The sequence below is a fragment of the Spea bombifrons genome, chromosome 2, assembly GCF_027358695.1.
Source record: "Spea bombifrons isolate aSpeBom1 chromosome 2, aSpeBom1.2.pri, whole genome shotgun sequence".
NCBI lineage: Eukaryota > Metazoa > Chordata > Amphibia > Anura > Pelobatidae > Spea > Spea bombifrons.
The window spans coordinates 72,819,519-72,941,414 of NC_071088.1; the positions used below are offsets into that span (position 1 = coordinate 72,819,519).

A 121,896-nucleotide genomic window follows, 5' to 3' on the forward strand; every position below is an offset into this window, starting at 1 on the left:
TAAATAAAACAGAATTCCAAATGGCAGTTTCCCATGCCTTCAAATATGTCATCAAATATGTTTTTGGAAGGGATTTAAAGTGATACTGGTGCACTGTTTCAAAAGTGGTCCCAACCAATGAAATATATACGAAGACACATAACACAAAGAATTTGCGAGTTCGTCTTTGTTAACTAATCTCCCTGGTCCCTTCCCCATCTAGCCTACCTTATCTACACAGCATTGCAGGGGTTAACGGAGCGGAAATCCGTAGGTTCGCCGTCAGGAGTTAAAGGGCAGTCCAAGCGACTCTATTGGTTGCCTCCCTGCTTCCTCTGGTATCAATCAATTGGAGTGGGGAGACCATGGAGAGGGAACGTGGCCTGGGGAGACCATGATCTCCTGCTCCAAGAGTTAAAGCGACACTATTGGTCGTTTGCACGGACCTTTAACACTTGGAGCAGGGAGACCAGTGGTCTCCCGCGGCCAAGTTGCGGCACCAGAATTTTAAAAGTCGCTAGCAGTGGGCTCGTCTGCCATGAACCAATGAAGTGCACTTGCACTTAATCCGGCTGTGCTTGTTAGTTATGTTGGGAAGAAATAAGAAGTATTGTATCCAGGTACCATTAACCCTAGGCTTCCCTTTGGTCTCATGAGGTGGGGTAATGATTAGGAAATGAGCATGGCAATGGGTGGGACAGTGGGAGGGATGGATGGCAGCCCTGATCATCACCTTTTGTTTATGTAAGTCCAAATTGTTATGTGATGCACAGGAGTGGGCTGTCCCTTTGTGAAGAATTTTGGACTTGCCCAGGGAGTCGGAAACTCAGCAGGGTCTCGTGACAGCATGGTAAAAGGGAGGCTGCTCGCAGCCGGAAAGAAAGCTGCAAGTGAAGTCAGGGGCCGAGAAGGAGAGTGACTAAGAGGGTGAGGGATTGAGTATGTATGTGTGTAAGAGTTTGTGAGCATGAATGTGTGTGAGCACGAATGTGTAAGTGTATGTGAGCATGTATGTGAAAGTAAGTGTGCTAGAATGAATTAATGTGTGTAAATGTGTACAAATGTGTGTATTATCATGAGTGTGTAAATATTTGTGTTAGCATGAGTCTGTAAATCTGTGTTAGAGAAAGTGCAAGCCCGGGCCTGGTGATGCATTACGTGTTATGTACTGTTTACTCTTTGTACAGCGCTGTCGAAAATGACGAAGTTATAAAAAAATCAATAAATCATTTATACAAGTTGATCAATGACCAGATACAACATAATTGTTGAGCTTATTAATTGGGTATAGAAACATAGAATTTGAAGGCAGATAAGAACCAGTCAGCCCATCTAATCTGCTTATTTTTTCCTGATATGAAGACTCAGACCTTAATCAGTTCTTGGTATTGTGTTAGATTCAGGAAAGTTTTATAGACAAGTTGATAGACTATGGCCATTCATACTGTATATTTTGATTCATGGACAGAGAGTTTTCTGTGTCAGTAATGTCTATGTAATTCCTTATCTGCACTATCATTCTGGAGTTTTTTTGCTGTGAATGTTTTTACATACCTCATCCCATATACAAAACCAGTAGCAGGCTAAGACAACTCCCAGTTTGTTATGTTATAAACTTTATGAAAATTAAAGACCCTAGGAAGACAATTTCTTTTACAGGAACATGGCAAAGGAGGCACTATTTTTAGATATCTTCTTTTCCTTTGGATGTCAAGTTACTTTCCGGCTATAAAACTTTGAAAATTAAAATTATTTCTAAATATACCCGGGGGGCACAGACAGTGCTTTCCTCCCTCCATTCACAGGCTTGGATTGATACCATAAGCATTATCCCCAGAGGTATCGCAGCACTGAATGTCTGGCTCATGCATACCATGCTTAAGGAATGTGGGGTCCTGTAGTTAAGGAAAAACCAGGACTTTGCCACTACTTGCCCTGAGAATGTCTGGGCCTTAAGGGAGGAGACCCATGCTCCCCTACAAAAAAAACTGATGATTCATGGAGGACTTCCCACATAAAGCATATCTCTTATGTATTCAGAATATAGCATTTTTTTGTTCACCGAAATACACCTAAATGAGGAATTGAAAGGCAATTTATATTATAAGAAAAGTGAGAACAGGTGGCTGAACTTCATATTTACTATTAGCATCAAAGAGTTTATATTGGTTAGCTTTTGTTAGAACCCCTTTACGGAGTATTTTGTTATTCCAAAATTGTTGGTGCACCCTTTGCAGTTTCTATTATTACGCCTTCTGGAAATAAAAATGTTTAAGTATGAAAAGCAATTTGTATGTATATTAATACCACCATATGTGTATACCATGGTGAGCTGCTATCTTGACTTTCTCCACATTGTTAGTTCTCCCCATTTAAGTAACTGTCCATCTTGGGTGGTTCTGGCCAGGCCCGGACTGTGGAAGAAAACCAGCTCCCAGCTAGGTATGCTCCTCAAGAAGACTTTTTTTAGGTTTCAATAGCATCTGTGTCTGCTTTTGTGACAATTAATGACAATTAAACATCAGACATTTGCTGAAAAATGTATATCACTAAATAAATAGATACTATATAACCTTTAGTGTGTGGACACGTGACTATCACACCTACATGAGCTTGTTGGACATCCCTTTCCAAAACCATGAACATTAGTGTGGAGTTGGCCCCGCTTTGTAGCTATAACTCTTCTGGGACAGCTTTCTACAAGATTTTTGTGTCATTTTGCCAAAACAATGTTAGTGAGGTCAGGCACTGATGTCAGACAAGAAGGCCTGGCTCTCAATTGGCAGCTCATCCCAGAGGTTTAATAGGGTTAGGATCAGGGCATCGTGCAGACCACTCAAGTTCCTCCACATCCTGGAACAGGAAAGGACATTCCCAAAAATGGTACCGCGAACTTGGAAGCATACAATTGTCTTTGTATGCTGTGGTATCAACATTACTCTTCACTGGAACTAAAGGGCCTAGCCCAAACCCTGAAGTTGTTTCCAGAGGCAGTCTGGAACCTCAGCGCTCAGCAGCCCCGTTCTGTGAGTGTGTGTGGTCTACCACTTCATGGCTGAGCTATTGTTACTCCTAGATACCTCCTCTTCACAATAATAACACAACGGACCAGGGCAGAGCTAGCATAGCAGAACTGACTTGTGGCATCTCACTGAGGTCTTCAGTACGACTCATTCTACTGCCGATGTTTGTCTATGGAGACGGCTGCCTATGTGTTTGATTTTATACACCTGTTAGCAATGGGTGTGGTTGAAACACCTAAAGTCACATACTTTTGGTCATATAGTGTATTTCTGGAAAGGTATTGAAGGATCAATGGTTTTAGGAATGATTGATATAGTACATCTATATTATAAAATTGTTACATTCAGAATAGTACATTTAAGAAGGTGCTTTGGGGTCGATAAGTGTTGAAGCTGCTGATCATAGTCATGTGTCTGCAATTTGAAAAAAGGAACGTAGGACACTATAAAATGCTATTTTATTACATATCCAAGTGATTATTACTGTGAAATTATTTATAATGCACAAACATAGCTGAAACAGCGTTTGAGTAGAACATTTGTGTGGCTAGTACTATTCTTCTGTGGATGACAGACAGACATCTTGGTGTAGGCATTCCTGGGATATCCTCAAGAGGTTAACCAATGACCTAACTCTCACTACACACCTACAGGTTACACATGCTTCACATTCCAGGACTGAGGAGGAAATGTACAGAGGTTACAGCACAGGAGAGAACAGGCAGGAATGTATTTACTAGAATACTCTGTATACCGGCTCGGCCGCTCCAGCCCCTTAATGCAAAACCTTCAGAAAACCTTTAGCACTTAGATGTGATAGCCTTTCATCTTAGATGTTCAACAGGGCTCATTCAACATTAGAAGTGCAAACATATCGCAAATCCAGTACGCAACAATCAACCACAACAGTTGAACCACAACTGATTGGCCAACCCTGACCTGAAGAGGAATTAATTATTCTTTACTACTTCTGGAATATAACAGATGTTTATTTGTGATCATTAGTTACCATACGGTAAACAGATGTGTATATTTGATTATTACACAGTCTACCTGGACTTTAGCAGATGTTCAAAAGAGATTACAACACTATGTAACTAAAGTTTAACAGCTAATAAGAAAAAATCCCAAGTATTTTGTTTGAGGATGTTTAACGATCTTCAGCCAGTTGTATTTTTACTGCACAATTACACTTCTCCTCCATATATTATATATACTATACTATATTATATCTACTAGGAAACCAATTCATCCCTCCTTCAGTATTTATCTTTCCTGAAATCTCATTTTTCTACAAAACGACCTTAGCTCTCTTAAAGAACTGACGTTACTTATGTTATATTAAAACATTTAACTATACAGAGTATCCAAAAATACCACTGTCCTTTTTTATTCATCATAAGGAAGTGTGAGGAAACAACAAAAACAATGTTTTGAAGCAAAAATGGCAAGAAGATAAAAAAAAAACACCAGCACAAAGGGACACAAAGCAGTAATCCTTTACCACCAGCACTGAACACAGGGGCGTTACTAGGCCTCCAAAATATCCAAGGCTTGAGCCCATGGCACATTTAATAAAAGTGGAGTCTGCTTTGGTAGTGGTCTCTGTATACATATATATATATATATATATATATATATATATATATATATATATGCTGTATCCCTTTTTTCTTTATTTCATCTCTTCCATTTTGCTTTATCTTGCCTCCTATTTCACTTTATATCTCCCATTTTCTCATTATCTCTATCCTTTCTCCTCATCTCTCATTATCTCTCTCCTCCTCTTTTTCTAAATCTCTCTTCTTTTTCTTTACCACTCCTTTTTGTCCCTATCTTTTCTCCATCTCATTATCTTTTCTTTCTCCTCCCTTATGCATGATTATATTTGGCACTCCCATCTTTCCATTGCCTCTCCCCCAGTAACTCACATATGCACCGGTACACATTTTTACACACACTCTCACATGTGCATAGACACACAAACACAAATGCAAACATACTTACTAACATGCACTTACACATAGACATCCATGCTCACACAATTACACATGCATTCTCACACACCCTTACAACTACACACGCAAACATTTACACACCCATGCTCACACACATACATATACACATCCATGCTCACACAAACATCCATGCTCACACATACATACACATCCATGCTCACACACTTTCACATACATGCTCACACATACACATCCATGCTTACACACATATACACATCCATCCTCTTACACACACACATAAACAAACATCACTGCACATCACCCAAAGAACACCATACCCACAGTGAAGCATGGTGGTGGCAGCATCATGCTTTGGGGCAGTTTTTCTTCAGCTGGAACCAGGGCCTTAGTTAGGGTAGAGGGAGTTATGAACAGTTTCAGGCAATTTTGGCACAAAACCTTCAGATGTCCGTTAGGAAGCTGAAGATGAAGTTAAGCTTTCAGCAAGACAATGACCCAAAGCACACATCCAAATCCACAAAAGTATAGCTTCACCAGAAGAAAATTAACATTTTGGAATGGCCCAGCCAGAGCCCAGACCTGAATCCAATTGAACATCTGTGGGGTGATCTGAAGAGGGCTGTGCAATCTGACAGATGGGCTCGCAATCTGACAGATTTGGAGCGCTTTTGCAAAGAAGAGTGGGGAAATATTGCCACGTCAAGATGTGCCATGCTAATAGACACCTACCCAAAAAGAGTGATTGCTGTAATAAAATTAAAAGGTGCTTCAACAAACTATTAGTTTAAGTCTGTGCGCACTTATGCAACCAGGTTATTGTGAGGTTTTATTCATTTTTTTCCCCTCAAAGATTTCAGTTTGTTTTGCAATTTAATTGTACACGTCATAGGTCACATTAAAGGTGGAAAAAGTTCTGATATGATTTAGCTTTGTCTCATTCTTTAACATCACAAGAACCTGGTGTGTAGACAGGGGTGTGTAGACTTTTTATATCCACTGTACATACATATATGCATGCATGCTCACAAACACATACACTTTCCCTCATCCCACACATACACATCCATGCTCACAAACACATATATACACATACATGCTCACACACAAACACATATATATATACATGCGTGCATGCTCACAAACACTTTGCTGGGCGCAGGGATGTCATGTCAACAGGAAGGGTACATAGGACAACTAAGGAAAAGGGATTTCGAGAGGTCTGTGCCAAAATGTGCATAAACCTCCTCAAGACTATAGTAACTTTTAAGGGGGGCAAAGGAACAGCTGCTGTGGGCCCCTGAGTTAAGCCTGAACTGGGGCAGCTGCACTTTCGCCCTGCATTAGAAATGGCCCTGAGGTGACATTGTCCTATAATTAAATTTTATAATGCACAGTGGTAAACGTGGAGCAATAATCAGGAATCTTCCATTGATGCTTTGTTGTCTGTTTTAACATTTTGAACCATAATTGCTATTTTTACACAAGAGTCTCCGTTACTCTTGTGTCCAGCCCCAATACATGTCATCATTGTTGCATCACAGCACTCCTTTCTCAAGTTATTGAGTAAGTTGTGATTTCTTACCATGTTCCACCCATGCAACGTCTCTCAGGGCACTGATTTTGTGGAACTATGTCTTCCTTGATGCTCATATGATGATCAGCAAGCCACGGGTGGACCAGCTGGTGGACTACCTATTGGCAACAAGTATCTCACATTGTTTACCATGGGCTCTGGTGTTGACTCTCTATACATTGTTCTATACTTTAGGCTGAGCAAGCATGCAGTCACTCTCCATGTGGCGACTCAGATCTGCTCTGCATATTGCATATCCTCCGGGAAAGAAAGGGATGATGTCAGCTGCAAAGAAAAAGGGAAATGCTAAGAGTCAAGCCCAAAATATCTACGGATGTCAGCAAATAATTTCTATTCTTATCATTGCATGTATTATAAAATCAGGTCAGATAATGCACATGGTGGAAATATTTGCATGGCTTAAAAAAGAATTAGTGTAGTACAGCAAGGAAGCAGATTTCAGGGACACATACACAAAAATAAAAGGTCATGGTCATGTCTGCTGGGAGAACATTAAACACATCTGTAAGAGTTTACACAACCGGAAATCAAACATTTAATGACATATTATTCAGTTGTTAAAACACCTAAGGACACTGATTAGTAACATCTAACAGAACCAATAGAAAATATTCTAGAATGTATCCAAAACTTGGATTTTTAGGAATTAAAGCAAATTCTTGGGAAAATGTGGTGTTTTTTTAGCCCTTTTATGACAACTAAATGGCCAGGACAACCGGATCCTTAAAAGAAAAGTCCTAGTTTGGACTATCCATAAAACCCCGGGAGAATTGGCAGTCACAGGAATAACTGTTCCAACTGAGTCATCACTGTAAAACCATAGGATGAGATGATTTTTTTGGCATTTTCTGTTCCAGACAACATTTTACAAATATTTTAATTGTGTGCCTCAAATAGACAGCCCTTCCAGTTTAGACCAAACATGGAAAAGTGGTTGTCCCAATGCTCTTTTCCTAGTGGATTCCAAATCTGTGACATTCAATAAAGTTTCTCAGTCCCATCAGAAAATGCTGCTTCACATATTCAAAAATGTCTCTACATTAATCATAATACCTTAACATATCATGGAATAAAATTATTCATTATATGAATTATATAATAATATATTTATGAATTCATATTTAAGATAACCCCGTAGGGCGAGAAAGTACTTGCGAGGAACCACAAGAGTTGAGCCAGCAACCATGAGCATCTTCAATTTCTTTACATTTGCAAAACAAGTCAAAGAGAGAAAAGGAGGACAAAACAGTGCAATAGCAAGAGAAAAATAAATAACTGAATAACAATAAATAATACACAGTGTATAGGGCCTACGGCAAACTTTGGTGGAAGAAGGATAAAGATCTGGTGCTGTTTTTCAGGATTTCAGCTGGGCCCCTTAATTCCAGTAAAGGGTAATGTCAATGCTACAGCATACAAAGACATTTTAGACAATTGTATGCTTCCTACTTTGTGGGAACAGTTTGTGGGAGGCTCTTTTCTATTCCAGCAGACCATGCCCCAGTACACAAAGCAAGGTCCATATAGACATGGTTGGATGAGGCTGTGTGGATGAACTTGACTGAGTCTTGACTGAGCCCTGACCTCCACCCCATCTCTTAGTATGTGGATGTTTTTTTGAGACACACTTTGAGAAGGTCACAAAGCTATCTCATAATAAGACATAAAGTGATATCATAGTACATGCTAAATTCTTATCATCCTACCCATTTTCTAAGAGGGATCCATAATGTATAGTTTTTACAAATTTGACAAAACTGCTCAAGGATATCCATCTGATGTCTTACACCAAGTCTTTAATAGGGCTTTGCATACAGATTAAGCTACATTGGTATCAACCAATTGTAGTAGATATACATTCATTTTCAGAACAATGAGGATCCTGTTATTCTTCCTAGATACGGTTTATACAGGTGACACTTCTAATATTAATTGATAAAAAGTGTAATAAGATTTTACAATACATTAATTGCAATACTACTCGTAGTTTATTTACTTAACTGTTTAAGGCAATCATATGCGGGAGCATATTAATGATATTACAAATTTAGAGAATGCCACCATTGCATTTGTAGAAACCTTAGATCTTTGCATGTACATTGAGAGAGAAGTCTTTTTCCCCTGGGATAGTGATATTGAGAAACTACTAGGATATTTGAAGACTAGGAGGGTATTTTAGGAAATAAAATAACTTTAATTATGAACCCATTATGCATATGTATGTTTGGAATGTGTTCTTTCCTTCCATCTAATTCCCCCTCTGGAACAATGAGGAAGACGGACATGACTGCTAAAATGGTACTGTCATAGGATGCCACCTTTGCCACAAGTCAGTATTTGAAATTTCTGCCCTGAAAGATCTGCCCCTGTCAACTGTAAGTTTTATAATTGTCAAGTGAAAACATTTAGGAGTACCACCAAGAGACAGACCACTTACAGAGTGAGGCTGTTGAGTGCTGAAGGGCATAGTGTGTCTAAATCTCTTGTCCTCTGTAGCAGAAGTTACTACTTCAGAACTGCCTATGCAAGCAACATCAGCACATGCATTCTGCTTCAGGAGCTTTATTCAATTGGTTCCCAAGGTCAGACAGCTACACAAACCTGAAGATCACTATGCATTCTGTCATTCTGTCACACAGTGCCGGACCTCAAAAATGCTCTTTTGGCTGGATGGGCACAAATTCCAACAGACACACCTCAAAATCTTTTGGGAAGCTTTCCCAGAAGAGCGGTGGTCAACTATTAATGCCCATGGTTTTAGGATGTCCAACAAGCTCATACAGGTGTGATGGTCAGGTGTCCATGTACCTTTGGTCATATAGTGTATAATAAATATCGAAACATCTATTTTATTTTCAGGTATGAAAATGTTTGTTTTTTTTTGTTCACTTTAAATGGTTAGTAGACTGTATAGCCATTGGTAGGACTTATTCGTCTACCTCTATTTAGGGTCGTTAGTTGCAGCCTTAGAATTAGTATGTTGTATGGAAGAAATTAGGTATTATTCATCTTGCTTCTGACGTAGGATATAATTCATTTGTGAGTGCCTTTTGTTTACTTTTGCTTGCTTTGGAATTTTTTATTTTTTATTAAAATGAATAAAGGACAAGCACTATTATTGTTTTCTATGGTGTCCATGGTAGATCCCGATTTATTTTTAAACAGTTTATTTCTTCAGCCACTGATAAATGTGCCTACACATTTTCCTACAGGCTCTAGCATGCCACATTCTCTGGAATATATTATCCTATAAATACGCAACATGTGTATATATGTATGATATGCCATTTGTGTGACACAGAAATGTTGTTTGTGACAAATTTGTTCCTTCCCATCATTCCTGTAGTGATACAAAGGATACCCTTGTTTTAGTAGATGGCTTGGCAGATGTGGATTTTCCATGACTGAAAACCATGGGGAACAGAACATTGGAGTCAAAGAGCAAAGTGCTCAATGACATCACAAGGCTAATGCTGTACAGCCATAGCTACTGAATACAATATAGCAGAGAAGCGAAGACAGCAGATGAAGACCAAGAGGAGTCCCCAGGCTTCTCCAAAATAATTCAGCGATATAATAGTATACAGTATAACTGCCATAAGCAGCTAACGGTCTGTCGTTAGCACAGTGTGGAAAGTATAATCTGTGACAGCGGACCCATACCTTCAATTCAATTGTCAAAAGAGGGATGCATTTGCTTTGGTGGTTAAAGGTGTGGATAAAGCCAGGGCTTTACTGAGACTTGTTTGTGACTTTTGTGACCTATTAATAGTTATTCATGTAATTAAGTAAGGCAGTTAGAAGGAACACAATGTATCGTATTTGCTTGATTTACTATATGAAGTACTGTTTGAACACATTATTGTGACTTTTGGGGCAGTAGAGCATTGTGATACGACCATCTCTACTAAATAGTTTGGTCTTGTAGGAAAAAAGTGTATTGAGGAGGAAAGATGGACATAGGGTGTGTGGTCTCCTAAAGACAGATTACCTACTGGTATAATCAAAGGAGTTTATTTTATTATGGTATATATATAAAAAAAAAACATAACAAGGTTTGGAGTATGTAGTGGGATCACCTCATATAGTCTGCTACTTTATAGGATTAGTTAGAATCTTATAGTGTAGTGTGGCTTTCTAATGTAATAATAAAGGAATTGAAATAGCAAACCACAATAAGGGATATGTATAAAGGCCAATTTGGGTGCAAAGTGGCTAACCTGTTTTAGTACCGTATTTTTTTGCTGTTTTTACTATATTTTGGTTTTATCAAGATCCCTTTTTTTTACCACAAACATTAGAGATCCTCTGCTTCTGCTGATGGTGCAATAGACAGCCTAGTGATCCATGCAGTGGCAAGAAGCTGTACCTGCTGCTGCAAATCAGGCATGTCCTCCGGGGCATCTTGTATCTTTGTGCTAGATTTTTTCTTTATAGATAACTCCCAATGATTGTACAATAGAATAAATTCAGGCTCTGCAGAAACACATTTTTAAAAACCTCGCGTTGAAGTGAAGTACATTAAGATTGGGGCAAAAGAAACCAAACTGTCTTCTGAACAGTAAAGTTTTGGCACGTCATACATGGTGGCGACACATCCCCCCCGTCTCATCCCCATCTCTTTTTAGATGTCCTGTGTGTGTGTTTGGAAACTGCTGCACATCAGCAAATTCTGTGGGAATGCTCAGCATGGCATCTAGGGAGAGGAGGCTCTACTAGTATATGTCATTCTGGCCCACAAATTACAGGTGAACAACATAACGACCCCTTCATCTATGGCGTACTGCAAAAAAAAAAAGCTGAAATGTCAAGTAAAAGGGAATACGACCCAAAACTTGTGATAAAAAGGTGTGCATACAGACGGAGTAATCCACTATTCTCTGAATTACACGTCAGGAAGGGGCTGCATCATGGAGAGTGACACAAAAATATGAAGAGAAGAAAAATGCTTGCTTTTCATTGGCATTCTTCACAAATGCTTCTAAATAAATACATTGTAAATATCAAGTAAATGGTGATTTAAAGCAGTATATGTCTCTTTGTAAAAAGAGCTCCACTGAACATGTGTAGTAAGAAAGAAAAGGGTCACTGCAGAAAGCACATTGTGGAAATAATCAACAACTTAACAATAGGATAGAGTAGGGCCGGACCGGGGACGAGGCACGCTATGCTTTTATGCTCCAGCCGGTGACCAAACAGTGTAACCCCCGATCTGCTGCTGAAGTGGTAGAAGTTAAAATACCTTGGGATACACATAAGGGCTTTTTATCACTTACATAAATATAATACACACAGAAACATATATTAGAATGTATTTCTTGTTAGCATTTACACATGGCTCAATACAATTAGTTGTATCATTATGCCTAAATTAATGCCTTAGGGTACATGGTGGACCTTCTTCCGAAAGCAAGAGTATATGGTTATTATTATTATAGAACATATTGTATAAACATCTAGAAGTTCCTCCAAAGCCGTCTGCACTGCCCCTTTGATATTAAATAAATGTCCACTATCTAAGTTCTATAAACCTAGCTTGAAATCTTTGTTTTATTGATCTTTCAATAGTATTGTATTGCCAGCCAGGTCAATCGTTTCACATGATATAAGCCCCATAGTAAAGATGGCAATGCACACATGTTCCAGTCACTGATGACTATTGTCACTTGGCGTGTTAGAGTGAATCAGATTGTGTAGGCAGCAGGAACATCACCCTGACCTCCACAACCTTTTCTGCAGTTGACTCACAGACATCGTGGGCAGTGGACAGGGTCAGAAACCTTCTATAGGGTATAGTAGACTGTCCCGTGACTGTTCACAGAAGTCATTTTCATTTCCTGAAATGTTTCAATAGAGAGAAACCAGAAAACTGATTTAAAGGAATTTAAAAGAAAATGCTGATTGTCTAAAATCAAGAGAAGCAGTAAAATTCTGCCTCATTCCTTCTTTTTGCCAGGAACACTGTTCATGTGATGCAAATAGAGGGCCTAATAGTAACTTGGTCTTTGTGATTGGGTGTGGTGGACAGAGTGCCTGTGAGTGCTCTAAGTGTTGTCCGTGGTAAAATGAGCTGAAATGGGATGTCTACCGTCACCGATGCGCACTCACCCCGCAACTTCTTCAGCCCTGAAATGCGTAACTGGGGGTTGAGCCCCAAGTTTAGGAGGCTCCGGTGTGGGCAGGTAAAATTTGGCACTGAGTGTTGTAGGCAAAACATGGATGGATCCAGACACTTGTATGGGTAGACTGTAACCAGGTGTCACAGACGACTAACACAAGATGCCAGGGGTTAATGCAAGACGGATAGTCAAACACAGCCGGGTACGGTTCACTAAACGGGTAGTCATACAAGCCAAGGGTCTATTCACGGAGCAGGTAGTCAGGCAAGCCAGGTACAGTGCACAGGTGGGGCAATACAGGAACCAAATCACAAGGCAGAAGAGTAGTCAGGCAATCAAGAGTCAATAACAGCAAAACACGATCTCCAACTCAGCAAACGCAACAGCTGGACCTCAACAGGGTAACAATACTGAGCAATTCTAGATCTTTAAATCCAACGCTCTGACAGCAAGACCCATCTGCCAGCGATAGGCATAGGCTCACCTCCAGTGTTCCCTTGCCGGTGGGATTACAGCAGGAAAGGCAGAAAAAAGCAGCCCAAATGGGTCCAGTGGTTCTTATCTGCTGTCACAATCTATGTTTCTATGTGTAGCTGCAAAGGGTGTATGTGTATAAGAGGGTCATTTGTTTGGTTGACCAAGTGTGGTGGTTTTGAGGCTAAGAGTGATGTGTTTGCAGCATCCTAAAACGTGTATTTAAATGTTTTCTTTTTTCTATGTAAAAAAATACCAAAGAAAAAAATACCAGCGATAACATTGCCAATATGCGTAATAAACTGTCACCGATTAACAGCGCGTTATCAGAAAGTGATATAACTCTAAATAAATTACTTGTTCACCTATGCAACATGCAAGCAATGGCAAAGCCTGGCTGAGTAACCTGTATTCAAGCAGGATATTCCAAAATTAGCATGACACAGTCAATGAAGATGAGTGATAATCAAATCACTCCATGAAATAAATAAGTTCATTTCAGACGCAAAAATTAATATACCCAAAATCTGAATGTTTTTAAATGTGCCTTTTTTTGCGTGATCAGTGTGCTTTGTGAATGATTATTAGAGATTTGTTGAGTATTATTAGCTAGTAAAGAGTTCCAGTCGTCAGCTTATTGGTGGTGACATAATAGAGTGGGGAAACCCCTGAAATAATGAAGAAATAAAGAAATAAAATGAATGCATTGCAGAAAGTAAGCAGGGAAGCAGCAGGCAGTGGAGGTGGGGCATGATAGGAGAAGTGGGAGTAACTGCAGGTCCCAGGCTGTCTATACATAAGGAGTGTCACAGCTCCAGCACTCAACAAGTGCACAGACACTAGTGGGCATTTCTGCATATCTACCTCTAGGACTGCCTGCCTGAGGATACCAGCAGCCTCCAGGTAAGGACTCTCCCTCATTCTAATCCCTGGGAGGTAAGAGCAGAATGTTTCCTTAATGTGTAACTTTAATGCAAACAAAATGATTGTGAAAGGAACAGTATACTGATACAATGATTTCTAGATTAGTGGGGAAACTGAACAGGTATGTGCTTTCAATGTAGGATGTGGGGGTCACTAAAATCCAGTAGTTTCCCATTTTAATGCACTGTGGCTTAAATTCTTTAAATATCTACTCATCTCATCTCCTGACGTGTCAGTATGTATTAATGTATGTGTGTTAAGTGCCCCATTTAACTTGTACAATGCTGTGTAATTTGTTGGCACTTAATAAATAAAAGATAATGCTATAGATAACGTTGTGGTTAGTGTGACAGTTGTGCGTCAGTCACAGTCAGAAAGTGGAGGGCAGGTAGTGATGAGAGCATCCTTTTGTTGTACCAGTCTTCCCCTGTCATAGTTGAGAATCCTTTCCAGCTGCACTCACCTGTGTGCGCTCTGATTATTCACTCTTATCAACATTCACTCATCCTGACATGAAAATACCCCTCACTAGCAGTCACCATGACCCATCGCTAGCAGTCACCATGACCCATCACTAGCAGTCACCATGACCCATCACTAGCAGTCACCATGACCCATGGCTAGCAGTCACCATAACCCATCACTCTCCCCATCTCTCATGTATGCCCTCCCCTGGCTCACCTACAAGCCCTGCAGCCATCACTCTTACAAGCCACTACCAGATTCACATTCTCTCTTACTCTGACCTGGACAACCTTTAGGCTCCGACAAGCACCTATCTGCCCCTGACATCCCACCTCGCACCCTCATCACTCTAATCTGACAAGCTTCTACCAGTCCCTGTAATCCTGACCCGTGCACCCCTACTGCTCACATGTTTTACGTTTTCCTTTCTCACCCGGAGCTTCACCCCGTTAGTGTGAAGAGCATCTACATGTCCCTGTATGTTGTGTGGCATTATTTTTATTATCCACCTGTGCCCCATGATTACCATACATCTTTATTTTGTAATTGCTAGTGGTGTCAATACGACCAGCAACCTATTAACCTTCCCTTTTCCCCCACACATTCTTCCACTTCTGTTTCTCTGATGTTCGGTTCCTCCTCCTGATTCACCTGCCTTACCTACTCCTTATCACTGTTCTACTCCTGTCCCGGAAACAGATGGGCACATAAGAATCATTTAGCCCATCTAGTCTGCTCATGTTTCCTGACGCTTAATCAGCTCTTGGTCTTGTTTTATTATAAGGATAGCTTTGTGCCTATACCATTGCATGTTTACGTTTCCTTACTTCTGCTAGTTTTTATTACTTCATCAATCGTGCCCCTCCTGTCCTGCCTCTCCCCATGCGCTCAGGCTGCAGCAAACACCCTATCTGTGCACAACCTGTTTAATAACTATAACAAATAAAATATCACGCTCATGAAGCAAACCCAAATGTGCCAGCCCCCGGCAGTCTAGGGCCAGTTGGCAGGTATGGGCATGCAGTATAGACCTGGTCTCCGTAGATTTGATTTTTGCAGACGCATGTCTTCTGCTGTAAATAAACTAACCTGCTTGACCCCTGCATTTAAAACGTTGTGTTTCGCAATTTGCTTGGAATCAGGAAGCTGGCTGTATTTAAATATATAAAACGTGAACTGCGAATTCTACAACACTGCGGAAACTGTAGGATATTAGTTTACATATGTAAGATAAGGACGTCGAAGCCGTTCTTATCTATCGTTTAATGTTATATATATATATATATATATATATATGCACAACTCTTCCACGTTTCAAATTCTTTTGTCTCGCTTCTGTATATTCGGTAGTATAGTTAAACGTAGTTTATTGTGTTTGGCAAGTTAATCTGTCTTAACATTTCATCTGAGCAATAAGTTAATGTTTAAGCCAACTTTGCATCATTCTTCTGAGTGTTAATGTGTAACATGCATGTGGAAAAATCTGTGCTGTGATGTCATAAGGGCTGCTACCTGAACTAGGTAATTGAGAGTGCGGTGACTTTATATTACATTAATATATACATTTCTTGTACATTTAATTATGTTTTGAAGAAACCCATATATGTACTAATATTCAACCAACCATACTAGACGTATGCCATCACTTAACGCTGATCCCAGAGATTAAGGAAGAATGGCAATTCTAGGTGCGCAATAGTTTGAGATATTTGTAAAAAGAAAAATACCGTATATATAGCCTAAAGCGTATTGGATGCTCTGATGTAACGTATAACAGTATGTGTTCTGCCTAGTTGAGTTAAAACACAATTTCCTATTTATCTAAGACAAGTTACCGCAAAAAAAATTGTTTAAATAGCTTTGTACTACGCTCTGTTTCTTGTGAAAGATGGAATCATAGTTTTTTCCATCTGAAACAAAAACCAGAATGTTTCTTAGATAAGAACCAGCTTGTCCCAACCAGTTTAAATGATGGTATTATGATAATGTAAAACCCCAGATCTTGTTAGATTGACAGCCGTATTCTGCAACCAGGGCAAAAGGATCTCACGGAGAGCACTCCTTTGACCCCTAGTTTCATTTTTTTGTTAGTCTCTAATTATGTAGTGCAAACAATATATATATATATATATATGGATAACATCTCCAGCAAGCTTCCGATAGAGCCGGTGGGGGTAAATGATCTATTAGGCACACTAGGCACATGCTCAAAGGCCCCCATAGTCTGAAGGGGGTCCAGGTCCTCTAATGCATCATCCATCCAAAGATTGCAGGGCAACATGAGATTCCTTAACTGCATCTTCTTTTAGCTCAAATAAAGATGGTCCACGTCAACACTCTTCTGGGTTCCACCTTAGACAAAACATGAATTATTTATTGTTTTGTGTTAAATTCATTAGCGTACATACAGCGCAATTTAAGCATTTCATTATATTTTATGATTGCTACACTTTTGTGTTCTACTTTTAATGTGTTAAATATCTCTTTGCTACCTATAAATAAAGGTGTACTTACTCTCTTATTTTACATTAGTATACATATTCATTTATATTGGGGGGTTTTTTACATTTCATTTTAATTCACATTTTGAAAGAAAATATTGTTCTTTTTTTAAATAGTTTGTTTTAAAGAACTTTAATCAACTTACCAAAAAAAAAAATTTTTTTTATCATAAAACAAGTCATTTTTGGATGCAAGCCTTCTTCGTAAAGATTTCCAGTGTTTCTTTTGTGACTATTTTTAGTAATGTAGATATTATTTTTAGTAGAAGTCGCTGATTTTTTTAGTTTTCACACAGTTTGTGTGTTTGCTGTGACATACCATTGCATGGGACATACCTTTTCCCATCAGATTCCTGGCATAACCCAAACATTTGGGAATATTCAGCCAAACATATTCTTCTATAAAAATATTACAGATACTCAGCCATCACCATTCAAATTAGGTCTGTTTGCTAGGTATTTTTGCTATTATTAGATAAGATAATGAGCGTGAAAGGAACTTTTCCTTAATTTTGTCTTGTCTATGGAAGATCCCATGTGTTTTTTCCCCTTTCATTATTTTAGTGCCACCAGCCCTTTCTAACCTTGAGATGCCAGGCAGACTTGTGATGGGGGGGTTAATATGCTGTGGTTTGAAATATTTCAACAAGAGCTGCCACCTTATTTCTATTCCATTAGATATTTATTACATTCCTCTCAGATGGCCAAAGTAGGACACCTTTGTGGTTAGAGGTGTGAGTACATTTTGTGGCTTTACCAAGTCTTTTTAATGTGGCTTTTTGACTATTTATGTAAGATATTTAGAATAATATACCTTGTTATACCTCCCAACAGTCATAGTTATCACATTTGGGGGGGCACAGTCCCACTGTCCCTTGTAGCTATCCCACTCTCCTGTGGGGATCATGGGCCAGTTGGGGAGATCCTCTGGCCCAGGGAGCTGTGAAATCACTGTGCTATTTCAACGTGGACCTCTGTTGTAGCTCCTACGCAACCACCTTGCAATCCTAATATTGCAAGGTTACCACTTGGGCAAGGTGTGTCGGTGGCCTGCACAAAATGTACTGGTTAGATGAGCGTAGGAAGCAGAGGCTGAGGGGGGACAAATGTCCCGTATACTTTGGATTGGGACCAGCAATGTACATACACTCTCCCACACACACAAATACATTTTTCCTTACACAATTGCACTGAACCTCATAGGGCCAGCGCTGGATTTGAGGCACCTTACGGAACAAAGACTTTGTACGGATTTCATCCTCCCTTCCGTTCTTAGAAATTATTCTAAAAATCTAAAGAAGAAGTAGCAACACAACTAAAAAGACACCATGTGATGGCAAAAGGAGCAGAAATGGGGCTGAGCTTGGTCTGAATGGTATTGGTAAGGGTGGACGGACTTTGTTAAGTCAAATCCCATAGCACTCCTACAGACATGGTGCATTTTCTCAGCTCTACATTTCTGCTTATGAACTAAACACAATCTGTGCCAACATCTGTATAAGTACAGTATATCCTATCCTTCTACATAAAAAAGCGTGATAGCCAACCTCTAAATTAGTCTTACTACTTTTACAAAGGCTGAAGGACATTATGCGGGATCAAGTTTTGGATTTCATTTTATAAAGTGCTAAAGGAATAATTATGTGGATAATTATATATTCTCCCGCCAGAATGCTGTTTGCTCGCAGGACTGACCTGCTGAAAGATCAACTTGCCCTGGAGCCTCTCATGGGCCAACAGAAACTGTCTGTCATTCCTCAAATTCTACAAGTTTACCTGTAACGTTCCAGATGTCTCACTTTTATGCGCTTAGTCAAGAGAATAACTGGTGTCTGATCCCCTACGCCATTTTATTATCAAGATAGATATTATAATAGTGTGTTGTCAATGAATAATGTGATTTAAAGGCAGTGAGAATTTGCTGACAGTATGCAAAAAAGGCCAGGTTTCCAGCTCTGGTCACTAAGGGTTTCTTTACAGAGATATAGAACTTTACAGCCATAAGTGCAACGTGGAAGCGGAAATGGTCAAAGCAATAAATTAACCCTGTATGTGCATGCTGGCCAAACACTGTCCCGCCACATCCGCTGGCTTTTCCGCTTCTACTTTCCAATTTCTTTTTATCAGTGAGCCTTGAATTTGTACTGCTATTATCCTACTGAGATAAACGAGCTGGTTAAACATCCCCTGCGATGCCTTTCCTATAATCCCGCATTTAACCTTTGTCACAGTGTACCAATAACATGTAGAATTGTGGATCTCCGTATATATTTTCACTGTGGGACATGAAATATCAATATTTGGTGCATCATACTACTGCTTGTAGCATAGTTGCTTTGTAATGTGGCAAAATTCTTCAACTAAGCATTAAATGCTTTTATCGAATCATATACTCTTTGTGATAGACCTCCATATATATATATATATATATATATATATATATATATATATATTTATGTATATAAGTATATTTGCACCAGTTTGTTATTGTATGTGTTTTTGTATGTAAATTGTTCTACTGACTGTAACAGTGCTGCGGAATATGTAATAAATGTAATGTAATGTAATATCCTTTGTATTCACACTACAAATAAGATCCATGTACTCTAATGATAATTTATAACTGGGGCACATGTCTTTAGAATGTACTTGGTACTAGGTCCATTCTCAGTTACCTTTATGTTTTTCCTATCAGATATACTGCTTCCAGAATCAAGGATGAAGCTGTTTCTGCTTACTGTCTTGGTGGTCTGTCTATATGTGACCGGAATGGTGTCATCCCGGAGGTCTCGTACCCGACGTGAGCTGGCACCAGGACTTCACACCCAAGGAATCAGAGATGCGGGGGGCTCGTACTGTCAGAGGCATAATGCCTGCTGCCCTGGTAGAAATGATACCTGCACTGTACCTTACATGGATACCATTTGCTACTGCGATTTATTCTGTAACCGGACCGTGTCCGATTGCTGTCCTGACTTTTGGGGATATTGCCTGGGTATCAGTCCTCCAGCTGGAATCATTAAAGGTAATCTATGGAAAAAAATGGTTTGGGTACCAATGAGTCACCCAGCATTATATTAGCCCAGTACATAGTACACATGTACATTAGATTTTATGCAGTATTGCATATATATATATATTTGTAGCAACATTAGACTTTTATAGACAGTATTTATGTTGCCGTGTTGATGTCATTGTTTTTAAAAGCTTACTCTTTACTCAGAAAATAATAAGTATTGTAGCACTGCCCAGTAAATAATTATGTTTTCTTTCAGTGTGTGAAAAGAATGGCCAACAGTTTTCAAAAGGCTCAACTTACAGGGATAACTGCAATCTATGGTAAGAACAATAGCACTTTTCCATTGAGCGTCGCTGTATACCACTCTGCAGGCTAGACCGCTGAATTGCGCAAGAGATTTTCTAGGACGTAGTTCTCCATGCATTTTAAAGTGACTGAGGTCATATTTGATGAAGAATTTTGGCAGATGTACAGTGGAAAGAAACACACAACAATTGGGTCCTTTCTGGAGTTGTTGGAAACTGAGAATCACGCAAAATATTTACCAAGTTCAGGAAGGCATTTCCTCAGGGACACAAACAAAGATGGGGAATATCTCCTACAAGCAACGTTAATGTGTTCCAGTGTGGGCACAGCTTTGACCACAACTCCACAGGAGATTGCACTAGCCTGGTCAACAACTGTGACATTAAAGGGGCATGTTAATGGCTAATATATATATATAAAAAAGACCTTACAAGGCTCTTATGGAAGGTTGGCCATTAGTGTGTGGAGATTACATAGACAGGTATGCTGGCAGCTTCAATGGGACTGTGCTAGGGTGCATTTATTCATTATATGAATTACGGTATACTGTGAACTAAGCCCATCATACTATGTCTAAGCCCTGAATGGTGCATCAATGGTTGGATGTTTCCAACACTCTAGGTGCCATTAACTAAGTATCATCAAACATCTGCTGATAATATTCTGAGCTCACCCATCTTCTATAGTAGGATCAACATTTCCATCTCAATGACATGTACAAACAGACACGATTCAGCTGAGATACATGGATGCTGGGAATGTCCCATTTAAAAACTGCCAGTGCATCTATCTATTTTCTGTGCTACAAGAAAATGTTCTGAGCTAATTCTTAGCTAAACTTCAGCTCTCAGCTCAGAGCCTTAAAAGGAATCCACTGTTCCAAAAGAGACAGCGAGGAACGTCTCCTAATCCCCAAACCCTGCAGTTTGTCTGCCTTGGAATCTCTATCCATATTCATTATGCTCTGTCTTATATACACTCAGTCTATGCGCTGCTCTGTGTACAGTGTTCTGTATAACATGGGGATAAAAGCTTATTCAACACTAATGCCTTCTGTGCTGTATATGGGGATATGACTTGCTCTTCACTAAAAATGTTCATACCATAAAGGGGGTTCTCTACAGATAACTTTGTGTGAACCAACCTCACAATGCATTATGAAGGGTCAGCAACACCAAGCTCACCTGACCTTGAATAAAGCGTATTCAAATACATGCAATATCTTGAAAGTCAAAGGTATACTGTTACCAGTGTGTATACACGATATAGTGTACTGTACTACTCAGTGCTTCCATAGACATACACTCTTGCACTATTCTTGTTTTATAATATCCATGAACTTTTAGTCCTTCTACCCTTTTATTTTCTGCGGGAGGGCAGAGGAAAAGTTACAGTCCTCACAGTAGCCTTTTGGGTACAATAACCTCTAACAGCTCCACCTAAGTTAATTAAGTACTTATGGGACGTGCCTGCTGTTTACTTTAAAGAGACAATGTATGGAAACAGCTCACATGACCTTCTTTGATACTGCAGTGTATAAATTACACTGGGCGTTGAGTGCCCCCGGTTAATAATAGGAATATTACTCCGTCCTGCCAGCAGACAATGACTCCCAGAAGCATTTTGTACTTTCCTGTCTGTAAGGCCTCCACCTCTTCCATCAGATGGAGAGCTAATAAAAGTCGCACTTAAAGGGAAATGAAGGGCTAAGATAATTCACTGATTTCTAGTAAGCACATGATATTTCCGTATAATAATTCATACAATCAGCCTGTGTTATACAGTTACATTTTAGGAAGAAAATAATGTGTTAACTGTTTGGACATTGTTAGCCTAAAGCAACAACTTCAGAACTATGGTGACTTTAAGGGAGAAAATCAATGTCAAGAGAACAGGACTGACCACACACAATACAAGGGGAATGGACAGAATATGGACCTGCCAGCACCTCCAGTATCAGATACAATCATAATATTGTTGTGACAGCCCTACTTTATTATGTAGTCACATAGAAAGTTAATTAGTGGTTAATATAGCCACACCTGCTGATATTATTTTTTTCTGTTGATCGTATGGTGTAGAATAAGTCACCACTTGAATATTGAGAAAAAGGTTAAGTATTCAGTAGGCGAAAGGTCTTTTCTTATAGTTAAACTGCATCTTTGGTGATCTTCACCCAGAAGGTCCAGGAAGGACATGGTCATTTTTTGTACGTTTAAATGATTCACTATGGCTAGTCTCATGCTTGTGACCTTCTTTTTCTCCAGCACTTGCCTTGATAACGGAAATTGGCACTGCTCAGAAAACCCATGCCTTATCAATTCCAGGATAATTGATGCTATAAACAGTGGAAATTATGGGTAAGTGACTGCGAAAAGGCAAAAGATATAACAGCAATAGATAAAGAGCCATGTCCCAGAGTATATAACATTCAACAGAGAAGAGAAGGGTGAAATGGTTCAAGTAAAAGATGGTTTTAGAACGATCATGACTATAGAAAGAGACTAAGTTACAAAATAAAAAGTTAGACGTTATAAAAGAAGGGAAATAAAGAGAAAAATACATTATCTATTTCTATTACTGCATAGTTCAATATTAATATCCCCTTTGTGTCTCATTGAATATCTCTAAAAGAACTTGTAATAATAAGGAGCACAGGCAGACTGAGATAACCATCAGCAATCTTTGCTCAATGCTAATAATTTGTTGTGTGTACCTATAGGTGGAGGGCTGGAAATTATAGCAATTTATGGGGCTTGACATTGGACCAGGGAGTCCAGTATCGACTGGGGACCATCAAACCATCCTCATCCATCATGAACATGAATGAACTACACGTGAGTACAACGCAATGGGAAAATAACAGGTGGTTAAAACATACAGGAGAGAGATCAAACGGTAGAGGAAACAACAAGAGGCATTAGTAAAGGTAGAAAGAGGAGTCGGTAGCAATGGCTTTCCATGGAAGGCATGTCATCATTAAGTCGACAAAGCGTGTAAGTTCATATTGTGTTAGCTGTAGAAACACAAGAGATAAGTAAAGCCAAGTTGATACCTTTACTGGCTGAGTAGATCTAGAGTGCAAGCTTTTAAGACATCTCAGGTCTCTTCTTTAGGCATATTATACCAAATATGCCTGAAGAAGAGACCTGGGAGGTCTCGAAAGCTTGCATTCTAAATCTACTTGATTAGTCAGTAAAGGTATCATTTTTGACTTTACTTGTCTGCTATGATTAAAATGTGAAGATTGGTTACTAGGAAGCTATATATAACAGTGGAAGTAGGAAAAGTACTGGATAAAAATGAAGATATAGCCTGGAAAGTGCATATTGTCTGCAGGGGAAAAGAATTGGCTTGTTTGTTTCTATATAAAGAATTAGAGAATGTGCCAGGTGCATATTAGATAGTGGAATAAAACTATCATCAACTGGGCTACTGTGTGTTCCTGGAGTGTGACAAAGGGTGATAAAGTGTCGGCATACTAGTGGAATGCACCGACCCCCTGCCAGGGACCACTTTGTGATTATTAGCAGACCCTAAGAGATAATCACAATGCAAAGCTGATTCAGCCAGCTCGTACATCTAACTTCCACTCAGGAAATCCGGAGCGAGTCAGGAGAGGAAAGAAGGGGGCTCCGACCGAGGAGATCTGGAAAATTCCTTGACTTAGGATGGGCCATGTCATGTAAAACCCATAGGACCTGACCTGCTCGCTCATTAAAATAGTTTGTCTGTTTACAAATTCCTTTTGTATTTCTCAGCGCAACATTCATTTTATAACAAAAAACCAACACCAAATATTTCCTGTTTTTGATGGATTTTTTCAAAACAGTAGCTAATATAGAGAACTTTCTGTGCTGGCCAAATGCAGCAGCAGCAGCATCATCAGTCTCGGTATCAAAGCAACACCTTGCGCTTGTTCTTATAATTATAACTTAACTCCTTTAAAGAGAAAGTATTAGTTTATGAAAGTGGCTGTACAATTAACAATTTTTCAACCTCTGCCATCTAATTTTTCCACTTCTGAATTCTGCCCTATTAGTAAGTTGTTACATTGTTATCAGTTGGTTACTACTAGTACCATTTACTAGTATCATTTGATTAGGCTTTGTTAAACAGCCCTGTACACAGGGCCATCTTTAAAGCGAGGCAAAAAGGGAAGCTACCCTGGTCCCAGTCATTCCTGTCGACCCATAGCAGCTGTTACATTATGTGACCCTACTGCATTCCTGGTTCCCGTGGGTGGCAAAAGAGTTTGGGGACAAAGATGGCACAAGCAAGCTGTTTGGGGACAAATTTGGCTCAGATATGCTGTTTGGGATAAAAGATGGCAAATCATATGCGTGGTGCTGGGGTAAATACTGGGTGCCAGGACTGGCATTTGGGGTGTGTCTGCAATTTAGGGTTTTCATACATTATTTATTTGATCTATACCTTTAATGCTGAGTTCACATGTGATTTTCAGTTGATCTATACATCTGTTTTGGGTCAGTTGCAGGACCCACACCATTCGTTTGCTATGCCGTTGGCATAGTATTGTGCTCCTCTGCCTGCGCATGTGGCGTGAGGACAGTTCAGCCAAAGTGAACTGTCCTCACGCCATATGCGCAGGCAGAGGTGTGGCAAATACTTCTGTTTTTTGTGTCTTTCTTTTTGTTGGAGGACGTAATTGCATGTTAGGAAGCGAAGAGGGGGGCTCAAGCAAATGCTTGACCTAGGTCCAATCAATATTAAAGATGGTCCCTGCCTGTAGATTTTAACCAACTACCTTCAAAACCATAAAACTAATTGAAAAAATAAAAAAAGGTAGCTGTAAAGGAAAAGGAATGTAGCTGTAATAAATTAATCTAGTTATTTAACACATGGACTTTACCTATCTGCAGGTGAACATGAACAATGAGGTGCTGCCACTGTACTTCAATGCCGCAGATAAGTGGCCCGGAATGATCCACGAGCCGCTCGATCAAGGCAATTGTGCTGGTTCTTGGGCTTTCTCCACAGCAGGTAGGGGCTTCTTGTGCATTTTTATATAGTCTTATCTGTCTATTTATGTATTTATATACAGGGGCAATGACAAAAAGGTGAGAAATGTACTCTTATGTAGATGCTGCAAAGCCCACTACACAGCGTGTTTTTGCTGAGCAGCATTCTGCGTATGTCATCAGTGACTGGAATTGCCTAGAAAAGGTATAGGTATTCAAGCCTCGCGAGTTTCCTTAGGAATTAAGCCCTGCTAACAATCTTAATGTAATATAATCCTTCAAAGCCAACAATCTAGAATATATTTACTGTACACTTAACTAGTCAACACCATGAATTACATTGAAGACAAACTTATTGACAAATTATCCTAAAATATCCCTAGAAATACTGTAATTATTTTAAATAGTAGGTTTCAAAGGAACACATTACGTCATTAAATATAAATTAAATAAAATTAGAAGTTTGCAGCAAATATAAACATCAATAAAAACGGTGTTGTTTGTGATAAAATATAGATAAAATATTTTATGTTACTTAGAGGTTGTTTTCACTAAAACAAAAAAAACAGGAAACAAAAAGAAAAAAGGGATACGATTAAATGTGGCTTGCATTGTAATCTAGTGGTTTCGGAAAGAGAAGTAAGCACTTTCTTTCAGAAAATGAAATTGAGGAAACGTGTGAATGTAAGACACACAGGCTACCGCATGGGTGTTAAAGAATGTAAAAAAATACGGTACTTAAGCTAAAAGGGATATGAGGGTTTTTTTACTCAGGCAATGAGTAAAAATAGTTGCAATCGTTCTAAAATGGGTAAAAGGTACACAGAAAAAAATATTTATTCTCCTTGAACAAAAAATATAGAAGGTTTGCATCTACGAAATCCTGGTTTTATCTAAACTCAGCGCTAGGACACATACATATGGATAATATGCATCTGTCTGAAAAACATTATATAATGCAAAATTATTATTATTTATTGTTTTATATAGTGCCATCATATTCCATAGCACTGTACAATGCATAGACAGGACATAACAAGTAGAATATAATAATTTGATTTATAGAAACAACAGGTGAGGAGGGCCCTGCTCGAACAAGCTTACAATCTAGAAGATATTAATCTATTAAAAAGTTAGTTTAATCTTAATAATAAAAGGAATGTTAGGAGTTCCCCTTTAAGTTTTTAAAGATCATTAACTGATGTTAAATTCCATTCTTCAATATATCTGAGGAGCGCCAGATTTTCCCTAAGCCATACTTAACATGTGCCTTAGGAGCCATCTTTATGGGGACCTTCTGGGAGTGTAAGGAGATGGGAAAATGTATATATATATACCGTAGGTGGTGTTTCTTTAAACCCAGATCCTAATGACCCCATGCTCTGAAAAAAGAGAGAGACAAAAGGGAATTAATGGCAACTCTATTATTATTATTCCATTATTATAAGACTATTATCTTATACATGTACTCTATTTTTCTATTGTACTGTATATGTTATATCTGTGTTTGGCCAAGGCGTCTTTATCTTACACGTTGGCATAGCGCCGATATTCTTTGCGGTTACAGGTGTGGGAGATCTAAGTCATGTCCTGGATGTCACATAAGTTATATTTTTCAGTATATATACATTTATGCATACTAAGCAGGGGCAAAAATAAGAAAAGGGGACTTGTCTTTCTTTACAACACTGCAACATTCTCTGTAACAGGGCTAAAATACACAAAACATTGTGGGTATGTCCCAGCCCCAAAAGGAGGATTAATCGAAACAAAATGTTCTTTGATTCCGCAGACGGACATACACAGTGCAAATAGAAGACAAATACACAGAAGGAGGTCACGTGTTTTGTTGCAAGCTAAATAGACATAAAGGCTGTGCATGTGAAGGTCAGATATGCTGAAGGACAGACAGATAGATACAAAAAGATAATACACATCATTTTGACTAAATAAAGCGTCTATCGGTGTTGTCACCAGCAGTAAAAACAAAGAAACAACACACATTTAAAGGGAAATTGTTACACTTGTAGCATAAATATACAGGATATTTCTCGTCTGAATGGACATTTTTTTCGCAAACTATTCTCTATGTTGGTTGAAAACACCGTTTTTACATTTGTTGTCCCAGTTACACCTATCTCTGGCAGAACATACCTTTCTGGGCCTGGCATTCTAACACATATAAAGCCCAATAGAGTAATAAGGTACCAAGCATTTTTAGTAGCATTGCATGTTAAAGGAGACATCATTATTTCAATACTAAGAGGTATTATTATTATTATTATTATTATTTTGAATACAATTAGGTAAATATGATTGTATGTTGTGAGTACACTTGGGGCATGAGAATCACATCATGAACATATGGTTACATCTCTGAGGACATTCATGGGTTAATTTCTGAACATGTTAATTCATCTATTTACTGTTTAAGTTTTTTTTTTCTCTCACCTAAACTCTACTAAGTTCAGTCATGCGCTGATACAAAAGTACAACAAATCATATCAATGTATACATTTCTTTCTCCAGCGGTTGCCTCTGACAGAATTTCCATTCAGTCAATGGGCCACATGACCCCGGCTCTGTCCCCTCAGAATCTACTTTCCTGTGACACCAGGAACCAGCATGGCTGCAGAGGGGGACGCGTGGACGGAGCGTGGTGGTATCTGAGAAGAAGAGGGTATGAAAACCCGGTCTACGTATAAAAATGTGTTGGGTATTGACAGGGGTGTTTGGTAGCATGTGAACATGGCTAGAAATAGTATTATTATTACTACATTTTACTTGTAGAGTTCCAGCAGAATCCATAGCGCCATTACAACAAGAAAGAATAAGGATTTAACTATAACATTACATCTGACATTGTACAAAGCTAGCATGAGCCAGATAACAAAATGGCTTACAGTCTATGCATATGACTTACGTTTTCAACATAATTTTGGGATTTGTGCTGTACCAGGGATGAGCAACCTAGAGTCAACCAGATTTCCTTTAGATTATTGTTCCTAATTAGGATGAAAGATAAACTGGATAAGGCATTTACTGTCTGAAAGAATGAGGTTCAGCATAGAAACATATAGAACAAATGGAAATATATATATATATATATATATATATATATCTTTATTGGTATATTTGGTGGATTCGTTGGATGTCAACCTCACTGGTGTCCTTCCTTTAGACTGGTGACGGATGACTGTTATCCGTTTGCAAGTACGAGTGCCGATGGACCCCAATCCCCCTGCATGATGCACAGCCGCTCCACGGGAAGAGGAAAGAGACAGGCCACAGCTCACTGCCCCAACCCGCATTCACTGTCCAACGAGATTTATCAGTCCACACCAGCCTACCGACTGGCACCCAGTGTAAGTTACTGGCAGAAAAATGACGGAATATTACCCCACTTCTCAAACTCTGTCACTAGATCTTTAATCTGTAACCTTGCATCTCTTATTTCTGCTGTCTTTGTGAGGAAAAATGAATGCAGAATTGTATCCGCACTACCATCCTGCTGTTTAACATTCCTTATTCGTTATATTTTGGAAGCACACAGATACTCCTGCCACAACAATGTGAATGCCTTGGGTGCCCCAAGCCATGTGCATGCTTCTGTATAGGACCCCTGATTCCGTACTGCAATATTCCCTGCAGCCTTCACTGAAAGTACTCATCATAATCCATCATAATTTTATTATTTTTTTACAGCGCTTTAATTTCATTTTTTGGTTATAATCCTTGCCCAGCCTGTTACACACATCTGTGCACATTGATGACAGTACTTGCACATATTTTCTTTATTCTGTCTTTTTATTCTCCTTAAACATTTCGCAATTTCAACGATTTCCTTTCTTAAATGTTTTTGGACAGGAAAAGGAAATTATGAAGGAAGTGTTTGAAAATGGGCCAGTTCAAGGTAGGTTACTGAAATGTTTTGTTTTGTATAGCGTAGGAGAAAGCATCATAGATGTTGGAGGGAAAGTGCAGATACGTGGTATTTCCTTAAATAAAGGTCTGAGAGCACATGTTCTATTTGTCATAACTAAGGTCTTCTATGTGTGAGGAGCAGGGATAGGCAAAGTGTCCATACAAGGACACCAGCAGGCCCGGACTGGCCATCGGGCACACCGGGCATTTGCCCGGTGGGCCGGGCCACGGCAGGGCCGCATTGATTTAGGGGCTGATGGAGCTGCAGCTCCTGGCCCCTACCCTCCCTACCGGGTCCGCCACTCTAAGGGGCCGGGAAGTCCCCACCAAGGCCGGCCTTACGGGTCTGCGGCCGCACAGGGTATAAATTAAAACATCGGGTTTTTTTTTACTTTATTTAACATCCTCCATGTTAAATAAAGTTTTTTTAACTTTATTTAACATGGAGGATGTTAAATAAAGTTGGAAAAAAACCCCGATGTTTTAATTTAAACCCTGTGCGGCCGCAGACCCCTAAGGCCGGCCCTGGTGGGGGCTTCCCGGCCCCTTAGAGCAGGACCGGCCTTTGGGGTGTGCGACCGCACAGGGCGTCACACTCTAGGGGGCGGTCCGCACCGGGTGCCGCTCATCAGGGGGTGCCAACTTGCGGCACCCGGCACCCCTCCAGAGACGGACAGTAACGTCCGCCGCTGGAGGAGCAGGTTCGCAAGGGAGCGGTATCGGAGGTCTTTAACAGACCTCCGGTTCCCTTGAGTGATTTTAAGCCGGGTTCAACCCGGCTTAAAATCACTCAAGGGAGCCGGAGGTCTGTTAAAGACCTCCGATACCGCTCCCTTGCGATCTGCACGGCAACAGCTGCTGTGCGCCGGGATCTGACAACAAACCCCGGCGCACAGCAGCTGTTGCCCTCTGAACCGGAAGAAGACAGAGAAGACAGAAGAACTGAAGAAGAGGAGGAAAAGGAGCTGTAAGGAGAAAAGAGGAAAGGTAGGAAAATATTCAGTGAGAGTGGATTGGTGTATATGTGTGGATTGGTATATATGTGTGGATTGGTATATATGTGTGGATTGGTATATATGCGTGGATTGGTATATATGCGTGGATTGGTATATATGCGTGGATTGGTATATATGCGTGGATTGGTATATGTGTGGATTGGTATATATGTGTGGATTGGTATATATGTGTGGATTGGTATATATGTGTGGATTGGTGTATGTGTGGATTGGTATATATGTGTGGATTGGTATACGTGTGGATTGGCATACGTGTGGATTGGCATACGTGTGGATTGGCATACGTGTGGATTGGTATACGTGTGGATTGGTATGTGTGTGGATTGGTATATGTGTGTGGATTGGTATATGTGTGTGGATTGGTATATGTGTGTGGATTGGTATATATGTGTGGATTGGTATATATGTGTGGATTGGTATATATGTGTGGATTGGTATACGTGTGGATTGGTATACGTGTGGATTGGCATACGTGTGGATTGGCATACGTGTGGATTGGCATACGTGTGGATTGGCATACGTGTGGATTGGCATACGTGTGGATTGGTATACGTGTGGATTGGTATGTGTGTGGATTGGTATATGTGTGTGGATTGGTATACGTGTGGATTGGTATACGTGTGGATTGGTATATATGTGTGGATTGGTATACGTGTGGATTGGTATATACGTGTGGATTGGTATATATGTGTGGATTGGTATATATGTGTGGATTGGTAAATGTGTGAGAGTGATGGGTGTTATGCTGTACCATTTCCAATGTCTTTTTCATGATCTAATTATGCTCTAAAAGTACATCATAACTCCCATCACTCTATACTGTTCCATACAGTGGCAGAGCTGGGAGGCAGAGGCCTTGCACCCCCACCGCAGGACTCCTGAAAGGTAAGTGAACTTCAAAGAGGGAGAGGGTAGATAGTTAGGAGGGGGTAGATAGGGAAAAGGGCGTGAGACGGGGGAAAGAGGGTAGATAGGGAGAAGGGAGTGAGAAGGGGTAGATAGGGGAGAAGGGAGTGAGAAGGGGTAGATGGGGCAGAAGGGAGTGAGAAGGGGTAGATAGGGCAATCATACTCCTATCATGCCAAGTCTGCGAGTACATCCTGGAATCTGGGTATGCCTGGGCATGATAGGAATGTGATTGCTGTTAACAATCATATATATACATATAATATTGTTTTTTAATTGTTTTGTCCTATTTTGGTGTGTTACTTACTTTAAATAAAAGTGTTAGATTTTTTTATGGTGTGGGGAGGTCATATTCGGTTTCGGACAGGTAAATGCTGCATTTTCGGTTTCAGTCCAGAATTCGTTTCGGTGCATCCCTACTACTAAGCCAGACAATGAAGTGGTAGGCCTACACCACATCAATGTTTGGCGTAGTATATAGTGATTGGTGTTATGCTGCACTATTGTCAATGTCTGGCTCAATGTATAGTGATAGGGATTACGCTGTACCACTGTCAATGTGTGCCTCAGTATATAGTGATAGGTGTTATGCTGTACCACCGTCATTGTCTGCCTCAGTATATAGTGGTAGGTGTTATGCTGTACCACCGTCAATTTCAGCCTCAGTATATAGTGATAAGTATTATGCTGTACCACCGTCAATGTCTGCCTCAGTATATAATGATAACAGTGAGAAGAGGCAGAGGTGGTAGATAGTGATACAGGGGGATAGATAGTGAGAAAGGGGAGTTTTGTTACAAGTTTTTATTCCTTTCTTTTTTTGGGATGGGGGGGCACCAGAGGAGTAGTCCGCACAGGGCGCCAGAACACCTAAGGCCGGCTCTGCCTTAGAGTGGCGGACCCGGTTGCAGTTGCGGCGGGCTTAAGGGGCTCTGCCTTAATGCGGCCATATTTTAAGGTACTAGCCTGGAGCTGCAGCTCCATCAGCCCCTAAGTCAATCCTGCCCTGCCACAGGCGCGGTCGCAGTTGCTGCTTGCTCTGGCAACAAGGTAAGTAGGGTGAGGGAGGGGGCTGCAGTGAGAAGGGGCAGAGGGGGGTTAGGTAGTGAGAAAGGGGGAGAGGGGATAGATAGAGGCGGTACATATTGATAAGTGGGGAAGGGGGTTACATAGTGAAAAGGGGGAACATAGTGAGAAGGGGCAGATAAGATGATGAGAGGGGGTAGTGTGAATGCGTATGAGAATGAATGAATTCATGTGTGGATGAATTGCTTGAATGATTTGTGAGACTGCATTAATGAATGTGTTAATGATTTGTGTGAATGATTAAATGCAAAGATGGTACATGAAGGGTGGGCTTTAACAATAAATAAATAAATAAATAAATATGGGCTGCTCAGGCTTAAATGCCCGGGCCTATTTTTTGTCCCAGTCCGGGCCTGGACACCAGTGTCCTTGGCAAGGGCTGTGAAGGTCCATAGAACAAAACTAAATTGTTCACCACAGACCCCAGTAAATGTCCACTATGAGCAATGTTGGTGCCTACTCCTGGCGAGAAGTATTCAGTGGTTAACAATGGCCATCCATACCATTGATGCAGCTTGACCTCTCAGAGACATTACATTCTCTCACGAGCAACATCAAACTCAACATCACATGCTGCACTATTGCAGTATCAAACCAGCAGAATGTTCGGTTCACTTGCCTGTTGATGACCCACATAGGCCGCCAGATCTTTTAATTATTTCTTCTGAAGAAAGGGCTATATTTGTGTAAATCGCTGAGCACAAAGTGGTGCTTACTACACCTTTAAAAATATGCTGTATGGACAAGAGGCATAGGTAGGATCTAAAGCTGGCCAGGTATGGAAGGCAGATGATATATATATATGACAGCTACCTGATTTACTTTCTGTTATGTATAACGGAGCAATTAAAATATTTATTTGTATTACAGCCATTATGGAGGTACACGAAGACTTCTTCATGTATAAGAGCGGAATCTATAGACACACACCTGTGATGGCGAATGAGCCACAGAATCGCCGACGACATGGCACACACTCTGTGAAAATTACTGGGTAAGAAGAATTGGTGGGATGAAAGTGTGTCTTTCATTTAATCCTGTACATCCAGCATTTAAACACTATGGGACTGTCACTGTTGAGAGTTTCTAGACATTGGATTGTTTGCTATCGGTCTTCCCTGCAGTGATGAAGAACAGAACAGTGTGGGTTCCATGTAAGGAACTGTTATGAGAAGCATCTCAGTATGGAGTGGAAAGAATTACATTTTAAAAATGTTGCAATGTGTGTAGAATTGCCATACTGCCCCTTTAATTAGGAATACTTACAGGGTAGGAATAATTTTAGTTATTTCTTAGTCTTCTACCCTTGGCTACAGTTGACATGTAGGTATGCCTCTCTTTAGACTTACTGTATCTCTGTAAATCTATTACTATATATCATAGTTAGCTCATTTGTTCCTGCCATGCCCTCTTTGTCCTAATATGTCTCTTATCATGAGATTGTATTGTGATTCATGCTTCAGAAAGGCTGCAGGAGGTCATAGCCAGAGTTTGCTTCAAGAGATCTGAAATAAGAGGAAGGGAGAGGCAGGAAGCATCAAAAAGAGTTCCAGAGGGACAGGGGGACATGAAGAACCTTGCACAGAACTGCCATCTCCACCCAAAGGAGACCTCGACTTTTCCTGTGCAAAGAGTAACCATTTCTTTTCAGGAATAGACTGTTGTAGGGTAAAAAGTAGTGGGGATTTTAGGGCACTGGTGCAGAGATACAGTAAGTGAGTATACGCGTACAGGTTTAGTTGAGGATGATACATCCTACCCCTGAATATCATATATTGAGGTAAGAGTTGGTTTGGAAGCGAGCAGTTTGGTGTATAAAAACAGAGAAAGACATTAGTACATCTGTGGTGATGATTGGGGTGGTTAGCCACTCTTTGAGAGGCATCTCACTATTTAAGTATTTTGTAAGAGAGCGTTCAGTGGGGTACGCATAGAAACATAGAATTTGATGGCAGATAATAACCATTTGATCCACCTTGATCTTGTCTCAGATTTAGTATAGTTTTATGCCCATCCCAAGCAACTTGTTCAGTATTCAGTTCTTTGCTGGGGGTGGTGTTAACGTGTAGCAGAGAAGATAAAAAAAATGGGTAGAACCAACCCAAGGTCCTACTCTTCAAGTGCCTTGACTACACCAGGACTATTGGTTTCCATTACTTTTATGAGGTACTCTCTGGGCCACTTGTATTAAACACCCCTGATCTCAATAGGGTTATTATCAGATGAAAAAGATGCCCCACAGACTGGGCATGGCTATCCAGGCTTATTTTTTAACTTGCCGACTCCATTAAAAAAAAAGAAAAAACAACATTCTGTCTTATTAACTAATGGTGGTAACGTAATACCCCCTGCTCTGTCCATAAGGGGCATGCTCATTTCCTTTATTGATTATAGCAAATTATGGCAACTTTTAGTATTTGCAGTCAGCCTGCTGGGACGCTGTTTGGCTTGGTTAAAATGTTTATTGGTGTCAAAACCCAACATGTTTGATAGCTTTGATTTTGAGTAACCATGCCGGCCATATCACCCCTCTGTCAGGTTTCTCAAACATTGTCTCCTTTTTTAAAACATAATTCTGGTCCATAACATTCTGATTCTAGGATACAGAATTGGTACAATTAATGTATTATTCGTTATTGAGAGTCGGGGAATTGATTGCATTGCAGTTCCACTTACCAAATGCAATACTTCTGATTCATTTCATTAGGTGGGGAGAGGAGAGAGGTGCAGATGGACAGATGCGCAAATACTGGGTAAGAAACCATGGCTGTATATTTAGAAAAAGATCACTTTCTATGACAACTAGTGTTTTCCTTTGTGTCACATGGCAATGAATCATCTGCTAAAAGATTATGAATTAAGTCAAATTTTACATAATTGAGGAATTGTTTCTGGGAAAGGTTGGATGTTCCTTAGTACCAAGAATGGTAGAGTAGCATATAAAGGTGTTGCAAAGCACGATAGCTTAATATTGTGTCTCCAACATAATGGGATCTATAAACTGACCTTCCAGCCTTCATACACGAATGCGGTAAAACAGCTTAGTTTATCCATCTAGGATTGTTGTTTTTAGCACATTTTTATGTATAGGATTTTAGGGCATGAATTGTTGCCCTTTCATTCACAGATCCAAATTTGAACGTCTCAATTGAAATAATAAAAAAAAATATAAAACAATATTAAAAATAATAAAAATTGTTTTCAGTTTTTACATTTGCCACAGTTAATCATAACTCCCAAAGTTTCTAATGCATTTGGTTATGAGTAAGTATTGCGAAGTAGGGAAAACAGCAGTTATACAATCCCATTGGGAAAAATATCAATGCTGTTATTAAAATAGAAAAGGAAATAGAAAGAAGTAATAGAGTGGTGTAACAGAGTAAAAAGATGTTGGATGAGGTGGGGTCTATTTCCATTCTGTTGCAGTGACTTGATTTTATATTGCTTAAAATGTTTTTATTCAAAACATGTTTTCACACGGTAGTTGCAGCGTTCCTTTGTGGCTTGCTGTATAGTACTGGTGTGTTGTGCCCTGTTTAAGTAGCCACTGGTTAATGCAGGGATGTTAGTTGTTGCGGGGAAGTGTCTGTGTTCTGGTGGCTCAGTGTGAGTATGCTTAGTACTTGGTGCACAGCTCTGCTATACTCACCCGTCCCTTCAGGCCAGAGACGGCCAACTGGCACACCAGGCAAACGCCTTTGTGGGCTGCTGGCCAAGATCACTCTGTACACACTCCAGCGCCAGATCAGGCGCTACGGAATGTAGAATGTGGCCTCTCATATCTAGCCGTTGGCTGCACTTACGTCATTAAAGTGTCAGGGCCACCTCGTTGGCCCCAGTCTAGTCTTGTGTCCCACCTTTCCATATTTAACATTGGCATGCTAACATTTGGCAATACATTCCATATAGATATTATTCTGTGTTTCTATGGGGGTGAGGAATATTAACCTTCTCTGCTCTTGGTTACTGAACCCCTGTCATGTAAGATTCACCATAAAGTAGGTAAGTAGTTCTATACTGTAATAATGTGATATATAAACCCAGACTTTCTAACTTTCACTTTTCTTTTTTTTAGCTGGCTGCCAATTCGTGGGGTACAGACTGGGGAGAGAGAGGATATTTCCGCATCGCACGTGGTGAAAACGAATGTGAAATCGAAGCCTTCGTAGTGGGGGTGTGGGGAAGGGTCAGCATGGAGGATGTCTCACACAGAAAATAAACAGGTTGATGGACTCTGTATTTATCATATGAGGCCATGGGGGATAGTAGTGCCCACCTGACTCTTACTTTCAGATGGATACTTATGCAGTAAGCTGAATCATCAAGTCGTATTTGTCATCTACCGCGGCAGTTTCCTGTAGGGGGCATCTTTGGGTCATTGGGGAATCTATAGATTATAAGTGCAGTGGTTAAGTGTGTCTCCTTGGTAAATACATGAAAGGAACTTTCACTCTTCAGCCTACAGGAGAGATCTCAGTATCTGCCATATTAAATATAATAGCTAGAGTTTTATTTTACCTATAAGCTTCAGCACTGAAGAGGGTAAAATATCACACTGGTTTAGGGATGATATAAGTAGGGGCTTCTTAGCGACCATCACAAACATCTTAATGTGGCAAACCTTATCACATGGCTGTGGGGTTTCATCAGTAAATGCCCTAAGTGACCCCAACGTCTAGAACACCTCAGTGGTATAATGTCATCATCATCAACAGATCCCACAGATGAGTGAAAGTGACTCTGTTATGTACAACAGAGATAAGCTAAGCTAGTCATTGCTAAAAGCCGGGCTGTGGGCAGGATGTAGAGAGGGTCTGCATCTAATTAAGTTTACGCTGTGGTGCTGACTAGGGAGATTCACAGCCTGTGGGATTTAGATTGGATAAAAGTGCACATAATCCTATAATCTCCAGTAGGATTAAAAGGGTATTGTTTGGTACTAGAAGCATTGGCCAAACAGGCCTGTGAACCTGTCAGAAGCAGACTTTCCCCGCCGGCCACAATCTACAGGAGGGAGGAGGGAAAGCATCCCTTTTGATGACTGTCCTAAAGTAAATGCCCACACCAGCCCCAATTTCTTTAAGGATTTTATCCATTACAGATATGTGTTCTTCATATCTATTTCGGATAACACATTCTGCACCCCAGACATCAACCGAACCCCCGCAACGTGGTAAGAGGTTAACCCCCTGTAGTGGGTTGCTAATCCTCCACATGGCAACCTTATTAAAGCAATCAAAGTGAACAGAAAACTTCTAAATATATAAAATGTGAACCACATGTAACTTATTTATTGAATTGTTCAGGTAATAAATTTGTTTATATCATTCGTTTCCGTACAAGAATTCTGATTTCAGGTTGAAGACAACAAAGCATGCCTCTTATATGGTGACATGTTTATTTCAAGAGTAAATATATTAGGGGTTATGTATAAAGATAAATTCTGGTAGTAAATATGGTGTAATCACCACAGCAACCGCCGGGACGTCCCGGGTATATACTGTATTGTGTAAGTAGAACATCTCCTACATTACATGACTGGTCCTGTTTCACATCTAAAGTGCTGACATTTTGAAGGCGAGATTGGTGAGCGATCCATTGAAGGCAAAGCGTTGCTGCTCACCCATTGTGGCTGCAAAAGGGTTCATCCAACAACATACAGTAAATTCCTCCAGTGAATGCATGCATGTGTATATTCCGCTTTTGCAAATTGAATGCTGCTTGCTCCGGTGGCCATTATACACAAAGGGGCCTTTGTGTATTCCACATGCACACTGATATGTGACATTTCTGCTTGAGATCACAAACAAACAGAACACCTTTCATGTGTAATATCATTGTATGGTGTTAGAATGTGTTGGGGACTGTGTTCCACCTCTGTGCCAAACCATAGCTTCGTCACTGGCTTCCCGTAGCACCAACTATAGAAAGCTTATGTTAGAACAATGACCTGATATTATTATTATTATTCCACAAAGCAGCAGGAATCAGTGTTGCCGGGGTTGATAAGATCTTGTGTTGTTCATCGTTATTCTGTCATGAATACATATTCAAATTACATTAAATGCTAAATCATTTTTATCAGTATGTGTGCAGTGAATGCCATCAATCCATCAAAGCTACACGTTTTGAAAGGAGGGCAGGGAGGGGGTCAGGGAAACAATCGTGATGCCATGATTTCAAGGTTTCGGACTGCCTAAAGCTTTCAATTCTGCATAAAGCCAAAATCTGCAGGACATTTAAGAGAGGAAGATTTCTGGTCTCACTGTATAGGCTTTCTATCCCTATGTTTAGACATGACTAGACATGCACATTGACCACTGTCTGCAAATCGTGCGATACAGGCTGCTTTATTACTGGGTCACTTGGCTGGACTTGACCCCTGGGCTAAGTGTTGCCATTTATCTACACAAAGGAGGGTATGTAACAGGAACCAAAATGATTTCCCAGGAAACTCTCGCTTGCTCAATGAGGCAACTTTTCATTGTTACGATTTTTCTATACAAATTAACTGATAAGAAAAAAAGTTAAAAATAAAAAATAAATATATATACCGGTATATATATAGATATATATATATAGATATATATAGATATATATATATATCTATATATATATATCTATATATATATATATATGTGCCTTTCTTGTGAATTAGCATTTTGTATACCTTTGGAAAGATGCGGGTGTCTGGACATTGTAAGAGTACTGTATGTGCAAATAACATCAAATAACATCAGCTACAAGCCTAAAGACGTGAAAAATTACCCATCATCCTTCGTAGATTAAGAAACTGCCCTTGAAATTGACCCAGTGCTAATTCTTAAACAGTTTCAGATTTTATTTTGACAAAATCATGGTTCAGAGAGCAGCCATCTTGCTTTCTATAAGAGCTCAGAATACTGCAATGTGTCAGATAATTGATATTGCTTGGAAATCTATTTATACAAAACGAATCCTCCAAGGAATCCGTAATAGCTTGTACCATTTGACAGTGCTTGCTCAGGATTTTCTCGTACACGTTTTTACTCTACTATAACACACAGGAATAGTATTGGTTCAGATCAGTTCAGATCCAAAATGTCTAGTGAAACAAGCTACTTTAGATACTAATTGCTGACTCTGCAGATGCAGTTATAATGGGGATAACATCTGTATTCCAGAATTATTCCAAGACAAGGACAAACATTGTGTAATGGCTTGTCTTTATGGTAGGAGGCCCACCGGGGTGTGCTTTTATTGCTATTAAAGAGCTATTATTTCTGTATTAGATTTTTTTCTTCAAGCCCTGTCACTGTTTTAGATAGAGCAAGGAAAGTGTAGGGGGAAAGTAAGCATTTAAAATGCACCATTTAACAGGGAGAGTTAAATTACCTCCAAGAGACCAAAAGACTGCCCTGGGCACCTGGACAAATGTGTTAGTGCATGTGAGCATGAATGTTCATGTATAAGGGTATGTGAGCATGGATGTGTATGTTTGTATGTATTTGAGCAATGGGTGTTTACGTATAAGTGTATTTGAGCATGAATGTATGTGTAAATGTTTGTGAGCACAGATGTGTATGCGTGTTTATGTGTCAGCATGTATGTATAAAGTGGTGTGAGATGGAGTGTGTCTTAGCATGAGTGGTGTGAGAGGGAGTGTGTGTGTACATGTGTGTTAGTAAGAGTAACTGTGTGTTAGCATGTGTAAATGTGTTTAAATGTGTATGCCAGAGTGTATGTTGGAGCAAGGGCAAGAGGCAAAGACGGCACAGGTAGGCTGTTTGGGGGTCACAATGGCACTGACAAGCGGCTTTGGGGTAAAGGTGGCACTGTTGCTTGGTGAAGTTGGGGGGCTCCGGGCAATTTTCAGACCAGGGCCCTGTGGTTTCTAGTTACACCCCTGGTTTGGTGTAAGCTTTCCTGACAAACTTTAAACTAAATATCACCATTAGTAGTGACTATAGATAGCAGTGGCGGAACTACCGGGGTCGCAGGGGTCGCGACTGCGACCGGGCCCCAGCGGCAGGGGGGCCCAAGCCAAGGGGCCGCCCGAAATCGGGCAGGGGCGTCCAACATGCTGCCCGCGGGCCAAATGCGGCCCGCGAGACCTCGAGGTGCGGCCCGCGTAAGATCGGTAGCCAGGGCAACCGATCTTACGCGAGTCGCACCTCAAGCCCTGCTACTTACTTGTGGGAGGGTCTTCTGGACTGCACAGAGGAAGCGGAGTTCACGTGACATCCTACTTCCTCTGTGCTTTAGCAGAGAAGGCAGAGGGAGGCCGCGCCCCCTGCTGAAGTCTGTGAGTGGCATCGAGGAGCTGCAGTGCAGGTAAGGGGGTGGGGAGGGTGTTTGAATGAGTGTGTGTGATTGAGGGAATGAATCTGTGAATGAATGATTATATGAATAAATGAGTGTGTGTGTGTGATAGCATGGATGTGTAAGTGCTGGAACCTAGGCATGATGGGACTGTGATTGCTGTTAGCAATCACACTCCTATCATGCCAAGTCAGCCAGTACATGCTGAAACCTGGCCAGCTGCCCCCCTTGTGTAGTGATGCTGCCAGCAGTATGGGGTCTGCACTTACAGGCACCCTGTACCAGCATGTACTGGCTGACTTGGCATGATAGGAGTGTGATTGCTAACAGCAACCACAGTCCCATAATGCCTAGGTTCCAGCATTTACTGGATGGATGTGTAAGGGCTGGAACCTAGGCATGATGGGACTGTGATTGCTGTTAGCAATCACACTCCTATCATGCCAAGTCAGCCAGTACATGCTGAAACCTGGCTAGCTGCCCCCTTGTGTATTGAGGCTGCCAGCAGTATGGGGTCTGCACATCACTTACAGCCACCCTGTACCAGCGTGTATTGGCTGACTTGGCATGATAGGAGTGTGATTGCTAACAGCAATCACAGTCCCATCATGCCTAGGTTCCAGCATTTACTGGATGGATGTGTAAGTGCTGGAACCTAGGCATGATGGGACTGTGACTACTGTTAGCAATCACACTCCTATCATGCCAAGTCAGCCAGTACATGCTGAAACCTAGCTAGCTGCCCCCCTTGTGTAGTGATGCTGCCAGCAGTATGGGGTCTGCACATCACTTACAGCCACCCTGTACCAGCATGTACTGGCTGACTTGGCATGATAGGGCCCTTAACAGATTCTCGCACCCGGGCCCTGAGGCGTCTAGTTACGCCCCTGATAGATAGTATAGGTAAATGTATTAAATGTATGCATGATAAAAGCCAATAGTTTTTTTTCAGGGACAGGAAAGTGGAATGGGTTAGCGGAAAGGACAGAAAGCTCTATGCAGTGGTGTATACTTGCCTAGACTTAGGGCTGCAGTTCGGAGGGTCGCAGTTTACCTATTCCACGATCAGGCTCCCTGGTACATTTTGGGCCAGATGGCAAATCAGAAATGTTCCTTGTAACCAACACGATTATACTATGATGGTGCTTTTTATGTACAGCAAGGTGCCAATAGTAATGCACATGTTATGTTGGTGAGGTTCCTTGGAGCATCTGATGTCTTTAGCACCTGGCTTCTTTAGACAAATCTGTCGGGTGTGCCACTGGGTATAACATATATAACACAGAATGTGACTGCAGAAAAGAACCATTTGTCCCATGTAGTCTGCACAATTTCTGAATACTTTCCTTAGTACCTAGCCTTATGTCTATCCCACGCATGCTTAAACTCTTTCGTTGTAATAACCCCTACCACTCCTAATGGGGCTATTCCATGCATCCACTACCTCCCCAGTAAAGTAATATTTCCTGATAAACCTTTGCCCCTCTTATTGGGGTAGTTTTTGTTCTTTTAAATATACTATTATCCTTTATTGTGTTCTCTTTAAAATATTTAAATTTTTCTATTATATCCCTCCTCTGTCTAGTCCATGTTAAGGACCTTTAACCTTTCCTGGTTAGTTTAGTAGCCCTTCTCTGAACTTTGTACAAAGTATCTATGAAGAGAGGTCTCAATGATATGTACAACGGCATGAACACTTCCCTCTTTCTACTGCTAATACCTCTCCCTATACAACCAAACATTCCGCTAGCATTACCTGCTGCTTTATCGCATTGTCTACCTACTGTTAAATCTTCAGAAATAATTACCCCTAAATCCCTTTCCTCAGATGTTGAGGTGAGGACAGTATCATATATGCTATACTCAGCCCTTGGGTTAACATTAATAATGTTTGAATAGTGACCTTTGGAAGAAGAATATTGATTCATCAAGGTTTCTATGAGACTTTAAAACATGATGATCTGGCATTTTGTTTTTAAGAGCAACATCCCAGGGGAATTTGAGGACAGCTTTACAGTAGAATTGACTGTGACAAAATAAAAGCATAAAAAAAACACTACTAGTGGTCAGAAGTGGCCTTCAGTGGTTTTATAGTTCCCAATTTAAAAAACAACATGAAATATTGATTATTTCAAGTGGTGCCGTGGTCAAAAATGTTTCAATCTATATAGAACAAATTAACATATTACATGCTCAACAAGGTTGACTAGATTTTTTTATTTATTTATTTTTACAAATTACGTTACCTTAAATGGAATTTGATAAGCACCCGGAATTTTGGACATGCATCTTATTATCCCCAAAATCAACCAAAGAGAAAAAAAGGTCCAATTACATGGTGATATATAATGTGCTCTACAAGGTGCAAGTTTGAGGACTGCATCGGGATGCGGGTCCCATGGGACCCGTCAAAAAACTTGCGGGTGCGGGCTGTTTTTCGGGTGTTGCAGGCTGCCTTCACATTGCTCGCACACAACGTCTCTTCTCTTGTTCCACCCAGGAATCCAGTGGAGTCAAGTGAATTTACGTCACGTCACATGACTCTGCTCCGTTGCTGCTTCCCCTGGGCAGGACATGAGAAGAGATGCTGTGTGCGAACAACGCAAAGGCAGTCTTGCGGGAGTGCACGGGAAATCAGCAGTTCAGGTAAGGGGGTGGGGGAGTTTGTATGAACGAGTATGCGTGATTGAGGGAATGAATGAGTTTCTGTGAATGAGGGAATGAATGAGTATCTGTGAATTAATTTCTTCACTATCTCTTAAAGCTGACAGAATTTTGTGGGAGCGGGCGGGGAGTAGAACACATATTGCTGAAGCGGGCGGTAATGGTCAGAAATTCAGCGGCAGAGGGATTAAGAAAACAGTCCTGCGCAGGGCTCTAGTAATGTAAATTACCATGGCTGATGATTTAGATGAAGTAAATGAGAAGAAAGGTCAAGAGTATGTCAGCTGCAGGTTAATGTACATAAATGCAAAATAACTCACTTGGGATGTAAAATTTAAAAGGCAAAATATAGCATTGACAAAAGAAGACTTGTGAGTGTTTCTGAGGCCTTAAAGGGAAGTAGGTAATACATCATGAAAAAGAAAATAGGCTGCTAGGTTGTATAACTAGCAGCAGAAAGAGAGAGGTGGTTCTGCCACTTTGCAAATTTTCTGGTCAGACATCACCTAGAGTACCCATCTCCAGAAGGATATTGACATACTGGAAGAAGTTCAGGGAAGGGCTACTAAAATTGCGAATGGTTTGCATGATAAAGATTAGCAGGAAAGACTAAGGAATCCCAATGTGTATAGCTTGGGGGAGAGAAGAGAGGGTTTGTGATATAAATGTTTAAATATACACCTTCTGGACTACCCGATCATCACAGGGTTAAAGGCCATATTTGGCTAATGGCTGGCTCCATCAGCCGTGACCCTTACACAATGGAAAAACAGACCCGGGTTATAGGAACATCAGGGAGCCCTATATATCAGCTCTACTACAAAAAAAAACAAAACAATTTAGCAATCCAGAATACTGCATGGTTCTGATATCACCACTATATGCCTTTCTTAGAGCATTTCTTCACCCTTGTTGAAGGTTTTGAAATTGGTGACCTTCTTGTTGACAAACTTGCAATTCTACTATTGTAGTGATAGTACAATTGCAATTTTGTCAACAAGAAGGGCATCAAAGTCATACTCCTCAAAGACAATCCTCAGGCACACACTATACCGACTAACCAGTAGCGTACCGCGAAGGCCACCTAACGCGAGCTGCAGGCAAGCGTTCGGCCACATAGATGTCTGAGCGGCCCCCCAGTGATGATCGGCCAGCCCCCAGACCAGTGAAATCTGCAAGAGAGGTAAGGGGGTGCGGGAGAACGAATGAACAAAGTGAGTGTTTAGGGGCAGAAATGGGATAGACAGGCTGTTTGGGGGGAGGGGCAGAAATGGGACATGTAGGCTGTTTAGGGGGGGCAGAGGTTTCACAGGCAGGCTGCTTCAGTTGGGACAGAAATGGGTCAGGCAGGCTGTTTAGGGGCAGAGGGGGCACGGGCAGGCTGTTTTAGGGAAAGCGGTGGCAGTTCCAGTTGACATACAATTTATAAATCTGTGAAATAAATATTCGCAACATTATTTTTTGGTGTGGGGGGTGCCGCATACAGGATCTGCCAAATACTCTAGGTACGCCCCTGCAACTAACACGAACTATTACAAGCAATCCCCAAAACAAGATGATGGACACAACACTACACGCGCTTGAGACAATGCAGGTACACATAGCACGCCCCACATACTCATACCTATTCTAGCTGCTACTCCTGTGTGATGATATGACTGCATAAAGCAAGATATACTGACCAATATGACGCATTCGATGGACAATGTGGAAAGCTGTGATGTTATTCTTTTACGAACACAGAAAAACAATAAACAGTCTTTCATAAGTACATAAAGGGATTTAACAAAGTACAGGAGGAAATCGTATTTCAAAGAGGGGAAATGTTAGAACAAAATGTCCTAGTCTTAAACTGGAGAGTCAGAGGCTTGTTGCTTCAGCTAGTAAACAATGGATACATAACTTAAAAGTGCTGTAACACCTAAAGGGAGTCATACATACTGCTTCATGTTAAGTGGAGAAAAAGAAACACGTGTCTTTATCGTGTTCTCTTAAATGAAAAAGTGCAAGTTGACACATATGTACAGAGCAGTGGGCTTCTATTTACTGCATCACTGCAAGATCTCCCACACATCTCATGTATGTAAAGATCACCTGGCAGAGCTTCAGAATATATAACGGGGTTGGGATTCTTACAGCAAATACATACTTTCTTGTTAGGTCTGCTATTTCTTGATAGCCATCTACCCTACTAACTTCAACTCAGCCCTAACGACACAGCAGAGCAGCAACTCAGACCTGGTCCTCAACACCATCGCACCTGCAGTCGGTGCAACGCTTGACCATTACCCGAACAATACACTAATCACAGCTTAGCCCCTGCTGCCTCCTGTGGTTAGAACGGCAACTTCCAACAGCTCCATCGTGTAGCAAGTCAACTATTACTTGGCATTTGCATTAAGCTCCAGTCTGAAATGCTGTAAAAAAAAATTACGGAACAGAGGAGGGGAGAGAACATTGCCTCTGCTACAGTGTACAGTGGTTTAAACCAACATTGTTTAAAGTTGGTTTCCGGTGAAGGACTGATGTTCCACACTGGTCAAGAACACTGACAGAGTGTACAGCTGAAGACGACAGATATGGCATATTATATACATTGTTACATACAGATTTATTGAATAAGCCATTTACAAAGCATTGGCGAAATTACAAAAAAAATGTGGTCCAAAGTTACTTTTAACATTGTGCTAAAAAACTAAAAAAAAAAAAAAACCTTGCAAATAAACACATAGAAGAATTCTGTAGTACTAATCCACAGATTTGGCTGGAATAAGTATCCCATACAAGAAACGATATATATGCGTGTAGTGGAAGTCCCATGGAAAGAAATACAGTGCTTTATACACCATTACAATGCTGTAGGTTGGCATTGACAAAAGCCTGGCTTCACGTAATTTTGTTTCAACAAACAGACTTGGAGACTGCACTTTTTGGCAGTCAGGATATTTTTGGGTGGCTTTCCCTGCTCACACCACACTGTGCCGATTGTTTATGGCAATGCTAATAAACTCCATCCCTCCATAATGGCTTCATTAGTCAGTGTCCTACTGGGTGGTTAAAGATTTCCATTCTATTGTCTATCACAGGCAGTATGATAAGACGTCGGGGTGTTTGTCTAGCAGACTGGACTAAGAACAGAGCTAGAACACATACAAATGTTTATTATATCTTGCAAAAACAGAACCGTTTTATAAAAAAAAAAAAAAAAACATAACATTATCTTTGAACGTGTATTTTTAATCCAATGCTATGGGTGCTCCCCTTTAAAGGGAGGAAATGTAATGGCATTTATGTTTTACTCTCGAACCATGCAATCCAAACTACAAAAGTTTAAAAAAAGTACAAAGATTCAAGGTCAAATTGCACTTAAGCTTCACTTTTTCTTTTTTACAATAGTCATTTCAAAATATCAACAGTCATTACTTTAGATGGAATAGACAGCTGCCTAGTACAGAATTAAACAAAATGCATCTGAAAACAGCATGTAGGCTTTCCCCAATATATTCTCAATTACAAAAGTAATTGTCATTGGACAATAAACGATTTGGCAAACGAAATGATTTCTGTCCCGGTAACATTATACACAAAATAAAGAACAGCACCCAAAGTAAAAGATGTTGAGTATGCAATATTGATAGAACCATACCTCCCCCTAGTGGGGAATGTCATTTGCAAAAGGATTACGATTTAAATGATACACGGTATTTATGATGGTGTGCAGCTGCCCACCTGCAAAGTGATGACCTGTTACATATTGGGAAGATGACCTCATGAACTGGGGGAGCCTACACTAGGGTTTCTGTGCTAGATGTCAAGAGTTACTAGTTTTTTTATTTAAGTTTAAATATTACACGCAACCGCCGAGCGCGGTTTCATTTCAAACAACGGGTGATGGAAAGCCGAGGAGGAAGCAGTGTTCGATGTTAAAGGAGTCGCGCTGCGGTCATGGTAAGGAAGTCTTCATAACTTAGCCTGGCACTGCCCGTCCGCCCGGTATCCTTCTCTGCAAAGGCCTCTGTCATGATCTGCAACTGGGTGCAAATTTGGATGAAGCGGTCAAGCTGCAGGGTGTGGTTAGTGGATCTTGAAGTGTATCGCGACAACACAATCTGTACAAGTTGTGGGCTTAGGTTGTAGCCCATCTGGCAAATAGCTGGAAGACAGGGATTCAAATATCATGAGTGAGGAAAAAAACGAGAAAGAGATCACAGGATAAATAGAAGGTAAAAGCACTGGAAAAAACAGACACCAAAAAAAAATCCAAAATGGCAAGCAAGACAGAAAGAGAAAACAGAAACATACATACACATAAAACCTGTGCTAAATATTTCCAGCCCCTCTGTAAGTTAAGGTTCCAGAAGCTTGCAATCAATTTATTTTCACTTTATTTTTACCCAATGAATGGAAACTTCCCCAAAGTCTGTGTTTGGCAATAAAATGTTCAGATCTATATTGGAAATGACCTAATTATATAAGAAAGGGCAATGATTATTATTATTTTTTTCTAATAACCTCAAAGTATTTCAGCACCGTTTCATGGTGAAGTTTTGCTAAAATTAAAGCACCAGGGCCAGGGGACCGATGCTCAATGGATCATAGCATTTCATGCACACCTGTCTACAAGATATACTTTCATGCAAGAACGTTTTGTTTCACAAATGATAGACGTGTTTTCTGGTGTATCACACTTCTTAGGGAGGAGGAAGGAACGCTAATGGATCCACATTTGTTACTGTAATTCCTTTAAACCACACCTTCTTGTTGACTTTTTCTGTGGCGTTTTACATTAACCAACCCCAAAGTATTGGAATGGCTGCACTCATACAGGCTGTTTTTAAATGGGAGGCCACACTTAATTATCAGATTATTTTAAAGAAACTGCAAAGCACCTGTGATGTATTTACATCGGGCGCTGCCCTAGGCCAGACCTTAGTAGCTCCAGTGACATGACTTATGGTCACCATCTTCACTACTGAGCGCTGGGATACCCAGCTCTCTACCTTTGAAGCACATTAAGTGCTGGTAAAAACATGCTTATGGAAGCTTTGCCTCTGCACTATTCTCCAAAACATATAATTGCCCAATACGGTCTTGATTTTCCCCGATGTTGCTGCAGTAAGGCTGGGTGCCCTTTTGTACCTGTCACCCAAGAGAAAGGTCAGAATATGCCGCTGTAAAGCACTGCCAACACACATTGCTGAGGCTTGACAGTAAACCGCACAGCGCTCTCATCCAGGTCTTACCTTGATGAAATTCTCCATGGTTGATGCAGCCCGATTGGTCTCTGTCATATTGCTGAAACATGTTTCTCCACTGCTGAATAAACCGCCACAAAGCCGAAAAACCAAACAGGTCTATTCGACCAGATCCAGTCTTATCAAACATGTCTGTGTGGGGTAAAAAAAGCAAACAAAAGTTTAGTGGTCTCAATCAGGCTTGACATTCATTGCCATGCAAAGTAGTGTGTTGCTATATAAAACATGTATTAAAATTGTCCTGGGGACCCACTGCACAGCCTGGTCGCATATATTTAGTTGTGAACTTTAGTTGTGACTGGGTATGCCTAAAGAGTGCTTTAGTTACCTGAAGCACTTGGTTTGGAGGTTTATGTGATTTACTGCTTGATTTGAAATAATGAAAATAAAACGATTAAAAGGTGAAGGAAGAGGGTTGAAAAAAACTGTTCAATCTCTATTGCTTTTTATGCATGCAAAATTGTTATGGTTAGGTCAAGAAGCACATTTCTCAGGATCTAGCTAGCTTAGACTAGAAGCACCAATGCTGCAACCAGAACTGGTACTTTTAAGTAAAGGAATAACTAAGAGAGGCAACCAATAGCAGATGTTTATTGGTATTGGTATAGAAAAGCAATACTCAAATGATTTATGAACAGGTAAAGTTGAAGAGCTTGCGCTTGCATTTGCACTTATTCACCCTAGGCTCTATTTTCCCATTACACAATTAGACAATGGTCTCTTTGGGATGGAGCGCCTTCCTAATGTATCAGTTGAGCCTTTGAAGTTTATTTAACTGCTGTCCTGTGTGGCACCATCATGGAATAATGACACTGTATTACTGCCAGCAACATGGAGCTACCCAAATAAATACATTTTGTTCATTTACAACAATAAACATAACAGTAACTAAACCGATTTGCATAGTGAGTAAAATAAAGTAATTCTGCCCAAACTAGCTTTTACAGATTCGCAAAGTTAACAAGGCTCCCTTAATGGAAGTTTGGCATTATCAGACAGAGGGAGCTCTGCAGGTGAGCCTTGGTTGCATTCCACAAAGAATGTGAGTAAGTGGATTTTTCAGATCAGAAAACATTTTATTTGCCCTTAACATACAATTGAGTGTTATTGTGTATTTGAAATATTTACTTTTATCAACTTTTTTTGTGATTGCTAGCAATGGGACAATAGACTTGTTACTTCATTAGTAACCCCCCTTAAAGTAATGTTAAATGTGACTTTACTGGCTCACATGAATTTAAGAAACTGGAACCTCATAGGGAAAGTAAACCTTAACATATTATGGGGCTTAAAGTAGGCCCAAGACTCACTGATCATCATGGTGCAGGTCTCGTCATTAAATGATGACCAGTTTGAGTTCACCAGTGCTTGCTTCAGCTCTTTTAAGGTTATAAAGCCGCTGCGGTCTGCGTCAACCGTCTGGAACCAGGAGAAAGCTTCTGGGTCAACGCCTGGAGGTATGTTACCTGTGGGAGATGATGGGACAGAAGTTGTATATGCATCTAAAAGTGCAGTATCTAAAGATTTTAGCAAAATATAAAACAGAGCTCTATTAATACTACGCAGAAGGGTAAAATAAAAACTTCAGACATAGTTCACACAGATTTTAGCTAAATCAATAGACACCCTAATAACGACAGTTCTATCCCTGTACTCATCACTGGATATTCTTTGATTATACTGACCTGGCGGAGCTCCCCCATAAGGGCTGGATCCAGGAATCACATAGGCTCCCCCGGGTGCTTGTCCCCCATATGAACCGCCAGGAGCAACTGGTGCAGCTCCACCTTGGCCAGGATGTCTGTAGGGTCCTCCTTGTGATGCAGCTCCATAAGGTGCACCAGGTGCGGGGGCTCCATAACCTGGCTGGTCTCCTCCACCATACTGCCCAGCATAGTAGCCCCCTTGTGCTGCACCTGGAACCTGTCCTGCTGATCCAGGATATCCCTGTTTACAAGAGAAACAGTTTCAGTTGCGAAAAACAAGTCCAGATCTGCTGTAACACTATGTACTGGTTACTCCTGGTTACATCCAAAACACACCTACAAATACCAGCACAGGGACCAGCTGTGTTTTAGAGGGAGTGTATTATGAAAACAAAAATAATGACATTCTTCATTTGGTAAAGCGTTGTGTAACACAACGCTTAGAACTTAAAGGGTACGCTACTCATTTTTATTTCGAGCATTACTCGGGGACATCCCTGACCCACACTATATAGAATAATGAATATTAAAGTACTCTTAAGTAATTTAATATCCATTCTTCCAAATTAAAAAATAGATTGCCTGGCACACAAGAGGCTGCCCTGGAGCAGCAGCAGCCCTCCTCATATGTGGTCCCAGCTATGCTGCCACTGATTGGCTGCTTGAAGTTGCCAATCAGTAGCAGGAAACTGATTTCATTGCCATTCAATGTTCCACAAGTGAATAGGCCCCCTCTGCCAGCTTTCATCAAGCCAGCTCTGGAGCTCACAGATACTCAGCTGAATCTGCTGCAGGGCATTTAGAATGGGGTGGGGAAAGAGCAAATGCATATGAAGAAAACAAACTATAAACCATACAGCCTTATGGTGTAACGTAGGGCTCGACAAACCCCGGGCACAATCTTGACCACGTATTGCACGTTATGTGACCCTACTGGGTGTCTCACAGCACTCACCTCACTGCACCCACACAGGAAATCAGGGTGCAGAATTCACAATGGCAGAAGATAGGCTGCTGTGTGGCAGGCCTCTACAAAGTGGGAGGCGAGTTGTGTATGCGAGTGTGTGTGTATAACATAGTGTGAGTGTGAATGTATAGCACTAGTCAGTATGTGTCTATAGTGTTAGTGTGTGTACTTTTACACATGTATAGTGTTAGCCTGTGTGTGTGCACGCATGTGTTTAACGGTGTGGTGCAAGCATGTATGGAGTTGTTTATGTTACAATATGGCATTAGCACTAGTGTGTATGTCAGCATATAGTGTTAGTGTGTGTGTATTAGTGTGTGGTGTTAGCAGGTGTGTACATGAGCATAGGATGCTAGAGTGCATTACTGTAAGATCTGGGCCAGCTCCAATTCTCCAATCAGGGCTGGCATGCTAACAGCGGTAGGGCTCAGTGGGGTCAAGTAACGCAACTTTAAGTGATCCTGCGGTAGTAGTGCGGTACACTGCACACCTCAAGCTTCATGCAAGGTAAGCGGTGTGTGTGTGTTAGTTACAGTGGATTTGCATGCCCCCCCCCATGAGACCAGAAGGTACTAGCCCTCCCCTCACACTGTCCCTTTAACCGAGCATGGAAAAAAGCCATGGCTTGCAATACAAGACATGCACTTAATTTTCTTCTTCTCCAACTGGGAAGAGGATGTATCCCAGCACGCAATCACCTCCCCTTCCAAAGCCGCTGCTCATAAGTGGTGCAAAGAACATGTGCGTTATTACGTACAAAAAGATGTTAAATCACCCGCTGATTGATATCAAGTTTGTTTGGCTCTTTTGGGACCATAATTTATTTTCTCTCAGGATCCATGAAAGGGATGTAACTCAAAAAAAAGCTAAGTTGGCTTGCAAAGTAGCGAATTCACCGACCATCACGAGAAGCTGAGGCGGTGACATGATGCTCCACAAAGATTTAGGAAGCACAGACTCCTAAGTATCTACCCGCTGCTGACATCACTATCCACCTGGCTGCCTATTAACGCAACCAAGGCTTCTCAAAGTGGTGCCATCATCACGACACGGTAGCTCTATATATATATATATATATATATATATATATATATATATATATATATATATATATATATATATATATATATATATATATATATAATTCACTATAGATAAACGGAGGCGGAACTAGATGTAGAACTTTGCTAAATTCCTGCTATCCCTAAGCAGTATGAAGGGGCGAGCCACAGCAAGCTTCCCTTACCAAAAATGGCTGGCCCTACATAAGGCATAGGTAGCGCAAGGGGCTCCTTACCGGTTTAGCTATGGATTTTTCGGGGCTACTTCAGCCCTTCTTGCAGGATAATCCATAGCGATATCTAGGATTTCTAGTGTTCAACTCTTCTATGATGAAAGCCATCATTGTTAGCCTTTCATAACACACAGGTGAGACGAGGTTAAATGTACAGCTTATTGAATAAACCCACTCAGGGATCATTTAAGAAATGGAACACTAATCTGGATGAGCATAGAAATTCTTTACAGTTTAGGACCAAAATTATTTTTTTTTCTTACAATGGAATTATTATAGTCACCACTATTTAACCTTCTACAAACAACTGTGAGTCCATCACCACTGCTGTAGTTAAATGTTCCCAGCAGATGTCTATCGCTATGTCCAGTTAAAACAAAGAAGATGGCTAAAGTCAACGAAATACGTGCCTAATATTAAAGAAAATATCTTTATATTACATACAGCAGTTACTTTCCCGGAGAAACTCGCATCGTTAGTTTGAATGACATCATTTAAACCCCACTGATGAGAACAACCATGACAGGCTTGTCTTGGCCGATTGTAACTACTTATCACTAGTAGCTGGAGTCCAGTTCACCACACAGCGTCATAACTCAGCTGCTTCCCCCGTTTACCCCCATGTTTCGCTACTAGCGAGATCTAATATCGCTTACCTGACCATACTGATAGCTCGCCATGTTGCCTCTTACGTCACCACTCCAACCAAGCCGTCAGAGGAATGACAGGAAGTGAACGCGCACTCCCTTCGGATTGCGAGCGTAGGGCGCAAGGGGTGCTGGGAAGTGTGGCGGAAGTACTGCATAGACGCAGGCTGTGTGTCACAGCTATACTTTGCCCTTCTTTGTATATGTTGCAATGGGAAAACGTCTCTGTATCGCGTAACACGGGCGCTTAATATAAAAATATTAGCATACGGAATGTTATTATATATTATGTTGGATAATGAGGTGTGTTGAATATAAATCTGCCCACCTTTACCTTTCCACAAGATTACCAGTTTATTATAGTTTGATGTTTTGTTATAAAAAAATAAAGTACGGTATATTATTATTATCTTTTATTTGTATAGCACCAACAATTTATGAAGGACAGTTTATGTTACATGCACTCAAGGGATATGATGAAGCTAGAACTCACAGACTAAGAGAAACAGATACATAAAGTACAGAGGGGCCTGCTCGCAAGCTTACAATCTAGAGGGAATAGGGTGAGGAGAAACGTAAGGTATGAAAAAGTTGGGAGAGGTAGTGTTGGGCTTGTATTAGTGTAAGGAAAGATCTGCCTACGAAGATGGTACGTTTCTCTGAAGAAGTGAGTTTTGAGGTAGTTCTTGAAACCTAGCAGCAGCGTTTTGGATGGGTTGCAGGAGACGGAGTAATCCCAACCAGAAGAGTGTTGCAATAGTCCAGGGAGCTACCAAATTGATGCTGGTCTTTTCTGTAGACCTCCATCATGATTCAACATGGCCACCTAGCAAAGCTCTGAAGCTGAACACCACAATGTGGCCTCTGTGGGTACCCATTGAACAGCGCTATGGAATTTGATGACGCGCTATAAAACAATAAATAATAGTAATACAGTATGTGGGCAGCTCTATCCTTCCCTGCCACTGGACAAATCCCTCAACAAGGGGATTATGCTGTTCTCATACTACAAGGCAACACTTGCTTTTGCTGAACATTGACCCTAAATCTCATCTATTCAAGTGAGGTCACTATAAACCCCAAATCCACTCCGTTAAGGGCCTTTTTGCAAAAAAACATTTCAGATCCATAATCAAAAGTGACTTGGTTATTTACCTCTGACACTTACCCTCTTTGGGTATTACTGCAATAGAGGATGAGAGTACACATGTGGAAGCTCCCCGATGTATAATTTAATTCAGCATACTAACAAGGTTTCTGGGGTGGTAACTGTGTTAGGCCCCACCTTTCTAGGGGGGCTGGGCGATCTCTGTGACCAGAATTGTCAAAAAAAAGGCCGGGCCGCTCCTAGTCTGACTGGCCCTTTGTGATCAATTTTGAACATGAATGTGTGTTAGCATAGATGTGGATGTGTACGTTTTTGTGTGTTAGCGTGGGTGTGTATGTGTGTCTGTGTGTTTACGTGGATATGTATGTGTAAGTTTTTGTGGTACCATAAATGTGTAAGTGTGTGAGCTGTTTGGAGACAAAGGTGGCACTGTGGGACATGTTGTTTAGTGAAGTTGGGGGGCCCTAGTTTTCCCACTTGGGCCCTGTGGTTTATAGCTACGACCCTGTCTCAGAGGAAACCTGACGTACATTTCTTTCTCTCTAATGGGGTCCTCCTGTTTGAGATCTAGGGTTTGTGAAATATGTGTCTTAAGAAACTAATGCATTTTATAGAATCTGAGGCTTTCTTGCTCAGATTTGTATTGGGAGACTATGTTATACAGGGATCCATATTTGTAAAATGAGTTCCCAATTTCCTTCAGGACATGGGTGATCTTATTCTTTACATAATTAATCCCAACTATATAGAATAGATAGAACTTGCTAATTTGCTAATAACTTGCCGTGTCAAGGATACCAGTTCCACGTACATTTTATTATTGGGGCGCTTGCGTCCTGTCTCCAAAGTGCAATCTGTTGTGACAGTGTCAATAATTTGTGGGTATATATCTTCCTAACTTAAGTAGCTTTTTAAGTGAGGAGCAATCTCATGAAACATGTCTGCACCTCTCATGTATGCCATCTCAGCTGGTAGAGTACGTAATTTGTAAGCATGGTCTCTGACCCCGGCAAGACAATGTTGTATCTCTTTGAGCTCCAGCAATTTCTTTTTTTGTACATAGACTGATGGGAGTCTCTCTAAGGATGAAGAACGAAATAATAATAATAGGTAGCACATCCATATTACTTAATTAGTATATATATTTTATTAATAACGGGTACAAACTATGGCTTAGCAAGCCTGTGCAGATTTCTGGATCAGGCTGGTTTGACAGAAGAAAGAAAGCAGCTTAATCGCTCCCCTCCAGCGATGGGCACTTTGATGTATCAAGAGATCAAGTCAGCTCAATTTGGGCAAAGCTCCATATGATAAGGATGTCCTTCCCCTAACTAACTGATAAAGAAACACCACACAGGGACACCAACTTTCTGCACCTTCAAATGGATCACTTGTATACCAGGTTTCCATTTATTTACCAACATAATGCATCAACAACTACAAACAGTGGTAAAGGCAGACAAGATAAAGTCCTGAATAAAAAATGACTGATGTGGTTCTTGTAGGACCTTGGGGACCTTTACAGCATTACTAAATGGGTTCTTTAAACTATATTCTGAACAAGTAAAAAATATGTACAAATGTAAACAAAACACTTGTGTTGGCAATTGTACACCTGGCAAAAAAAAAAAAACGTTCTTTCTCAACCTTTGCCGAGAAGAGGAAATATTATGATTTCATTAAAGCAAAAATACTAGTTTTCTGAAAGGCAGCACCAATAAATGTAATTTTCATGAAGTTATTGTGACCACAGAAATTAAATTGAATGTAAATACATCAATGTAGCAAGAAACAGACATATACAAAAAATTATTGTGTGTTTTTACAAGTTCTCTCCATTGAAGATGATCAAATATAATCCAAAATGCTGCATTCGGTAATAGAAATGAGGCAATTTTAGAACAGATTTCACTTGTATCGTACCAGCTCTTCCTCACACCTTTTACAATCATTATGTTTATCTCATGTACTGCAGCAGACGAATAACAAGAAAAGATTGCAGCGCTAAAACAAACAAAGATCAAGTGCACAATTTTACATGTTGGATTATATTTGTATTTTTGTTTATGCAATTTTTGAATCATAAATCTTTTTGTAAATAACTAATGTGATCAGAAAGAACACTTTATTACAAGATGTAGTTGTGGATTAAACACCTCATGGAAACTGGACTAGTTGTTACAAGATGAATTGGAGGTTCCCATTTGAAAAGGCCTATTCTCATATCTGGATCATATCACAATTCAAAGAGACTTAACCAAAGTCTAGAGGAAACTGCCTTTCTCCAATGCAATTGTGTGGGCAACATTTTTTTTTGGTAAAAATATTTGTCTGATACAACAGTCCATCTGGGTGATCAATTTCTATGCTGAGTCAACAAATCTTAACCTTATTTCCTCACATTTGACCAAATCACAGCATATGAGAAAGGGGGTGTACTCCTTAACAAGTTGACAGTTACAGTTGACCTTAACAAGGAGCAGAATGTCCCAAGACAACAAAGAAAGTACATCAGACAACAAAAAAGGTAATGACAGAACTACGGCTTGAATTGAAAACAGGACTTGATTACAAATACAAGGTTGATTTAACTTAATTTCCCCCTTCTCTGCCAGAAAATCCTGCCTCACGGTACGGAGCAATATGTATAAAACATTACACAAAATAATGTGCAGCTGGTCACTCTGGCAAGGAAGCGGGACATAGCTCTTGGGTGATCCAGTAGAAGAATTGTTGAGGGTGATGTTGATGGATTTTGTTTTTATCGCCCAGGCCCCTTCATGTTCTTGGGCTGGTAATCCTGCATTGACATCATGCTGTAACAGTCTGATGGGTTGCATCTGCCCTCTTTCCCTGGGTTACCATTTGACCCGGGTGGTCCTGGTATACCTGGTATACCTTGCTGACCCATTGGCCCTGGTAATCCCAATTTGCCATATCCTGGAGGTCCTTGTGGTCCTATAATTAGTAACAGAAATAGAATAAGGTTAGGTCCAATACAGAGAAGTAAGGTAGCACAAACAAGTGCCTTCAAAATGTTACATAGTTACATAGTTATATAGGCTGAAAAAAGACATGCATCCATCAAGTTCAGCCTTTCTTATATCTGTTAATTTGTTGCTGTTGATCCAAAAGAAGGCAAAAAAAAACCCCAGTTTGGCTCTTTCCAATTTTGCACTAACCAGGGAAAAAATTCCTTCTTGACCCCAAAATGGCAGTCAGATTTCCCCTTGGATCATTAAGATGTTTCCCCATAATTAAATATTATATCCCTGAATATTATGTTTTTATTAAGTATCCATCCGGTTGCTGTTTAAACGTCTGTACAGACTCCGATAAAACTACCTCTGCAGGCAGAGAATTCCACATCCTTATTGCCCTTACTGTAAAAAACCCTTTCCTCTGCTTTAGACTAAATCTCCTTTCTTCCAGTCTAAATACTTGACCACGTGTCCTATGCATAAATGTGAGAATGAAGTCATACCTGGTGGTCCTGGTGGGCCAACATCACCCATCGCACCAATACCGTTGGCACCCTTTTCACCCTTTGTTCCAGGTTCACCTGTAAATAGCAGAAAACAAACTTATAACCATTCCTACCTACATTGGTGTATCATTTGTATAGCTTGTGGTAACTTGTCTTGTCCCCATAAACAAAGGGAATAGGTTAAGGTGAGCGTTCTTAGAATCCTTCCCTCCCACTGTTCACTAAAGGAAGTGATGAAACAGGATGTGATGTCAAATGAAGGGTATATAATATAATACCACACATGGACTCTTTCAGTTCTTTTTCCTTTTTCCTCCATGGTGGATGTGGTAAGAGTCAGCTCCCAGCAGTGAGCTATTATCGGATCTGGAGGCCTAACATTGGGTGAGATCAAATTGTGTTGAAGGGAATTGTTATATGTATAGAGAGAGCGATAAAAGGGGGTTGTTGTCCTGTGGTGCTTGGCTATGCGTGTGTATATGAGATAAATGTATTTGCTGTGTTGTTACCTTATAATAAATACCTTTGAATGTAGACGAACCTTTGTTATATTTTTATATTTGGTTAAACACCACATAGCTCTCCTCCTATGGCCTTTATGGAGTATTTATTTATAAAAACCGTGGAGATAGTCATGTGCTAGGATTCATGAATGTGTAGTTTTCATGGCCAAAAGCATTTAAATCACAGTTTTTCCAACTCCACAAAGGTATCGCATTAGAAAACAGTTGCCAATCCCATCCTCAAGGCACCCCAATGGTCCAGGTTTTATGAATCTCCTTATTGAAAAAGAGTGTGGGATTACAAATACTGTCAAGCTAGTGTGTCTCGAGGACTCTGTTGGAAACCACCGCATTAAATAATGAGTTCAATTCAGTTAATTGTCTAAACCTTAATTGGTGTGAACAGTGATTAAAAATTCTAGGTTTGTGACTCAACTCCCTGATTAAACTCTAAATTGTGATCTAGACAGTAGCAGCTAAAAAAGCTATTTTGTAATCAATAGAAAAGTATTTCTGCTAAGTGATTCAATGGAAGGCACTGAATATTAGCATTGCTTAGTTAAACACATTATTATATGCACATTCTATGCCACAAATAACTTCTAAAACCCACAAATTTAGCACACCACAGAAAGTTGAAATAAACTGCCTTTTAACATTTATAGGAAGGCAGGGGGTTTACCAGTGACATTTTACCCTGTTGAGTGCCAACACATGGACAGTATCATATAAAAGAAGCCATTGCATTGTCCCCATGCTACATTATATACCACTGAATTAGAAGTTAGATTTAGTTATTACCACACTACATTCACATTCGCTTGCATAGGGATGACTCTTTATCCAGTCATATATTTTCAATGACATCCCAGCTATATAGTGGGCTATTACTACCTGACCACCATAGGAATTGTAGACTGGAGTAGATCTGGTGCTGGTTGGTCTATAATTCACCTCCCAAACATTTCTAAATGGGTTTAGAAAACACAATCTATATACAAGGTTCATTTCACCTCTCATTCCAGGAACTCCTTGCCGTCCTTCACGGCCAATCTGTCCTGGAAGTCCTGGGGCTCCAGGGGTTCCTGGACGTCCAGGGCTTCCATCTTTCCCAGGTGGGCCTGGTCTTCCGGGTGCAGAAACCATCTCAACTGGCGTTTGCATGCGAGCATAATATGACATCCTCTCTATTGGATATACCATAAGCAACATGTCATATTTTGAACTGCATTGTTTACACATACTGTCCTACACTTCTTTTCTGTACAAAAAAACCCCAGTCCTAATGAGGTTATTTAAGGATGGTCAAGGGGTTAGATGTTTGCTTCTTTTCTCAACAAAGCAGGTTGGGCTTGAGTATTCCAGGCACACTTAAAATACAAGAGTTATTTTGGTTGCTGCGGATTATATGTATTAAAGAATAAACTAGTTAATGCTATGTTCAATTAGCTTTATGTAAGTGGAGCTGCTGGTATTGATTTGAGATACATCAGGTAATCATACCATCAATGATCTTGATCATCTCTTGTCTTATCATCCTTCTAATTTCATCATAATTGACCGGCTCACTCTAGAAAAGAAAAAGACAAAATATATTATGTTATATATTCTGCTTATAGCAGACAAAGGATCATATCCAGTCATACATTTTTATGTTATTTAAATGTATCATATTTATATGCAAAGAGACTGCATTTAAGTCAAAAAGAGTAGCAAAAACAGATGTATTAAAATACATTCACATTGCAACATTCAGATTGGCATTTAACTCATCCATGAAATGAGAATGCATGTTTGCGCCTCTCTTACCATTGTTCCTGGAGTTCCCGGAATTCCTGGGGCACCAGGAGGCCCAGGTGAGCCAGGGGTTCCCCTTTCCCCAGAAGGACCTCTAGGGCCAACTATGCCCATAGCAGAGCTCTTGGTAGAATCCCCTGGCAATCCCGGCCTTCCTCTCTCACCTGGTGGCCCTGCTGAGCCAGGGACACCAGGTTCTCCCTGTAACATTTGGGAAAATAATTTACAAATTATTATTTTGTGACACCTGTTAAGTCCCAAATCCCCAATAACATGAATGCTATCTAACCTTCTGTCCATGAGTACCAGGGATTCCAGGCTGTCCTGACGAACCCTGATGAAAAGTGGAGATGATTTGAAATATAGAATATAAGAGCATTACAATTGTTTCACTGTGTATTATCAAAGCAAAGAAAATCTTAGGCAAAATCAGAAAAGAGGGTAAAAGGAAGTACTATGTTTTTTGCTTATGAATAGTTTAAACTGCAAATTAAAGAGGGAAGAGGAAGTGGGACAGAAGGACGAGTGTGTCCTCAGAAAGACTCAGAAAAAGTCGATAGAGAGCATGGGACACAGAAGAAAGAAATAGATCATATTATGGCTTATAATACAGCTTTACCCACATCTTTACCCGGAGATCCATCTGCTCCCATTTCGCCCTATAGAAAGATACAAAGAAACGGTTATACAGATAACTTTTTTTTTATTTCTGACTGATCTACCATATCCATAGATAAAAGGGAAAAAACTAACTCAACTACGAAAGCTGCTTCTTCACACTTCCTGTTTAAGCGAGTTAAAATATTACACACAAGTTATGTCTTTGATACTTACTGCAGGTCCAGGATGTCCTGGGGCTCCCGGTTCACCAGGAAGGCCCATAAGACCACGGTCACCTGGGGCTCCACGGTCACCTTTCATTCCCTATGAAAATGGAAAATTCAGGAGGAATAACTGTAACACAATGTCCATGCAATTGTAGAGAGTACTCTAAATCTGTGAGGTGACCAGGCTACCAACAAAGAAAATATAACTGAACGCCAAGCTAGTATAACACCTTAAGGATGTGTTTGAGTACTGTATTAAGAGCAGCTAAACTTATTGTTACTGTTATTGTTAAGTAAAGTTTAGAAACGTAATTTTACAAAAGCACGGTGCTTATTAAGAAAAAAGGAAATATTATGCCTGTGAGTTCCTGATACGAGAACTCCTTATCCCATTCTAATAACATTTACCAGTCCTGGTGGTCCTGGATTGCCTGGCTGTCCAGGAGCTCCTGCAGGTCCCTAGAAGAGAGACACCATATAAGAAAAAATGGAAGTCTTTTGGAGTTTAATATCCTCCCATTGTCTTTTTTGGCTTACCACATGTCCCGGAGGCCCTGGACGTCCTTGTGGTCCCATGGGGCCTGGATCACCCTAAAAATGATTTTTGAATTCAGTTAGCTCAAGGTGAGTGAGGAACTCCAGATGGTCAGTAAGGTATCTAAAACTTATCTTACCTCTGCCCCTGGCCTTCCAGTACTTCCCTGGGGTCCTGCAGGCCCACAATCTCCCTTTATTAAAATAAGAAAAGGTAAGTTATCTTACAGTATTAAAGTGGTTTTATCTTACTAACAGTTTAGTATTGACAGCCCTCTATAGAAGAATGCATACTCTGTGAGTAATATACATACTTTGTGAGTATGATATAAATTCTTTAAAAAAATAAAAAATAAAGCACTATAGTAAAAATTGTATATGCAAATTAATACAGTGTAGGAGTGAATTAAATAAACTCAATTCATTTTCAGTCATGGAGGAGGTCTCTATTGTAGCCAGTCATATGATAATGTGGTGATATTACCTAGACTGAGCTAATTTGTGTGGTAATTCTAATGAAGTCATGTTTAGTGAATGAAGATCTTTCTTCCAGAGACTTCATGAGTCAGATGGTCCCTCTGGGTGATTAAGACTTAGTATGTCAAGTTAATTGGCCTTACACAATAGATCTAAAAATGTTCCTCATTGGTAACTTGGTGACACTTGGGAGAACAACATTTGCAAAACTCTTTGGAGAAATGTGTACTCCATTTATCCATCAATAACAATAAGTGTGCATGAAATAAAATCTTCCAACTATATTTAATGCTAGCTCTCAGAAAGCGGCACAAGAAACATAAGCAGTGTAGACTGCCCCCCCCAAGTGTTGTTACAAGCTGAGAGATATTGCATTTGTAAAATATTTTTGCATCTCATGTTTACTATACAGTTTCTTTGTGTCTGATTTGCTTTTTCACTTTGAGACAAAAAAATCTTCTACATTGTTTGTTCATGCAAATCAAAAGTAAACAGTAATACATAAATGAACTTAAAGAACAGTAAAACATCTGATATACATAAAAAATGTGTGTACCTTTGGCCCAGGCAGACCTGTGTGACCTGTTTTCCCTTTGAATCCCTGAAAAATAAACAGTATTTTAGAACATTGTTCTTTAGTTGGTGGTCTGCATATGCAAAGGATTTGACTGGCACCCAGACTGCCTGAAAAAATAACAAAATAAATCTCCCTTGTATAAGACAATATATATAACATTATTGCAAAAGAGTTTTCCAATGCTCAATTAGACTTTTAAATTTAAACTTGGATTATTTCTTTTTTCACATGCATATGGATGCATATTCTAGATACAAAAATTGAGGACAAGTGTGTAGAGCAATTCACTCACTGGAATGCCCTTCATCCCAGGTAATCCAGGAGGTCCTGGCTCTCCCTATGAAAGCAAAGAAATTAAAGTAAACATAGGCTAGCAATATTATTACATTATTCAGTTCATTTACACTAGGTGTTACCCATCATCATCATATCCTATCATCTTTATTGATTCGATACTTACTCTCAGGCCAGGCTTCCCATCCTTGCCATCTAATCCCTCAATTCCAGGTGGTCCCTGGACACAAAAAAGGTAATAACGTTCAAATATGGGCTACGGCTTTTCAATGTAATTATTTCCTCGTAAGGGTCAAACTTACCTGTATACCAGGAAGTCCTGGTGGGCCAGGTGGGCCAGTCATTCCTGGAGAGCCGCGAGACCCCTCTGAGCCCTGAACACAGGACAGAATAAACAGTCAACTCTGAAGGACTAGACAACATGGCCATAAACACAAATCACAATGTTTTATATATAACTATATATCTAAGTACACTAAGAGGAGGAGAATCTCGCCATTTTAATACAACGTCTTCTACATGTTTATTTCTTGTTTCCATGGTAACCGAACCACTTCCACTTAAGGGCGCACATTAACGTCATGACGTAGAGGAGAGGGAGGTACGAGTGACGTACACAGAGGTTCCGTACAAGGACCGGATAAAAGACAGAAAGAACGGAGAGAACAACTTACTTTTTGAATCACTCCTCCTGAGGAAGCCATTATATTTGTCTAGGTGAAAAGCGTTGAGGATTTGCACATTTGGATTAGGATTTATTTTGGGACTTTATTATTTATTTTATCTTTCCACGTTTTTCTATCTATTTATTTGTTTCTTATAAATTTTAAATATTCTAAGGGGAGTGTTCCCCGATAAATCTATTCATATGATTCTCCTGATTCCTTCTTCTGAGACACACGGCACTTGCACTTTTTTTTTTGAAGAATTTTGGCACCAGCACATTCCTGCTCTTCTTTGGTGTAAAACACTGAAGTACCTGGAGAATCCAACAACATCTGAGGACTATTTTTTCAAGACTACCCAGAAGAAGCCATCTGATGTACAGCTTGATTTACAGCCTATTAGCACACAGACAAGTGCGCTCATCTTCTTGTAAGTGCAATTTTACCTTATTCTACTGTATTGGTTAAAATACTGCACAATTTTGTTAGTTTCCCCTTTCACTATATCTAGATTCAAAGATATTGAGATGAGTTTGAATATCACAGAACAACTGTAAGTGCAATACTTACCACAAGTTAAGAAATCACATTTGCTGTTATTGGCTACACTATTATTGTTTTTTCTTTTTTTCCCCAAAAAAACATGAGCGCCCCTAAGTGGAAGTGATTTTCTTTATCAACACCCGGAGAATGTTGTTCTAGGGTTGCAGCCGTGGAAAAGGGGAAGTACTTTTTTGTTAAATATTAGACTTTATACACTTATTATACACTTATTGTATCACTATATTGGTGGTACGGGTACCCTTATCACTTTTCTTTTCCATGGTAACCGGACAGACAAATGGAATTTCCAAAACAAAAATGTTGGACGAATTGTCTTCGAACACGAAGACGGAGACATGCTAATTTCGACGAATACGATGAATCCCCCCCCCCCCGATGATGAATGCAAAAAAAACCAACACAATAACTACATACATTTGTACAATTTTAAGTTTGTTCATATAACTTCACCCTGGAACCCATATTAAACCCCTATGTAATATGTACTGTTCCAGTAGTTAACAAAACCTCTCAGTGCATGATACACCCTTTCCTATTAAGTTATTTTTGCTTTGTTCAATGCAGCCAGGTCCTATTTAATGAGATTTCTTGAATTACGTGGCTCTCACCTTCTCAGCAGGTGGGCCAGCAGGTCCTGCAGACCCAGGCTTTCCAGGAAATCCAGGGGGACCCTAAAACAGAAGCATGATTAAGACTTCTAATTGTCTAGTTTACATATCCATATTGCAGTTGAAAGGATTGTATAACAAAGTGTCAAATTCTGTAGCGCTGTACAATGGATGGACAAGTAGTATGTAACATAACAAATTGAATTGCAGAGACAACAGGTGAGGAGGGCCCTGCTCAAACGAGCTCACAATCTAGAGGGGTATAGTCTAATACCGTCCTCCATTTTCTTAAATTACTCTAGTACTTACTGCAGGTCCAGGGAATCCAGGAGGGCCTTGAAATCCCTGTAGAGCAAGAACAGAACAGATCAGGCCACATTGAAAATTACCTTACGATGCTCTGTATCTTAATTATTGTATGATTTATGTGCTCTAAGTCTTATGACTACAACATAACACAACACAAGAAGATACTATACAACAATATAAATATATACCATTGGGAATCTGCAAAGAAAAATATATTTTAAGCCATACATCTTTATTTACAGTGTCATGTATTCTGTATTCTGTATTGATCCCTAATAAACATAAAAAACATAAATCTTCAAATCAAAAAGTTATTTCTGCCTTAATTATAAGGCAGTATTTCTGAACCCATTTCAATCTAACAATCTTAACAGCAATACCCACAATTTTAACAGCAATACCCACAATACCCACCTTTTATCCAATAAATGACCAAAATATCAACTGTTATCATATACTATGATAACAAAAAAATAACAAACACAAAATAAAAAAAAAATAAAAAAAAGATGATTTTTTCTGGCTGCTAAGGTAATAAGACCACGTTTATTATTTTGTGCAAGGATCACTTCTTATCCATAACACATTTGTTCTACAATTATATTTAATACTTTTTAACATTTTCCAAATAATTTATCTTCTTGTAGAGCATATAAGTGAGACGTAGAATACTAATAAACTCCTTGGGTCCTATAGTCTCTATTGAGAATGGCAGACAGAGTTCAATAAAATGCCAGTGAGTAGCTCATTCACAGATACACAAACCCTCACTAAAAATAGTTATTAACTTTTCCTCCATATCGACATATGTGCTGGTTGTGTGTATCCGAAAAAAGTCTAAATAAGATTAGAGAATGGACGGTAAAGAGGAAAAACAATCATTCCATCTGCACTCTAATGGAGGTACACTGTTAGTGTTAAAACCATTTAATGATAAAGTATGGACAAAACATGGGGTGTTTTATAGTCAGGAAACTCTCAGAAGCCTAGTATATCTTTAAGGTCTATATATTAATGCTCACCTGATCACCTTTCACTCCAGGGCCTCCTGGAGTTCCACGTTCTCCTCTTGGGCCCTGTAGAAGGAGATAACAGCATTATTACCTCTGCAGGAAATATCCACTTGTTAAAGGCAAATTGCTTACTTACCGAAGGGCCAGCAGGCCCAGGAATTCCAGGTATCCCAGGGGGGCCCTGATAGACAAAGAAAAACAATAGGTTATGTGTGCATTTGAGTAAGATTTTGGGGAGTGACAGGGAATTCTTACACTTCTTTTATGGGATAGGTGATCATTCTTTAATAAAACCTGACAAACCTAACATAAATATCTTACAAACGCCATACTCCTCTGGTCCAAGTAGATCATCTCTCACTTAAGCAGGTGCATAGAAATGCCTTTAGGGTTAGATTCTGACCCCTCCCCAAAGCAATACAAAAATCCAATAGGTCAGCAACACTGAACATCCACAAATTATCCAGTGAATCAACTCTAATGAGTCAGCAGGCCAACAAATTGGACACATATAAAGAGTTTTACAGTTTGTGAAAAAATGTACATCCTCTTTGAATTCTATTGTTCTACATAGTAGGACATAATAACAATCATATGTGCTTTAGGAGGTCAACAGGTAACATATTATGTTGTGTCATGATTTATCCAACAAAAATAAAGGCAAAATGGAGAAGCACCCTTCCTGTTTCCATAGGAATTAAGATATTAAGATGCTAAATAGCAGAGAGATTAGTGCTGCTAATTAAATTCCCTTGAGTAATTGATCATCAGCAAGTGGAAATGTTTGGCCATATTGTACAGCTCCACATTTGGCAAAAACCAAACATAGCATATCAGCACAAACACCTCATACCAACTGTCAAGCACGAGGGGTCATGATTTGGGCTTATTTTGCTAAAGCTTGAAATTGGGCCATGCAACATGACAATAATCCCTAGCATGTTGGGAGATCTACAACAGAATGGTTAAAGAGAGTTGTGCATAAACAAATACCTGCAAAATGAACTGAAGCAAAGTTGTAAAGAAGAGTGGGCCAAAGTTTCTCAACAAACATGTGAGAGACTGATAAAGTCATACAGGAAAAGATTATTGCTGCTAAAGGTGTTTCTACAAGATATTGAATAATAAGGTACTTTGTTTTTCACACATGGCTTCTCCATTTTGGTTTTATTTTTGTTGAATAAATCATGACACAGTGTAATATGTCATGTGTTGTTCATCTGAGGTTGTGTTTGCTAATTTTTAGACCTGCTAAGAAACAGATGGTTGTTACTAGGTCCTAATATGTAAAACCATAGAATTCAAAGAGGGTGTATTTTCTTTTTCACATGACTGTAAGTGCCAGGCATGCAACACTATCACAAACTCACAGATTCTCCCTTTTCTCCTCCTGGTCCAGTGTATCCTCTCTCTCCTTTACTGCCCTGGAAGAAAAAATATAATTGTCAAAAACAAACCATACAGTTTGAAAATCAGGTATTCCCTGAAAAAGCTAAATATATTTGAAGAAAGCGATAACCAGAACCCCTGAATGAATTTTGAAACCCATGTTTATCTAAAAAAATAGAAGCAGATACAAATAGAGGTGACACAGAGAATTACCTAAAAGATTTTGAGAATCTCGTTCTCATCAACCGGCCCCAACATTTTGTACCTACCTGGAGTCCTGGAGGTCCCATTGCCCCAGGGTAACCAGGAAGACCAGGAGGTCCCTATATATAAAACATGAAAAGTATTTACATCGCAGTTTTTTTCCATACATTTATCATGTTCCCAGTTTTCTCGATCATACTATAAACATCAGTACTATGTAAAAAGTTCTTTCAAAATATTGATACTTTAATAAACTTTACACATAAACGCTGTTTAATTATGATATTGTTTTATTTAAATCAATGAAGATATGTTCACATAATCTCACCAAGTTAACTACACATTTTTAGAAGAAACAAGCTGTTTTTTTCATAAGAAGCTCATTGGGTTGTCTCTTCCTATTTCATATTTAAGTCATTAAGTTAGATATCACTAAGGTAACCCCCAAATTCTACTTCATGCAGCTGGGTTTGTAATGGTATAAATAACATAATGCATTTTTGCGTCTGGGATTCTTGTTTCATCTGGGCCGTGCAAGATTTGTGCATTTAGTAATCACTAAGGAGTATTCCCTCTTTCTCAGGTGCACCATCAAGTGACACTTAATGGTGATCAAGAAGATCTGTGGGCAGGGGCTGCTAGCAGAGAGTAATACAGCCCCAGTGGTAGAGGCGCTTTACATAGGAGGGATATATCTGTTGGAAAGTTTGGAGAGTCTACAATATGCTGAGTAACCTAATAATGAGGAACAGCTCATTCCTATGTTCCACGACAAAGCATATCAGACTCCCCAGAGGACCTTAAAATTAAGAATGAAATATCCAAATCCCCAACAGATTGTAGCACCTATTGTTATATAACTAATGCTTGAGTCATTATTTATCATCCTCAATATTCTGTAGTTAGTTATACCACACCAAGGCAACCATAGAACAGCTCTAAAGAAAGTTATCAATGTGAATTCTATACCAACCCATATGAGGCAAGCTGGGTCACTTGATCATTTGGGTGTAAAGTTGTTAATTACTGTATAATTACCCTCTTTAAACTAGGATATATGTATACTGTACCCACATTGCCCTCATGCAGCTGTAGCCATGTAGTGCCTCTTTGTATCTTACCAGTTCTCCCTTTTCTCCTTGAGGTCCAGGTGATCCACGTTCTCCTTGCATGCCCTCAAAACATGAAAAAGGGTAGATTATGGTTCCTACTTATACTGCCGTGTCAAATCTATTGCCCTCAGGTATTAATAGTGGAATAGTGGTCTATCTGATCCTGATAATAAGAAATGGGACTCCTTATTTAAATGATACATGGGAACCATGTCCTTGACATAGTTTATAAAAGAAAGCACTTCAATCTGGAGATATAAAATATGTTTTAGTGCTGTGCTCATATTGGTGGTGTTATAGGCTTAGGTCCCTCTGTTAGCTAAGGAACATCACAAAGTTGGAGCGTGATGAAAGGTACTGCACTAATACAGTGATGGAAGTTGCCTTGACTTAATTAAGTAACAGTCTAGTCCCCAAATTCCATTTTAGTTTTTTAATGCATGTTGGAGTCCATTTTGCATATACTTAGAACTGGTGTCTGGTGTTATGCATGTTTTACTAATTTCAGATTGTTTGATTATATGTTAACTATACTATTGGACCTTGCAAGTTGAGTTTATGTCCACTGCCTTGGTGGAAAAAGTAAACAATTTCCAGTATCATATTAGGGATCAACAGGAAGCACAATGACAGAAAATAAATGTTACAATAGCAACTCAGGAAACTGTTAGGTAGAGAAGAGAGGCCTTCTGGCCAAACACTGTCACCACATAAGTGAGAAGTAAGTTGACGATTATAAAGAGGACACATTGATTTGGTGTAACGGTGAAGTCCTAGTTATAGTAATGCAGGGATGTGTATCAGGCTGTACTTCTTAAAGTTCAATGAGAACCAAGACCTCCTAAAACTTACTCGTTACTAAATATGGGACATTTTACTAAAATGTACAAAAAATGCACCGTATGCCAATTGACAAAGCAAACTACAGGAGTAGTTACAACCTAACCCCGAGTTCCATGGGACCACACGACTTTGCACCTTTTTGTCCATTGTGTCTAGGTTGAAGCTGCTCTTATGTCATTTTTTTAATACATGGACACAACTTCATGTGTTGTGGGTATTAATGAGTGGGACCTGCATGGGTTCACACATGAGGCCCTGTAGTGTAGAGTTCAACACACTCCTTTATGTACCACTATAAGGCTAAAATGTTAAGTCACATCTAAAATTGTTTTTTTTTTTGGCAGAAATGTAGTAATATTAAAAATATACTATCTTCTGAATTTCTTTCTGTACGTCCAACTCCACTATCAAGATATGCTTATCTACTGAGGATGCAAATTCCATGAGGGAGGTAAAATACAGTGTAGTACTGCTGATTCAGCTCCTTGGTAAGCAATTTATATAGGACTTGGGGTACTTTGACATACTGGCAGGCTAAGCAATATATGACCATATAGTGTGACGGAATCCCCAATATTTATGCCTTAGATCGGCTGGGTAGGCGCTGAATTCTTGCTTTGTTCTATGAATTGGCACTAGCACATTCTCCTGTAAATCAAATGAGACAATTTTGCTTCCTTAAGAACACTTTTGCTTGATACAGATCCCTGAGATTAGATAGAAAATGTGTCAAACCGAGCAACAGAGGAGCATCCCATTCACCAAACACACCAAATACAAAGGCAACTGAGCTCGATGACATGGGATGCATGTGGAAGACATATTGAACAGAACACGGAAAAGCATGGCTCACAAGTCACATGACAAGCAACACGTGGGGACAGGTTGGACTTTGTATAACACAGGACACAGTGGTACAAGACAGGAAACAAATGGTAAAAACTTTCTGCACACAAAAACGTCTCAGTCCTACCTACTTGTGTGTTGTAGTTAAATCTACATGTGGTTATCTTAGATACATGGGACATTTTTGTGAGGTCTTAATTATATATCATTTTACTTATATATCACTCCTTTCCGCTTCTCATTTGTTTAACTAAAAATGTCAGTAATCTGACTGTATGTTCTTTTGTAATTTAATATATGTATCAGTTCTTCCATCCTTTGTACAGCTCATTGTTAAAGGCATGTCCACCAGTATCTAGATTTCTCTGTAACCATTTGCTTATAAGTTGGTACAGCTCTGCACCATCTTTGGGCCAGTACTTAATGTTTCTTAGGCCATAAAGCTACAAAGGCTGAGGTAGCAAGAGAACACACAATAAAGGGGATACCAAGCCAAAGAAGGTGAGCATTCGTATATATACAAAGGCTGAAGAACAGGGATGATGCGAGTTTGGGCACACAAAGAATAGGGGCATTGGACATCACGTTAGGTGTGGCACAAGGGGTTTATGTGCACAGAGTTGGTGATGTTATGTGGCAAAGGAGAAGGGTTCATCACGGGGAAGCCAAAGCGAGCAGACGGGAGGAGGATTAGATTCTTACAGGTAATCCGGGGGAGCCAGGGGTGCCTGGAAAACCTGGGGGCCCCTAAGGGAAAAAATAGGGGGTATCATAATCCAAGAGCCACTGCCATTTTGAGGAGGAACAAGAGAACCCTCTGTCCAAGAGAAGGAGAGACACAACCTGACCGCCTTGACAGGGAAACAGTAACATCCATATTAATATTGTTAGACTTGTTAAATAATGTTGATACACAACAGTTGGAGCATCTTCTGATCCTGGAGAGGGCATCCTGAGAAAGGTATTTAACATTCACATAAAATATGGCAGATAACGGTCGCAATTCTTTCAGAATTTGGATATGACGTTCCACTGTGTATTGAAGAACAATAAGCAACCACATTGCAATACTGTAAATCACAGCCAGTCCTTGTAATAAATATAGAAATATGCATTTGTTAGTTTTCAATTTTCTGTCAGCAATCATTTGCTGTGAGGTATGTTACGTCTTTTTGATGGAGAAAAATGTGTTTTTTTTCTTACCATTGGCCCAGGAGGTCCGGGAAAGCCTCGTACACCTGGGGGTCCCTGCAAAGAAGCAGAGAGAAGTTGACCTTAGAGGTGCAGTGAAAATTGGGCTTGTGAATGTGACATGGATGTGGTTCCCTACTGCAAGGACTGTCTCTGAACATTATGGAGGCATGAATCATACAGAACATGTATGTTTACCTCTTCTCCTTTCTGTCCAGGTAATCCTGCTATTCCTGGGTGCCCTTGTCTGCCTTCACAACCAGGATCTGGTTCATCTCCCTGACAAAAAGAACAATAAGAGGCAAGGAAATCAAACGTACTATAGAAAAACTTAAAAAGGTGCAAAAAAGATTACTAATTTCATAGGAAAAATCACACAGTGTATTTAGAATCTTAGTAACTGCATGAGCAATGGTAGGAAACCATAATCTTTCAAATTTCACAAAAAATACTCACAGCTTCACCTTCATTCTCAAATTTGCACTGTGGGCAAAAGAGAAAGTGTAAATTGTGAAAAAATGTATATCGACCTAATACAACATAGATGAATATGGAAAAAGACTCACAAGACAGTAAGTAAAATTTAACACAATGTATTAAACAGGTCACACTACACTGTGTGGTGGTCAATTAGTATATTGTATTATAAATACTATTCCATAATGGTATAGTTGCACTATAAAGGTTTACTCTCCAATGTGGCCAATAGTAATCAATACAATATATAGATATATAAATATTACAAATGCAAACAATCTTATAAATATGTTATACAAATGTACACAGATTTCGTGCAATGTTACACACCTGTACCATACCATTTCACACCTGGGTTTTAGTGTTACAGTGTCACGCAACATTAAGTCACAAAGAACCCTCTGTAAAAGCCCCATAGCCTTTCCTTAAAAGGGATATTTAAATCTGTAAAATTTACAACTCAATATACAGTGCTCTCCACTAATATTGGCACCCTTGTTAAATATGAGCAAAAGAATGCTGTGACATTTGTCTTTATAGTAGTTAACCTTTTAATCTCTTCTTTAAAAAATAATCTGCTGTCATGGATATGAAACAATTGGAAACAACAAAGGTTTATCCAAAAAAACCAAACAAAATGTTAAGTATATGTGTGCCACAATGTTTGGCACCCTTTTAGTCAATACTTTGTGCCAAGATAACAGCTATAGTGCCTGATGAGGTTGGAGCATACATGGCAAGGGATCTGGGACCATTCCAACAACCAGAATCTCTACAGATCCTTCAAATTGCGAGGTCAACACTGGTGGACTCTACACAGGTTTTCTATGGGGTTCAAGTCAGGGGACTGGGATGGCCATGGTAGGCTTGAATTTATGGTCAGTAAATTATTTTTGTGTTGATTTTGATGTAATTTTAGGGTCATTGTCCTGCTGGAAGATCCAACCACAGGCCATTTTAAGTTTTCTGGCAGAGGCAGTCAGGTATTCATTTAATATCTGTTGATATTTGATAAAGCCCATGATGCCATGCATCCTTACAAAATGTGTAGGTCCTCTGGCAGAAAACAACCCAAAACCATAGCCACCACCATATGTTACCATGGGCATGAGGTACGGTTACCTCTCTGTCTGAGCAAAACCCATTTCTGATGTTTATTGTCAGGTTTAATCTGACTATAGAACCAGATCCTATTTGAAGTTTCAGTAGTGTCTGGCAAACTCAATACAGTCGAGTTTGTTTTTGGATGGAGTGTTTTATTTTGTTTTTACTTGAAACTCTTTCAAACAACTTGGGGTGATATAGGTGATGTTGGATTGTACTTTCCGACCCCAAGGCGCAACTAAATTCGAACTTACTAACAATTCTAACTGCAATTCTCCAGCTGTGATTCTTTGAGATTGTTTGGCCACTAGAACCATCCTCTTCACAGTGCTTTGAGATGAATGACTAAGGGAATTTGGCCTATGTGTTTCCTGTGAAACTCTTGAACAATTTCCTGTTGAACAATTTCCTGTTCCTAGTCACCCAGGTGTACAAAAAAATGTAAAATATCAATGGGAATATACTTAAAATATATTTTTCTCATGTGAATTCATAGGGGTGCTAATAATTGTTCCGCACATATGTTAAAAAACAAAATAGTTTTTGGACATGTGTTGTGTTTGCAATGTTTTGCTATCCATGAGAGCAGAATATTTTTGTGTATTTTTCTAAGAAAAGATCAAAGAGTTAAACAATAAAGACAATTTTCACAGCCTTCTTTGCTCATATTTACCAAGGGTGCCAATATTAGTGGAAGGCACTGTAGATGATATACTTCATAAACTCTTGACTTTGTTGTAATCTTTACAAATTTCCGGTGATCTCTTTATCCTTTTTGACCTGATTGGAAAAGTTAAAAAGCCCTCCAAATATTATTTGATGTTACAATCAACAGCAGAAAGCCTGGATCTAATCAAAACATTTATGTATAGAAATGTTGCAGTGAAGATGGTCTCCTGGACTTCTGAAATGAACCTGTAGTTTTTATTAGATAGAAAGCAGCCATCACATAATTATAGTATAAAGAAAACCGTTTTGTCTTAAGCAACCACAATCTATCCAGCAAAACACTTAATTGCACATATTTCCCATAATGGCAGAGTTACACGTGTTCCAAATCTCTCTATTTACCTACACCATTCTCACACAATTTTACTTAGCCTTATCTGACACAGACAGTCCACAGTCTTACACAACCAATCACAGTACCACATAACCATGTGCCATCGGCACACAGTCTCTTACGTATGTTCTCCATACCCTCTCACAGTCCTCTGGTCCAGGAATTCCAGGCAGACCTTGCTCTCCTTTCTGTCCTTTCATGGTGACGGGTGGATGAGTTTTCTGCCCACTGGCACAGTCCCCACAAATACTCTGTATGAAGCAGGTGAATATCAGATATACTAATTCACCCCTATGACTTTTTCCAGTGTCCCAAGGGCTTTCCACTAGACACACAAGCTTCAGACCAATTAAACCTGTCCTTTTTGATCTCATATTTCCTTATGTTTCTCCCTATGACATCCTCACCTTCAGGATATCAATGTTGCTTTCTGCAGCCAGGGGTCCCTGTAAAAGACAGAAGTAAGTTAGCTGGGTTTTGGTAGATGTTTGCTGACAAATCAGACACACAGAACCGCACAGTGACCCTGCAAAGCAAATTGACATGGTGCAGACACTATACAGTGGGTAAGGGGAGGTGTGCACTTGTCAGGAGGATATGTACAGAGCTTGGCACTGACACATAGCAAAAGCACACCAGCACTCTGTACCTACCAGTTCTCCTGGCACTCCAGGTGGTCCTGGCATACCATTGTGTCCAGGCAAACCCTATAGTCAAGGAAGAAATCTAGGGCTAAATCATTTGCTTGGGGTCTGCCCATCTACACACTATATCTCTGCTGATGCATACCAATGGCCAAACCCTGTTTGCACTGCTACAGAGACATACAATGGACACATGAAGACCTAAGCAGTTTCTCTGGATCTTTTAAAAGATTAATTTGTCTGGCACAGTTTTCATTCTGGTATTTGTTTTGATCCTACAGAGGGGTTGTCAGTTCTCATTGTATATAATCACAAATTTGGGGTTTGTTTGCAGGAGAGTTTCAGTTTAATTTCCCTGACTTCATTTTATTTTATGAAGGGTCAAACCAGGTAGGGTCTTGCTGCTGCTGCAGTTGGGTGCCACTGTAGCAGAAGAGTTCAGCTAGGTTACTTAACACAACGTTCACAGAGAGTACGAGCTGCTCTGCAGAGGTGAATGAGTATGTGTGGTGAGTGCATATTTGTTAGCATATGGTGTTACTATGAGTGTGTTAAAGTGTATGGTGTCAGAGTGTGTTAGTTATGGGGGTAAGTTGAGCCAAAAGAAATCTAAGCCAGATGCCAGAAACCTTTAAATAGGAATACGGCTCACCTGGTGACCGGGTAATCCTGGTGGGCCGGGAGGTCCTGGTGGACCAGGGGGTCCCTAAAAAAAGTTTAAAATAAAAGGATAGGATTATTAAAGAATAAACTGTAACAAGTAATTAAGAATCAATAAAATATCATACATGTGATATAAAGAAAAGGCATGAAGTTGAAAGAAAGCAAAGGAGAACTTCAGTAGAAACATACAAATTTAGCATCTACATAAAACTCAACAGAAGGATATAAAGATCACATTTATGTGAGAATGAGGGTAATGCATCTTGTCTGTATTTGCCTTTTGGTGACTGCACTGAATGATATTTTAGGTGAGGGGATATGGAAAAAATGGAATTATCAGGAAATTTGGAATCCTCATACATTTAATTCTTTCTTTAACTCTGTCTCTTATGGAAAGGTAGTACAAAACCTTTTGTCAACAGACAGACTAAAGCGCCTTTATATACAGTGAGTTACAACTAAAACCAAATTTAAACTAATACGTTGTACCTGAAAACACAGTTCTAGTCAGAACGTATAGATACATAAAAAAACGTTAAATCATAATTAATAAAATTTATGTAGCTATTTCATGATACTCTTAATTCAGAACCAGTGCTGTTACTGGAGTTGCAAGCACCTAACTGTGGCCCTAACCCTTGTGGTTTATCAGAGGTATAGTGGTGAGCACCGTACACCTGACACCAATAAATGTCCAGGTAAAGAGATGTACGTATATGACTGACAAAAGATAGAGATCATGCATTAGGTGACCTTAAAGCAGAAAACAGTGGAATCATAACAGTAGAGGAAAGAAACAATGAGCAGCAGGGCGAAGAATGTCAAACATGAGAAAGACCTGAATCCCAAATGGCCAGAAGTCATTCCCCCTTTCTGCAGCTTCCTACAACACAAAAACACACAGTGAGAAAATCTGCAAAGTATGATATATATATCACTCTAAATGAAGAAGATATACCTGTCGGCCAAAAAAGCCACCATCCATCCACGGGCCAGGTGCGCAGGAACAAATTCCAGCATCTCCCTAGAACAAGATAAAACCTCATCATCCCTGCTTTAAAGAGAACAATCAGTATGTGACATGCATGACTTCATTGTGCTGCCAAATTAATGCTAATAACTAATGGTGTTAAACACTAGTCTAATAAAGAAACATTTGCCTTTATCTCATAATGCACTGTACATTTGCTGTTGGTAGGTTTGCTATTGATTCTCACTGGAGTAATCTGGACCTAGATAGTCTTGAAAGCTTGCGATCCATTATATGTCAGTTATCCAATAAAGGTATCATCTTTACCAAATTAGCTTTGTCTCTTTCTATGGCTAACATGGAGCAACTCGATACCTTTATAGTACAATAATGTGTCCCAACTTACTCAAGCAATCAAAACTATCTACCTTATAAATTGGGCTTGAAATACAAAAAATAAAAGTACATTATCTTGTTAAAGAATAAAACAGACATTTACAGACTTTTCCTCTGTACTTGGTTCAGCCTTGATACACACTCACCTTATCACCTTTATTTCCCCTTTCGCCCTGTAAAAAAATAAAAAATAAGCATAGAGGTGGCATAGAGATCTTGGATGTATGATTTGTAAAGTTATTAAGAATACATACAGTAGTATACTATAGTATAGATAGCTGCAATCTGGAAAAAACTGTGAACAGGTGTTGAGGAGGGGGATATGGAAAAAAACGTATGCATTTGTAAAATGCTTAGGAGAATGCAATGTACATCTGCCATTGGTAGGTCTGCAAGTGGTTATCACATAGAGTGATCTGGGGGGGCTGTCCCAGTTATCTACTCCTGTAAATTAGCCATATGTTGCATAACCAGAAAAATTAGTGTCATGGGCTGTGTATCTTGAAGTGAGGAAGGTAGTCATAGAGTGAGAATACAGTATGGCTTTTTGGTTGTCTTCAATACTTACTGGTACACCATTAGTTCCTGGGAACCCTGGTTTACCTGGTGACCCATCACGCCCCTGTAAAGATTTTTTTCATATTTTCAAGAGGGTAATAATGTAGCATAATTGGACATGAAATGTACATTTAGCATAGGAGACACAACCAATTCAACTAGATATGTGGCTTGTGACAAGCCAAAGACTAACTTTGCTTTCCGAAACATATAGGTACAACCCACCATTTATGCAGAACAGTAGAATCATAAGATATCCTGAAGAAGGATATTAGAAGCAGGAACATCCAATGAATGAAGGTGTTAGATCTAAAACAAGGACAAGGGAAGCTGGAGAGCAGAGCTAAAAGTTGAAAGATCCAGAGCAGAAATAGTAGATAAACAGCAGAGCCATAAAGAAGATGTATGAAATAAATCACTGTGGTAGAGCATTTGCTTTATTAAGGAACAAATACCTATGACACAATTTTAAAAAAAAGAAAGAAACGGAAAATTAAAAATATGTGGAAGCTGAAGAATATCTAATATATATATATGCAGCTGTGGTCATGTTCACACACAACTTGATCGGTGGCTGCACTTGAGGAACATTGTTCTAGGGAGAATTCTATTGCTGAGTATCTGAAAATATTACAGGATTGTGTTCTGCAATAAAAACTAGATTTCACTCACCTGAGGTCCCATGACACCAGTTCCAGGAATTCCAGGAGAACCAGTTGCCCCTTTTGGTCCAACATTACCCTATAAAAGTAGCAAATTAAGTTCAACTGAATCACATGTCATTTGATTATTCTTGACATAAACTTTTTCTAAACTGCCATGTTGGTGCATGAATTACATGCTACAAACGAAGCATTGCAGTTTTCTATATTTAATATGACTAACTATAGGTATATCATAATTCCCAAAAAGTTCTAATAAATGTATCCTCCCACCTTACCTTTTCACCTTGGGGACCAATCATTCCTGGTGGACCTTCAGGCCCTGGGGGTCCCTGTAAGGAAAGCCCGGTATAGGTTATTTCTCTTCACATACTCCATCACATGTATATATGGCAAAGGCCCTTTCATACCACATATTAAATTTGCTCAAGAACAGAAATACATACTAACCGGTTTCCCAGACAGGCCACGCTCTCCAGTCTCTCCCTAATAAATAAATAATATTAGGAAATTCCAGTTATGACCAACATTGTTTGTCATTGTATATGGTATGTGTAAGACGTTGTGGATACATTGAATTCAAGTGGAAAAATATAATATTTTTTGTCAGCATTGAGATGTTAGCATTCTTTTTCTCCTTGCTTAGCTAAACATTGTGGACTACATATAAAAACTGATTCTGGTTAAAACATTTAAAAGAGGTCTTATCACTATAGCAACCAATGGAATGTTCCTGGACCATTCCATTAGTTGCTGTAGCGATAAAAGTATTTCTAATTTGCATGTTAAATCAATTTTTATGCATAACCTCATCACAATATCCATCACAATGCTGGGTTTGCATTTTTTTTTACAATAAAGTTGATTTTAAAATATTGTAACCTGTCTGTATCATCTGCCCTAATTTCCTCTTAATTACCTTTATAAATATTTGCAACTTGGTACTCAGAGAAAAAGTACAATACAATGTTATGTTATATTTGCATAGCTGAGTGCTTACATTTTTTTAGTATGGTTATATCACCAGTGTGCAGCATTAAAATGTAAAGTGTGGCTGCACATATCCACCCATCAGCCGCACCGCCACCACTGCCCGGTTACTGTCTCTCCTCAAACCTGACCCACCTGTACTTGCCTGAGGAGATCCTGAAAACTTTTGAGGGATTTGGTTATCAACACCAGGAAACATTGTCCTGGAGGCTTGCTCACATATTTTATGTATTCCCTTTCTATTGTCCTGAGCCTCTGCCTTATACTTTATGGTGGCATAGAATTGTGGTTGCTATTGTGGTCCTAAGGTCCTAACCCAATAGTGATTCTGTTTCATGTCATGGAGGCCTTACCTATTTATCAAGGTTTAATATGTGCATGTAACAATATTTACCATGAATCAAATACTGACAATGAACAATGATGGGCACTTAGTGTGAAGATAACCACTTACCTGTGGACCTCTTCTTCCCTCCCCTGGAAGTCCTGGTTCTCCCTGCAGAAGCAAAAATACATTATAACAGACAGAACAGCTAAGCTGCCCTAGCAATCTACCTCCTTATTAGATAAAATGGAGTTGAAGCAACTGAATTGTATGTTCTGGAATCGAATTCCAAGATCATAAAAATTATCACTATGGACCCCGGTATGGGGTTGAGATACTTTTCCTCCAATTTTTTGGTTTTGAGAAAAAGTTAAAAACAATAAGCACTAAAAACCACTGGATTTTATTTCACCAAGACAGGGAAACCTACTACATAAAACCAAGTGGAGAAAAAATATTACGCCCAAAAAGATCTATATTTTTACTGGAGGCAATAAATGTATAATACTGGGATGTATGGAATATATGCAGGATAATATTAATATGCACACAGAAATTTAGACATGAGTAGAATTACATTGAGGAGAAGCATCATGAGAGAAGTAAGATAATGTGAGCTCAAAACCTACCTGTGCGCCTTTCAGTCCTGGCAGGCCCTGAACTCCTGGCAGACCTGGTTGACCCTAAGGACAGATAACACTCTACAGTAAGAAATATGATAAACTCAAAATACCGGAATAGAAATAGAACAAAAAGTGTATCTCACCGGCTTTCCAGGCAGCCCCACACCGGCTGGCCCCTGGTCCCCTTTAGACCCTGGTTTTCCAGGAATACCAATGACATCTGAGAACCCTTCCACCAAGGTTGGGCAAGAGTCACAGGCATCTCCCTGTTCACAGGTAATATAATAAAGTTACATTTTATAGCGGGGCACTTGTTTCCTATACCTTTTAAAATGGTTAGGCTTGCAAAACAACCTCTCACCTTCTCCCCCTTGGGTCCGACATAGCCTTGAATCCCTTGTTCTCCAGGTATGCCTGGTACACCTGCTGTTCCTGGGATACCTGGATCACCTGCACTTCCAGTCTCACCCTGTATCACAAACATACAGAAATAGGAGTTGTAGCAGACATCTATCATCTGAAGCAAGAGATTGGAGTCGTTTTGTACCACCTACCTTTTGTCCTTTTATCCCAGGATCCCCTGGTTTGCCCTAGAGACAACAGATTACAGATTATGTGACGGTTAACTAAAGAGATCAATATTTACTTATTATTTATTTAATTTGTATATAAAACCCAAATAACTATTTTGCATTTGCCTTTTTTTCCTATCCCTGTTATAGTTTTGGAAATCATTAACAAAAACACCTTTAGTGTCTAAACGTGAATCTGCTTCTTTGATGCCTTATATTTTATTGGAAGATCATTCACATATGAGGCTTTATCTCATTTAAAAAAAAAACATTTTTTGTTTGCAATCATTTTTCCTTGGATTTATTTGCATGGAGCCTGTATATTTTCACACACATAATACACTGCAATATACATGTTTCACTGTCTTGATCCCTGCGATAAATTACTCCAATCGGTACAAACAATCAGCATTCACAATGGAGTTGTAGCTCCTTTTGATTTAGGATTTCACATTGCTGTACTTTCTGTATTCATCAACATGTGTTATTTACATGTTTTCCTGGCAATCCAACGCCTGGTTCTCCTGGCTCCCCCTTCTTCCCTGGGTGCCCTGGTAACGCAAAGAATGTCTCAGGCTTTGTCGCTTCAGCTGGAAGTGTTGGACACAAGGTGCACGAATCCCCCTAAAAAAATATAATAATACAAAATGATACAATAAGAAAGGTGGACCTGACTGTGTCAGCACAGGCTATCCAATGGGATTCTAAAAAAGGGTTACCCAACCTTTTCTCCTTTGATCCCAGCTGGTCCTGGGCTTCCTTCTCCTCCAGTTAGGCCCTGTGTAGCAGCAAGATAGTTGGAATGAGACACACCTGACATTTTGGTACCCCCCACTACATGTGCCATATCATATGTTGATGATCACACAATAAAAGATCATAGGTTATCACACAACATCTTACTCACTGGAGGTCCAGCTGGTCCTTCGATCCCTTGGTTCCCCTGAAAAAAACAGAATAATTTCATGCAAGATAGCACCAGTATGAATACCGTGTAAGAGATACCCATGTAGCTGTACTGTGTGGCACTGCTATGTACTGTAACTCCACAGTGAAAGAAATAGCCATGTACCTGTCCTGTATGACATACAGTGTGACAAGTAGCCATGTCTTTGAACTCTGTGGCACAGTCATATGAAACAGCAAGACTTCTGTACAAACACTAAATAGATCTAAGCCAAAACTTTGTCAACAGGCAAGGGTATGTAATTCTTGTACGAGCGTATTTAGGGCTATGTGTATTTTTAAAACAGAAAAGTTAAACATTACCTTTTCTCCTCTAGGTCCTGAAAGGCCAGGCACTCCTTGCCTTCCCTGTGTAAAAAACATATTATCAGTTAGATTTCTTGGCGGTCTTGGCCTACCCCACTTTGGCACGGCCCCGTGGAATAAAAACTTTAATATTAGGTATAGTACACCTAACACCAATATTAGTTTTAGTAATAGTTTAGTTTTCCTTGAAGAGAAATATGATGCTGAATAACATACTGTGGGTCCAGGAAGTCCAATACCAGGCTCCCCAGGTTCTCCCTTAAGAACCTCTGGTAGTTTCTGTAAGGAAGCCATGCTTGGGAGACAGGAAGTACAGGGCTCCCCCTGTAACAAACAAAATGCAAAAAAGCAATGGCAAAAGAGAGATCTGTGAGCTTTTGGATTCACACAAGAGATAATAAAGGTCACCCTCAACCCATTCCTCCACTCAGGGGAGGAGGTATCCCCAGAAACTCTGCCATTTTACGGAGTCTAGTAGAAGTACTACAAGTGCACATTATGTTATAAAATGCTACAGAACAAGCTTATATCTCCTATGGACAGTATTGGCCTGTAATTTGCTGTAATTGAAACATCTAAATCACTGGATTAGAACATTAGATTAAATCACTGTGTGGTCTCCTTTAGTTTAAATACATCAAGCAAATGGATAAATAGCTTCTGTACTGCCAAATATATCTGCAAAGCGTTAAGAAATGAATTAATGATAACAATGCCATCTGCTTTAAATTTAGTTTTTTTTTTTATATATAAAACTTTTAGAGATTAACGTATAGTCTGAATTTTACTTTAATACAAAAACATAGAACTAATACTGAAAGAAACACTATGGTTTACTAACCTTTTCTCCTTTATTTCCAGATATACCCTGGGATCCCTGGGATCAAAAATGAAACAAAAGTAAAAAAAAACGACATTAAGTATGGTTGTAATGCCTTAACCTAGGCAACGGGCCTACTTCTGTCTTTTGAAATCACATATACGGTAATTTCCTAAGACCTACAGCGGCCATCTACATTCCCATAGCTTTATGCAACACTCCTACTGTGCGGTACATATATAAAGGTGAATGACATTGATGGTGCACACAGTGGCAAGAAACATGTACACTTCCTCTCCATCATGTGCAAGGTATACCTGTTCACCTTTGGGTCCTGGATCACCAGTTGCTCCCTGAAAGAAAAAAGAAGCTGTTTAAGAATGAAAAAAACTAAAACAGTTAAAAAAAAGAATAAAAAAACATGACAGTAGACAAATACTCGGGATTTTCATGGAACAACAATTTCAATTTGTGCACATTTATGGTAAAACTGGGGTCACCTTGGTTGAAGTAGGTTAAACATTTTTTTTTCACTTCCAAGATACTAACTGGTGGCTAGTTGCAATGGAAAATCCAATGAGTTTTCAAAATAGTGGGTATTGTTTTGTTTGATATCATTTGTCAAGACAAACTTGCATTTGGTATTTAAAACCACATGCTTACGGGAATATGTTCTACTCTTTTTATGAGTGAAATCAAATGTACTTATACAGTAAAACTCTTCTCATTATGAGTCGTCCTGCTATCTTTACTTATATGCATGATTCACATCTCCAACATTATTCTTACCGATTTTCCAGGTTCTCCAACACCTGGAGGACCCATTTCTCCTTTATCCCCCTTCGCTCCTGGAACAGTGACTATTTGCTTGCCATCTCCAGAAAGAACTGGACAAACCTCGCATGGATCTCCCTGATGAGTGAGGCAACAATGGTGTAATACAGAGACTTACAATGTAACCTACCAACCATTACCTATAATATAGACAGGAGTTACATGACATATATAACCATAACCCAGTGATTTTAGGCTTCATCTAATTTTACACTTCATCATAAATATCCATCACCATTAGCTTCCAACTTCACTATCTTCCACAGTTGCTTTATATACAAAAAGGCGCTTGCTAACAAATGTTCCCCATTTCCATCAATAAGCAGCAGGCTGAATAAAACTGAGGAACGGGGGATGCTGTTAATGCCAAACTTTTTCAGCATCACATAAAAAGTAATAGTACTAGGGAGACCATTGGGTTTATGCTTTAGGCTACTTTAAAATGAGCTCATTCTGAGTCTGAGGAATATACACATTTTAGCATTTTAACCCCTTAAGGACAATAGGGGTTATTACTCGTAGTATATTGTGGGACAATGGCTATTTTAACATTTTTCGGTGTTCCTGTTTAGCTGTGATTTTCTTCTTTCTCATTTCGTGCTCCCACACATATTATATATTGTTTTTTTCAGGACAAACAGGGCTTTCTTAAGATACCATTAATTTTTTCATATCATCTAATTTACTATAAAAAAATGATAAAATATGGGGATTTTTTGTTAAAAAATTACTTTTTCTCACTTTTTAAACAAAAAACTTTTACTCATCTGCAAAAACGAATGAAAAAACCTGCTAAATAGATTCTACTATTTGTCCTGAGTTTAAAAATACCCAATGTTTTTATGTTTTTTTGCTTTTTTCTGCACGTTATGGGGCAATAAGTACAGGTAGCGTTTTGCTATTTCAAAACCTTTTTTTCCAAATCTGGTAATTCTTCCCCCCATGTGCCATTTCGGGTATCTTTGAAGCCGGCCAATGTAATTTACCCCATCAAGTCATATATTTTTAAAAACTAGACACCCCAAGGTATTTCTATGCTGGTAATTTAACCCTTTCCATGCACTAATTTTACCACCAGCCTTTGTGAAACTTTATGGTAGTAAATTTTTTTGTATTTTTTTCACACACGTTGTACTTCAGGTATAAATTTATCGCTCCTGGTATATGTCCCTGTCAAACAACACCCCAATATGTGTTCAGTAACATCTCCTGAGCGCAGTGATACCCCACATGCATGGGTTTGTTGGGTTATTTGGGAGGTAAAAGGCCGCCTTTGTGAGGTGTGTATTTTTTGGCCATTTAGACATCTGATCCTACTGCCCCCATGTCCCATATTTGGGACACCTTTGAACCCGGCCAATTCAATTTATCCCATCCACTCATGCATTTTTTAATACGAGACACCCTATGGGCATTTGTAATGCCAATATTTTAACTCTTTCCATGCTGGAATTTTTGTAAAGATAAAGAATTTTAGGACTTGCTTATTAATTTTTTTTTTTTTTTTTGGTGACAGTGGGGATTTTTATGTTACCATATTATTTTTATTTTTTTTTTAAACATTTTTTAAAAATTTTTTTTTTTTTTTTTTTATTTATTTTTTTTTTTTTTACTAATCACTCATTAGTGAGCTGGGCTCCATTGGCCTTGCATGGTTGGATGCAGTACCTGCATTCAACCTGCAGGAGGAGCTCGAGAGTTCACAAGAGGGTCTGGATAGACCCTCTATGAACTCATTTCTATTGTTGATGCCATCCTGTGAATGACGGCAACGTCATTTACAGGATGGCACTTGTGGTTGCTCTTCGGAGCAATCACAAAGGTGATCGGGGTAGGGGGGTAGTGTTACTGACATGCCTCGATATCGAGGCATGTCAGTAACACCATTTATGCTTAGGAAGCGATTCAGATCGCTTCCTAAGCTGTTTTAGCCGGGCGCCGCCGCGATCTTTCATGATCGGTGCGGCGGCGGCCATTTTTCTTCCGGGGAGGGCTGCCAAGGGCTGCCCTCCCCGGATCCACGGTCAGCCTCACTTGGGAGGCTTCCGTGGATGCTGCAAAGCCGCCGATCGCGGCGAAAACGCCGCGATCGCGGCGATGCAGCTATTTAACGGCAGCCCGTACATGTACGGGCATTGTCGTTAACCCGTTGCACGGCAACCCCGTACATGTACGTGGATTGTCGTTAAGGGGTTAAAGTGAATTTTAAGAGAAATGTTCTTTAAAAAAATGAGTATGATTCAAATGCCACATTTACCTTATCTCCTTTGAATCCTGAGGAGCCAGGTTTTCCCTGCAGAAAGTACAATTGGAAAACTATTAAAGAGGACCTGATATGCAAAATAACAGTACAACAAAGGCATTACCCTCTAGGTGTGTCCCTTTCAGAGACAATTCATTTTAGGCCTCTGTCTCACACTATATTCCATACAAATTATACATGAGCAGATTACTAACCGGTTTTCCGACAGAGCCATCTTTGCCAGGCACTCCGGGAAGACCCTTGAACAGCAAATGAGAGAAATTAAAACCTTATCATGGTGAATGATCACCTTTTCTTCTGAAGTGATCCTCAGCTCATCTTTTACTTGCCAATATTTTTTCAGAAAATGTGTTACGTTTGGCTGTGTGCAGTTATTTTGCTGAAAATATATTGTTTTCCATGAGGGTTGAATAAACTATGATGTAGCATTTCAAATGATGTGTTAGGAAAACTAGAAGTGGACTTACCTTTTCTCCTGGCGGGCCAGGTGGGCCACCGGGATTGCCCTAAATATAAAATAAAAATTAAGGTAACTAGAACCAATGATATATAGACTTGTAACAACATAAATAAGTGTTATGACAAAACACATATTTAACACATTCATTATTATGCTTAATGTAGGTGATAATGTAGAATTAAAAGCATGGGTACTAACCGGCCTTCCTGGGATGCCAATTCCAGGAATTCCTGGCTTTCCAGGAGGTCCAGGCTCTCCAGCGAGACCCTCTGGACCAACAATTCCAGTTTCTCCCTAAAAAAAATGTGCAGAGACAATTGAATTTTCCAATATATTCACTTTTTATTGATTATAACGTTTGTATTCTCCCTCCATCTTTTTGCATAATTAAATCTATTTTTGCATTAAATGGTAGACCTACACAAAATTTCAGAGACAGTTGCATTAATCCATGGACAAACTTTGATGACATTTATACTCCATGTGTTTAGTGAATATCATGTTACCGTTTTTACATCCAGATGCACACATCAATTTGAGAATTAAATATCATTATACTCACTGACCTTTTGACCCTTAGGTCCAACTACGCAGATTTCTCCTGGCCTTCCCTGAATTACAAAGAATATTATTACAGTATCTTATATAGTACAGTAAAAGCATGAGGTTTTTGTCATAGGTGAAACTCAATAAAAACATGTGTTTTAACCACTGATGTAATAATTCAGAGTAAGACATGTATGGTTGTCTTAACCTGAAAGAGGGGAATTTGCTTTAAAAGCTGTGTTGATTTTATGCTAATGTGCAATTGGGATGAAATATTGTTGGTGTTATAAATAGCTATTGTTAGCACTATATAAATAAAAGATAATAATAATATAATCCACACTAATGCCCATACCCGAGTGTGGAACAATATATGAAGAATAGTATCTTTTCAATGATGAAGGTACATCAAATGGATATTAATTTAGGAGGCAGCTGTTTACAGATTATTTAAAAGCCAAAAAAGCAAATACTTACATCTCGTCCTGGAGTGCCAGATAAGCCCTTCAACCCTATTTCACCCTTTTCACCTTTCTGTCCCTAGAAGACAATGTGAAGAAAAGTGGTGACATGGGGAGGAATAAACTACATTACTACATCTGTAGGACTTTAGAGTATTCGATTCAGTAGGATACATTTCAAATCACAAACAATAACAAACGGGTACAAAAGAGAAGAGGTCTGCATTTGCGAGATTACAATCTAGCCAGTGGTTGAGGAAGAAGGAAAACAGTAGGAAAGGACTGCTTGGATGGAGATGAGTTCGTTGAGTCAGGATGATATGTAGAGGTTGTTGGTTGTTCAGATGGCTTGCTGGCTGAGAGTTGTATGTTTCACGAAAGAGGTTGGTTTTCAAAATGCTTTTGAAATTTGCATATGAGGGAGAGAATCTGACAGAACAGGGAAGAGCACTCTAGAGAAGGGGTACAGCACCGGTGAAATCCTGGATGTGGAAGCGGGAAGAGGTAGTGATGGCTGACCCACTAAGCCTAGATGGCTGACCCACTAAACTTCTTATTTCCCAATAGAACACATATGGTGATCTATCTTTGGGACTGACTCTGGAAATGCAGGTGACACTTGACTGCATACTTGTCCACTCACTTCTCCACTTAGAATTACAGTTACCTTTTCTCCTTCAGATCCCGATGGTCCATCAAAGCCCCTTGGCCCCTGTAGGTGATAAAAAAAAAATATGTAAGGTTTTGTTAATGAGCAGCAGTACCAAATAAGACATTTTGGGAACTCTCGGGAAGGATTTCTTTTTGAATGCCTTCATGAGGCTTGCTAAGAGGAGATAATGTTATCCTTCAGCTGCTGAGGTGTCATACAACAGATGGATATACCAAGGGAACTTACATTAAAAAAAATAAAAGAATATAAGCCATGTTAGGAATCCTACAATTGGCCTCAGACACACTGTATCCTAGGCCGACCATTAGAGACCATGGTTACCAAGAGTAAATATATTACAGCTACAAGTTACAGTATAATAAAGCTATGTGAACCTATATATATATTACACCTCTAACAATATAATTTACATGATTACACAGATCAATACCTAAAAGTTCCCTTCACATTGACCAAAGAATTGCTTTGTTTACTAAGGTATTAGTGTTTAAGTAATCTCTCCAAACATATAAAGGTAAGGTATGTTTGTATCTTGAGTTATCAAATATCACTTTCCTGTGTTCAATTCTAATTATAAACTGCTAGCAGTGATCTTCTACAATGCTGGTCTAGGACTGTATTGTTAAAATCATTGGTACCCTCTTGTGGCAGAACGACGAAAGTGAATGTTGAGGGTGTAAGAATGAAAGTTTTAAATTAAGAACAATTAGTGATAAAAAAACTTTAACAAAATCAAGTGGGAGTCAGCTAATCCAAATCATATACTGATTAACATACCCTGAATATATAAAGAAGTCATTAATTGGACGCTGATGTGAAGTAGTAGCCAGACTGTGAAAGGTCAATGGATTCTTATCAACTGTTATTATATTTTATATACATTGGTTTAGTTATTAATTGTTATGATGACCCTGTCAGGTAAAACAGCTTTTCATAACCCACCTCTTGACCTTGCTCTCCCTTTTCACCTTTCACACCCTCAGCACACTGTAAAAAAAGAACAGAATCAAGGTTTACATATAGGAAGGGATGTCCCTGTAAATGAAGACGAATTGTCCTTTTTGCAATATACAGTTCTAAGGAGATGTCTGAGATGAGGATGATTTGTACATAGGTCACTCACCTGGAGGGGTCCTTGATCTGAGGTCCGGATACAATCTAAACCCTAACATAAGAAAGGAAAGGATGACATCAGGCAAGTGATTGACAGACACACAATCATGGTGTACTTTTTAACTAGACATGTTTGAGTGCTCTCAATATTAATACAGGTGTAACAATATTTGCTCATGTGGGCAGTCAAAGAATGATTTCAGGACAAATGGATGGATTCTAATTGCCCAGAATCACACATTTGTGTAACTGCAAAAGACATATATGGATCTTCTACTTAGCTAACATGTTAAACATAATAACAATAAATATGACAAGAGGTTTGTATATCAGTTATAATACAGTGTATGATAATGCACAAATGGTACATTGTTGCTGTATATGTAGTGTGTAACAAATAAACATACTCGTTCTCCTTTCTCCCCTTTTGGTCCATAACTGCCAGTCTGCCCCCTGTCTCCTTTCAAGCCCTAAAACACAAAAAAAAATTATACAATTGAAAAACAAACTACCAAACATATAAAAAAAACATGCTCTGTTTAAAAAGACCATTGACAGATGATTGCATGCCCAACTTCCAGATTTATAGCATTGCAGTATTCATCTCCAGAATCTAAAATTTTAGGAACTCACCAACACCAAGTGAGTTTGTTAGAATTATGGGCAGTAATACAGCCCAAATGTCACCGACTGGTGTCAATCCTTGGTTTAGGAAGTACTCAAATTCTTGGTGCTCGAGTGGGAGTCCATCAGATGTTCAAAAACATAACATTAAAATAAAATTATATATGTCAGCACAGATATTTATAATTATATATAATTATATATATATATATATATATATATATATACACACGTGTTTATTCCTAGAGTTATGTTGTTTTCTTTTAATTCAACTTGTGTTAATATGGATGGACAATGGGTATATCGGGTATGGCCTTAATCTCCCCCTTGTGCATTGGTTGCCTACGTCATGCTCTTGGCAAGTAACGTTTTTTGCATTTTTGTATGTCTGTGTGATGGTTATCTATATTTTGTTCTTTTTATTACCTTTGATCCTGTACTTTTATGCTCTCATCCTTTCCATTATGGATGCCAATATGTAATATTATTTGCAAAAATGGCACAAATGGCACGGGCTCCATGTAAACTATTAATGGAAATAGGAACTCACATCTTAACTCGTGAGCAGTAATGCATACGTTTGTAGATTCAAGTTTTGATTAGGGTGAGTCCAAAAAGATCTGCCGTGATATAGGACACAATGGCATTTTAACATCCCTACCATTAATATGAAACAGAGTGTTTGCATAGCATTTGATATTATGTTATAAATAGAAGAATGTAAACTATCTTTTCAAAATAAGAATGGGTATGTGTTTTTGTTTTTTTAGTTCCACCTACTGGAATGTATAAATCTGCCCAGATAAATCATCACTTTCTCTGCTTATTGTAGGGAAGATAGACGGATACATATTACATTTAAAGAAATATCCAAAAGCTTGAGCCAGGTCTGAATAGCCCACAGCGTCGCCTTGTGCAGGGTTTGTGGGCCATGCTGTTATCTGACTTGACTGTGGCTCTTGCTGAACCTTGGCTGGCTTGCACATCTCCACAGTCTTTTCCCTCACTATTCTATGAAGGAGATGAGAGGCAGATGGCTGGAATTTGAATAATGGATAGAGAAAAACATAGGAACTAGAAGGGGGTTAATGACTAGTAATATGCTTCTACGTCATTAGCCTCCAGGACAAAACCAGTATAGGGCTGTCATCTGTGGGGTACAGGTGATACACTCACATGCGGTCCTGGAAAGCCTGGTTACATGTTCTGTGATTTCTTATATATCTTATACATGATCTGCGTTGAATCAGCAGGAGATTTAGGGCTGCGCAGTATATTTTAATGTGTAAATGTAATATAGAACAAACAGCTTGCGTTTCTGTTCATAGATAGGTAGCCTGGTAAATATTTAAAAATGGGCATCAAAATGGTGCGGGTGGGTACAGTATGGCCTTGGCCCACTGCCTTCCTCATGGGAATTTCACTGCCAGTGGGGGAATGTAGGGAACAGTCAGAGGCCTATCTAGGCCTATGATAGCTATTTGAGAAGGATGGCATGCTGTTGTTGCCAGGGAAAAAAACATTTTATCTTCCAGTACCTAAAGTGTGTGCATATAGAAGTCTTCATCTGATGGTTAGTAAGATACATGCCAAAAAGTAAACATGCCTGTCTGCACCCCATTCCACTGGAAGCACTGCCATTTGGACCATGCAGAACACGGACATTCGGACCATGCAGAAAACGCTAAGTAACAATTTGTTTTCTATAAATCACACACTTATAGATTTTAGTTGTTCTTGTCTATGGTAATCCACGAACTAACAGGTTAAGATGTAGAGGGTATTAAGGAAAGAGAGAAAATATCTTGGGGGGATAAGGAAGAGAATAGCTAATTGAAAGTCATAATCCTTTTTTTAACAGAATTGCCCACAGTTTCTTAATAAGACATCCAATCAAGGATACCCTGGTTGTTTGGGCCATGAGAGACATTGTTATTGGAACATTTGGTACATTTTAGAACATTTTTTTTTTACCTTTAATTCAGTTCAACCCTACCATCGCCTGCATAAGGCAGGCGTATACAGTATTACCATACTAAAAATATGTTCTCTATTCCCTTAACTAAACTGAACCATCAAGGTGCAATAGTTATGGAAGATACACAGACAAACACAAAAACAAACACAAGGTGTTAAACAAAACCAAAGCCTAAGATAAGTCATCTATTTATTGTGGGAGCTGCATTATGTTTAAACCTCGTTCTGTCAAAGTGTATCAGGGAAGGGAACTACGTATCCACCCGCTTTCCGGTGATGAGATTTGTTGCAGCTGATGCGGCTTCTTTTACGTTACATACGTGATATACAGCCACTCACCTTGCGTCCAGGAGGTCCCATTGTCGTCTGCAGAACGGCAAACAAATGACAATTAATACATTTTGGGTATATGGAAAATCACATTAAAATAAAAGAGCCATTACCACAGCATGAGCAGCTCTTATTTTGAATTAGCTCAGCCTACAATGATTCACTATGACATAATGCCATTTTAGACTTCATCTTAAGTTACCACAACAGACTCAGACTTATTTCACATTGTGTTCTCGTTATTACGGTATATTTTTTGTCAGAAACTAACACAGCCTCATGTTGCCATTGATTTAATCAGCCTTACTGTGCTCTGTTATTATGGACGTGTGAGCGGTCCTTCATTTTCTTTTTGTCCTGAATACCCTGCTGTTTTACACAGAACCCATTTAGAGACAGACACATGTGTCGCACACACAGTATATATATATATATATATATATATATATATATATATGAGGAAACTTCATGTTTCATGTCAAGACTTGTAATTCTGTCAAATATTTTTAGTAATAGGAGACAGGAGCTTGTTTGCAATTTATTTTTTCCCTGGATATGTCTGGAGGAGCGCAGAAACCTAGTGAAGGTTTAATAACCAAGAAATGACCCCGTGAAATATGAACTGACAAGTTGCACCTTCCTTGTGGTGTAATATACAGTGGGGCAAAAAAGTATTTAGTCAGCCACCAATTGTGCAAGTTCTCCCACTTACAAAGATGAGAGAGGCCTGTAATTTTCACCAACACTTCAACTATGAGAGACAGAATGTGGGGAAAGAATACAGGAAATCACATTGTAGGATTTCTAATGAATTCATTGGTAAATTCCTCGGTAAAATAAGTATTTGGTCACCTACAAACAAGCAAGATATCTGGCTCTCACAGACCTGTAACATCTTCTTTAAGAGTCTCCTCTGTCCTCCACTCGTTACCTGTATTAATGGCACCTGTTTGAACTTGTTATCAGTATAAAAGACACCTGTCCACAACCTCAAACAGTCACACTCCAAACCCCACTATGGCCAAGACCAAAGAGCTGTCGAAGGACACCAGAAACAAAATTGTAGACCTGCACCAGGCTGGGAAGACTGGATCTGCAATAGGCAAGCAGCTTGGTGTGAAGAAATCAACTGTGGGAGCAATTATTTGAAAATGGAAGACATACAGGACCACTGATCATCTCCCTCGATCTAGGGCTCCACGCAAGATCTCACCCCATGGTGTCAAAATGATCACAAGAACGGTGAGCAAAAATCCCAGAACCACACAGGGGGGCCTAGTGAATGACCTGCAGAGAGCTGGGACCAAAGTAACAAAGGCTATCATCAGTAACACACTACGCCGCCAGGGACTCAAATCATGCAGTGCCAGACGTGTCCCCCTGCTTAAGCCAGTACATGTCTGGGCCCGTCTGAAGTTTGCTAGAGAGCATTTGGATGATCCAGAAGAGGATTGGGCGAATGTCATATGGTCAGATGAAACCAAGGTAGAACGTTTTTGGTAGAAACTCATCTCGTCGTGTTTGGAGGAGAAAGAATGCTGAGTTGCATCCAAAGAACACCATACCTACGGTGAAGCATGGCGGTGGAAACATCATGCTTTGGGGCTGTTTTTCTGCAAAGGGACCAGGACGACTGATCCGTGTAAAGGAAGGAATGAATGGGGCCATGTATTGTGAGATTTTGAGTGAAAACCTCCTTCCATCAGTAAAGGCATTGAAGATGAAACGTGGCTGGGTCTTTCAGCATGACAATGATCCCAAACACACCGCCCGGGCAACGAAGGAGTGGCTTCGTAAGAAGAATTTCAAGGTCCTGGAGTGGCCTAGCCAGTCTCCAGATCTCAACCCCATAGAAAACCTTTGGAGGGAGTTGAAAGTCCGTGTTGCCCAGCGACAGCCCCAAAACATCACTGTTCTAGAGGAGATCTGCATGGAGGAATGGTCCAAAATACCAGCAACAGTGTGTGAAAACCTTGTGAAGACTTACAGAAAACGTTTGACCTCTGTCATTGCCGACAAAGGGTATATAACAAAGTATTGATATGAACTTTTGTTATTGACCAAATACTTATTTTCCACCATAATTAGCAAATAAATTCTTTAAAAATCAGACAATGTGATTTATGGACTTTGTTGTCTCATTCTGTCTCTCATAGTTGAAGTATACCTATAGTGAAAATTACAGGCCTCTCTCATCTTTTTAAGTTGGAGAACTTGCACAATCGGTGGCTGACTAAATACTTTTTTGCCCCACTGTATATATATATATTGTACTTCCCAGAAGTGAAGAACACCTGGTAAAGACTCACAGCTGCTTTTGAAAAGAAGCCATTCTTTTCTCACCACACAATAAAAAAAGGTTATATTGGACATTCTTTCCAGCACCATACATACGGCCGCAGGGAAAGAGTATAACATGTCACTGTCTGCATTATTCTTTCCCGCTTTTGTCAGTTGACCAGTGTCGTATTTCATAATGGTCTAGTTATGATGGTACTAGCTGTCATACCTAATTTAACTGATGTACAAATGTTACAATTAGCTGATTCATCTAACATGCCTCCAAGGACAAAATTAAATCCAAGGTACCTCTAAGTAGTTTTTAAAAAAAAAAAAATATATATATATATATATATATAAAAGCTTTTTAGTCATATATCAGGCAAAACATGAGAGACAATACGTAAGGCTTAAAAATTAGGATGGTCAAGTGGCACTAGAAGCCCAAACCTTATTTGTCTTGCGAAGAAATCCTTTACAAGCCCAGCTTTTGTATTGTTCTAAATGTAATTTAACTAAAGGAACAGCCTAGTATATTCTCTGCATATATATATATCTATATGTATATATATATATATATATTCCCTTTCTGAAGTAGTGGATTAGGGAGGCAGATGGGGCGATCAACATATAAGGGCAAAACTAGCCACATTATTATTATTTAATGTTTTATATAGCGCCATCAAATTCCGTAGCTCTGTACAATGGGTAGACAGGGCATAACAAGTAGTATGTAACATAACAAATTGACTTACAGAGATCAGTTGAGGGGGGCCCTGCTCAAACAAGCTTACAATCTAGAGCCACATGAGGGGTGTAGTCAGGAGTGCGATGGATGGGCTCAGTGGCATATTTTAGCCCTGTGCGACTAGGCCCAGTCCTAGAGTGGCAGGTCTCTGCCACATAACAGGGAGCCTGAGCCCCCTATTGGGCTGCCCTATACTTCCTTTAAAAATGAGGCATCAGAATAGGACATCATATCCTGATGCCCAGTAGAAAGGACAGTGGCGCCTAGGGGATGGCAGGCTGTGGTGCTCTGGGTTAGGCCAAAGACAGTGCCAAAGGTAAGTATGCCACTGGATGGGGCTAGCCATGGATAAGGGCAGCATGCAATGGGTTAGAAGTGGGTGAGAAGTGAGTCTACATACTGTTTTATCCTCAAAAAGTAATTAAGTTCAACAATAAACAATAAATGAATTTAACTCTAATTATATATTCCTTATAGTTTTTTCACTAATCATAACCACCTCTTTTTGAAAGTAATCTCTAGAACCTGGCTAATTGAACTAATGTAGAAGCAATGCTGTAGCTTCCAGTGCAGCTTACAACAGAAACACCTGATAGGAATCGTGTGTCATTTGGGAAAGGATGAACATCATTACGCAGAACAAGAAATCAGAATTGTTATGATACGTTTCCTCATGTCGATCCTCGTTATCCGAAATGAACACTTGTAGCATGCGGAAAAGGTTATTTCTATATCAGAATTTATGAAACTGTATTAATAGTGCAGCTATCTGTTTATGACAGAGGTAACGATTATGGAGTAGAGCTGGTCTGGAAAAGCTAGACAAATAACTCACTATTTATAAATATATAAAGCTAGCACAGCAAAAATAAGAGACACACAGCAGTTATCCAGCAAAGTGATTTCAGATACTGGAACAGATCAAACTGTTTACGAATCGGAAACCCGTTGTTCTACTGCCAGAAATTGAGAAATAATCACATGCTGTTTCTGAACCGGCCAATAGCAGGCACTTTAGATTCTATTTTTCTAGATGTGACCACATGGACAGTCCTGAACTTGAACCAATATAGAAGCTAACATCTGTTTTTGATTCTAGAAAGTATTTTCCGAAAGTGAAAACTAAATGTTAAGTTACTGAATTATTAGCCAGAATCGGTGCACATTTATTTTTACTATAGTTGAGAATTGACCCTTGGGTTTCTAGTGGCCTGGCTGAACGATGTCTCTAGTGCCCCTTTTTCCAGGTACTTGCTTCCTATCATGGAAGGGAACCTGGTGGCATCTCCCCCTACCAACTTAGCACCACTTGGGTACCCTGTAAGGTGGGGCTGACACCCTGTAATCACGCATGTGTGATAGCAGATACTCACATTGGCTTCAGGAAGCTGGAAAGCACAGGATACACACTACATGAAGAACAAACACAAATGGTGTTAACAGCTATTGGTGTTAACAGCTATTGCGAACATCACATACGGTCAACTAACACAAGTACTTAACATCACATGACTTAATACAAAGAAGTCATGTTAGCATGCAGGTTGATTTACAAAAGCCAGAGCACAGTATTTAAGGATAAAATGGATTAATGGATTAACACTAAGGAAATCCTTTGAGCATGAACACAAAAAAAGGTACCCTCAGACTACATAGGGGTCAAAAGAGTAAGACTAATAGACCTCAAAACTGTATACCTCATCAGTATTCAAAGTGCACAGTAGAGGATTAATCCCAACAACATTTTAGTTTCAAACATTGTCATATTTACTAATGGTTTAAAGGACACAAGGGTCTATTAGCGGTAGGTCACATTGCAACACAACTGCTAGTAAGTGTCAGACGGCTCACCTGGAAGAAGGCATTGTAACCATGAAAAATGGCGTATTGAAACATTACGTGCTTTTTTTTGCGGACAGGGATCATTTGATTTCCGTCAGTAGGCATTTGGGAGTATTAAAGTTATCTTCCTTACATTAGTAAGTCATCTGTAACAGTGTTAAAGTGCACCTCTTGATGCGCAGTCATTTGTAGCCAATAACTGTTGTTTAGTGGCTAAATAATGTTTCCTAGTTAATATGCCTTTCCGTATATATGTGTATAAAAGCCATAGTAGCATACATCATCCGTAATGTCACTTTTATCAATTTTTCATCAACGCACAATTAATTAGGAAAATGCCACAGAAGAACTTTTAGCCTCATAACCGTAAATTTGTCAGACACATTATCTTTTGTAGTAGCGCACCTCTGGCATTCGACGCAACAAGCCACTGCTCGCTCTAATCTTTATTCTGTCTGTGTTCTTCCTTTACCCCATACAGCTTCCACCTGAAGATTGTGCGATTGCCCTGAATAACTATCACGTCTTGATTAATGGATTTGCCTGGCTGTCTCTGCCCAAACAATCGTCTGGCAGTCAAAGTGCTTATTATTGGTTTTCTATGGATTCTTAAGTATTTTCTTTTTTTTTCTTAAATGCAAGTGACACTTTACTCTACCGTACAATTAGTGTCCCCTGCCATCGCTTATAACAAACAATTATTTGCATTCTGTATTAGCCATCAGTCATTTTACTTTTTGGTACGAAGGATAGCTGACAATAAAGAAGACAGAAAGTAACACCCTCCAAATAGTCAGTTATTAGCGATCCATGTTTCTTTTCTCTTGCATTGCCCCTAATTGTGCTTTTCAAGATTATCCACTCTTGCAGATAAGTGGTAGGAGCGTGAAGCATTCCTTCTCGCTGAGTTCACTACACATTTCGAAACGTAAACTCTGAAGACTTTTTCCTGCAAGATGGGTCCTTTTGGCCTGAAATAGCTAAAGGTGCTGTTCCACTTAGACACCCTTTAAAACATTAGCATACCTGTCATTTTATTCTTCCACCTAAAGGTTTAATCATAAAAAAACTTTTAGGAAGCTTTCTACATTTATAAGGCAACTCTCTGCCAGTGTCTGCTTTTGTGTCACATGACAAATACGGTAAGTGTCTATGGCAACATTTTCATTTCAGAGAATGTACTTCAACAGTACTTATAATGAAGTTTCCCATGATGTATTTTAGATTTAAGAATGCATTATACTGGACTTTCTCACAACAGAAACTCCCCAGGGTAGGATATACATAACAAAGTCACCGCTCACCTGAGAACTCAGCATTTAGTTAATAAACCCCCATGAAATCCAAAACTGTGTTTTCCATTCAAGACTCAGACTCACCTCTGGAGGCAGCTCGATGGGCATCCCAGAAACCACCTTCTCACCCTAGAAATAATAAATAAAGTAGTTATAACCTTCTTCGTTCTTGGGTTTGTAGCAAATGCATTATCAGAAAGGTACTGTGCAGCAGTAAGTGAATAAGGTTCCGGACATTGAGACAGTCATACAAGAGTACAATGATAACTTGGTACAGCAGCAGGCACAGCATCCTCCTGCCATAGAAGTCCTGTGCGAGCAGGTAGGAGATACAGTGCAAATAAGCTTTTACACATGAGGTTAAAACAGACTGTCACGGTGCAGACAGCATGGATTTTGGGGGTATTATGTCCGCTGGTCCCTGTATAAACGTGCAGATTGCAATCTTCATTCATTCCTTTGTGTGGAAATGATTTGTGCCCACACACCGAGAACAAAATATCCATTCTTCTCCTGCATTCTTGGAAGCCTTCTTAACCTTAAGGATCAGGACATCTCCCCCCCCCCCATCTGGCTGAACAAACCCCTCTTCCACCTCCCGTCTCTTGATTTTTTTCCCATATTTCTGGCTGGGGATACTGATGGAAAGAGTGATGTATCCACGCTATGAATGGAGTTTCTTCTGCGGATTGAGACTTTCTGCCCAAGTTAAATAATAATGACTTTCATTTATATAGATTACAGGCAGGAATATTTGGGATAGACTCTGTGTAAGCAAATGTCTACGCAGCAGCATAGCCAAGATGTTATATAAGTACAGAAGGAAGAGAATATAAGGCCACATAAACTACTATATGCGTGTATATTTTACACGTAACGCTCAACAGACAATATAAAGTGTTATTATCAAGCCTCATGCATGTGAAATAAAGCGCAGAAACATAGAAACATTCAATGACAAATAAAAATTATTCATCCAACCTTAATCTGTCCTTGGTCTAGTTTTAGATTCAGAAAAGTAATATATCGGTCTCGTGCGTGTTTAAACGTTCTCTATTATCCTCTACAGGTTCTGCTGGAAGTCTGTTCTGCTCATCTACCCTTTCGGTAGACAAAACTGTATATTTGCTAAAATATGCTAAGTGTGTATATATATGCTAAATAAAGATGCTTAAATCTCTTGCCACTGCATCATTAATACTGTACAGCATTTGCTGGTAAGTGATTAATCAATATAGATATACTCATTGTAGCGAGATGTTTGCCACTTATTCTTGCTCCCTCCACCCCTGGGACTTTGAGGGTTATGTATAAAAAGTGATCCTGGGGCAATGTTTGAAAAATTGGCTTATCAACGCGTGTGACGTAGCCCCCAAGGATAAAAGTGGCCCCAAATCTGCATGGCAGCCTCTGTAGAATGTCACTGTTAATTTATAACAATTTCAGAGAGATCCTTTATGGAATGTAGATGATGTGGGGCTGTTCAGCTAGTTTTATTATGAAGTCAACCTGTGCAACTGAAATCAGATTATCACGTTCAGCACTGGAACAATCTTTGTGTACCCTACATTTAGGCGAACAATCTGTACAAATATTGAATTGCTTCCATTTGAACAGTGGAGAGACAAATTATCATCTGGCTACAAAATGTTTGGTTTGTTCAAGCGTTCGGTCTGTGCCTCGGATAACTAAATTTACAAGCAAAACTAAATACTAAAAAAGAAATGATACATTATGATTCCATGGTGCCAGAGGGCACCAAGCCACATGTGGCCCTTAAGGGTTTTGTCTAAACAGCCCACGCTTCTGCCGTATCACACCAACTGTTTGGCCCTCCAAACCGAACTTTGGAATTGTATGCAACCATCATCTTTGCAAGCCTGGGCAAAGTTTTCATACAACCATGTACTAACATTATATTCACAGAGGAACACTGTATCATTTCTGCTATCCATCGGTTTAGTTGAGGCATTGTCAATTGTAATCACTATTTTTTTAGTGTATGTACCTAGAACTAGAACCTGCACACTTCTGAGGTGTTAATACTGATATACTTTATGTACCTCAGTGTAGCCGGGTATCTTTTACTGCTCCCTCCACCTCTTTCCCTCCAATTAATTTTGCCGGCTGTCTGGCTCCAATGTATTCCATGCAATGGAGATACAGTAGGAGTCCTGCTAAGTCAGCATAAAGTTAAAACTGAATTAGGCAGAGACAAGAGAGTTTCCTTCCAAACCCTTTACCACTAATGGCTTTTGAGGTTTGTGTTATGCTCTCTGTACAGTTTGTGAATTCATTTATCTTAGTTCCCTCCTCCTTCTCTCTCTCTCGCTCTCTCTCTCTCGTTGTGTACCTTCCTTTTCTCTCTTGCATTTTGATCATCTGAAAAAACTTCACAAATCTTAAGCTTTCAACACGTGGCCATTCTTTAAAGTAATGCCTGAGCTCGGATGAGAGAGAATTTTAAAAAAACCCTAGACTGCAACTTATGAAACATGCCATACATTAAATCAAGCACGATGAGACACTTGATTAGAAAAATGCAGTTGTAAAAAGTTTTACTAGGGTTTACTAAAAATATACTTGTGGGTCTGGTCCTCCTGATGAAAGACACAGGTTGTGTGTCCAAGGACAACCAGGCTGCCTTCATTTGTATGTTTGTATCCAGGGTAAGTTGTACGAAGGAGTACAGAATGTCATAGACATCCAAATGAAATAAGTGGTGACTTTACTCCCCACCGCCTAACTTTTCAAACATCAAAAGAGGGACACTTTTGTTATAGGGGTTGCAGTTGGAGATGTGGGTCTGCCGAGAGTTTTTATGTGAATTTGGGAACTATCAATGGCTATTTATGTGAATGAATGAGATACTTAAAAGAAGAATAATACATTTTTGTTTACTTAATTTAATGTCATATTAAAAATGTTTTTTTTCTGTTTCTATAGACATACTTTTTAGAGCTGTGGAATAATGTGGTACACACAGCAAACATTAAGGGTTCTTACAAAACAGAGACCTTGGGAGAAGAAAAAAGGACTGAAGGAAGTTGCAAGTAGACTTGTCCATTCGTATTTGGCGAACATGAAAATGAACACAAAGGGTGCGTTTTTGTTGTTCAGCCCGAATACCAAACATACGAACATGGCGGCGGCAAAACGTAGACGAAGACACACAACACAAAGAATCTTCGTGTTCATCTTCGTCTAGTAATCTCCCTGGTCCCTTCCCCATCTAGCCTACCTTATCTACGCAGCATCGCAGAGGTTAAAGGAAGCAGAAATCCGTAGGTTCGCCGCCAGGAGTTAAAGAGCTGTGCAAACGACTCTATTGGTGGCCTGCAGGGGCCTCCTCTGGCATCAACCCCTGCAATGCTGTGTAGATAACGGGAGCGGAAATCCGTAGGTTCGCCGTCAAGAGTTAAACTTGGATCGGGGAGACAGGCCATGTTACCCATCAGGAGTTAAAGGGCTGTGCCAGCGACTCTATTGGTCGCCCTGCAGGCGACCAATAGGCTCACTCGCACAGCCCTTTAACCCATGCCGGCGCAACTTGGCCGGGAGAGACCACTGGTCTCCTTGCTCCAAGAGTTAAAGGTCCGTACAAGCGACTTTACAAAAAACAGCAAAAAACTAAGAAAAAAACGAACATGAAGGATGTACACGAATATTTGCCGAACCGAACACAGGAACGGGTGAATATTCACAGAATACAAATATTTTTCCCCCCGCGAAGACGAACACAAAGAGTTGGCCGGCGCCCAAGTCTAGTTGAAAGGGCGCGCTGTCCATGCTAAAGAGGGACCCACAAGAGGTATAGTACTCAGTGGACTGCACTCTTCACCTGCATGGATTATTGCATTGTTATATTTTGAAAAAAAGCTACAGATTAAAGAAACACATATTTTGAAATCCATCCATATAAATACAAACTGAGGAATGAAACCTTCCACTAAATAAATAAGCCAACGCAGTATATTCAATTATAAACTAATTAAGGAATGCAATATATTGTCTCATTGATTTTAAAGAAGGTTATAAAGACATATCATTATACTAATTCTGAGAAGATACTTATGTGGAAGTGTCACAAATCATACAAAGCAGCATCACTTCTGAATAGGATGAACAGCAAACCATGGGCACGGGTTTTAGCCTTACAAGTGGGGTGGAGCAGATCTCCTCAGGAGACAATGGACCACAGGTACGCATCTGGACTACTGTCATCTGGTGACAATTTGCACAACAATATCTATGGGGGGGTGCCACATTCAGTATTAATTTGTATAGTGTAAAGTGGGGCATCATGTAAAGTATGACTTCATCACACTGTCATAGAAACGTTGTTCAGTTTAACTGTGAATTTATTTACATAATACATCACTATGGGTGATTTCTACCCAGGCATGTCAGAATGTAGAACGTAGGATTTGAAGGATTTCCCTAACTGGACTTAACCTAACTTCTATGTCTGCCCTTCCAACTTTTACCGCACATTAAAACTACACCCTTACCAAGTACCAATATTGTGGAAATCGTCACGCCCTGTGGCACCCTGCCCTCCTCAAACAGATTTTACAGACACAGGCGTGTTGTAGATATTCAAATGAAAAGGCGTGGAAGGCCTCAGGGGTAGAACGCTATGGAATGTATCCATGAAAGCACTTGTAGATAGGGTACAGAAATGGCACGTAGTCTGTTATCTTAAGACAGGGAGCAGATCTGAGGATTTAAGTGCAGACAGCGCTCCTCACATTCTGTATACATCACCGTAAATAAGACTCGTGCTTTAAGTGAGCATACCAGCTTTGGACAGCTGGAAGATGTAAATAGTAGACGTAAACAGAAGCAGCTGGATGTAAAATGCTAGCTTATATTTATACAATCGCTTAACGAGTGTGTATTATCTATATATAGTGTAAATTATGGTATATATCTATGTATCATCTCATATGTTATGGAAAAAAGAGATGAGAGAGAGAGCATTATAAATGTAATCTATTTTACTAGTGTGCTGTTTTCTGCAGTGAAGCTTTTAGCAGGGTACATAAACTTTAGGATCTCCAAATTATTATATGCCTTTTTATAGGTAGCACATAGTACTGTGTACAGCCTGTGATCTATGCCATAGTTACAATATCTAATATCGGATGGATGGGTCGATGGATCGATGGATGGATGGATCGATGGATAATTGTATCTATAATTTTGCCCTATGACTTCTAATTGGATAATACATAGACCCACAGGCAACAAATTCTATTTCCTATGTCTAGCACAAACTTATAGTACTACATTTTGAGGGAAAAAAAGCCAAACATTTATATCTTTAATTTCTTTTTTGATAAGCATTGTTTCAGATCTTTCCAAAGTAATTATATATAAAAAGAAGATCAGGTCAAGGAATAAAAATATACAGTTTACACATGACAGAAAAGCAATTTTCCTTTGAAATGAGATGAGCAATTACAATGAACCGCATTTCCTAAAATACATTTAGAAACAGAAGAATATATGCATTAGGAATTGTTTTATGCTCCATTGCAGGAAGCATCTTAATGGTCCACTTACCTTCTTGCTCAAAGCATCCTCCAGACAGAAGCAGCGCGTGTAGCCTTGTCTGGATTGTCTGGATAGCTCGATGAGGTTGCTGCTTTGTGGGCTGTCGGCCATCTCTGCTTGTCGTCTTGTTTTAGGAGCCTCGGGGACACACTTTGTAGGGAATATAAGAGACACGGATAGACACATTACTGTGAGGAATATTTATATTGCTTTAAAAAGCTAACCTAGATAATGTTGAATGTTAAGGGTTTATCCAACACATATCTAACAACATATATTCAGTACTATAGAGTCATTTGGCCAGCATCAGATAACCAAAATCGTAGATGTGCCATCAAGCTACCATTGTAGCACTCGTATCAGGGCTTATTCTGTTTCTTTTCTTGCTGATTAAGTGTATAGCAATGGAGAGAGTGAGAAAAACATTTAAAACAAAAAAATCTACCCCCAAAAATTTACCTCTACCTCTAAAAACATTTCAGGGACTATTTCTGTTATAAATATGTTTTCCCAATACTGAAGCATATACAGTAAATCCATAAAAAAGTGAAGGCAGGATCTAACTTACACCTGAGGGTAGGATCTCACAGCACCCTTCCTGCATAGCCATCAGTGGATCACAGTACACCAAAAATTTTTGAATATCAATCTGGAGGTAAAGAAGAAGCAAGTGGTTATTTTTCAAGCAGTTGTAAAAGTGCCCTCCACACAATTTACAAAATGTCATTTTGTTTTTAGGACTTACGTGGACTGGAGCACCATTCACTGTATCCAAACCGATGAAGGTGTGCCCATCGGTGGCCAGAAGTCCTCTTGGCTCAATAGGTTTGAAGGCCATGAAACTGCAGTCAATGTGAATAGACGCCACTGTCTCTTGAACACTAAGTACAATCTTGTGCCATCCATTGTCAAAAACACGAGATACACCTTGCCCAGTAAAGGTACAGCCCACATACTCTTTGTCTTTCCCTCTGGCCTGGAATTCTAAACTCTGGTCCTTACCATTGATGCCTAGGGAGATCTGTGGAGGAGGTAAATGTAGATGTGCGTTTAAGGTTACCTGATATAAAATAGAGTGCAAGGGTTTTTCAAATAGAAAGTGGAAACACATTTCATGGGGGAAAGGATGAGTATAATCTTTTAAGAAAAGACACATTGACATAATCTGAACAAAACCTGACAGACATATACAAGTATTTCTTCATTTCCTTAAGTACCAAATAAATTAAATCAGAATTCAATACCATAACATATCATACAGAAATATAATAGAATGCGGTCGATTGTCCTTACCTGTGGGTAGCCAAGCTGGTCACTGATGTGGAAAAGGTACCAATCTTCGTCTGTTGTCTGTTTCTTCAACAGCAAGGTCACCACAAGTGTGAACTCATTGGGAAAACCAAGTGGGAACACCTGTCTAAGGGTGCACGTTAGATGTGTCAATACGCAGTTTATTTGTTTTCCTTCTTCCCATCCTGCTTAATCTTCAACACAGTCATTTAACTATTTCATAAACCATACTGCTGGATGCCCACCCAGTTTTGAAGATATTTTACTTTAATGCTGTGAGACATTTACAGACACACCATTGCTATTTGTATCTACTTGATTTATGGCGCTTGTACATTGGTCAGATATTTATAACGTAATTAAATAAGGAGAGTGAGACATCCAAAAACAATAGCCGTAAAACTACAGAGAAAACTAATTTTATTGGAATGAGTATAGATGGCTGATGTTTAAATAACTGTTCATAGAATAACAATTTACTCTTGGAATCTCTATCTTAAGCCAAGGCAGGATTTGGCACCAAGTCGGCCTCCTGCTTTTGGTGTATTTGATTATTCATTGAAGGTTTCTCTGGTCATGAAAGGCTCCAATGTGTGTTAGTCTTGCTCTTGATTATGCTCAATACAAAATCTCTTTGAACAATACCCCAGGCCCCACTAGAGAAAGTAAATAAAAATCAAATGAGAACATCCGCTAGTTCCCAGCCATATCTCTCCCCCGTGCCCTGAAACAAATAAAGAACCAAAAATGGGTCTACATTACCAGAATCAAACTGAAGATCCATATACTTTTCCCGAAAGACACATGTACAGCAAGTTTCTTTGGCAAATTATCAGAATGTGTACTGTTTTATGCCAGACCTTGCTCTAATTCATAAAATATTGCAGTTGTGAATGTATCTCTACACCAGACCTTGATTTCTCATAATATGAGTCTTATACAAAGTCAGACTTAGCACCAGGCATTCTAAATCGGGGGGGAGGGGTTGCGGACAGTAGCACATATTTTTAAGGAAGACAGGCTCCAAGTGGGGCAAGCCCTGGGCTACTGTACTATAGTCCGATCGTCCATATGTCCCCCTTTCCTCCCTAGACAGTCCCCTTTTCAATAACCTAAAATGGGAAAAATGATGGAGCTAAAGATGGAAAAAAATAATTTTAGCTGGAGGTGACATTTGGCCCAGAGACTGCATGAGAAGCACCAGTTCTCCTGGGTCAACACTCCAGGGTCCTAACACGCCCCACTCCCCACCAATTTCCCTCTGAAATGGGGGTGTCCCACAATGTCAGCAGGTCATCCTGGCCACTTCCCATAAGGGTAGGCTCTGGGTAGATGGAGCCTAAAAGTTCCCAGGTAGGCTTAGAAGCTCGTGTTTAGGCTTCTTTTCAAGGGCCCTATAACATATCCTAGGTTGCCTTCTGGTCAGTACCTGCATGCACCTAGTGTGACTGTTGAATTTGTATCATAATAATATTTTAGATGCACATTTTCAATAACTAAATTACATATTTTATTACAAGTACATTTAAATGATATTGTTTTTTCAACAGAGCTGCAACCCGTATAAATAAACTTATATAAATCACTGGAAATAACACCTATCTTGATTACTTTGGTATTAGTGATGTCATATGTCATATTAAATATCCTTCATAATGATGTAATAGCGTGACTATGTTAACAGCCTCGCTGGAAAATAGAAGGTTATTTTACTAATCTGCTCTGTTCCCCTTCCCTGCTTTCCAACTCCCAGCCATACAGTCTCGTCTGGGAGAAATGCCAAAAAGGGGGGAAAAAAAGCAGAAGCTTGCAGCACTCCATTGCGTAATGAGTTGGAGAGGTGCCCAGGCTGATAATGTGCCCAAGGCTCACTTTCCAGGATTATGAAGGTTTTTACGAGACTGTCAAATTGCTTCCCTCGGGGTATGCTCCTTCATAACATCAATCACAAAATGGTGGCATATCACTTATCACGGCTGGTAGGAGTGGGGTGTCATTAAAAATCATCACAAATTCCTTAAGCGGGATGGAACATTATCTGCCTCATCTACTAAATGCTCTGTAACATTCGTATATTACAAATAACCCTTTTGATGCCAAAGTTCTCTCAGGTATTGAAAACATGAAAGACTTTCTCTACTCACGCTGTTGGTTCTACTAGCCGGGCGTCTCCAAGTCGCATGATCAGAGGACCTTTGGGATTCCTAATCTTTTTCACTGAGCTTAATTTCTGTATGGAGAATCTGCGGATCAGATTGAACCCTGTAGAAAAGAGAGACGTAGATACTGTAATTAGTATGACCTCCAATTCCTTACTTAACAATGGCTTATGTATCCAGTATTAATATCGAAGAATAAACACGTAACAGCGGGAATTTGTCTTCCAAACGATTTTATCAAGTGCTGTCTTCTTTTCTTTTTAATCTGGAGTTATTAGTTTCACCAACAAAGCCTCCCAAATGCTAGAAAAAAAACCAGCATGCATCCACACCATGTACTTGTATCTCTCTACAGGGCATTTCTGTCAAGACAGCTCTGCAGTTCAATTGGTAACATTGGTCCTATTTGTCAGTGCTGCAAAATGTTTCTTTCTCAGAAATCCTGGTTTAGTTCATTTAAAACATTCCTCTTTTTATCTTTATTTTATTTATTCATCTACTTTTGTGGTGACATAACAATATTTAAATAAGATATATGGCTACCTAGCCACAGGGAAACAAAGCAGCTACCAGGGCCACAATTAATTTACACAAAGGACACTAGCACCGCCTAGGGCTCCCACTTGTGCTAAGCCATTTCCTAAACATTCTTTGAGAGGCTGTGTCTGGGGTGGGGTCAGGGTTTGGTCATGGCACAACTTTACCAGGGATAGCTTAATTCTTGGTTTAATAGAGAGAAAGGAGAGACAAAATATAGAGGAGCGCAAGAAACGGAACTAAAGAAAAGAGGGTGGAAACATGGGCAGGAAAGATGGACGAAAGAAAGGAGAGACAAAAGTGAAAAAACAAATGAGTGACAAAAGTGAAAAGACAAAGGACAGGAGAGAACATGGAAGAGAAAGACAGAAGAGAAAGACTAGATAGGGGAATCGAGGAGAGAGAGAATAAAGAAAGAGAGAGAGAGAGAGAGAGAGAGAGAGAGACAAGAGAAACTAGAGAAAGGATAGACAGGAGAAGAAAGAAGATAGAAAAGATAAGAGAAAATGGAGAAAAAAATAAGAAACAAGTTAAGAGAGAAAAAAGAGAAATGAAAGGAGAGAGAATAAGGATTAGAGATGACAGAGAGAAGAGAAAATAAACAAAGATTAGGGGATAGAAATAAGAAAGAAAGGGGAGAGGGGAAACGCAAAATGTTAGGAAAGAACAGCAAAATTAACCAGCAGAAAATGTACATATTGCATTAGTTTTCAAAATTCGCGTCAATTCGCACATACTCTTACTGCTAAGTGTGGAAACTATCCCTTTTCACTTGTTAAAAGGCTGCCAAGTCCCCCACCACAGATTCCCATGGCCACTAGACCAGCATTTTCCAGAAAACAAAGAGGCAAATCCTCAATTTCGATTTTTTTTTAATATGGGATTGTCCAGGCGAACCCTGAACAGGCTGCAATTTTGGAACGCCTTTTCTTAACTCTCTTTTATATGATGTGTTGGGATTGATAATGTCTTTTATACCCTTGCTTTTTTATAAAAAAATTAATGAAGGAACAAGACTAAGCCTCAGACACAGGACTCACGTTCCAGTTTTCCTTCCTAATGTCATAGTAAATTGCATGTTATTGGTGACCTCTATTTGCTTGGTTATGTTTTTCTAACCATAGCTCTTTGTATAGATTTTTGTAATGATCAAATACAGTACCCTTCACTAATATTTACCTTGCTAAATATGAGCAAAGAAGGCTGTGAAAAATTGTTTTTATTGTTTAATCCTTTCATCCTTTCTTGAAAAAAACTACTCTGCTCTCATTGATATCAAACAATTGCAAACACAACACAGGTTTACCCCCAAAAAACTGGTTAAATATTTGTGTGGTACAATTATTGTTATCCATATGAAATCATATGAGAAAAATACATTTGAAATATATTCCCATTGATTTTTTACATTTTTAGTACAACAAATTATTTAGTTCCTGACTAGGAACAGGAAATTGTTCAACAATGACTTCCTTATTCACAGGGGTATAAATATTACGTAACACATAGGCCAAATTAGTTTAGTCATTCATCACAATGGGTAAGACCATGGAATATAGCTGTGATGTGCCGAAAATGCAAACGTTCACCATCAGGCCAGTAATTAAGAAGTTCCAATCAACTGGAAATGTTATTGCAGAAGTTACTTGCATCTTGGGTCAGAAAGTCTGCAAAATTACAATCTGACGCCACCTACATCACCACAAGTTGTTTTGAAGGGTTTTATTAAAAAAAAAGCCTTTACTCTAAAACAAACTCAACCGTCTTCAGTTTGCCAGATAATACTGGAACGTCAAATGTGATAAGGTTCTGTGGTCTTTTGGGAACACAGAGAGGTACTCGTATGGAAATGTACCTCATGACCACCATTAAATATGGTGGTGGCTCATTTTTGTTGGGGCTGCTTTTCTGCTAGAGGTCCTGGACATTTTTTTAGGCTACATTGCATCATGGACTGAAATATCAACAGATATTAAATGAACACCTGACTGCCTCTGCCAGGAAGCTTAAAATGGGCTGCGGTAGTATCTTCCAGCAGGGCAATGATCCAAAACATACATGAAAATGAACACAAAAATGGTTTACTGACCACAAAATCAAGGTCCTACCATGGCCATCCCAGTTCCCTGACTTGAACTCCATATAAAGCCACTGTGTTTGTTTATTTCAAATGTTTTAACCACTAATTCACCACCAGACAGTATGATTAACTTACTATTCAAATAACCTATATTGTCGTGGTTGTTAAATCATTAGTTAACGAATAGCCTTCTATACTCCTAGGGGGTCCATCACACAAGACCTGGAGGTATGTGTTATGGTATAAGTGCAGCACGGTATCTGGATCGTGTCACCTTGTATTCCTGAATGTATATTTTTTAAGAGATATGTCTGCACCCAAGTAGCAGATTTTGTATTGTTGTCTGACATCTTATTACCCTTTCCTTTTTATCAAAAACAGTGCCTAGTGACATAAACTATCAGAGATAATGATCTATGACCGGTGTAAAAATACAGTTGTGAGCTAGCCTGCAGGCAGCAAATAACGTTGCCGGTTAACGGAGAAAACTCGCTTTACATTGAGATATAGATCACAATGTGCCACCTTCCAGACACCAACAAATAAGATGTTCAAACTCCCAGAGAGTATTTGTTCAAAAAAAATAAGGACAGGGAAGAAAATAAAACTCTGATGAACCAGCTTTAGGTGGAATCAAAATGGGCAGATAATTCACTGATGTGGCAAAGGGTGATAGAGAAAATGACACAGAAAGAAACAGATCTGTTCTACAAAGACCAATCATGCTGGTGAATACATTAAGTAGAATAAGGATTATTAAATTGGCAAACGTACCTGTGTTGGTTGTGTTTCCATCTCCTAAGTTAGTTCCATCATTTGGTAAAGTGGGACATCTGCTTCCTGTCAATCAAATTTAAAGTATGCGTGAAAATGAGTGAAAATGGTTATCTACAGTTAAAACAGTAAACTTATGGAACTCACTGCCTACAGAGGTTGTGCTATCAAAATCAACTGTTGCCTTTAAGTATGAGCTATATGATTTTTGCTAGCAAATAAAAATATACATATACAGTGTAAATGCTTATAATCATATGATTAGTTATAGCTTGTTGAACCAGTAAGAAATCAAATTGCCAGTGTGGAGGTAAGAAGGATTTCCCCCCATTCTGAGGCACAGTAGGAAATCACTTCAATATGCCTTTTTCTGCCTCGATTCTTATATTACTAAACTAAAATGCTCAGGGCTAGCGAAAGACAGTATTAATAAATATTGGTGTAGCTAGGAACATTAAAGATTTGCCCCTGTGTGTGCTTTTTCTGCTGGTACACTATATCATCAAAAACTATGTAGACAGCCCTCCTAATTATTGCATTTAGGTGTTTTGGTCACACTTATTGCTAACAGGTGTATAAAATCAAGCACATAGACATGTCATCTGCATAGACAAATATTGACACTTTCTGCTAGATCTGCCTGTGTCCACTGTAAGTGCTATTACTGTGAAGCGGAAGTGTCTAGGGGTTACAATAGCTTAGGCACAAAGCAGTAGATCAAGCACACCTACAGAGCAGGGCCGGCAAGTGCTGAAGCACGTAGTGAGTAAAAATCGTCTGTCCTCTGTAGCATCACTCACTACAGAGGTCCAAACTGCCTCTGGAAGCAACAAAAGCACTGTGCATTGGAGCTTCATTATATGGGCTTCCGTGGCTAAGCAGCTGCACACAAGCTGAAGATCATTATGCACAATGCCAGGCATCAGCTGGAGTGGTGTAAAGCACACTGCCACTGGACTCCGGAGCAGTGGCGGCACGTTGTCTGGAGTAATGAATTACGCTTCATTACCTGACGGATGAATCTGGGTTTAGAGGATGCCAAGAGAAAGCTACCACAGTGCTTACTGTAAAATTTGGTGGAGGAGGGATAATGGTCTGGGGCTGTTTTTCAGAGTTTGAGCTAGACCCCTTAGTTTCAGTGAAGGGTAATGTTAAAATACAGCATACAAAGACATTTTAGACAATTTGGAATGTGATGTCCATTTGGTTATATAGTGCATATCTCAGCTGAAAACTATGCTTGAATGCAGGTGGCTGAATCTACTTCTTGACCAGTTATTGAAACCAATAGGTTGTCCATTAACAAATCATTGCAATAGATACTAAAGCAAGCACTTTGGAAATAAATATATTTACTAACAAAATAGTCATGTTTTTTTTCTTTGTATACTTGACCATGGGTGTAAGAACAGGGGGGAAGGATACCCCCCAGGAAATCATGAGGGGTACCGATAATGAAGAAATCCCCCCCCCAGGGGATCAGCAGCTGCAGCCTGCTCCACCCCCAATCTAAAGGCTGTACGGCACCAAGGCGGATGAGAGAGAGGGTCAGCTAGCAGTCGCTCATGGAAGAGTTTTTAGCAAATGCTCGGCGCCCCTCTGTCTCCTTCGCTCTAGCCGCCACCTGCCTCAGCACTGCCCTGACTGCGGGGGTGGGAGCATGAAGCGTCTGTCTTGGTGCCTGCGCTGCATGCTGAGCGTCGGAATATGACGTCACATTGCCACGCTCAGCAGTGAAGCCACGCGCACCGTGGCAGAGCAGTGAGACGGAGGCCTCGCACTACCACCACAGGACTTCAGCAAGGTAAATGAACTAAAAAGGGGGGAAGGGAGTATATAGTGAGATGGGGTAGATAGTGAGAAAGGGGGTAGTAAGAATATTGAAATAAAGAGTGAGAATGAGAGAGAATTAATAGGTTGATGAATTGTGTGAATGAGTAAGAGAATCAATGAATGTGTGGATGAATTGCTTGAATGATTTATGAGAATGCATTAATGGATGTGTATAAAGGCAAAGATGGCACAAGCAGTGTGTTTGAGCCTTGGGGACCAAGATGGCACAGACAGGGTCTTTATGGGACAAGGATGGCACAGAGTGGGCTGTTTGGGGACAAAGATGGCTCATGCTGGGCTGTTTGGGGGCAAAGTTGGCTCACTCTGGACTGTAATCAGTTTGTGTAATCTGGGTGCTGGTCATGGGGACGTCAGGGCTGGCCTGAACTACAGGTATAGGAGAGGAAGGAAAAGAGAGGTGAGGCTTAGTGAATGAGGGACAAATGGACTCTGGGGATGATTACGGGGTAGAGGATCTCTCAAAGTCACAGTATCGTGAGAAGGAGGAAAGACTCTCACAGTCTTCCCCTAATCTGCAGTCAGTGTGGCACATATATTTTTGGTGTGGGAGCGGAGGGAGTGATTGGATGCTAGGGAGCGTGGAACGGGGCCCAAGGAAATGCTTTCCTGGGGTCCAATTTTTCAATTGTTACAAAGTTTAGCTTTTTTTCCCCCTATATTTAATGCATTAAACATACGTTATCATTGCCAGTGTTTCAAGTTATATATTATTGTACTTGTTTGCAGGAGATGGGTAGTGGATAGTGAGGAAAGCGGTATCTGATGGGGAGAAAGAAGGGGGTATCTGATGGGGAAAAATGGTATCCCGCCAGATTTGTAGGGGTTCCTACACCCATGTACTTGACATGGTTCTTGTATACAACTCTATAGAAAGTCATACATTTCATTTTAAAATTCAAAAAGCCAATGTTTTTAATCGATACAGAGCAATTCTGGTTACAAGGGATTTCCATTGGTTGCTATAGTGATTGCTACACATACAGCACTTTGCCCCTGAATTGTTCTTCACAGATACAAGCATAGGGGATTATATATAATAAAAGCAATTTTGGTGCAAAGAGATAAAAGTGAAGAAATCACCATAGCAACCAATGGAATGTTCCTGCTGATCGCGTTATTTTTACTGTTTTACAGTAAACCCAGCATTTCATACAAAACCCAGCTTACTTTAAGTAATTACAATAATTAAATTAAAATGAGTTATGTGTACACTGTGCAGTACCGGGGTGTTGTACATGTTAATAAAAGTGTTTGTGCACTTTTCTACAAATGATTCATAAAGATATTATATGAACATGTAAAATTAAAAATACCGTTTTATTTTTACCTCCAGATACATTAATCAGGTTTTATTAGGCGGTAAAGATTGTTAAAGAAAGTTATTTATCTAAAAATAAATGTCCTTTTAACATTAACGCAGCTTATCTTCATATAATTGATGGCATTGGACCCACTGACGCTACTCTGATATCTGTGAAACTATTCTTACAAATAAGTTAATTATGTGAGAAAGTGGGATAGAAATTTTTCCCAGTTATGTTGGAATTAATCCCAATAATGATACAGTATATCCTATATTTAATTACAATGTTGAATCATATAATATAGTTAGTGAACAAATTGTTACATTTTATGGCAGAAGAAAAGACATGGTATAAGATAAAATTATTACTATCTTACCACCATTTGAGTCACGTATTAGAAAAAATATTCTGGTGCAACGTTTGAAAAGTGGTCTTCTTACCATTGCAACCAATGGAACAGTCATGCAGATTGGGGTACTCCATTGGAGGGTCCGTTGGCAGGACAGCTGTTCAAACTTTGCACCAGAATGACGTTTATATACTTAGTACTCTGTGCTTTCAAGCAATTCTCACTCAAGTGCCAGCGTAACCAGTTCTGGGCCTGTGTGAGGCTTTACGGAGACGACAATCCACCATACGCAAGGGGTCTATTTTCAACACATTTCAGCTGACCCTAGGCTTGGCTTTTGCTCAGTACATTTTCTTCTTGACTAATTGCACAAAAAGTTCTACTAAAACCATATGAATTCACTTTTAACTGAACTCAGATTTAACCCCTTGAGAACCAGGGCTTTTTTAATGCTTTATTTTCATGTTTTTGCTGTTCTTCAACAGTTATTTCCCTCTTTCTCATTCAGCACACCCACACAAATTATATACTTTTTTTGTGCCATGTAAAACCATCCTGTAAAAACCATTATGTGCATTTTTCTTTTGAAAAAAAATGAATTTTAAAAAGCACATTTATTCCTAGTTCTACAGCTAAATCCACAGTTGACATAAATGTGAAAAAAATATCAAACACATATTCATTAACTTGTCCTAACAGTCCTTAAAATGAAAGCCACCCTAGATTCCTACATAATTTTAATTTATTTTAGGTTCTCTTATTTTGTTTTGTTTGTTGTTTATTTTTTAACCACCTACCTAACTCTAAACCTAACAATAACACTATCTAACTAAGACCCCACTAACAAACTGAAACACTTACATATAAAAACTTAACCTTTTAAAAACAAATGTGTTTTTTAAACAAACAAACAAAAAAAATGTGAATTCCAATTGATCTATACCTGCAAAGCTGGGTTTTTGCGTTATTCTGTAGATCTATATCTATATATTTCCATACATTATTTATGTATACCTGCAAATACAGTGTTTGTATGTCTTATTCAGTTGATTAATACCTGCAATGCTGTTTCCATGTATTTATTTGATCTATACCTGCAATGTTACGTTTCATATATTATTATTGTATACCTGCAAATACAGGATTTGTATGTCTGATTCTGTTTATTTGATATATACCTTCAGTGCTGAGATCACAAGTGAATTTCAATTGATCTATACATGCAAAGCTTGGTTTGTGTGTTAATGTGTTGATCTATACCTGCTGTCGGCAACTGGGGCTAATATTAATATATATGGGCAGCAGGGGCATCAATACACAAGGGGCAAAAACACTAAGGGGGGTATAAACGACAATGCAGTGTGGAAAATCCATCCTGATGTAGACGTCTGTGACGTAGATTGTGTCCTGCTGTTTGTGTGTTTTTGGTTATCAGTGTAGCAGAGCCTGTCCTCGGGTGTGTGTGTATAGGTGTTGGTGTGGCAGAGCCTGTCCTGGTGTGTGTTTGGGTGTTGGTGTGGAAGAGCCTGTCCTGGTGTGTGTGTTCAGTTGTCAGTGTGGCAGAGCCTGTCCTAGGGTGTGTGTTTGGGTGTCAGTGTGGCAGAGCCTGTCCTGGTGTGTGTGTGTTTGGATGTGGGTGTGGCAGAGCCTGTCCTGATGTGTATGGGTGTCTGTGTGGCAGAGCCTGTCATGGTGTGTGTGTGTTTGGTTGTCGGTGTGGCAGAGCCTGTCCTGGTGTGTGTGTCTGGGTGTTGGTGTGACAGAGCCTGTGTTGGTGTGTGTGTTTGGTCATCTGTTTCCTGGCACTTAACTTACAGTAGGAATTATTTAATTTATATTTATCCAGGGATAAAATGCCCTCCTGAAGTTGTAGTGACTTCAGGGGACAAAATGTTCAATGCCTTGAAATCATTTAGTGGAAAAGTTATTTATTGTGTTATAATATTTATTTCAAGGATTAGTCGCACTCAATTGTGGCTTCAGGCTTCCCATGTTGAATGATCAAGTATTATTTTAGCCCAATAACAAATAACCCCCTATATATTGTTTCTAGAGTCGCCACTGGACATGAACATCTTAATAATATAACCTATAAATGGAAGTCAATGAAAATGCTTTTCTTCAAAGCTTACTAACATTATTCTGGGCAAAACAAATATTTAGGGCTTTAAAATGTTAAACTGGATAATATTTAATAGTTGACAGAGGGATAAACTTCAATCATCTGTAATTTTAGTTCCGCACAAAATGTAATACTTCTTAATTTTAATAATCCTCGTCTTCACTTTGTGTATTAGGCTCGAAGATGGAATGTGCTTGGATGCGTGGAAACACAAATACATTTCACTTCAATGATAAATATTATACTTTGAGCCAAACTTCAAATAACTTTAAACACTGGCATCTGTCCAAAATTGTATAAAGTTCTCTTGCTTAGGGAGATTATCAACGTTAACATTACCATACACGTGTACACTTGATTTTGCTCCAGAAAGCTTGGAACATCCGTGTGGATAATACTATTATGGTTAATTTATTTTCTGTGGCTTGATGGAATGGGGACAGGAGAGCTGCTGTTTTTAAAGAGTACAAAACTTTTTTTTACTTTATGGAAAGCCAAGAGGATCATCCAGGGAGATAAGTAATGACGTTTACTAAACAGTGAATTATAGGCGAGCTTTGGTAGGAGTAAACTGGACTGGTTAATTAAAATCGGGGCAGTTTATGAAACTGAACTTTGTTGCTAAAATACAGCATGGAACATACAGAATGGCTATACTCTACAGTAAATGAACGGATAAACTATTGTGAATGATGATAGTGTTATAGTCCAAAAGAACCATCGTTACTTTAAAAACACATGTCGGAATTTGATTTTTAACCTTTGACGCTTTTGGTCAAGCAGATTTAAAAACTGTGATATCCAGAAAAATAAGAAGCCTCAAATAAAATGAACTGGATTGCAAGTTTTGGGTTTCATAATGCATGACAGCTGCAGGCAGATATACAGAATATTTCTTGATGTGTGTCACTGTGTAAAGCCTACATCAAGAAAAGGTGGTGCATTACGGTAAAAGAAAAACAGGAGATGGAAATTACCTGTTGTTTCAGGTAGAATTCTCCCATTGCTGAATGCAAAGGCGGTGAACAAGCAGATCACGGATGTCCAGAGATGCCACATGTTGAAGATGGCTGGTGACCTTTTGCGACCCTACGTGTTCTGCAGAGGTGAGACAAAATGCAGTTGGATTAACTGGGTCTTTCTAAAAAGGTTTTTCATCTGATAATCAATACCAAATCCCACCAGTAATGAGATTTTCCAGCCAAGCATTACTTTCAAAAAGCACATTAAAAATCAACTGCCTCCTAGAAAATACAATAATTCTACAAAAAAAAACATTTCATTTGCCTGTATGGTATACAGATACTTTCAAGTGATATATTCTAAAATATTGTTGATATATGATACATTTTGCACATATAACTGGGGTGGCCAGCTAAGTAAATTGTATCAAAAACAGCCTACCTGTGCTGCAATCTCTCTTGGGTTTTAGGATTCCTCTGAGACATAATAAACATTAAGAATGTATATCATTGAACAATGTGGATAATTATATTAAAAGCTGGTTTTCCCAGCAGTTATATCAGAGCTTACATTGAGTGTGACGCAATGAGGTAATAGGGATGTCATGCTCAGTTATGATCTGATGTCATGTCAGTTATGATCTGAAACATCTGTCTGACATCACAACTTTATATTACTATTTAGAAGGCCATGTGACGTAACAGGGAAGAGGCTTATGGATAAAGCTTAGAGGACACTCCTATACACCTGCACCTTCTGCCTAGTTATGTTGATCAGAAAGGGAATGGCATGTGGGCATACATTGTATACTGATGCAAACATTTTCCACCACTGCTAGAATCAAACTACAAGATGATGGTGGAAAATGTGAAAAAGCAATGACCGCTAAACTAGCAGTGCTACCCCAGTGTGCTCTATAATAATCATTATACAATCAAATATTTAATAAAAGAATACAATCATAATGTTAGCCAACTTAATGGTATAAGGCCACTCAGCATTGTCTAGGCTTAGGTTCCTCGCCGTTCACACATTGAGTTATAATGCTGACAGACACACGAGATTCTCTGATTGTGTTCCAGGGAAAGGCACTGATTTCTGAAACCCTTGCCAGGATGTCCCTTAAAGGAACCAGTGGTTAACCTGTTGTGACCCTGCTGAAAGTAAGCACTGACTCTACAGTAGTACACGTTACAGACCCTGCTGCTAGAAGACACCAAAGCCATGCATTTCAGAACATTGCGTAATGACAATTAACGTCATGAAGTTCCTGAGTTATGGCCACATTTTTCCATCCCTTTACTTACTTCCTTGCTTTACATGCTAGGTCTGGACAAAGGGCCTGCTAGGTGTCAATTATCCCTTAGCAGCTATAGGTTGGCTTAGGTGACAAAATAAACAGCTGGCTTGATTGCTTTAAACCTTGGGTGTATAATGCTGGCAGGGGGCCTCCGTGGTGTTTTCCTAACTGCTTACTTCCCAATCAGTCTTTTTTTGGCTTTTGAGTGGTGTACTGTTCTTCATCTCTTTCTCTCATGTTTTTTTTGTTGCTGGGTGCTTTACAACTACATACAGCTTGCAGGGCCTTGACATGACACTTTGATATACTGGGAAAACCTGGAAGTTCTAGCGGTCCACACAAATAACATCTTACTCCTTAACAGTATTCATCTGGGCCAAATGAGTCCCAGTTGTTTGTAATATGACCCAGTATCCCATCCCTGGAAATATGTAATGAATGAAACGCATTAAAGAATAGAAAGAAACGTGGCAAAGTTACATTGTACAGCTCTATACAATGACACCATATACGAGTAGAATTAATAATAATAAAAATGATTACGATCAAACAATAACATGGCCCCCTTCTCCTTCTCTACCAGTATGTCCTATTGTTTGTTAATCTTAATCTATTAAATTGTATATTATATTGTCAGTTTAATGTTATTCATTTTCACAACCTTTTGTAATAGCGCTATGTAATAATAATAATAATATAAAATGTTACTGTAAGTAAAGGTTTCTATTAACACATTATATACATTGTACAGCGCTACGGAATTTATATAAAACAAATAATAATAATAATAATAATGATGTATGTATGTGTTACTTTTGGAAGGTCATTCCGGAGACCTTTCACAGTGTAACGGATATTTTTCTAAATGACACCAATGAGTTCCAGAAAACCTGTCATGGACATCAGTGTCTGCGATCAGCCAATTAAATTAGAGTAAATAAAACAAATTTAGCCTAAAGCCATCATGTTTAGAAATGAAACCAGAGAAATAAGTAAGAAACTGCAGTTCTTCTCATTTTTTATAATCTGTACCATAGTGTATTTGAACTGTTTTGCTCATCGATTAACATTGCCTTTAATGTATACTGCTACGCAGTGACATACAGGGTTAATTTGTTATGGCTTGGCTGGTAAAAAAAAAGAAGAGAACATGAAGAGGTTAACAGGGCCAGGTTTCTGTGTCATTAGAAGTTGAAGCTTGCCTTGACAGCCAAACCAATCCAGACAGGCAGGTATGTACATGTTAGGTTCCCCAGCCAGCTGCATACTGTTACCTGGGCCTGAGGCATATGACCCCACCATGCATCTCGCACACACTCACTCACTCACTCACTCAGAGGTACTATCCTGCAGGGTATCACACATCCAGGCTAATATATTCTCAAGCAAGCCATAACAAATACACCCCTGCAAGGTCATTTTCCAGCCTGCACCAGTATAAATGTGATAACGGCTTAAAGGTTATTCGGAAAACACCATTTTAATGAGCATGTTGGGGGCTGTGGAAGAAGTGAGAGTTTTTTCCCCCCAGATGTAATCTATTTGCATAGTATATGTACGCACAAATGAAACTTCTGCCACGTAAAATATATCTGGGGAATTTAGTGCACATTAATCCAATTTATGTGCTGCATTTAGCATGCATTTATTTAATAGACCTTTAATTCTTCACTGTGTCCACGATGCAAATGATTTATCACTGCACGTTTTAGTGGATATGATTCAGAAGCCTATGGCACATTAAATAACATAATGTGCTTCTTTTCTGGCCATAGAGCTCTAATGATATAGAACAACATTGTTGTTGTTTTTCTGTAGGCAAACCTGGCGGCTTGATATAATATAGCAATTATTCTGTTTATTTAAGATTTTGTTCATTTTTATGTTATTTTTCAAAGCCCCTTTGTTTGCAGCTGGGACAACTTCAATTCTCACTCAGCTTTTAAACTGAGAATCATGGGATTTGTAGTTTATTAACAGCTGGAAGTCTACACATTGACTTGCCTTGCCTTAAATTCATCCAGACAGTCCAAGAGAAACTAGCAGAATACATTGAGATTTAAGGTATCATGTGTCTCATAATTCCCCCTTTCCTCCCTATTGGCTAAAACGATCCACCAAACCGTAGGAGTCTTCAGGTTTCCTAACGTTCATTGAGTTGGCAGATGTGAGCTAACTCTTTTAACAGACATTGTTTCCATAGGATGATATCCAGAAAGACAGCCGAGGCTGGGAGGGCTCTCCAGCAAAAATGATTTCCTAATATATTTAACAGATTTATGGTGGTACATTGAAACATCTTAATGCATCGTATACGGAAGCTTTGTTAGAACTGCAGAAGCTTTAACCCGGTTTTGGTGAAACAAAGTAGGTTTCTTATATGCATAGCATTATATGTGACTATACGGTTAACATGCATTACTCAAGCAGTATGTAGACACACAGACTTACTGAAAGAACGTACAGTCACGCTAATACAGCTGGACTCTTGAAAAGGAATTTCTACCAATATAGAGCTCACACCTGGACTCACCGTTCTGTAGGGCTGACCTTCCTTAGGCGCAGGAATTTGGATCCATGTTCTAAAAAGAATCTTTGAAGCTCAGTGATATTCCCCCCTCTGTGTTGAAACCACACTCTCAGCTTCAGTCTTCCTTTCCCCTCCTGTCTCCTCCTCTTTTCACAAACTTATTTTTTCCTCTCCTCTTTCCATACTCTCAGCCCCCCACCCCTCTTCTCACTATCTCCCAATCTGTCTTTTCGCCTAACTCTTCTACCTCCTCCTTATGCCTCTAATCTGCCATCATTTAATATCCTCTCCTGGCTTTTATTGCAGTATTTTATTTTATTTTTCTCATAAGATCATACAAATAAATCTGCCTCTATCCGTAGCACTTTATAAAATGTGCATCTTATTCATTAGTGCCTTGTACTTCCACCGACAGCTTTTTTTGTGAGCTACTTCCAAGCTTCTTTGGTAACAGATTTATAATTTAGAAACTTTACCCTTTTAAGACTGAGTTCTGGCATAGTTTTCAGTTTGGTGGAAAGTTATTTAGATGGAAAATATGTAAGCAAGGAAAGAAGATTAGGTTAAGACAAGTTGTGAATCACCACACGTTACATGAATTTTAAAATATATCTAATTTATTTTTTTCTTTCTTTGCATATGCCATATGTTGAAGGTAAGAAAACATATGTGGTTATAGATACTCAAACCCCCTTTCAGGTGTCCAAACTGGAATTGTTTGGAGGGTGGCTAGCGGCAAGAAGAGTCAGGGTCAGGGTCAGAATCACCTTTCTAGAAGACCTACCTTGTGGTGTTTAGCTCCAGAGCGTCACGAGGTGGCCCCGTTGGAGATGAAATGAAGATCTGTGCTGCAACACATTTCATTTTGCATGAGGTCATTGGGAGCTGAGTTTATATGGTGCTGGGCTGATTTTAATCCCTAGTCTGTCCCTCATTCATGTGTACGTTTTGCTAACATACATGTAAAAGGCTGCTGCTTTGATTACTTAAATGCTTGCCGGTTCCACTAGA

General features: G+C 39.5%; 3 protein-coding genes across 3 annotated transcripts; 1 reads left to right on the forward strand and 2 right to left on the reverse strand.

Annotated features, from left to right (window-relative positions):
* The first annotated feature begins 13,942 nt into the window (after nucleotides 1-13,942).
* On the forward strand, nucleotides 13,943-36,562 carry TINAGL1 (tubulointerstitial nephritis antigen like 1). The gene is made up of 12 exons (XM_053454743.1): nucleotides 13,943-14,071; nucleotides 19,754-20,083; nucleotides 20,334-20,397; nucleotides 22,651-22,743; nucleotides 23,106-23,220; nucleotides 25,267-25,387; nucleotides 27,895-28,045; nucleotides 28,547-28,730; nucleotides 29,233-29,278; nucleotides 33,168-33,291; nucleotides 35,005-35,050; nucleotides 36,373-36,562. Exons 2-12 carry the CDS (start codon nucleotides 19,777-19,779, stop codon nucleotides 36,514-36,516), a joined length of 1,395 nt encoding a protein of 464 aa, XP_053310718.1. The 5' UTR covers nucleotides 13,943-14,071; nucleotides 19,754-19,776; the 3' UTR covers nucleotides 36,517-36,562.
* Nucleotides 36,563-46,403: 9,841 nt separating this feature from the next.
* Nucleotides 46,404-53,262, reverse strand: PEF1 (penta-EF-hand domain containing 1). The gene is made up of 5 exons (XM_053454752.1): nucleotides 53,141-53,262; nucleotides 50,203-50,464; nucleotides 49,828-49,983; nucleotides 48,506-48,649; nucleotides 46,404-47,415 (listed from the first exon to the last, which is right to left on the reverse strand). Exons 1-5 carry the CDS (start codon nucleotides 53,162-53,164, stop codon nucleotides 47,186-47,188), a joined length of 816 nt encoding a protein of 271 aa, XP_053310727.1. The 5' UTR covers nucleotides 53,165-53,262; the 3' UTR covers nucleotides 46,404-47,185.
* Nucleotides 53,263-55,606: 2,344 nt separating this feature from the next.
* On the reverse strand, nucleotides 55,607-121,017 carry COL16A1 (collagen type XVI alpha 1 chain). Its single transcript, XM_053454753.1, has 71 exons — nucleotides 120,889-121,017; nucleotides 117,070-117,190; nucleotides 110,464-110,529; nucleotides 107,058-107,175; nucleotides 104,917-105,040; nucleotides 104,369-104,644; nucleotides 104,192-104,272; nucleotides 103,633-103,773; nucleotides 98,149-98,193; nucleotides 96,301-96,336; nucleotides 91,909-91,935; nucleotides 89,376-89,438; nucleotides 88,979-89,020; nucleotides 88,798-88,842; nucleotides 87,850-87,894; nucleotides 87,199-87,261; nucleotides 86,742-86,786; nucleotides 86,374-86,469; nucleotides 86,183-86,221; nucleotides 85,910-85,954; nucleotides 85,710-85,745; nucleotides 83,408-83,530; nucleotides 82,936-82,971; nucleotides 82,640-82,675; nucleotides 82,015-82,122; nucleotides 81,796-81,840; nucleotides 81,434-81,469; nucleotides 81,251-81,304; nucleotides 81,019-81,150; nucleotides 80,509-80,544; nucleotides 80,316-80,423; nucleotides 80,098-80,220; nucleotides 79,961-80,014; nucleotides 79,461-79,502; nucleotides 78,467-78,502; nucleotides 78,295-78,348; nucleotides 78,027-78,095; nucleotides 77,365-77,418; nucleotides 76,943-76,969; nucleotides 76,389-76,454; nucleotides 76,269-76,313; nucleotides 75,420-75,473; nucleotides 74,777-74,830; nucleotides 74,531-74,569; nucleotides 74,261-74,374; nucleotides 71,936-71,962; nucleotides 71,678-71,758; nucleotides 71,492-71,536; nucleotides 70,991-71,035; nucleotides 68,609-68,662; nucleotides 67,553-67,606; nucleotides 67,265-67,318; nucleotides 66,031-66,075; nucleotides 65,904-65,957; nucleotides 64,882-64,917; nucleotides 64,573-64,635; nucleotides 63,038-63,109; nucleotides 62,902-62,955; nucleotides 62,734-62,778; nucleotides 62,421-62,465; nucleotides 61,528-61,581; nucleotides 61,391-61,444; nucleotides 61,262-61,312; nucleotides 60,861-60,950; nucleotides 60,650-60,685; nucleotides 60,316-60,360; nucleotides 60,039-60,227; nucleotides 59,733-59,799; nucleotides 59,243-59,416; nucleotides 57,724-57,801; nucleotides 55,607-57,197 (listed from the first exon to the last, which is right to left on the reverse strand). The coding sequence occupies exons 2-71, from the start codon at nucleotides 117,149-117,151 to the stop codon at nucleotides 57,001-57,003; spliced, it is 4,869 nt and encodes a 1,622-aa protein (XP_053310728.1). The 5' UTR covers nucleotides 117,152-117,190; nucleotides 120,889-121,017; the 3' UTR covers nucleotides 55,607-57,000.
* Between the last annotated feature and the right edge of the window lie 879 nt (nucleotides 121,018-121,896).

What these genes read in the sequence shown, in the direction of transcription:
- TINAGL1 (XM_053454743.1), top strand. Translation starts at nt 19,777, where the DNA reads ATGAAGCTGTTTCTGCTTACTGTCTTGGTGGTCTGTCTATATGTGACC. An exon ending in TCCAGCTGGAATCATTAAAG is followed by an intron (nt 20,084 to 20,333) that starts GTAATCTATGGA and finishes GTTTTCTTTCAG; the next exon opens with TGTGTGAAAAGAATGGCCAA. An exon ending in CACTCTGTGAAAATTACTGG is followed by an intron (nt 33,292 to 35,004) that starts GTAAGAAGAATT and finishes TCATTTCATTAG; the next exon opens with GTGGGGAGAGGAGAGAGGTG.
- PEF1 (XM_053454752.1), bottom strand. Translation starts at nt 53,164, where the DNA reads ATGGCGAGCTATCAGTATGGTCAG. An exon ending in TTATGGGGGAGCTCCGCCAG is followed by an intron (nt 49,984 to 50,202) that starts GTCAGTATAATC and finishes CATCTCCCACAG; the next exon opens with GTAACATACCTCCAGGCGTT. An exon ending in GACCTGCACCATGATGATCA is followed by an intron (nt 48,650 to 49,827) that starts GTGAGTCTTGGG and finishes TACCCCACACAG; the next exon opens with ACATGTTTGATAAGACTGGA.
- COL16A1 (XM_053454753.1), bottom strand. Translation starts at nt 117,151, where the DNA reads ATGTGGCATCTCTGGACATCCGTGATCTGCTTGTTCACCGCCTTTGCA. An exon ending in CGGGATCTGAAGGAGAAAAG is followed by an intron (nt 87,262 to 87,849) that starts GTAACTGTAATT and finishes ATTGTCTTCTAG; the next exon opens with GGACAGAAAGGTGAAAAGGG. An exon ending in TTGGCATCCCAGGAAGGCCG is followed by an intron (nt 86,222 to 86,373) that starts GTTAGTACCCAT and finishes TTTTATATTTAG; the next exon opens with GGCAATCCCGGTGGCCCACC.